Source organism: Manduca sexta, chromosome 14 (assembly GCF_014839805.1).
Source record: "Manduca sexta isolate Smith_Timp_Sample1 chromosome 14, JHU_Msex_v1.0, whole genome shotgun sequence".
In the NCBI taxonomy this organism is placed as follows: Eukaryota; Metazoa; Arthropoda; class Insecta; order Lepidoptera; family Sphingidae; genus Manduca; species Manduca sexta.
Window position 1 is genome coordinate 2,883,941 of NC_051128.1, and position 144,179 is coordinate 3,028,119.

General features: G+C 35.1%; 3 protein-coding genes across 8 annotated transcripts; 1 reads left to right on the forward strand and 2 right to left on the reverse strand.

Moving 5' to 3' along the window:
* Positions 1–25,033: 25,033 nt before the first annotated feature.
* LOC115456439 (COP9 signalosome complex subunit 7b) lies at positions 25,034–29,016 on the reverse strand. 2 transcript variants are annotated; one of them, XM_030185518.2, is made up of 4 exons: positions 28,637–29,016; positions 27,436–27,688; positions 26,448–26,677; positions 25,034–25,281 (listed from the first exon to the last, which is right to left on the reverse strand). In XM_030185518.2, the coding sequence occupies exons 1-4, from the start codon at positions 28,829–28,831 to the stop codon at positions 25,129–25,131; spliced, it is 831 nt and encodes a 276-aa protein (XP_030041378.1). In that variant the 5' UTR covers positions 28,832–29,016; the 3' UTR covers positions 25,034–25,128. The 2 variants fall into 2 exon arrangements, with proteins under 2 accessions (XP_030041378.1, XP_030041386.1); XM_030185526.2 differs by having other exon boundaries at positions 25,038–25,281; positions 26,457–26,677.
* Positions 29,017–29,413: 397 nt separating this feature from the next.
* On the forward strand, positions 29,414–47,037 carry LOC115456421 (zinc finger protein 189). Of its 5 annotated transcripts, none has more exons than XM_030185480.2 (18): positions 29,414–30,050; positions 31,573–31,792; positions 32,851–33,137; positions 33,391–33,544; positions 34,243–34,400; positions 34,832–34,975; positions 35,262–35,449; positions 36,320–36,602; positions 37,427–37,528; positions 37,706–37,771; positions 38,439–38,525; positions 39,047–39,155; positions 40,016–40,095; positions 40,552–40,649; positions 40,931–41,060; positions 41,690–41,872; positions 42,184–42,335; positions 43,067–47,037. In XM_030185480.2, the coding sequence occupies exons 1-18, from the start codon at positions 29,928–29,930 to the stop codon at positions 43,185–43,187; spliced, it is 2,685 nt and encodes an 894-aa protein (XP_030041340.1). In that variant the 5' UTR covers positions 29,414–29,927; the 3' UTR covers positions 43,188–47,037. The 5 variants fall into 5 exon arrangements, with proteins under 5 accessions (XP_030041340.1, XP_030041348.1, XP_030041357.1 ...); XM_030185488.2 differs by having other exon boundaries at positions 40,931–41,051; XM_030185497.2 differs by having other exon boundaries at positions 40,031–40,095.
* Positions 47,038–55,898: 8,861 nt separating this feature from the next.
* Positions 55,899–88,995, reverse strand: LOC115439894 (probable cytochrome P450 49a1). Its single transcript, XM_030163956.2, has 10 exons — positions 88,786–88,995; positions 82,827–83,017; positions 79,795–79,928; positions 64,444–64,538; positions 62,778–62,888; positions 61,776–61,928; positions 61,336–61,527; positions 57,791–57,938; positions 57,040–57,279; positions 55,899–56,725 (listed from the first exon to the last, which is right to left on the reverse strand). Exons 1-10 carry the CDS (start codon positions 88,824–88,826, stop codon positions 56,408–56,410), a joined length of 1,623 nt encoding a protein of 540 aa, XP_030019816.2. The 5' UTR covers positions 88,827–88,995; the 3' UTR covers positions 55,899–56,407.
* Between the last annotated feature and the right edge of the window lie 55,184 nt (positions 88,996–144,179).

Sequence of the window (144,179 nt, forward strand, 5' to 3'; positions counted from 1 at the left end):
GATGTTTCATATTAATGATTTGTTTACCCATGAAGTATGAACACATACATACAATGTAAGCTAACAGCCATACATTCAAATAATGAGTGGTTTACTAAAGTACCGTTAACTCGGTAATAGATGCGGAAGTATTATAAACTGATTGTAATGAAGCTAGCAGAGCGGAGGTTTATGAGAAAAGTGATGGCTCAATATTGTTTTACTACTTATTTGCAGTAACTTATCCCGCTAGATGGAGTTGTAAACTTAACCATTTGTTTGTAAAATAAATTGTTAGTAGATCACGGTGTAAACTATAGTCTGTAGCGAGCAAGCTCGACCGAGTTGATACCACAAGATATTAGTGTAAGCGGTACCGTTTTGGTACTAAAATACGCAGAAAAGAAACTGTACTTTACTTTGCTGGTGGTAGGATATATTTTATATCTAGCCGGATAGCGACCACCGTATACAAGGTGTGAAAACCCGCCATAGTGGCCCACGTAAGTGTGTCGCGTTCCGTATATCCAGTCCCAACAGGCCGGCATAATTGTGTCGACTGCCGAGTGGTATTCATCTGTCGTCGGTTGACATTCTATTGGACCCATTCCATTTACCATCAGGTTCATAAAAAAACCTTGAAATTCAAGTTTACGTCCTCGGAACGAAAAATAAAATATTAACAAATATGCACGTACTTTTCAATTACCACCAAAGTATTAGAATCCTTTATACGAACAAAATAATATTCGGAAGAAAACCATTTTTTGCTGTTATATTATCTTTTTAATAACGGAACGGCGACGTCGTCCTAATCTAAACTGCCATAAATATTTATGGCAAATACCCCGATATAAAAATTACGTAACACAAAACTGGAACAGAATGGGTGATCGCCACATGGGTCTACGATGCTTGTGTAACCGGCTGTGTGGCTGTCAACAGGATGGCCCACCACAAATGTGTCAATACGGTGTTTGTAAATCGAGCAAAGTAGACGCCATTTTGACAATTTGTAAACATTCTTTGATGATGGAGTGGCACTAACAAAGTGTTCAGATTAAAATTGTGTATCATACGTGGAATGGTTAGCTTTAAATGTATTGTATTTGGGTGTGAAGTTTGGGCTAGAACATCCACAGAAACATCCATGTAGCTAGAGATATTGTATTCTTTCAAAATTTCGGCCGTTGAAGCATATCATTAAAGCTACCTATCTATATAGCTTTACACTACTTATCTATGAGATTGTGCAAGTGGTACCACCGTAGTTAACTCATCCCTTAATGCATCTTGGTATACCGTGACTCCACCAAATATGAAGCGTCCTAGTACCATTACAGTAATTTGCACTCTTTGCACGTCTGCTTACCCCTTTAGCGATACAGGCGTGACCGGGAATTGCCCGGACCCGAGACACGTCTCATCGGTACGCTGCATCACGTACCTTGAAACGCGGGAATAAATTCGTTACATTCCCTAATCCGGTTAGTAATTTCGCTCCATTTCCAGCTTCGAATATACGTCTAGTTTGTTATGGAGTATAGCGTGTGTTGCTTGGCTCGTCTGTATTTAAAGGTCTTTGGCATGATCAAAAATATCAAACGACCAGTAGCGAAGTGTGAAATTTTTTAAAAGGTAACCAGAGACAAAAAATATGCTTTGAAAAACATAAATTAAGACAAACGTAAATAAACCTAAAAGGGAAACCGGTAGGAATCGAGTTGTATGGACGCTTCGCCACTGCAACCCACTCAAAAAAGGTCATTCAATTCGTCGCAATTTTCTATGTCTAAAATAAGGAAGGATGATACTGAGTACAAGAAGAACGGCTGTGGCCCGTAACAAACCGTGTCGACTAAGAGATAAGGCAATCTTTATGAATTCTAGTTGGACCAGCGTATTTAAAACTTAACAAGATTAGCCTAGCAGCGACACAACAAGGTTGATTCAATTTAAGGATTTTACAACTGTAACTTATATGGCTAACTTAGAGATAGGGAGTTGTGCATCCTAAGAACCAACCACGCTAACAAAAAAAAAACGTTACACTCTGTGTTTATTTATTTAAAATCGAATATAATCTTACAGTGAAGGTACACCAAAGGCTTACATGATATGGTTTCGATATCAGCCTGTAAATGTTCAATAACTGCCAATTTAATATTTGTTATTGATTTGTTTTGAGTGCTTCGTTATTGGTTTTGTAAAGTTATAATGGCAGATCCAACAAAACATAAAGCCTTCCAATTATTGGAGACATTGATTTTCCATTATTGAGTTTGCAAACGGTTATTAGTCTGTACATCATTGTACGTAGTTTTTACCTATTTTTTTATTGTACTTTCCTTTGTGTTTTTTTTTTTGTTGTTGTTAATATGAACTATCTTACTTTCTCTTTCAGACAAGCAAGTCACTTGCCTGATAGTAAATCGATTGCCTAGTAACAATAACAGCCAAAATTTTGCATTTGATTTTGCATTTTTCTATCACATGTCAACTTGACCTTAACATATGCAGGCAGTTTAATAATTATAATGTCAACAATTTAATTTATTCAGGAACACAACAGTAGATATTATTGTGTGACAGAAGATGGAGATAGGTTCGAAGTATAAAAATAGCTAGAAGATTGACTTGTGTGAAAGCCGCTTGCCTAGATAGAAGTGCCATTATATATTTCTCCGGGATAAAAGTTATCTATGAGGAATGAGTATGTTAATCTATGGAGTAGACGACGTATAATCATGCTATAGATAAATCTATCTTTGTGCTAAATTACATCCATATCCCTTCGAGGTTTTCATGTGTCTACTTCTAATAAACCTTATTGCAAATAACATTTGTAATATAACCAAAACAGCCCTGACGTCCATCAAAAGTTGGTACATTGTGGAAAATTTAGGAATGCTGACGAGCACATTTAAATTGATGTGGATGTAATTAATGAAGTAAAAAACATCATCAAGTTTTACGCGGAGACATTTTGGGACACTGTTTCAAAGCGCGGCTCAACCGATTTCAAACTTGATGGATATTTTACGAGCGAGCTAAAAACGACACGTTAATTCTTTTTTTTGTTGCCAGTGGCGTGTGATTATTTTTTAATTACACATAGGGCTTTTATTGGTATAAGTTCAAAGTTAATTTCATATTTTACATCAAATTACTCATTAAATATAAATAATAATACATAAACATTTATAAATTATAATACAATATAATTTATCTTTCATATTTATTTTCTCAAAAATAATCATTTCTGTATAAATATTTTACAACAAAAATAAAGTAGAATACAAAAAATATTCAACGAACTAAATCCAAGACGCAATCGCAGACAAAGGTACAAAACCATAACAGAACACAATCCCCTAACAAATTGTAGTGTTTGAGTGGCAATAACATTCTGTTTAACGACAACCATTAAATTTATCTTCTAAAGAAAGGGAATTTAATATAAATAGCCCTTTTAGGGCAACGGCAGGTGTTATTCTAAGCACGCTTTGAACACCTTGGACGGAACTTTGTATTGTTGGTCTCATTTGTCCCGGCTGTGTTCATAATGGCGACGCTTTTGAGCGATTAGTGTGCGTTTGTCGCAAGGTGGTAATTTTTTATAGACGCCAGCTGGTGGAGTTTGACTGTCTGTTTCCGTTTTTTTTAATGCATCAAGGCCATTGATAGTAAATTGTGACGATTTATTGTCTATGGCGTGGCACAGTCTGTATAATGTTGTAACTGCATGCAGTTATGCACAAGGAATTCCAGGTAGCTAATACGACCTACGAGAATTGTAAGGCGCTAATTCTGAATTTACACCACACGAGAAAATAAAACAAATGAGAAGGAAAGTCACCTCACATCTTTCCAATTAGAGCTGGAAAAATAAGATCGCTTACGTTGTGGCCTACCAAGAGATAAGACATATGATTCATAATTCAGTACTTTGCCTTAATAAGAGAATTGGTCAGGGCGGCATAGACACGATTAACATGTTCCGAGAAATACTATACTACTTTGAAACTAATAGCTGCTTTAGTAACTTCAGCATCTCTGTTTCATAGACGTATAGTGCTTGCCAGAAACAATATGAGAGCGTCTACACGAAATTTAAAAGTTACTTCCTAATATTTAAAACAAATCCCCAGAGTACCAACCTAAACTATTCGGTACACAGAAACCAGATTCCCAAACGGACTCTTGCAAATCCGCCAAAACAACTGCATTTACACATAGTGTAAACACATGTCCGCGTTGTTTAATTCGGCGCCGCATGTAACTGGGACACGTAATCTGTTGGCTTCCTCTTGCAACAGACATCCCCATTACCGACTTGAGTCGTAAAAGTCTGATTTAATAGTGCTGTGGGTGTGAACGCGCCTTTGCAAAGGTTACCGGTGGATTATTAATGTGATGAAATGTCAGCTCATATTTTATGTATGGCGGTAATTGTGTTATGTATTATGTAAGCGGTTGCTATGGTGATATGGATCGACGTTTGTGGTTATGCAATAGACGTGAAAAGATGGACTTTAAGGCTGGCGAGCTTTTATGTGAATGTCCACTCGTGAATGCGACAATTTTAACTTGACCTCCATAATGAATGAGTCTTCATAATACGCGAAGGTCAAGATATCACTCGTATTCATTACGGTTTTTGGGAAATACTAGAACGAGAACAGGCCACTGCCACCATTGAATACCCAGAGCAGAAGAATTAACTTCAAGAAAAGGAATTGTGAAAGCTAGAATATGGCGGGCTTGGAATAGCATTAAATGCAACAAATTCCAATTTCTTACTAAACTACTAGACACAATCCCACCCACATCAAGCCGGTACATAAAAAGTGTACGTGCTGCTCCACCACCACCAGAAGACAAAGACAATCTTAATCATTCAGAATCTAGCTCAACATTATAACAGTTCGTTAAAGACGTGCCAGTTGTTACGGTATTGGTTATTGTCCCCATTTATTTGCAAATTGGAGTCAATTGACAGTTAAAATCACGCTGATTACGATCACTTGACGTTCGATATGTACGGACTTTAGTGATATTTATTAGAATGAAGATGTGAATCGCATTAAAGGAAACCAGAGTGAAAGTCCTACCGTGCACATACTTGTAAGATAAGTAATTAATATTGTACTGAACTAATCTATTTGTGTGCCAAAATTCTAACATACAAATATCATCAAAAACTATCCACATTTTAAAGTTTTTATGTCCAACATAAAATGTCTATAGTTATATACGCGATTTTATTTAAGTAATAATTAAATACTCTCATGTACCTTGACATATCATAAGCGCAACTATGTTTACCTATGTGATGAATAAAACATTCTATTTATTTATTTAAAACATAAATGAATGTATTTTGTAGCTAGTAAAAAACTTGGTCGCTCAAGCAATTCCTTTTGGCATTTACATAAATAATATTTCGCAGTTGCACGAGCGGATGTCTTTACTAAAACCACTTCTATATTCCCTCCGCTGTCAAATAAATATAAAACTAAACTACTGAACGTCTCTGAAGTTATAAAGGTACATTATGCAACGAGTACTGCAATTCCGCCTGGTGTTTTAGCTAAACGTCCATTGTTCTTTGAGTGTTTAGTCTCCATGCTTTGTGATATTTTATGTTTAGAGAATTTAAAGGTGACATCTGTTGGTGGGGATGGAGAAACTATTTTTGAATAATAGATGGCGCTTTTAAACTTATATTCTTAAATTTGAGCATTTGGGGTAGTTGTGCCACTTAACACCGGCTAAGCTACTCACTATCTCATCTATATATGTATATATAAAAATGAATCCCTATTTCCGTTGGTCACGTCATCACGCGTGAACGGCTGGACCAATTTCACATTTTTTTTGTTATGTTTGTTATTGTCAGGAGAAAGTTCTTTTGAAAGAAAAAATTCCAAAAATGACGCAGAAAATTAGAAAATTTAATAAAACTTAAGGTTATAGCTTAAGGTCCATTTTTCATACATTTTAATACGACGAAATTTTAAAGGCCGAAATATCCATGCATATTAATTATTTTTACGTTTTTCTTTCAACTGCGAGAACTAATCACTAACTAGACGTGAATTTAAATTCTTTACTTGTCAATACTTGTTTGGTTACCCAGATTAAAGGTGGAACAAAATGTATGAAAAATGGACCTTAAGCTATAACCTTAACGAAAATATTAATTTTATATAACTGTCAATTGTTTGAAATAACTGTCAGCGATTGACAGAATGCGCGCTGCAAATTCATAGTTAAGACGGGACGACTGTCGGGTCAACTAGTTGTTTATAATTAATACCAATGAATTAATCCGCCTAAACAAACAAATTTCGGTAATGGTGCTCAATTTCAACGGAGATCAGCCAGGCACGCAAGAGATATAATAGTTAACAAGTGCGTGCGCAATACATATGCACACTCTCTGTTCCTTCACTCTCATAGTCCAGTGAGACCGTAATCCGATATCATCGGAGAAATATCAGGCGCCAGTTCCAACGGCTTTATGTGCTTAAACAAAATCAAAAACCAATATAGGCCTATTAACATGTAAATATCACCTTTTCATACATAGCGTAGTAAAGTATAATCTCGGGTAACAGCTAATTTAATTCTCACATATTGCGATAGTTAATAAGTTTTATTCACAAAGTAACAGCCAGTCGCATAAAGCCGCAATAATGGCGGACTTTAACGCTCCTTTTATAACTAATTAACAAGTAAGTTTCGCGAATAATATGAAATGTAATAGTGGGAGCAGGCGCGAATCTAGGATTCCGATAGGGGGAATGATTTTATGCGATAAGTAGGGGGATGATACCCTTTAAGAAAAAGGAAGAATAGTACCGTTTACTTTGTCTGTCAGGGCATGGAGATTACACTAGACTGGATAAGAAACGTGTATAGTCCGAATATCACGTGGATAACGAGACTTGGCTTACAAAAATGGTCGCCAGAATTATACCCGCCTACTAATAAAAGTATACCGGCTGATCCCAAAACATGACCGCTCAGAACTAATTAATATGGCATTTTAACTACACGTTCTCTGGGGGAGGTCTATGCTATTAAGCAAGACAGTCAGACCAACACCGATGCTGAAATCAATAATTTTATTTTTAATTTGTAAATTATAGTTGTAAATAAAGGCTTTATTATTAGTAGTTACACATCTACGATAGTAACTATCTAGTCAAGTAGAAAACACATAAAACCGTGCCACGTACACTTTAATTATAGCTGAGTTAAGGCTGACATATCCCCTAAATCTGCGTCTGCTAGAAACGTTGCAAGTTTATTAGCGAGGGAATCTGCGGAGCGAAGCGCGACAACTTTCCATTCCACGAGATTATGTATCATTTGCATAATTATCAACTTACATAATTGTCTTCGTATCCTTTCCAGTCGCTTTGTTGGTGTTTGGGTGGATTTAGTTTACTGTCTTTATAAAGTTAGTTTTAGTTGTTAGGATAAGAGAACAGTGATCTTACTTATACCGAGTTTTTGTATAAACAAGGGTACCTCAGTTTAGCAAGCATAGGTCCCTATACAGAATGGTTTGAGAATATATATGTATAAGAAACTACACAGGAGACGCGAGTAGTAAACGCGCCTACTATTTTAGAGGCTTTTACTTTATTGTGATGATTGCATTACAAACATTAACTCTTTACTCCTTCTTACGTTTATCCTTCTCCAAATTGGGATCGCAGTACCTTATTTAATAGATATCACAGAAACGATTTGGATTTTATGATTGGCCTGATTATCGACTCCTTTGGCCATCTAATCCTGGGAAAATTGAATTATAAAAATTGTCACAAGTTATGCTCGACAAGAAAATCGATTTCAGAATCTCCACAGCCAAAGCTGCTAATTATATGCTGTATCTTGTCTTTTTTTTTTAATCTTTATTTAAGGAGCGTGGTCGTTATTTCACGACTATGTCGCTCCGTACGTCCACTTTTACCCGTGCCTACTAACTTTTATGAAATTATTTTTTTTTTTTAATAAAGCCATGCTGCATCTTCACACACATAACTTTAGAAGTCAGAAGTGCGTACCATAGGGTTTTGTACTTGCGGACATTCGTCTCGGCAGTCTGTTCCACTTCCAGCTAGGCTATCACCGTATCACCAAGTCATTCAAAAGCATTTCGATAATCTAAAGTTCACCATGTCTCATTCAAAAATCAAAGGTATTTGACTTTACGATCGAGCACCAAACGTACTGTAATAATGAAGGTACCAGTAATGCGGTGACAAAAACGTTCCAGATTATTCCCTTTTCTTTCCATTCCACTGGAGACTATTGTCGCTTATTATGGACCGGCCCTCGACAAATGGGGAGCGTGGACCGTAATGACAGGAGGGAAGTATCGTCATTTTTCATCGTTTGAATAAGCGATTTAATTTATGGTACGACTTTTTAAAGGACAATTAATATATTCATAGAGTTGTGGAGATTATAAGGGAATGTAATGAAGGCGACTTTGGTAGATATGTGGACATTTGAAGGTTCGACGCTGGCTGTTTACGAGTATTTTGACTGAGTGCATATTTAAGGATTCGAGCGGCGATAACCTAGTTGGTTTTGGAACGGCTTTATCGGTGAAGGAATGCATATCTGAGAAGTTCTCTATAGGAATTTCGAGGGTGTGTGAATTCTACCAATCCGTAGTAGGCCAGCGTGGTGGACTAAGGCCGAATCCCTGTCAGAAGTAGAGGAGGCCCGTGCCCAACAGTGGGACAGTATTATAATACAGGGCTGGTATATTATTATATTTAAGGATGGTATTAGGAAACGGTAAAATGTACAAAAGCATAGAGTGCCACCACAAAATCACTTAATTATGTATTCTACGTAATAAACATGTACCCCTACAGAATACACGCATAGTCTCAATGATGTAAGATTATGCATAGACACGCCTTTGAGCGTAACAATAATCTGTGCATAAGTCTGAAGACGAGCGGGCATTAACCGCACCTAACATGGATCCTGGCACGGCCAAATGTCAAATGAATGCCGTAAATAATGACAAAAGGTATTTTGTTCAGAGCCTTAAAAGATAGAAATTAAAAAAAATATTATCGGATTTAATTCTTTCCACTAATACAGGACGCAGCAAAAATACTGGTAGCTCAAAAATTTACCGGACGAATCAAACACTATGATTCCTGAGTATGTATTTACAAAACAGACGAAATATTATCATCCCAATATTAAATCAAGATTGAGAAGAAGTAACGGTTACATACAAAAGCATTTTTAAGACCATTAACTCGGATAATTTGTACCATAACTGTACGTAGAGTGGGTTAATGAATGCGGGTAGCGTTAGGCGGCAAGCACTCGTATTGTTTGATGTGAGAAGTGTTACTTTTTGTTAAAATGTATTGTTTTTGAAATGACTGTAATTTGCGTGTAAGAAATGAGTATTTCGAGGGTTTGATTATAGAGTATAGAGATAGACTTGACCGGTTTAAGTCTCTGTTGAAAACACGATGCACCGTATAAAAGGGGTCACTATGAACTAAGGAAAGTTATGAAATTATAAAACAAAAAAACTAAACTTAAACATTTCGCAATACGTTTTTACATTTATAGGTACTTATTTAACAAAATTGTGCTGTAGGTCGAATTTAATTCTGTTTATTAACATTATAGTCTCGATATAAATTCCTTTCTCCCCGTCAGTTCTAATCAGGCCTTTTTGCGACATGTAACATATTTCTAGTATTTTATGTGATAAGTTAAAATACTTGTAATCTAACCGCTTCCTTACATTCCTCTCCAGAAGTTCAAAATTTCGTTGTCTTTTTAGATGCTACCTTTTCTTCTAGATGACCCACTTACTCTTTTATCTTCTGTAATATTGCATACGAATATCCGCCCCGATTACAACCGCCGTACACAAGTTGTGAAACCCGCTATAGTGGCCCACGTAAGTGTGTCGCGTTTCGGGATCAGCCGGTGTATATCCGGTTTTAATAATTATCATCTCTCGTTCTCAGCTCAACTCAGCATTCTATCTGGACGCGACTCCATATACCATCAATTACAGAAGGGTCGCTTTGTCATGTGTATATAAAAAAAAAACAAATCTCATAAATGGTCTACACAAATCAAACCTAAATAAATCAAATGGAGAAATCTAGTTCCAATATAGCTCGGTATGGTAATGAAGCCCACTTCACATGACCTACGAAGCTCCTAGGTTAGCATCACGCTAAAAATAATGTTCTAGGTTATTAGAACTTAGTGTTGAAACCGCTAAGGCTTTTACAAAAAATGTTTGCAAAATGAAATGAAAATCTATTTTATAAAAGAACAGATTTTGTTCAATTTCGTTACATATAATAAATAATGGTCGAATATTATAGATATTTTTAGAAGTGCAAGATCACCATAGTCGTTTGTGATCATCGCCGCCAGTAATATAAGCGTTGTCGATGATTTACCGACCATGAAGGTATAAAACTGTTTTCTCTTTTCCTGAGAAAAAAAAAAACAAAATACCAACGCAGCATGGGACTTCAAATTCAAAAATAGAATCACCAAGAAAACAGTTTAAACTTATTTGAATTTGGAATACGAGTATTGTAATACCAAAGTTTCCTCATTGCGAGTGCTATTTAGACATGAACACAGCTAAAATCTACGCTAACCCAAATACTGGCCGCATTTGACCCAGAATGTAGGGCGCTTGTGACGTCACTATGCGGGATGGCAAATGCAGCGATGGAGAAAGTCAATAGGGCCGGCTGCGCTGCGCTTTTCACTACCAAGGGATTATTGGGTTCGATTCTTGCAGAACAATACCTTTTAAAAATGGAACAAAGTTGTGTAAAGGTTCAAAATCTTTTTCGACATCGATTATAGGTCTTTGAACTATATTTCAATGTGGGGATTAAGCAATTTATTAATTAGGCAACAACTAATGCGCAAGTCATGACGGTTAACTGAATCTTCCTGGTTATTGCCAGCGAATTCTCTCATTTTACAAAGGATTTGGATACGATCGATCGCTTGCCTAATATCCATCCTCACGATAAGATCGGAACCCGAGGCAATTGTTAGAAAACCCATCAAAAGTATTTCTTGGCCTGGAACTCAAATCCAGTACCCACATATGTACATTGTCACTGGCTATAATAAGACCCCACTGGCTATAATTAACCCCGAGGAATATCAAAAGGTATTTCCCACGGTTTATTTCTCTACGATATATTAACAGTACCTAGTAGTTTGATACTCCGATAAGAGATAAAAGTGGTCAGTATTTAAAAGTAGATAGTATATCGAATATTATTCTAGGTATCTGTTTTAGTCAGAAATTGTATAGAACTTTAATAAGTCACAGATCTAATTTAAAATTCGAAAAATAAAAAAAAAAACAATATTGATTAAGAAATAAATTTTCTCCCATAACTTGTATAGTTTTACTCGATTAAAATATGAATAAAGCCGTAAAAAGAACTTTTTTTTTTGTTTTGTTTTAAAATTTAAAATATGCACTTTAGATAGACTTCTAAAAGAATATAAATATACCGATATATTCGAGAACAAAAAGGAATCATTCGATATTTAAAAAACTTTTTTAATCATAGACAACTATGAAAGTGATATCAAACGTATTAGAAAAGTTTTAATATATTTTACTTAGGTATTTGCCAATCCTATTTGGTAGAACAGAATAAGAAAGCTGATAATAATATTATAATGACTGAGTAACAGAAAAGATTACCACTGATTATAGTTAAATAACCGCTGATAGCCTTATTATTTTTAAAATCTTCATAAAAAAAATTCATGAAAAAATGTAAAGAAATTTTTTTTATCAGGTTGTAACATACGTATTATAAAATTTAATAACGAAAGATGTAACAAAAATTCGTAGTATGTTTTTGCCTTAAAACAAAACAAACTAAAACATGGATTTATGGGTCATGTTAGAGATCGAACTATCTTCGATCGCACCAATGGCGTTATACAAATAAAAATGTAATAAAAACATCTTAGGATCACACTACCTTATATAACATGAGCAGGCTGAGAGGGAACTGGGCTGGATCCTAGGCCAAAAACCAGACGGACTTTTTATAGTAAAAGACTAGCTCCAGTAGACCGCGAGAGACATGACTTAATAACCAATATTATTTAATGATAGTCAATTAACTCTAGTCCATTTTCATTTTATTAAAAACGACTACAGTAATTCGCGCCAATACTCTTACCTTTAGTCACGCTTAGTATGACATCCATTCACTCCTTCTTTTCACCCATTCATTCCATTCTATATTTTGAACATCGAACGATAGAACGAACGCAAAGTCGCGATGCTCCTATCGGCTCGGTATACTAATCCAACGCGATTTGCATTTACATGGCTTTTTATACTTGTAAGAATGTAGCTACGGCTTCCTTGCAACATGCTGAACTAGTGATGGAATAGGATCAATTGTACCTAATTACCGCCTTCTGAATAAATCGATGGGTGACTGAATTATGCTCAACAATTAAATTATTTAAAAAAATGGTGTAATTCAATTTTTATTTCAGAATGGCATATATTCTTATTATCTACAGAAACCACACGTAATAGGCCACGCAGTAATTATTATTTCATATGTAATATCAGCCAACCAAGTGAAAGCGTACTGGCGCTTATTACGTAATATTAAAGCCTTATTCCCAGCAAAACGGCGTGCTGACCGTATTTTTAAAAGCGATCCAGGCTCAATTTATAATACGTATATAAAAAAAAACAAACATTATATTTCAGTAATATATCATATTTACTTTGTTATTTTTTTTTATAATGTGGATATAATTAAATTAAATTTAGTACACATCATTGTAATTTGCGACCCACACTTTAAACAGATAATTTAATAAGGAATATTTTAATGATATAAATTTTTCAAAAGACTCAAATTGATTTTAAAGCAATTATTCATAAATATTTCCTTTAACTCGTGCGCAGTAAAAGTAAGGAACAAATGTTCCAAGCCATGTGTTCGGAGAGGAGCTTTAAACAATATCTTAACTTCAAACGACCTTTTCTAAACATTCACCCTGTCTATCTATTGCGATCAATACGTAGCCATTTCGTTATCTGTCTCGTGCAAACCGTCTGCATTAGAAATATGAATAAACTAGCTTTTGCCCGCGGCTCCGCCCGCGTTATAAAGTTTTTCGGGCTAAAGTTTTCCGTTATAAAAGTCACGATATATATTTTCCCGGGAGCCTATGTTCTTCCCAGGGTCTCAAACTGTCTCCATACCAAATTTTATCGTAATACGTTGGGTAGTTTTTGAGTTTAACACGTTCGGGCGGACCGATGCAGCGGGGGACTTTGTTTTATGATATATTTTTGTAGAACTTTTTAAGAGGAACAATCCCGTCATACATTATTGTTGTATAACTTTAACCGTTTACGCAGCGCACGCAACAGAAGCTCTCAAAACTAATAAATTGTCCCCGTTTTTGCATCATGTTTCATTACTGCTCCGCTCCTATTGGTCATAGTGTGACGATATATAACCTATAGCACTCCAGGAACAAAGGGCTATCCAACACAAAAATATTTTTTCAGTTCGAACCGGTAGTTCCTGAGATTAGCGATTACTGCTCCGCTCCTATTGGGCATAGCGTGATGATATATATAGCCTATAGCATTCCAGGAACAAAGGGCTATCCAACACAAAAAGAATTATTCAGTTCAAACTCCTAGTTTATGAGATTAGCCATTACTGCTCTGCTCCTATTGGTCATAGCGTGATGATATATAACCTATAGCACTTCACGAACAAAGGGCTATCCAATACAAAATGATTTTTTTAGTTCGAACCGGTAGTTCCTGAGATTAGCCATTACTGCTCTGCTCCTATTGGGTATAGCGTGATGATATATAGCCTATAGCACTCCACGAACAAAAGGCTATCCAACGCAAATATTTTTTTTCAGTTTGGACCGGTAGTTCCTGAGATTAGCCATTACTGCTCCGCTCCTATTGGGTATAGCGTGATGATATATAGCCTATAGCACTCCACGAACATAGGGCTATCCGACGCAAAAAGAATTTTTCAGTTTGGACCGGTAGTTCCTGAGATTAGCGCGTTCAAACAAACAAACAAACAAACAAACAAACTCTTCAGCTTTATATAATAGTATAGATAAATTCTTTTAGCATTCACGGGCAAGTCTTCACGACGTATTGGCTTACCCTTACATTCTTAATTATTTATTAAATTATCGCATTTCCAAATAAGACCTGAGGCAGTAGACTATATGCTTTTCTATATTGATAATAGAAAAGAAAAATATATAGGAATGGAATATCCTAACGATAAGTTTATCGCTAAGATATGTCACTTTCATACATTACGTTAGCGTTAAAGATTGTAGTAAGGGAGCTGAGGCCCCAGATGTCCAAATATAAATTTCTTGCTTTTTATCTTCTCCATTTCTTTAAATCTTAATATTAGCGTAGTTTAGAGTACAATATTCTTTATATGAAGTCAACGTGACCGTGATGGTAAATATCACAGGCTAAGGAACGAGAATAAGGATTTGGGAGGTGAAGTCATTTGTAGTCCACAATAATCTTAAGGATCGTACGAAATTCAAAAGCAAAAGTGCAAGACGACTCCAGTTTTCTATGAGACAATCACGCGCCACATCAGTGCATACTACAGATAACAATTTCCACAGAATATCTCTTCAGCCATCAAACTTTCAAACCATCAACATGACTGCAACATTTAATTATCGCAAACTCCGAAATCCATTCCAACTTATCAATAAAAAGGTAAGTTTCGTAACGAAATCCGTATCGGCAGCTGAAGCAATTTATGTTTGTACACTATCCTCGGCTTTGGAGATAATCCGGGTTATACCGGGAGGTTCTAGCAACTTGGATCGCTGATCACGTGCAAGAAAACTCAAGTTTACCCACTCGGATGGAGGAAATTAAAAACATGCGCGCTGAGACGTTTTGCGACGATGGAATCAGGATGTTGGGAATTGCTACACGATTATTGCAAGGTATTCGAAGGAGCGTCTTAGTTTTTGTCGTTGGCAAGTTGATCTTGTCTTATAGTTGAATACAATCCCATAGCAAAGAGCAGAAACTTTTAACGGGGTATTAAAACATGCAACGATATTATAATAAAGCATTATGACTATTAAATAGTATTATAATAATAAAGCATTATGACTTTCTATCTTGCAGCAAATAATTCGATTCAAAAAAAGATACAAGGACCATTCGATTTTTAAAAATTGTCACTCAATACCTTTTTTCCAAACCTATCATTAATTTCCTCGACACATCATTTCCTATTCTAAATCTAAATTAAATAAAAACATAACCTAAAACATTATTTACCCATCCTTCCTTATCTACTAGGACAGTGCTAATAATTTAGCGAATAAAGATCCATCTACTGACCAAAACCGCCCGCGCTGCAATAGAGCCCAGTTACCGAGACCAATAAATTTTGACTGCAGCTAATGAACTCGAATAAAACAAAGGCATCGGACTTCGAACTTGTTTGGCAACAATTTAGTAGAGTTAGGAGAGACCACTCGACCAAAAAATTGCACGAAATGAATCGATACGAGCGAATTAATTGTTTTAAATCGAATAGAATTGGAATCTATACAAATAAATAACTTGAGTGTCTGTGATTTCGGTAAATGCTTTTTCATAAACTCATTTAATTCATGTTTAACCAACTATTTTAATAAATTATGTTGGTTTGTCTATCTGAATCGATTTTTATGGAAATTTCTTTGATTATATTATGATTTGCCTTCGCGTGTATGTTCACCCATGCTTCTGGCGGTATTCTGCTTTCACATGCCCACTACCCATAAGCAACTTCAGTGTAGAATAAGCCCAACACTTTTCCACAAGAATGTTGCAAAATGCTTAGTACGACTTACTTAGGACATTTGAACTTAGAACTCATCAAATCTAACGGTCTATATGACATCATACAATGAAAAACCACCACACAAACATAAAAATCTCAGTTCCACTAACCCCTGCAACATTTAAAATGAAATCGGTAAATCCTAAACAAATATGAAAATTGTAAAAAACATATGTAAATTGATTTCTAGCCATCACAGGCACACGTTGAACCCGTGTCTTATATTAAAAGGTCCTCAAGGCAGTTCAACGACCCCTCGTACTTAGACGCGTATTGTACTAAGGTATAAAGATGTTATCTCAAGAGTAACGGGTAAATATGATTACAGAATGTAAAACGTAGGACGGCTACATTTGTTTGCACTCAGCTGAGGTATCGAGATGAGTTACTGTACTTTTGTTGACAGGGTTTAAGTACAGCTTTACTGTATTTGTGTACTTTTACACGAAAGACGGCCGAGATAACTCAATTGCGTGTTACGTTTTTGATTGAATCGATCTAAATGTTTAGTTTATAACATATTTAATTTATGTGGGGCATTTCGGTTATTATGCACCAGCTGCGTTCACAAGTTGAAATGTAATTTTGGATTTAAAGAAGTGTATAGGTTTGTTTTTAAGTTAACGCTATAATAGACAAACAAGTACATAGTTGTATAAATATCACCGAGCGTCTCAATCGAACGGAGGACAAAATAACATTTCTAATGCAACAGCCAACACTAAAATCTAGATAAGAGTTAACTTAGTGCAATCATTTCAAACCCATTTATTTTTATTGACATAATTTTGTTGTTTGTTGAACGATTAGAGCTATGTTTAGTCTAGGCTATAGTGAATGGAGGGTAATTTAACACAGCGATAACAAAACAATAAAAAGAAGATTATGATATATGCATTTCAATTGGTAAAGGGGAAACAGGTTGAACATGGGAGGCTCGATATTAAATAAATTTATCAGTACTTATTAGTAATTTATTAGTACTATAATTCTGGATAAACATATCTATACTTCTAGGTTGGGGAACGAGCGTGCTTTTTTAAAATGTAGAAAAAAGAATATTATACTCCCACGCAGCAAGAACGCAATAACGACAGTCTTTAATGGTAGGGAAGAGATATATTAGCAAGCCTTTACCAAAAGGACTTAGCGCTGAAAAGCGTCCCCGCATTTATGAACAATTACAGTCAGATACAGATCTAATAATAAGGACTGAAACAGTACCTATACGGTTACTATGACAATGTGACCAATTATAACCAATCAAAAAATCCCGTAAGAAAACCCAAATAATAAACCGAGAGTGCATTACCGACGGTATTTTCCACATATCTTTCGCTTCATCTACCTTCATTAAGCTTATGTACACAAGATAAGTGTTGGGTCGTCGTACTACATGTGAGAATAACGTTTACATTACAAACATTGAAACTCAATCAAAATGGAACATTAAATTGTTTATTGATCGTAACAAGATTTATTCGGGCTCTGTTTGTGTTTGATTACTAAATGAATTAGATTTACAGTTGAAGTTATTGTGCCTGCACGGTTTCGGGCTACGTTCAAAATGTCAGAGGTAGGGACGTGGTATGGATTTATTGTAGGCCTTGCGTGTGTAGAGAATTTAGGAGAGGGCCTTAGACAAACTTTTATTGGTCACACTGGCAGTTACAGATTTAAATTTCGAATTAGGACGTTCGATGATTTAAAGCGAATAATAACGACGTTATTAATAATCTCCTTTTTATTTACCGACCTTCGCGAGATATCATATTATCTGCTTTTAACGATACACATAGATAACCAAACAATTAAAACCAAACCGCTGCAGACACCCGATATCATCCCGCTTTCACGAAGCTAAACAAAAGCCATCGAATGTGTTTAGAAATGCCATTGTGAAAGATGCTGGAGTTCGTTGTACGGTTCTATTAATAACAGGTGAGGACTACAATAGAGTGTAAGCCGAGACGCGGCGCGTGCTTTCAATGCCGATGGAAGTGAGATGAGGTTACCCACTCGGCCACCAGGCGAGCGCGAGACTCGGGAGCAAACCGCAACATTCGCTCAACCGAAACAGTTTAGCGTGTGCGGCACTAATTTACAGCGTGGCTGTATGTTTTTCGTCCTTTATTCTTTTTTTTTAATTGGCACACAAATTACATTCAACATTAATTGGACAAAAAATATAAAAGTAAATCGAAATTTAAAAGCACTTTTATTCGTACAAAATGAAAAATGCTTTGGAATTTAGATTGAGTTTTTTATTTGTCAAGGTAAATTAATTTCATTTTTATTCTAAACTGCAGTAAATTTTAACTTTAGGCACACATTTTACGGCTCTCGATTGCCGCCATACAGCCTGTCTTAATTCCACTGGATTAAGTTCTAAAATTTCACATTGCATTGTGTTAAAGAGTTAGTATAGAATATGGTTAGGGCTTCATCCTCTTTAAATAAACTGTTGCGCTGTAAAACGAGGATTAACACAATAGGATACCTTATTGTTCGAGTTAATCCAACTTTAAAATATCTTTAAGACTTTACCCTGTTCAGGAATATAGGGAACTGTCCTATTGGATATAATACCATATAAGTAACAGTAGGTGCTAAGGTAAATAATATTACGTGCGTTAATAAACTAACACACTAAATTAAATAATTGTAATTATTATTATTATGCCATGAACAGATTACCTAGTAGTAGATAACTAACTCTGACCATAATAGCAACGCACTCAGAATTATGAGTTTCAGTAGGATACGCACTATTGATAGTAAATAGTATGAAGTATGAACCGTTGTTTTATTTTATTCGATTCAAAAATCGAATCCTTTGTACCCAGCCTTCTCCGTTTCCCACACATTATGCCAGTAATAGTTCGCCGAGAACTATCAATTCAGAAAAAGAATAGATTCAGACTTTAACAAAAACTCCTTTAAAAGTGTTGCTGGCCGTTTAGAAGCGTTTGTTTAAAGCTCTCTTTAGATAACCCATTCGTCTTGTCAGCTAATGGAACGCTACATTTCTTCGCTTATTCATTTTCGTTTTAGTTTAATGCATTTGTTATTTTTTTTTACAGGGAAATACTTTCGTGCCAAGACATACAGTTTGGAAGTTTACCAAGAGAACGTGATTCGATTTTTTTTCTGAGAATATTTCATTCATCAGTGGATTTACTACGAAACGCAAATTACATGGGATTGATTAATTCGTTAGTGTTTGTGTAACGATATTGTAATTTAGAGAATTTTAATGGTACACAATTAATTTATTTGTCAAAATATGATTGATTTTTCACATTGTTAATGTTAATTTTCTTTGAAGCTTTTTCTTATTGAATATGATTATAAAATGTTTAAAAATTAAACTACGGACTCAAATATATGATATATATATTTTAATGCATAATTATAGATATTTTTAATTTTCACCATTTCTTCTCTATATAAACTTTATGGCAAATCTAACACTCCGTGTGCGCATTGCGCTTTAAAGGGACGATAAAATTTTTCTTCACGTTTTAATATATTATGTATAATTATTTATTAATGTGTATTTTTATAAACCAATTCCGAAAAACGTAAACGTTACCAAAAACGCAAGTTCCGATAAATGCGTTTTGTTTTATTCACCATGTTCAAACAATATTTCTCGACAAAATAATTTGTCTCTGCACTTGTTAAAATTATTGTTTATTAGAAACAACTAAAATGTTACATCGGGCACACCAGGATGTTTGCACCATTGAATGTTAAGATGAAGTGCACAACTACAGTGCAGTTATTTTCATACGAAACGAACAGCCCGTAATGCATTCGATTAATTTAAAAATTGTTTGAAACAAACTTCCAAACGCCAACAAATCGACTTGTATTTCGAATTTAGAATAACTTCTTACGAAGCAATCCAAAAACAACCCATTCCATTTCAAACATTCACGAACGAGTTCTAATTTTAAAATCCACACATAAACATAAATGGCCAGTCCTTTTTGACGACACAAACACACAGCCATGAAAACTGCTACATAAATCATTCATACAAACACATTACTGAATAACCGGGTTACGTACGCGAATGCATGTTAATCTCGTATTACAGCTGACAAGGAAATGCATAATGGCTTTGCCTACATCTGTGCCCTGTGACGTCACCGCCTATCTCATTAGGCCGTTATGGAAGCCGGACGCATGCACAGGCCTATTCAGGTGACAGCACCCGCTTTGAGGCTTCAGCGGCGGTAATCTGTCTTGAATACCGCCTTTACTTACAATGTTAGGCTTTACACGGTGCCGTACCTTTTAGATACAAGGGATTAAACTAAATAGGTACTGTGGGACTGGTTAATAGTAACTGGCTTGGATGTTTTAGCTTTTGGGATTGTTTATGGTATATTTTATATACGATTACAGTTAAAATATTACTTTTCATGGGAAAGGGGCGAATACCCCCTTTCTGAGCGAATGCTCAGGCCTAAATTGTAGTCAGTGTGTTGGTCTTTCGAGAGACGTGAAATGTAATTTTTCATCATTGTATTTGTTTTAACGTATACTTGACAGGATAATACATTAAACAGTATAATTAGGTATAGACCGGACATCAGTACTAAATATTGTGCCCCAAAAGTTGTTACCAATTGGTAATAAATCGCTGTCCTATTTGAAATTGCCCGTAATGACAAGATGCCACAGCGTCCTTAAATATTAATACAAAAATAACATGTTTACGGAAAATATGCTAATAATTAAGCTCACGAAAAACGAACAAGAAATTACGATATAGAACAAATAAGAAGTATTTTACATTGGTGTTTTGCTTTTTATAATAAATTGGGTAACCATCGCATGAACGCAAAATTTTGTATGACAATTTTGCCAATACCCGCTCTGTATAATCTTCGAACTCTGTTTTCGATCAATACCTTTTGAAATTACTTTGGACTATTTCAGAAATCTAAAGTATCGTTGAACATGCATTTCCACGTCGATATGTTCTATTAATATATTAAAGTTCTTTGCATATAATAGGCTAGTAATTCACCGCCATGGGCATATCAATCATGGGACACGTCTATCGATACACGGCCTCAATACTTTAGCACTACAGAATGCACGGTAAAAGCGTGAAATGATTGATGACATCGAATGGATATGAAGAGATTCTTTTTTTGAACTGTAATGAATGAGGTATAATAAATAATTTCATTCGATTTTTGTTTTAATTTTTGAAGCAGTAAATTTTAAGGACCGGGATCAGGGCGCTCTAAAATTAGAAGCGCGGTTGAAACGCGACGGTCGCGCGGCAAGGAAATCCATATAAAAATGGCAGCCGCGCGACGGTCGCGCAGCGCGCTGCACCCGCGCGGCAAGTAGCGGTAAATTTAATGCGTTCTTAGGTCTTTTACTTCAGCGCAGTTTGTGTTGTGGTTGCAATATAACTATAATATACACTGTGAGCTCAGTCTGCGTAGATCGGACCGTAAACAGCTAAAATAAAAAAAATATATAATTGTATGTCAGTAGATATACTTAGTAACTTAACTTGCTCGGTTCGCTCCATTAGTAACAGCCATACACATAATTAATGAAGTTGGGCGGGACATAGGTATCTTTAATTGTACACTTGCGGAATTCATAAGGGTAGCTATAGAAACTCTAACTAATAAGGTATTGACTATATGAAATACCTTTACATAAATATCTGTATCTGAATTGCCTATATGACAATGTAAATATAATCGCATTCGGTGTTACTCTGGTAAGATTATATTTAATAAGTAATAAAATATAAATAAATTAAAAAAAAATACTTTTTCGGATGAACAAACACCTCAGTTCGCGCCGTGACCACGAAGGCTGTCTTCGAAACGTCGGGAGAAAATAATAAGCTTAATTTAAAAACTGCTATGAAATCCGCAAAATAGTTTTATTTCGATGGTCCATGAAATTTAAAGGATGATTACTATATATAAAATAACCTGCTTAGTTGCTAACATATATTTTGTCAAAAATAGTTGATAAATTGAACTCTATAAAAACGGAGGTAGGTAAGTAAATAAAGGAGTTAAAACAAAGAATGATGAAAAGTGATATAGAATCATCACAAGCTACGTCTAATGAATTAAACATAGTTGTATTCAAATAAGGAATTATAACATTATGTATACAATATTAATGAGGATATCATAACAAACATGCTAATCAATAGTAAGTAAACATTTTAATTGTGTGTCAACTGTACGCAAGCTCCTCGACACTTTGATTTATAAAAATGTAAACGCAAATAATAAACACTTATTAAACATAATTATAATTTATTAATCTAATTCATAAACAATGTGGATATAAGATAACCTTGGAAACAATATTATAAAAGCAAAACATTTCTTCCAAAATATTACCAGATTATTTTACAAATGTTCGATGAGACGAGATAGCTGCTTGCTTGATAGGCGTTACATTACCATAAAGAAACTTCGAAATACAAAAGATCTGCGTGGCTCAGTACTGTGCTCTTTAGTCATCACTTTGATTTTGAATGACCGGTAAGAATTAAATACAATGTAAACTGGAACGAGTGAAAATTTTAACGAACTCAAGTATATATGAAAAATAAAGGAAGTTTAAAAAATTGTCAACCTATATTATCAATGAAGTTTCTTTTGGTGAACTTATAAGGACTTTCTTTAAACGTTCCTCTGAATAAGTAGGTATGGATTTGGTTGAAAACAATACGACGTTCAAGCCTCGACGATTCGAGAAAATGTTGATAGGTATTTTATAAGTACACTGTTTCCTTTGCCTTTTCTTGGCAGGGCCAAAACCGTGCCGACAAATACCTAAATGCTTCCTATGTCGTTGCTATCATTAACATAAGATTTCTATAAAGACGTTCATAAAAAGTATCAGACAAATAAATACCCATCTAAGCTTTTCCTTTGAATTCCTAAACGCTGGCTTCGCGCCAAGTTTCCCTAAACATTTACGTTTGTGAATAGATACGATCTAGTTGCGAAGGTTACTTCAGGCTTGCGTTACCTGAGTGTTTTTATTGTAGAATATAAATAATTTATAGCGACAAAAAAATAGTCGCGTGCGGACCACGTCCCGTCAGTGAACAGAAATGCCGCTTGTTTCTTTGTATATGTCACGACAGATTACCTTTACGTACATAAATATTATGAGAAAATAAAATGGCTTTATTAAAGTGAGATTTGTGGTGAAAGGTCCTACGTGACGCGAGCCAGACGGAGGGGTGGGAGACAATGCAAGCGCGCGCGCGCGGTGCCCGTCCGACCAGTTGTTGGCGCTTGGTGTCAGGCGGCCCCTCGCCCCGCCGCCCCGCCACTCCGTACCGCTCCCTGAACAGCTGACAGCCCGCACAACAAAGAACTCCACTCAAACAATTACACCACACCACTTATAATCTCGCAGCTCGCCCCGACACACGCAACTATGTTGTATCTCTTAATTAACGTTCGTCTTTATTATCAGGAAATAGTCTTAAATATAAAAACATGTAGGTGGGTACATATACATTGCGTGCAATCGACTAATTAACTACAGCATCGCTAAATCACATATTAATGCTACTTATGACCGCTCGATAGTTTTAATGTATTGAGTAAACACTGTTGACCATGAATATCTGTTCTTACTGTTTGAAAGGTGAACACGACCTGACAAAGGGCAACTAGTACTTGCCTTTCTGTTCATCCAATACACGAAGGCCTTCGATTCCCGGCACTCCGATGAACAAGTATCTGTATAATAAACTAAAAAGCTAGTTTTTATATCCAAATCGTCACGGAATCATTGTGCAAAACGCGACGGTCACTTATGTCGTAGTTTTTCACTGTTCCGTTGCTATGGAGCTGTGAGCGGTCACTCCACTATTTTCTGGTCCTTTAACGCGTACATTTGCTGCGATAAGTATGTGTTTACGTAACGTAGTCTTTGTTTACATATGTTTTACGCTTTATGTGTTATTTACATCACTTTTAGGGGCCTGCGAACGTGATAATCGTTGCACTGCCTGCGCACTTTATAAGCTGCGCTTCTGCGTCAACAAAACACTCTCTAGTCGGGAAAACTCGTCTCGATTCGATAGGTTCGCTATCTCGGTCGCATGCCTAGCCCGAGAGAATTTACGTCCTTGTCTAGCATTTGACATAATATTTATTGGGTTACAGTTCTAAATATTGTAAATTTTATCACTTTCTCCTAATCTTGCTTCGTGTTGATGTAATGCCAATGTCAATATATTGAAAAATGTTCTTGAACAAATATTAAAAAAGTATTATTTAATTTGTATTATTGTACGCCTGAACAATTTAATTAGCAATGTCGATTGTAGTCGTTTCAGAGAGCATGCAAAGGGGTTTTTAGTAGATACTGGACAGGTAATATACGCCAATTTATAACGTCTTATGGTACTGATTGGAAACATTTTACAAGAATATTGAAAACTCTCGTAGATTACGTACTTTCCAAGGTTATTTGCAGCTATAAAACTTGTGGTGTTATCACACGTTGGCTGACTTAGTGAATAGGTATAGATTTAATCTACCTATTAATATACATATTTTTTGGGCGTGAACAGCGAGCTGCTTAATTTTCTTATGTTCCGGGATAAAGGATAGTGTATCAATAAAAAAATTTAAATAGAGTAGGTAAATACCGATTAATAAGATTATCGTCGGATTTCAAGGCAATGAAACCAGTACACTTCCAATGTTTTGTAATTGATAGTTTTGCCTTCTAGTAGTGTTGCCACTGTATATAGGCAGCAGATATTATAAGCCGAGCAACTTTGTCGCTTTCGCCTAGGCAAGTGTATATAGTAATTTATCTGGCTGCTACAGCTTCAATTCTTTACACTTATGTTAATTCTATCATCAAAATCTTTTCATTTGTCAAATTTAAAAATGTACCATTTTAGTAATAAACAATTACTGGCAACATACATGACACGACACATACAAACTTTTTCTTAAATCAGCCAAAGACATTACGAACACTATGCCAATACTTACACAAGCACCAGAGTACTAAAACTGTATAAATACTTAAATAATTTTACTGAGTTCATTTATATTTCAAGTAAAGGTTTATTACTTAATAAGTATTTATTTAACAGTATCACAAATTACAATTACAATTCTATGATTACGCTTGCAGGTTATGTGTTCTTTTGCCAGAACTTGGCGGCGTTCCGTGGTGTTTTGCCTTTGCTGGAGTTCTTCTTTGGGGCCGAGTGGCTCTCGGTGCCGCCACCCGAGGCGGACTCCTCGCTCTCCGCTTGAGTCTTTAGAGTCTTCTTTATGTACATAATCTGTAATCAAAGCCCAAGTGAATAGTTGTGGAACTAGGAAGTCTTAAATAAGTTTAGCTAAAATAAGTAACACTTTAAACATTTTCCTGATTTAGTTCTGGGGACTTTGCTATTGAAGTAAATCACTACATATAAAACGAAATATTTTAGTTATGGTCATATAAGTATATTATTATTTATTTTTAGCGGCCACCACAAGAAAAGGTACCCCCTCATGATGACCCACGGAAGTGTCGTGTTTTGGAATCAACCTGTGTATATCTGGTTCCAAATAGGCTAGCATGATCATCATTATTTCCATTGGCTAGGGGTATTCATCACTCTGATCTGGACCCTAAATCACATACAATAATGAAACATGGGGATACAGCATTCTCTATTCACCAATAGATTTTTTTGGACAGGATTTTAAGTCCTTCAATTACAATCCCCACACCGATGCTTGCTAGGGGCCTTCTGGCTCAGAACTATAAGCACCGCATGAACACATCCAATGTATCAGTTGTAAAATGAACAGGATGCCCATTACACCTTTTACCATATTCCAAAATCACAAACTTGAGCTGAGTAGTGCACATATTAAAATGCGATGTCACGCACACACAGCAAGCAACTAAACTTAAATGAATATGTAGATGATTCCTTTCAATATCATTGTAATTAACCAACAATCGGCCGACAGATGCTGAGGCTGAGACAGAGGGAAATGAGACAAGAACCCATCTACACACATGTTTCATATTTATACACTCGGCCTGGGCCCAACTCTACAGGCTAATGGTCATTTTCAATAAACAATCCCAATCTTAATCTTCAATCTGATCCCCAAAAGAAAAAAACAAAAGGATTTCTTATGTTTAAATACTAAACATTGAATTAACATGAGTTTTGCAGATTTTATCGCGATTCTTAACTTTCCACCCGTTCGCCACATAACTATGAAATATCAGGAAAAAAAATAAGAACCGCGGCAAAAATGCACAAACTAGTTTTATTTTAAATTAAAATTAGTCACATGTAAAAAAAGTGATTGGTCAAAAAAAAATTGGGATTGTTTTTTTGAAAATTGCAGTAAATGTGGGAAAGTAGAACCCGCAACCACATAAGTGTTAGATAGCTTAAGCATAAAATATTCTAAGTAAATTGATCTAAAACTTTGTAATTACTTTTTTTACCTCCTGCTCGATTGTCTGTTGGTGCCTGATAGCCCTTTGTTTGTGATGGTTGGCACGCTGTATGTGTTGATCTACCGAATTCAGGACAGCCTCGCAGGCATTACACCAGTCTGCAAGTACGTCGGCAATGCCAGCTGCGTCCTCGAGGCGAGCGTCACGGCCCAGGGCTACGTCGACTTCAAGGCGTTTGCATTCTTGGTCTAGCTTACCATGGATTATGTCTGAAATGTGAATCAAAGTATATGTGTAGAAATCTTTGGAATGTCAATCTTATACCTACTTTAAGAATGATGCAAACTCTGTTGACCCTATATTATTAATGCATTAAATATTATAGGAATCCAAGGACGTACGGTGCGCCATGGTCGTGAAATTACGACCAAGCTCCTTAAATAATGAATAAAAAAAACAAAAAGGAATCCAGAAGTTTTGTCTTATTTCTTTGATGTCTAGTGGCCTTTTATAGAAAGGACTTTTGTATTAGATAAAATGTTGTTAGTTATTCATTAGTTGTTAACTAAAAACTAAAGTCAAATATTTAGCTTTTTTCCAGGGTTATTTTGAAAATGGACTTAATGCATGAGAACTTTAACTTAAATTTTATGTACATCTTATATTGATTTGTCTGAATAAAGGGTTTCATTCATTCATTCATTCATTTTGAAAATGACTACTGTTTGGTATAAAATACAGACAAACTTTAGTGATAAACATTTATAAATAAGTTTAAATAGATAAGAAAATGAAAAATAACCATTTATATAACAAAGTATTTTGCAAAGAAAGTGCTTTATACTTTAATCAAAATGATGTATTCTTGAGTTCATGAGTATTCTGAAAACCTCAATACCAATAATTTTTAAATATAAACTTAAATACTATTTTATGAAGATAAATGCAGTTTCTGTGTATATGAATTATGAGACAGTTTTTTTTTTATAATTAAGGACAACTTATACAAAATTTAATCAAACTTTACCTGCATAAATAGCTTCTATGATAAGATCTTCAAGATCTCTGACATTCTTTATATCCAACTCTTTGAGCAGCATGTTGTACGGAATGCATTTCTCCTGTGTAGCTAGCGTCGCTATGGTCAAATGCTGCAGCTTCTTGCACTGTGCAGGTGTGAGCTCTAAGTACTCCGATTTGTTTTCCAAGTACTCCTTGTATGTACCATAAGCAAATAGATTGAGCGTTTTGAAGTGAGCTGCATACAGTCCAGTCTCAAGCTGAAATGTTTATAGTTATTTTTAATAGTTTTTGTATTGGGCAATAAGCTAGTGCACAGATAGCGAGCCAATGGCACTCATGCCAGTAGTGGCAAATGACAAAACAATTCGGGCATGCAAGTGATATTCCAAACATTGTATTCTTTGGAAGAGATCATTTAATTAATGACTGTTGTTATGTATTCACTACACATTATTAGCTGCAGTGTGTATGTTTTTTCAATATATTATAGAGAGATTATAGAGGAATATAGTTTTCTTTGTTAGTATTTGAAGTCAACCTCCTTCCAATAGGTCGAAAATTAAAATTTTTCAAAAGAGAACATGACTACATATAAATGCTAATATGCAATTGTGCAGTCCTTAATTGTTCTAATGATATTTAGATTGTATAAAAATTCTATTAAAAGGGAAGCCTGAATTGGTAGGCTACTATGGTGGATAACATGGCTAACCCTTTATTATTGTACCAATTTTGTGATGAATGAGGTAAGATGTAATGTAATTGTTGGTGAGCATATGTATGTTAATGCATTCATGCCATCATTAATGCAGTGAAAACTGGCTATAACGATATTAATGAGACCACCTAACCTGATACTATATCTGATAAGTCATTATAAACTATACTCTTTCCATACATTTCCTGGGACCTTACTACTTGTTGTTATAGCTGATACGACGTTATAACGAAAGTCGCTAAAACCGGTTTCTACTATACATGTAAAACAGCTATATATACAAGATAAAATTAAAATAGTGTAAGAGTTTGTAATATTAATACATTTTGATGTAATTGTAAAATAGACTAACTTACCAATTGAAAATATGAGTAATATCCAGATTACTGAGAGACAGTTATATAAAATATTTAAATCAGCTGTTTACCAATGTACGTACAATAATCGTGTAAAATTAATTATTTAGAAAAAGTAAAAATTTTCTAACCTCTTTTATATTTGGCATTTCCAACAGTTCGCCGAAAACATGAACTCCGGGAGCTTCGAGCACTTGTTTGATGAGCTCCGCACATGCTGATCCTTTGGCTCCTTTTGCTAGCAGCACAAACTGTTCCAGGGGGTGGTTAGTCGAAAACGACAACAAAGACGACGGCTCATCCCTGTCCATTGACATCGGATTCATTATGCTGTTTTTTTATAGATCCTACACAAGATAAAATACTAAATATTAATATTCAAATGAACTGTAACATGCATTCGGCTTTTATTTCGAGCAAATCGCAATCTGAAAAATGCTAATTTTCGTTGATGATATTGACAATTTTGTCAATTTGTGACGTTTATAGAGACTAAGAGAAGTGAGAACTGAGAAACGAACACAAAATTATGGACTGGATTTTATGAAATGCATTTTGATTACAGTTTTCTTTTTGTTAATTAATGAAGTTTACTATACGATATAAGCCATAATTTTTGTTGTAAATTCTATACCAATAATATTGTAGCAATATAACAATATTTTTTGCGATACCCAAAATTACAATGCAATAACCAAACGCATATATATTATGCTTATTACCTATTTCAGTGAAACTTTTGTATCTTTTACTTTAAAAATTGTTTAATAATTAAAATGAGTTAAATAAATTTATTGCCTTCAGTACATAATTGTTCTTTAGGTAAATAAAATTATAAATCATTGACAAAATCAATTTTTATTTTTTCGGGTCAGTTGTCATTGCAATGATGAATGATTAGGATTTAAAAATCTTAATTGACCATAAACAATAAAATGGCGTTCGGTTTTTTGTGTGTGCGATAAAGTAATTGTTTTCATGAAATCCTGGATTCCATCCAACATTTCTCAATTTTATAGTATGTCTTGACAATAGTTTATCATTATGAAGCGTGATAATGTCTTCAAAAAGTTAAATAGCATACCGTTAATTGCAAATAATGTGCGTGTCAGTGTTCGTTGTAGCGTCGTTGTCCTATGCCGCCTTTTATATTGAGTTGATTATACCAATTACCGAGTGTTCTTCCTAGTATAATAACGAGAGTCGTCGTAATAAAGCAATAAAAACTATGGATTAGTTGTAATAACGTAGTTTTTTCGGCGTTGGTGTCGATGAGTGCGTTTTGCGTGTGTGGTTGTGTAGACGTACATACATGTCCGCAAAGATAAAACTGTCATGAGGACTGTTTACTATCAAATGTATTTGTGTTAGTGGGTTTTATTTTTTTCACATAGTGAAGTTTGATTATTTTCTTTGGTGACAATGTGTATGCCTACACCTAATAATGTCCCGGGTTTCGGTTACTCGTGGTTTACAAGTTCGGCGGATCTTACCAAGGGTGAAGTGGAGACGCCGAGTAGCCTCAGTTACACCCTGGGCAACACGGTAAGTAAACAAAATAAAGCATTATTTACTCGAAACTAGTTTATTGTCAGCAAATCTAATTGGAAGTTGTGTGTACAGCACATGCCTGCATAGTAATGAACTTTCACAACACAGTGGGTATTTTTTTTGCCACATTTCGTCATAAGTTTATAAGAAGTTGAAGAATGTTTTTAATTTAACTTTGGAAAAGTTAGATAAACTTACAATTGTAACTAACCATGAGCTATCATAATGAATGGACAATATTTTTTTTTATTTTTTTATATCAATCATATAGAAGTGTTGTGGAGCCTTTGCTATTTTGAAATACATTGTATACTCTTACATACATATCACATATATTGTCTACAGATGTCATGATTGCCTTACTATGAAGTTGATAGTCATTCAGAATAGCAAGACAAATAATTTACAACCCATACAATTGCTTACAATGTTTATGATCAAAGCCGTTAATATGAAATCTGGAATTCTGAATGTAATGAATGGTTTCACATACTCTTAACAGTTTATCCTTAAGTTTGATGAAAAAACAACTGAGAGAAATAAAAAGTATTTTGGTATGATTTAATTTATAATTGAGAAATATACTTAAGAAATTAATAATAACTAAATATGTTTTCTTCATTAAATACCACACATACATTCACACCCTTATCCCTTGGGGATAGGCAGAGATTATTGAATGCCATATTGACATCACTCTTGCTTATTTCAAATTCATAAACATCAATATAATTTATCTGAGATATTCCCTGTACTACAGCTATTATATATACACTCTTTTATGTTTTGAAATAAAATTGATGGCATTAAAGCCCTATCAGAGGTAAATTTTGAATGAGATTTCTTTTTTATATATTTTTTGCTGTATTATGTACAATAACATTTTTGTTATACTTAGCAGAATATAAATAATGCATAATATAGCTCGCAAGGAATATATTTTTGTTAAGATTTTTTTTTGTATTCTTTATCACATTTATTCAGATATATATTATTATCAAAACAGTAAAATACATTGTGTGCTCACTTGTTGAAACAATAAAGAAAACTTAGATGCTAATTATTGCAGTATTTTAAAATTCAGCCTTGAGATCATGTTATTATTTAGCACATTGAATAAAGGCTAGTTTCCAACATTTACAGTATGCTAACCATTTTTTAATAATATAATCCTAAGTCTCTTCTTCCATTCTCCCCTTCAAATGATATCTTACTTTGTTAATTCTTTTCATTCAAATTATTATAAATAAAGGCAACCCAGACAGTGGTCTGATGACCTAAAAACTGTTGCCGAAACATTGTGAATGAGAATGGCAAGGGACAGGGAACAATAGCAAATGCTGAAGGAAGCCTTCTGTCAAAAGGACAGACTTTAAAGAGGACTACCGTGAAATGAAATTTTAGGTGAACTAAAAAAAAGATAAATATGTACTTTTTAGTGAAAAACTTTTGAATTTTTTATTTAAAATTGGAAATAGCATTTTTAGGATTCCACTTAATCCAATCGACATTTCAGGTCCCTGAAACAACATTGACTGTTATGTCACACAAAACGCCACAAGTGCAGGAGAAAGTTGGTGCAGTGGCTGTTGCAGTGTCAAACGCAGGAGTGCAAGTTACAAGGGTGGTTACAACAGGGACTCCTGTTACAGCAAGACGAGCAATGTTTGTGTTAAATGAAGCACCAACGCATATAAACAGGGTGTCACAGCAGAACCAAACTGCAACAATACACAGTAAGTAAGATATGAATACAGTATTGAAATTGTAATTTATTTAAATTATTCTTGGAAGTTACGGTAACATCAGTTAACTAAGTTGTTTTGTGTTGCTTGTAATGGTTTTTTGGTAACATTAAATGTTTGACATCATTTTGTATACTTGGTATGATAAAAAATGTAAGTATTTTGTTTAGTATGAAAACAAATTGTAAATTAGATATATATTAGGTAACCAGAATATGATTTATTTTACATGATAAATATAAATGAATAAGCCATATTTATAAGCTGGAAGAGTCAACTAGGTTATCTCAATAAGAATATTCCACATAGAAACATAGGCAATATTATATTCTAGGTAATATTCCCAGATTTATTTTTTAAATAACACACTTCATGAATAAAACTTATTGTCAAGCCATGACAATATGATGTGAGAAAGAAATAATATCAGCTAAACAAACATGAATTTCAATTGCACGCCACTAAAAGCTATTTTTGAAAATGATATCACAAATTATACAATCATAATAGGCAGCTGTAAGGCAAATTCATTTAAGCAATATTTTATTTTGAAATAACTAGAATCCAAACAGCCAAAAAAATACACTGATTTGTAATATGCATATAACAATAATCAAGTTATACATATTATTGCCTAGCCACAAAGTCCAAACCTTTATGATTTTACTATAAGTATCCTACCTATTAAGCAAGCAATAGCCTAGTTGGTTGTGGAACGGACTGCAGAAACGAATGTCCGCAGGTTCAAATCCCATGGGCACACACCTCTAACTAAGAAATATGTGTTTATTCTTTGTGAATTATCACTTGCTTTAACGGTGAAGGAAAACATCGTGAGGAAACCTACATACTTGAGAATTTTTCTACACGAATTTTCGAGGGTGTGTTAAGTCTACCAATCCGCACTAGGTCAGCATGGTGGACTAAGGCCTAATCCCTCTCAGTAGTAGAAGAGGCCCGTACCTAACACTGCGACAGTATATAATACAGGGCTGATTTTATATATATCCTACCAATACCGCAAGTGCCAATAATATTTATTTTTACAGCAGCGAATTTAACAGCAAAACCGTTCATGACACCACTTGGTCCGCTCCAACTAACACCAGAAGAATGCAACGAGATCTTAATGAAGCGGGCCCTGCAAGCCCAGGGTATTGCCACACCTGTTATAGATACATCACAACTTAATCACACTTTACTTAATGGGGGGTTGAAGACGTTGGAAGAGGCTACTAATCAACAGGCCCAGGCGGAGACAATACAAACACCTACAGTACAGCATCATCTGTTGCACACTAAACAGGAGCCTGGGACAGCTAATAGTTCACCTAAAGTGAGTATGAAATGGCTAGTTTGAATGATTTAAATGTTTATTTATATGTGGGAATTCATTCCCTAGAAGCTAATTGGATAGAGGTACAATAAAATTATTTATTGAACTTTGTTAATAATAGATTTTTAATTTTAATGCCCCTGGCAGACAGCTATAAAAACACAGTACATTTTAATTATAAATCAAATGAAACATGTCTTAAGCTATATTTAGCTTACAGCAAACTTTTATTACTACTATACTTGTCCCTTAGGCGGTGTACTCACAGACGGAGATGATGAATACAAATACGGTGATGACAACGGCACCTCCGTCCGCGGTGAAGGAGCGCCGTTACTCGTGCGACGAGTGCGGGAAGACATTCCTGCTAAAACATCACCTCACTACGCATGCGCGGGTTCACACAGGTATGAAGATGTCTACTATCTCTTCATAGTTGTAATATTGTCTGTTAGTGGAAATGGGTTTAGGGTAAACGAAATGTTGGAAATCTTGTGTTACGATAAAAAGACTATTCAAGGAAATTAATGATCAAATACTAAATACATGCCAATCCTTCTATTCCATAGGAGAAGCATCATCCTTCCTTTTTAAAGCCTGAAAAACTTCTGGTCTTTATCTCAAAAATGTAACTACGAAGTTAATGGTGAAACAAAGTTGCCGTCGCGCCAAACTTAATGTATGTGACTACTCACACACTTGACTTGTCTACAAAAGCAAGTTTAAATTTAGCTAAATTAGGCCATAAAGAACGAATGTATGTAACCCTCTCGACATTTCACATTAGACTGGAAATACAGGAGACAGATGATAGGCTTGTCCTACTAATCCTACTAATATTATAAATGCGAAAGTTTGTGAGTATGTATGTATGTTTGTTCTTCTTTCATCAAAAAACTACTGAACAGATTTGGATAAAACTTTACAGTAATATTGGTTATACATCAGAATAACACATAGGCTACAATTTATAATGATTTTGCGTAATTTGGTCATAATATAACGATACATATCAACTACGTCGGAAAAAAGATCTACCGGAAAACTCCTTTACGTGGGCGAAGCCGCGAGCAAAAACTAGTAAAATATAAATATTTGTTCTCAGGTGAACGTCCCCACGTGTGCGTGCACTGCGGCAAGGCCTTCGCGCGTAAACACTGTCTGAACACGCACATGCTGCTGCATTCCGCGGACAGGCCGTACCGCTGCCACGAGTGCAAGATGGCGTTCACGCTCAAACACCATCTAGTGACGCACTCCAGGGTGAGGGTTTTAATATTGTAGACAAGACAATGCCAAATACAATTTGCCACCCATTGCATGTTTTTGGTGTGGTAATAAGCCGAAGATCGCGCCTCGTGGAGAAGATTACTGAATGACCTTGGACGGGATCACGATCCTCAGTAATGACGGGCTGACTGAAGAGGGAGAGAATAATCATTCTAAAAATTCATTTCTTATTTGCTATGTTATCTAGTTTAATTAACAAAAAACAGGCATATATGATTTTTTAAATTACCACTTTTTTTTATAGAAAATATGGATAGAAATATGAACTTGCATTACAAAATAATAGTTGTTAACAGGCTGCTTAACTAATTGCAAAATTCACATTTATATTATAATTTATTACCTAAATTACCATAATGATCTCAAATGGATCTTATTCTCAATGTACAACTTCCCCTCCACAGGTGCACAGTCGCGACCGTCCGTTCGTGTGCACGGAGTGCGGGCGCGGGTTCGCGCTCAACCGCCATCTCGTGACGCACAGCAAGTACCACGCCGGCGAGCGGCCGTACGTCTGCTCCGATTGTGGAGAGAGTTTCGCGCAGAAGGTGAGGTTTGGTCTACTTTTTCATTTATCTATTAACAGTTTTGTTTACTTCTGCATATTGGAAAAAAATACTGAGAATATTCTCATGTAATTTTAAAATGAAACTTAGACCCATAATATCTTAATAACCACATAATGTAAATTTTGTGAAGGATTAAAATACTAAAAAATGGAAAAAAAAATATTAAAATCTATTTAAAATGGAGAATGTTATAAATTCTACTGATAACCAAATATAAAAAATGTAATAGCATATAAAGCAGTAACATAATATGTTCGTGGTACAGGAGCACCTGGTGATGCACAGCCGCTTCCACGGGTCTCAGTCGCCGTTCGTGTGCGGCGACTGCGGCGCGGCGTTCGCGCGCAAGTTCCAGCTCGTGAACCACGGCCGCGTGCACGGCCGCGTGCCGCCCTCCTGCCCCGTCTGCGGCAAGGAGTTCCTGCAGAAGCGCACGCTCGTCGCACACATCAAGTCAGTATACATACCAGTGGCGAAATGACATTTCCCGAAAGGGATCTCGTCTCTACATATAGGTACTACTCCTATGCATAAATGCAGTTTGCAAATCGTTTTTTAGCGGCGTAAATGTTAACGCCACTGTAGAGGAACAGATGGTTGCGTTCCTCTATGGAAGGGAAAGATTCCCAGTCAGGCAGATTGCGCCTGACCGGCCGCGGCCCCTCCAACAGTTCCTGTTCGGAGGTGGTATATATGCTGCACGACGCGCAAATTGTGCAAGCGTGATTCAGGATTGATGTCGCCATCCATCGTGATTGCTGTGTGATATCACTACAGTTGTCACTGCATCGATCCTCTTGCAGTTCCGGCGATGTTGACAAGATGGCGGTATATGCACTAACTGTACCGCCATAGTTTCAGTAATAATTAGATTTTACATAAGTTACGAAAGGGAAGCCGGTAGGAATCGGGTTATATGGACCCTGCGCCACTGATACGTATATCACTCTTGTTCACTTTTCAGTAGTAAGCAGAGGTGTTGTCACTCACATTTCACCAGTCAAGTTAGGTTCCATGAAATAAGGAGCTAACTTATTGCCATTACCATTCCAGACTCCGGGCTGATACTGAGTATAAAATCCCCGTATTGTACAGCAATAGCACTAGGAAGCTATTTCCTTTAAAAATCAGCTTTATAAAGCCTTTCCTGTCACTCAGACTTGTATTATATTATAGATATAGCTAGTTATTTTACTAAATTTCAATACAATTACTGACTCTTATTTAATGATTATTCAACTGAGTTTCTTAAGTATCTACTGGACCCTATAGGTAGTAATTAAAAAGAAAGTCTAGCAAAATAACTTCAATTTTGTTTTGCAGAACTCACACAGGGGAAGGCGCCGAAGCTTGCTTAGAATGTGGCGAGGCGTTCAAATGTAAATCGGATTTGCACCAACACTGTAAAATGACGCGACACTGTCTTCCACCACAAACTCATCAACAGCAACAGCAACAGCAGCAACAACAACAGCAACAGCAACAGCAGCAGCAACAACAACAGCAACAGCAGCAGCAACAACAACAACAACAACAACAGCAGCAGCAACAACAACAACAAGCTACTGTCATAAAGCAAGATGACTTCAAACCTCAAATTGTTCAAGTGAGTGCATTGGATTATTGCAAGTGCAAAACCTATTATTTTCTAAGTATTTATCTGCCATCTTTTGACTTTTAAATTAGAAATTATAATCCCATCTAAATCATGAAGCTTTTTAAGAAGTTTATTACGACCAATAATTATAATCTATATTAATATATAATGCTTAGAGTTTGTTTCAACGCGCTAATCTCAGGAACTACTAAAGCGATTTAGATGTTTTTTCAGAAATAAGAAAGTACTTTTTATTCTGGAAAATATTTAACTTAGAAAAACATCTTAAGGCGGGCGGAGCCGAAAGCAAAAGCTAGTGCCATATACTTTGATAATGAGGTAGACAGGACACTAGAGCGCACATACTGAAGACTCAATCATCCCAATTGAAACGCATAAATGGCAATGATCATTAATTATGTTTTCTGTTTGCACTGTTTTATATATGTCAACTCTTCTACATCACAAGTACTAGAAAATGTGTGTATGTGGGTGTTAGAATATTTATACATTTTATTTCTCAGGATATGGGTATATTTATAATGTCAAAAGTGTGTTTGTGTCCATATGGAATACTTCGTTTCATTTGTTAGGATATGGTATATCTATATGTTTTGATTAACCATTAAATTCAATCACTGACGTAAAGATCTTTGCAATTTAATGACAGGTAGGAATGGGCAATAAATCTAGCCAAACAATTTTAGCAGCATATACAAGGTAGGTGTCTGAGGATAATACTAAGCAATATATTTTTTTTATTAAATATGATACAACAAGGTATCAACAAATATATTTTTTTATTAAGTATTAATGTTGTGATCTCATGACAGACACAGCAACAGCAGAGGCAAGTCCAGCAACAACAGAGACAGGTGCAACAACAACAGACCATAGTCATAGAGCAGGATGACTTCAAACCGCAAATTGTGCAGGTGATTGTTTATTATGATTGTAAAATAAAAGAAAATATAAATTCATGAGATCTCAATTATCCGATAAATTGACAAATTTATGATTAATTATAATTTAAATGTTGTTTTTTATACAGTAATGTAAATATTGTCCATTGGTACAGTTAAAATAATTATTAATGTAAAATTATTAATTAGAGACAAGTGCAACAGCAACAGACTATAGTGCTAGAGCAGGATGACTTCAAGCCGCAAATTGTGCAGGTGATTGTCTATTATGATTGTAAATAAAAAAAAATCCTTTTGATTATTAAATAACGATGTGTTGATAAATTTATAAAAAATAATAATAATTTTTATGGTCTTACTCCCATTGTTCTTTGGTTCAATAACAATAGGGTATTTGACTTATTTTTATTCATAACTTTCATGAAATATGTACATTGTACAAATTGTAAAACAGAATTAATAATTGACTTCTGATGAAAAATACACAAGTTATAATTCATTGAAATTAGGTAGTAGGGGTGAGTGTCAAAAAACAGAGAAGGGACGAAATACTTGCATGTGACGTCAGCGGGCATTACGAGGAGTGCGAAAGAAAGAGACGGAGCGATATCTTCACTTCGCTTCCACTCCTGCACATAGCAATATTTTAAATTTGAATTACGGGCTCATTTCTTATCGAATTTTAATACTGTTTTCACAAAAGGATTTATTCTCGTACTAATTGCTGTTATGTATAAAAAAATGTCCGAAAACAAGCATAGTCAAATACCCTATTGTCAATAACAAATTTGATTGTTATATAAATATTTTTGGGCTCACTAAAAGTCATTAGAAACTATAAATTCGTTAATTTAATTGTCTACATGTTTAGGTATTCAGATTTTCATGTATAAAGGATAATTCTGGTGATTTTGTATTTTAGGTTATGGGTGGCGATGGGCAGATAGTCTCGGAGAAAACTACGCCAGGCTACGCATGTCCCGAGTGTGGGTCATGTTTCAACACAAAGGTTTGTGAAAATAAAAAAAAATATAAAATTTAATGTCAAATAATTGTGATAAATGAGTAATTTTAGTGTTTCATGATTTTTTTATTATTAAAAACATTTTATGCTATATCATAATTATATGAATTACTTTTAATTATGTTTAAATTACGTTGTCTGTATTGTATTTGTGGCAATCTTTTGGTTTATACTTTATCTGAGACTTATAACTGGCTATTTGATAGTTATAATAGTAAAATTAAAATATATTTTATATGTAAATAATAATTATACAGTATTTTTTAAAATTAATGTAGCTAAGTGATTATCTATTAATCATATAAATTGAAATGCACACGGACATACTTGTGACGTTCACATTGTACATTTCAATGTTTTTTCGTAAAATATGACGTCACAGTTTACATATCACGTGACCAACTATTTCTCATAATTATCAAGTAGCCAATTTATTAACAGTGTGAGTAGTCGGTTATATTTCGTTTGCGGTGTAGTGACGTGTAGTGACGTGTGTGTGCGTGCAGGAGGCGCTGACGCTGCACGTGCGGCTGCACGCGGGCGACCGCACCACGGTGACGGACCTGTGCGCGCTCACGGCCGCGCTGCAGCCCGGCCTCGTCGCGCACGCGCCCAGTAACTACCACCACCTACCACTCATACACACTACAACAAAAACACATCGCACCTTCATTCCCGACGGAGTTGGCAGAAGTGCAACTAGTGCACCAATTTTTTGCCTTCTGTACTCATGACGTCGATAAGAAGCGAACTTATCGCCGTATCCGACACAAATTTCAAATACCCGTAATATTGAATAATAAAATTAGGTGCCTCATATCAATTCTATCTATTTCTTGCCACTTATATACCTTATACGCCATATATACTCCCTGCATCTTATTTACTTTCGTCGTTTTACTTTTGGCACCCTACTTCAAATAGGGTACCGGACTCATTTTTGTTCTTTACTATTATCAAATATTTACATAATATAAATTATAACACAGAAAGAATTATTAAAATCCGGTAAAAAATCAACAAGTTATAAGTCTTTGAATTTCGGTGGAAAGGGTAATTTACAAGAAACAGAAAAGAGACGAAATACCCACACGTGACGTCATCGGGAATTCCGACGCGGGCTAAAGAAAGAGATGAAGCGATATCCCCACATCGCACCCACTTCTGTACATTACAATATTTTAAATATGAATTGCTCGCTCATTTTTTAACCAATTTTTATGCAGTTTTCGCAGCAGTGCTTCTTTTTCGTATTATTAACCATTACATATAGAATAATGTACAAAATCAAGCATAGGCCGGTCCCCTATTCTATATACATTTCTAACTTTTTATAAAGGTATAATTCATACGCCTTATACACATACCTACATACAAATAAATACATTTTATTAATACCTCTACTACTAAACACTTTTCAAAATAATTACTATATTGTTATACTGGACTGAGTTCATCATGTCACACCATTAAAGATTTCGTTGTTTCAGATCAACCTATACAAATTATATCTTCAAACCCCAACAACGTGGTACACACGCAAGTCATAGCCACGGTAAGAATATGGAATGCCTTAAGGCTGTGTATGCATTTGATTTTAATTTTAAAGCTAAGGTTAGGCTAGCAAGTCTTTACAGCAATCTATTGCGCAATATTTTCTAAATACGTTTACTCTAGCAGAAATATTTCAATGGTTCTATACACACTTGCCGCAAGTTAACAGCTTCAAAATTTGCAATAGTCAGTTTGTAGTGACTTACACGGTTTGCAAAATATAACGGATTTGGAAGGATGTACTAAAATGCGTTATATACATTTCAATACAAATCACGTGCCTAGGGCCGCGAGAAATATCACTCCATGCATGGGAGTGCATGTGGTATGGAGACCGAGCGCACAAGAATTGCTCCTGTGTACGCTAGGAAATATATTAGGTACCCAAAGCATAACATACTTCCTTCATGGTTTTAATTATGATCTGTTACATTTTATTGCTATATTCTATTTTTAGAATCACCATGTCACACCCGCACGGCCGAAGATACACTTCTGCGGGGACTGCGGGAAAGGTTTCGCGGCTAAACATGGTTTACTAGCGCATCAAAGAAGGTTAGTTTATGTTGTTATAATTTATAGAATAGATTCTTAGACTATTATAAAGCTGAAAAGATTGTAGTTTTTTTGTTCGTTCGTTCTTGGAAATTTCTAAAACTATTGAACATTTTTATTCTTATTTTTAAAGCTTATTCCTGACTTGCTAAAATATATCTAGATATTAGACTTTGATGTAATTATTTTATTAATTTTAGCATATAGTTGCGAGCAAATTTTTTTGTCAGTTGGACAGCAATTTTAAGTAAGAAACTATGCTTTAATGTTGTTGTTTCCAGGCATCCGGACGGCAGTTGTACGCTGCGAACACATGTGTGCGACCAGTGCGGGAAGGCGTTCTTCCAGAAGAACCACCTCATGCTGCATCAGCGACAACACATGGACCTACCGCCGAGATCGGTACGTTTGGTAAGAACTATATCAATATTATTTGGGTGAAATACTAAAGTATAGCGTTAATATAAAGAGAACGCAGTACATGCTTTCGCATATTTTGTTATTCTGTTCCATGTTTTGGCTATTTTCGCCGGTTTTTGCATATAATACCTAAAATCACTGTATTTTACGATTTTGTATAAAACGATGTTACCTACGAATTTGTTGCAATCTGAGACTTCTTTCCCTCCAACTGTATGCTCATTTTAAGTACAACAAAAAAAGATCTGTTACTATATTCAGGTCGCATATTTTTCCGGGTTCCACGCATTTTTTATGCATATTTGGCCTTTTTAACTTGCATATAATCCGGTTTTAAGTAATACATAACTGTAGACAGTATGCATTGATTCAACCAATTTGATACCTAATTTGTAGATAAAGTGAGGTTAAATGATAATCTAAGACGTCTTTTGATTACCATCCTTGTTTCTGAATGTAGTGACAAGTCACCTTCTTTTCAAAATATAAAAATAAGAAGATACATTGTAGCTTGGATTGTAAAAATAAATAATTTAGAATATGCTTTATATTATTGACTTTAGCATGATCAAAGATTTCTTATATATAGTGGTATTTTGACAAAATAAATTATTTCACAGAGTCAAGCGCAAGTGAACGCGCAAGCGCAACAGGAGGCGCAACAGGCTGCGCAACAAGCTGCGCAACAGGCCGCGCAACAGGTGCAGCAACAGGTGCAGCAGCAGGTGCAACAACACCAGGTGCAGCATCAAACCAGTCTAGAAATGGACCAGGATCATCAGCAACCAACGCATATACAAGTGGTATGTTGTAACATTATGTAGGATGTCACTGGAATGATTGAATGGTTTGATGAGAAAATTCAGGGTAAAAACAAACCTTAAAACCAGAGTCGTCTTCACATTTCTATCCAAGCATAATAAAGTGACTATGATGGATTTGATGTTAAGTACAATAGTATAAATATAATGTCGATTCTCTACCAATCGATGTTCACTTGAATTAGGTCAGTATCACTGTATGAGCTCTGAATTTGACTCATTTCAAGTCGACAATCTTGGATTTTCAGGGTTAGTTTTTGTGGTAAATATTTATAACAAAATCATGTCGGCAGGTAACGAACAGGTCGGGGCAGGTGATCGGCAACCAGATAGTGGTGGGCACGGTGGGCCGGCGGCTAGTGGGGCAGCACGTGCACATCGTGGGCCGCGACCCCAAACCCATCGCGCAGCTCAAGCACCATCACACGAGACACCACACCACGAGGTAACTATAATTATTATAGCGAAAGGCCATTACTGCCGTTCTAAGCTCAAAAGCGGTATCTCAAAAAAAAACAATACCTTGATTTTTATGTTGTCAGATAGTCTAAAGAAATACCCATGCAATGAACTTACCTAAATAACGGTATCTTGTTTAGAACTTAAAAAAGTTTCTCTATCTCAGTTTTACACACAAAACCATAAAACTACATTTACAAAACTTCGATTATCTCAAAATAAGGTTTCCCTGACATACCGCTTTTGCACTTAGCACGGAAAATTATCAATTTTAAAAAAGTATTGGTTACTTAGGATGAAGTTATATATTATTCATACTGATTTTTGGATTATTAGAAAAATAAATTGTATAATAGAGTTCATGTTTGCAATGGCCTCTGTGTTCGGTTACATTTAAAAAGAAAATTTTTCTTGACTTTACTAGTACAATTAATGTTTTATTGTTCTCTCTGAGTAATACAGTGTAACAAACATACTGATTTTACTCTACTTATAAAATGTATAGGAATCTTTTTCAATCTTAATTAATTTGAAACTGTAACTCAATATGGATAATAGGTACGAGTAATTGACTTCTACGTTTAAAATAAGTTACCAGATGAAGTTATCAATAGAAATATAATAATAATTTTCATTCCCCATTCAGTCTCTGATTTCTTTGATCTGGTAGTAACTGAGCTTTAGTGAATTAATTATTGACTGTTTCCTTTCTTCCAGTGGGGATGTGAAAGAAGTCGGCGGGCTGGTCCTGTCAGCGGGGAGAGGGACGGGTCTAATCAAGTACGAGATCGCCCTCCCGCAGCCCACGTCTGTGGTCCAAGTTCAGCAGCTGGACTGAGTCAAGTGCGAGCCCGATAACATGCTTGTTTGGCTCAAAAACGTTAATACAAACGACAAGGTGGCATTCTAAAGTGCACGCCTTGGACTCAGTGCGGCCGTGATAAATAAACTATCGTGTAAGTCCAATTATCCCATTCCTAAGTGGGGTTAAGGAGATGCATAAGACTCGGGTGAACTTGTCGAGAATCCACTGCCAATATGCCTCTGTTTCAGTTAAGTGCAAGCTTTTATGCCTTTTGACACTGACTTGTGAAATAGTTTTAAATAAGCAAAGGAAATGCAGCCGTAAAGCCAGCGTCGGCTTTACAAGAACCTCACCAAAACAAAGGTCTTCCGACAGTCGACTGCGGCGACGAGAATTTAAAAATATATGAATCTGACACGAACATATAGTTCAGTGTAACAAAGTGTAAAAATGTACGATAAAATACTTAAGTATGTTAATGGGCGTGAAAAGCCCCTGTAAATTCCGAATGAAAACTGTTCGATTCTAAATTACGAATAATGCCAATAGAACGGAAAGCTTTATTTAATGAGTAAATGTCGATCAGCCTTAAAATAGAGCCTTAATATTATTTTTATTATATCGGTTAGTACGAGATGGGATTATGTGTAACGGGAACTACTTAATTATTCAATGGCAATAATATTTTGAATGGGTTTTGTAAATGAATGTTCTAAAATTTAGAGCATTTTGGAATGTGTAAAAAGACAAGAAACCACGGTAGCAGTGTACATTAGACTAGAGCTAAGAATACGAGTAGTCGAATGTAGAATAATCTCTTGTACATATCAAAATACGGTTTTGTAACAGCACTGAATTGCGGTTTTTATTTGTAACAAAATGTACAATCTCTTTTAAGGTACCGCATTTAATTCTATTGCTATTGTTTTTGGGGCTATCTTTGTGGCGCGCATGTTATGTATAGGCCGATTTAACCCCTCAATGTGAGCAATTTTGATAGATTTAATAACATTTAGCTGCAGGTAAAGACAGCATACTTCCACATTTAATCCTATTTTTATTTAAGTACAACCTTCCATGCATAACTTGTCAATTGTTATATTTAAATCCATATAACTTCCTCTCAAAGATAAACTTATCTTTCATTGAATCATTTCGCAAATGTGTATGCCAAAATAAATAAACTGACAATAGAAAAATAGCATAATTTGCTACGCACTGAAGTTAGAAGTAATCGATATAAATATATCGATACTTATCGATACTGCACACCACAAAGTGCGCTCTTCACGGCCTCATGTCGAATAAGTTTTAAGTACATAATATATATTTTTACGTAAGTTGCGATTTTTAAGTGGCAGCTGGGCACATACATGTGCAATGAAAATTCATGTTTTGAACATAAATAGATCTGATTTTATCGATATCGAAGGCGATACTTTTGTCGTGCATCGACAAGTAATGCATTCGCGAACAAAGAAATTATATTTATTATATCGATGATATTGACATTGTATGTGAATTTAAATTTTTTATACCGTAGATGCGTTGCTTATCGATCGCAACAAGATTGTCGACTTGAAACACTGTTGTTTTTAGTGTTTATCTTGAATTTATCGTATTTATTTCATATTCATTCAAAACTTTAATATGGGTCATAATTTTCAGTCATTTATATTGTGGGAATAAAGAAAAGCCGGGAAGTACCAACATTTAATTTACGCTACTATATCTCAAAATTACAGATCTTTCGTGATAAACCTTAAACAAATGGTGCCACAATTAAACGCGTTCTGAAGTACATTTATAACCGAATTTGCAAACAATGCTACGAGAACGTACAGTGCACTAATTCAGTGTCAACAATGTTATGGTTTGGCTTTCTTCATCTTTGTTTATCTGACAGCCAAGTGAAGTAAAGTTGTATCAATATGAGCCAACAGCGTCCCTATACCCTTTGCGAAGGTTGTCATTCCAAAAGCATTGGGAAACAAACTCGCTCCGTACTTACGAAGTAGCGTTTGTGAATATGAGCCTTACACAGTTTTCGTTGGTGGTAACAGTGTTTCAGATCATTTTATATGGGTGGTCTAGTCTGGTGTTTTGGAATGTTCTAGGAGCAAGCAATACGTGTGGACGATCATTGTCAAGTGTGCGAATTGATAACCATATCGATAATCGAATGCGGTTTGTGTTGTCACGTTATGAAATTAGTTTGGCTGGAAGTTTGATTTTTCCATTATTTAATATAATGGAGTGATTCAAATACAGTTTTTTTATCGATATTGCGTATAGGGTAATTTAATCGAGTTTTTAAAATAAATTAATCCAACCGAGGTTTTAAAAATTTCAATTTTTAACAGTCAATAAATAACAAGGTTTTAAAATATAAAGGATAAAGAAGTATGAATTATGTTGCGTGAGGTTACTGTCATTTTAGAACGAGCATGTGACTGATAACTTGACGTCTATTATGTAACTCCATACCATAGACGTTATAAAAAAATCCAGTAGTGCTTCATTATACAATCAATTTTTATTCTTTTTGCACTGAGTATTTTTTCTGTGTATTTACTATTACGTGTAAAAAAATATACACAGTGTAGTCAAATATATTCTAAAAAAAATGTGTAGCTGAATTGTTTGGTGAAATGTACGATCAAACGAAACCTATCTCAATGTTGGGTGGAATTCAGGGTTCAATATTATTTTGTCTTAGTACTACCATATAGTGTGTTGAAGCAAATAAAATATTTCATTATTTCAATCACATTACGGTGGCTCCTAAGTAAACTATCGTATCTGGAAAAGTAGCGATATTCCCTTTTTAGGGTTTAGTCGTCAATGTACTGTTTACAACCAAACTCATTTATTTCAAAAGTTAATAAACGAAAAAAAAAACTTCTTTAAAAATAATTTTCTACCTTTTTTTAATGGATTTGGTCGTAAACTGTAGCTAGATAATGAAACGTTAAAAAAGGGTATATCGCTACCTATGATACGATAGTTTACTTAGGAGCCATGGATTAGTCAATTTCGATAACGTGATTCTTGAACGGTTATTGCTGTATAACCAAGGGATTTTGAAGTTTGTATTATGTGTCTTCCATAAATTAAGTTTAATATTTTTTTATAATAAAATATCACAAATAGTTTACGATTATTAAAAAAAATATTCATGTATGAATTTTAAGTGGGTATGTGCATTTTTAGATCAATCAAGTTTTGGAATATCGATATGCTGCATTCGATTATCGATAAGAAGTGAACTATTCGATTATTGGTGGTATATTGTTTTTAAAATAAATGTGGCTATCCGATAACAAATGCTTATATTTATGTAAGGAAGGAATACTGGTTAAATATAATATATTGGAATTCTGTCCCAAACATATTAATACCATTACCATTCATAAAGTCCGCTGATTGGAAATGGTCATTTCTTTATAACGAACAGCACTTATTCAATTGTCGGAGTATCCTTGAACTTTCAATCAATTTCAAAAAAATATTTTACTAATAAATCTCCACTGTCTTTGAGATATAGACTAATAATAATTTGACAACAATATTCGAAAAAATAACAACGAATTAACAATATTATTGAATAAAAACAATATGCCACTATGTTCCATTGTTCTCAGGGTTATAATTCTAGACTGAATATAGACGCAGATGCCTGAAAGAGTTTCACGTACCAGTATTATATGTTAAAGGGTGTTCTGTTATCACTGTCCTTAGCTTCGTTCTGCACTGGTTTTGTCATGTTGTTGCATATTGCCTTGAAACTGGACAAGTTTGCCATTTACTTACATGTAAATATTCTAGCGGTATATATATAATTTTTATATTAAATGAAAATATACATACTATAATCAGTTTTTATTGTGGTTTATTTGTGTTTACCTTCTTTTTTGCGATTTGAATCCGTACATAACAGTGGCGGAGGGTGAAATTTTACGAAATTGAACCCATACAACATAAACGTAGGTACTAATATGCATTAATGCGGTTTGTAAATCGTTATAATTAAAATTGTATTTTACATAAATTAAGAAAGGGAAGCCGGCAGGAATCGTGTTATATGGACTGTTCGCCCCTGATACAAAATGGATTAAGCAATATGCACACACAATTTTCCAATAACAATGACAATGTGAGCTGCAGCCAATATTATTCTTTACATCATTGATTTCCAAAGTGGTCTAGGTGGATCCCCAGGGGTCCACCGAAGACTTGACGCGGGTCTACTTAGACGTGACAAAAAAAAATGGGGTCCTCAATTCGTAAGGGAGAATCCACGAAAATTTATCGTATAGTATAGTTATAGTAAAGTATTGGCTGATAGATAAAATTTTAGCTTCACTTCACTTATCAATGTAGGCAGATAATATTGATAGGGTTTGTAAGAGGCATGATGACCCCAACATAATCTCCGCGGATGGCTGGTAAACAAGGTCCACCGGAACCAGCTAAATGTTGAAAGGGATTTATGAGAAAAAAAAGTTTGGGAACCTCTGCTTCACATTGTAGTGTCGGACTAGTATGGAGAACTCAACCGCCCCTGCAAGCCTATTACGCGGTCCGACTGCACCATCGTGTTATCTCTCATCCTTTTCTGCTAATATTCACGTGACAGCTGCGTAGAAACGTGCAGTCCAATCGTCCGGCCGTTTCCAATAAACGACCCCAATCTAATGCTGGCGCCACACACACAAATATTTGAACAAAGACTTTGCCACACATTTGAACAGAGTTACATGCACTGACCAAATTAAATTTTTTATGGCTTTTACATTTACGTTTCCATATAATAGGTTCTCCTTCAAGCGACTCGATAACTTTTAACGCTTTGATGTGTGGTCGAAAAACCGATACCGAATGGCAAATACGCCAACATTTAAACAAACTTTGCACAAATACGCAAATACCCGGGCCACACATGAGTTCAAACAAGTGTTCAAATATTTTTGCTATGTATGGCGCCGGCATAAGTCATGGATCCGATCCCGCATATCCGAAAACCTTTGTTCTGATTGTCCCGTTTCCACGATGGATTAAAAAAGCGATTGATCGTTAAAACGGTCGTAAGTGTCTATTTTTAAACCTCATTGAGACGATCATGGGCCCCATGTATTTTTGCAGGACAGTCATAATATACCTACCTTCTAACATACCAAAGGCGGCACGATTACAAGATTTAGATTACAGTATTTTGTAACTATTTTTGTGGGTGCAGTGTGCAGTCTTTTTTCGTTACTTAGTCACTAATCAATATTGCTAAGCGAAACCTATGGAAGGCTAGCGCTTACTAGACACGTATAGAATAGATACTTAACACTACACAAATAGGAATAAAGATCCCCTTCTACATTCGTTAACGCTAACGTTACGTATGAGAATTACATATACTAGCGATAAGTCTATCGCTTCGAATAACATTTTTCATTTTTATTGGCGTTAACGATTGAAGAAAGGTGAGACACGGTCCGAGGTGCTTTATAGTCATTTTCCCGCGCGAATTAAAAAATGCAATTAACGAAATAAATTGTATTAGTTAAAATTAAATCAGTCTTTTCAATTCAAAAGTAGATACATCAGACTCACGGTAAAAGGTATCTCGTCCCAGCGGCACATTCTCTAGAGATATTTCCGTAGAATATTCCAACAGAATCCCAGAAAACAGTCGAGTTTTTTAACCTTTTGAATATCTTGAAAGTTGTAACAATATGTACGACGGTCTCTGGGGAGCTATAAATTCGGGAACGGTTTCCTTCAATGGAATCGTTTCGCCCCTTGAGTCGGGAATATTGCAGGCGTTGGATTTCTGCTGATGTTCACGGGAACCACTTCGGGAAATCCATATTTCAAGAGTAAATTTTTATAAGAATTTTACTGCAAAGAAAAGCTGCGTAACGAAATTATTAAAATCATAATTTAATTCTACATAAGTGCTTAATTTATGGCGTAGTGAGTTGGAGTGCAGGCAATATATGAATTTTAATGTTATTGTTAAGTACTGTTGATTTTCAGAAGACAGAGTAAATGGCGCCTGTCTATGTCCAGCAGTGGGCAAACATATAGGCTGATGATAATTTACATATTGGATTTTGACGAAGTCCATTCTGCATAAACACCTTGCAGCAAATCTACATACATGTCTTACAAGTTTGAAGCTTGGTTTGTCGAACTACTGTAATTTGATGATGATTATAATCTATATTTACTATTAAAAACTTTACAGCTTTTTATAATGATATACCCATTACCTAACTGGAAAATAAGTCTTACCTTTTCAAACCGAAAAATATTTCTTTAGTTTAAAAAATAATAAAGTTTCTATGGTAAAATATCGTACACGTGTAACCGCAGTAAAAGTAACGAAACTTATTGAAGATTCGCATAAACAAAGTTGAGCGAAACAACTTTTTTCCACATTTCATCTCACCAGGTCATTACCAAGAGTCGTAACTCGTCAAAGGAATCCGCACACACGCAGTAAAGACACCGAGAGAAACAAGCCTATTTTATGACAACCATCCGAATTGCGCGACGTGCTCAAATAGTCCGACACCACGGTTTATTCAGAATATCGCGGCAATATTTTTTTGTATTTACCCCAATATATATTTTTATATTTACCCAAATATATTATTGTTATATTTATCCAGGCATAGATGATATCGATGTATTGAAGACGTGATATTGAGTTTTATATATACTAGAAATCAGTACATTAATTTTCTCCATTTTTTTAACCGAGTCTATTCGAAAAAACTGGCAAAAGTCAATTAGCCTGCCAATCTTCGATATGATGTGCAAGTTTTCAATCGTTTTATATAGAAATGTAATTGTAAAGCTATCTAGAGCCCCCCCCTCTATTGAACTTGTTTTTTTATTTAGCCATTGTAGTGGTTTAACTGTCATTAAGGCTTCCCACGTTTGTCATTTTGTGTTTAGCTGTCTCCAATATCTACTCACCCTATGCCCGGGCTTGGTGTACCTCAGTGAAATCCACTATTGTGTAAAGCTTTATTGCTAGTTTAGACCGCCCAGACGTCTGTGGTACAAGCTACTACCTCATAGAACACGGACTTGAAGCTTTGTTGCTTTTCGAATGCTTTGTGATATCATCGTAGGTTAATACATAAAAATTCAGCATCGAAAATAAAAACTCGCAATTTTACTTTAAAAAAACATCATTAAAAATAAATAAAATAAAGAAAAAATGGTATAAACATAAGTCATAGTAAAATTAAATTTAAAAAATAAAATTCTCCTACAAACAATGATGCAAATGGTAAACTGGCCTGCTCCTGCTTAATACAAGGTACAGCAAAAAACTCTGTGTTTACGTGATGAAATTTTAGAGGCCGACGCAGAAGACGTTTGGTGTCTGCACAATTTTGTATGATGGCCCGTGTTTCCTATTTAATGCTCCTTATGTTTTTCATGTTATTCTACAGCTTGTTTCTTTTTGCGGTTTTATGAAGCTCCACCTTAAGTACGATTTTATGATCCTGTGTACAGTAAAAAGTGTCTTCAGGTGGCAATGACAATTCACGTGTGTTCAGGATTTATAACTTGGTTTATTATAAAATTACTCATTTTAAAATATTAAATGTCAGATGATTTTTTATGTTTACGCGATTGTTAGACATTGGAATAAAACTATTTTACGAATTTTATTGCGGTTATATTACAATTTTCTCCCGACGTTAAATGTCGACTTTATTAAAATGTCAAGATCATAAAAAACCCTACGCAAAAACTTTATGATTTAACTTCAGTAGATTTAGTTGTAGGTCTTCTGAAGTAGACCTTAATAAAAAGCCTCAAATGAGAGTCTGGCGTACGCCCAGAAAGTTTTCAATGAAATCTGATATATTGCTGCCCATTTCTTATCACTGCGCACTTTCTATGTTCAGTGATATTTTGTTGAAATTTGTGAGCACCATGGTCTCTACATACTTCGATTAAGTTAAATACTTTTATCTCGCTGCAGAGGCGGTTTTAGGGGTAGGCCGGGCAACCACCCGGGACTTCGCGCTTACAGGGGCCTCGGGTGATGCCTTGGAGCACCTTTTTTTAGTATCTTACCGACGAAACTTTTAAAACCAGGGTTTTTTTTGCTTTCGCTTAGGCCTCGCTTGGTTCAGGGCCGCTACTATTTTTTTCCGGTATATCACATACCTGATCTAAGTAACTTAATAAGTATTACAATTTTTAAAATTAGTTTCTATTTTCAGCACAACTATCTTTGTAATTTGTATGTATACAAAAAAATGAGGTAGGTATCTATACATAAGAATAATCGAATCTAATTCTTATAAAACCCTTCCCATGATACTTCTTGGAAAAGTTCTTTAAATATTTAGTATCGTCGCGTTCTGCAGTCTAACTGTTCTATTTCAGAATATTTTGTATATCCTTGATTGTTAGCTTCCTGTAAAGTTTTAGTACGTCAATATTAAAGATGAGTTGATTTTTGAGAACCAAAGTTCTTTGATAGAGATCTTGTACCACCGTGTGTAATTTGTTGAATATTCCATGTTTCATCATAATCTTGCAAGTTGCAGTTTCTTACTTCTATACTCAAAAACTTTATAAATAAAACGTTTGAATATCTGTGTCTCCCAAGGGTCAAAACTTCTTTTCCCCTGACCTTTCTTTAACTAAATTACACCGAGTTAATTTAATGTAAGTTAATATTTTCAGAGACTCGCCGGAGATAAGGCTGAATGAATGATTCCTTTGGCCTTAGGGTTAAGAAAGAAATTTACTTGGAGTTGAGAAAAATATATAGTGATAAAAGATTTGAAGTTTCGTTCGAGCTGTTAATCTGTATTTACATATATTTATATAATTTGGATATTATAATAATAATATGAGCCCTGTATTCTATATTGTCCCACTGCTGGGCACGTGCTTCCTCTACTACTAAGAGGGATTTTATTTTTTTATTTTTTTATCAGAGGTACAATTAGATAATACATACAGTACATGTTTTAATACAAAAGTATTTATGTATTCAGTATAAGAGCATATGATTACCTTACAAAAATTAAGCTTAAATCCATCACAATAGAATTCAAAATGTATCTTTCTACCAACGAGTCGCAATATCATTTGGAAAAATATTTACAAACTTTCAGGTAAACTCCAGATTTTATTTGTCATAAACATTTATCCATTCCTCAACTTCTAACCTAGCTTATTCAATAAATATTAAAGCAAATTTGTCGTGAACCTCGCTCCAATTCCAAGGGTTCGGCGCTCATTTGTCACCCATTAAATACAGTTTTGTGATTAATGACATCACAGATAGAGGACTCGCTGTGGATTTTTACGTTACAGAACAGGCATGTATCAAGGGAAAACTCAAGGGGCCAATTTATTTCATATATATAAATATGGTTTCCTATCAAGAGTTAGGTCTTAGAATTAGATAGTTCGTCGTTTTACTTCCGACTCATGATGGTGTGATATAGTCATATTGGAAACAAGCCCCAATTGTACGCAATTTGTGTGTCAGTATGCAGTTTATAATTGATGATATTACATTAGTTGTTTGAATTTGAAATCTAATTCAAAAAATAGTTCACAGCCCACGCTGCAACACGACCAAGTTTGCTTATTTTTATATTTATTTGATATATCAGTCATTTAGTTAAGGTCTATGACAAGCAATAAAACATTACTCAAATATTTATGAAAGCTAAGAATCATCACCATCATCATCAGCCGCAGGATGTACACTGCTGAACCCGACCCCCCCCCCCCCCTCTTCCAAATTCTCAATCGACCAGCGACTTTTTTAAAGTCATCTGTCCACCTCGTGGGTGCTGATGCTACGCTAAGAATCTAAAGACGCAATTAATCCACCCACATTTCGCCGAGTTTATATTCCATGATACCGAGATTATAAAGTACCCTAGTAGAGTTCTGAATACGTACCAGTATAAGGGCGTTATCTCATTATTGTCAAAGAGTTCTTTTCACTGAGACGTTTCGCGACATTAGGCTCAAACCTAATGTAAGGAATAAGTCATCAGACATGAACATCGGATTGGCTTGACACGTTTGTGTATTGGGTTATACTCTCGGGTATTGGAACGCGTAAAAGCTAGTAATATTCTGGTTTACTTTTGTTTGACTCGTTATCGAGAGGTTTGTTGGTTTTGACTCCTTTTAGATATCCTTGTTGATATATTTGTATTGTTTTATTAAAAAATAGGTGTTGCTCGCGGCTTCGCTCGTGTGAAAAGCCTTTCCCGCTAAAAAAGTCATTTAAACATTGTAGCAATCGATATCGTCATCCATCACCTGCGGCCAGCCATCCACTTATTGAATTTGTATAAAAATTCCATAATTTCCCATTGGGGCATAACTTCTAATTAAATTACCACGACATGACTAGCCCATGTGTTAACCTAAGCTATTCTTATCGTGGTAATTTAATTATAAATTATTAATTTAAAATCCTGAATTAATCATCCAGGACATAGTATATCCGTGTGCCAAATTTCATACAAATCCATTCAGCTGTATCTGAATTTACTTCTAACAAATATCCAAACATTTTAAAAACTTTCGTATGTATATCAATTTTATTTTACTTATTGAAGTAAATTAACTTTAGCGTCATATTTTTTTCGTTTGTCTCTGGCTAAAAACATCTGATCCTATCCTATGTTAAAAGTACTTTCTCATTACGTCAGCCAATATCAACACATTAATCTTTGTATAAGTAGAAATCACATTGGATTTTCTAAAAAACCGACAAGTGGGTGAGCCATGAAAAACCACGTAATCCCTTCGCGATAGTTTCTTGCGGGATCCCGGCAGCCTTGGCTTACTTGGAACAAAGTGAATCCGGATCAACTTTATATATAGGGCAAAGTACTTTACTTTGTGATTTAATGAGAGATTTTCATCTTAAATGCTGTAAGTTGACCTTTAGAGAAGGGTGGTACGTTCTATTATTGGTTTCGTAATCGTACTTCCTATAAAGGGAGATGCAAACATTTATGCAAAAATGCAAACATTTAACTTATGCAACAATTTAATACGTCTTCTGCCACTATCTAGATTAAAGATAAAATTTTACCGGTCAATAATCTGCATTTAATTATATTTTAACGTCGAGTTCGGATCAGGGACAAAATATCGTGTTACACTCTCGACCTCGAAAGATCTTGAGCTTTGTTGGCTTGTAGGCTACCCGTTGGGTATTTTTTTTAAAATAATTATGCATATGTACTTTCATTGTGTCCCAGAATAAAACGAAATATTTGCAATTTTTGATCGTTAAGATTTTTTTCTAAAATTACGAGCGTAACCGCAGTTAAATCCAGAACATATTCCTCCTGTATCTCAGTTAGTGATGCAATCCAATACCGTCGCTTGAGAAGGTTTGACGTTGAGGAATGGATGTCTCCCATCTTACGACATTTTCGCTAAGGTAATACTTGCCCACTCTAATGTATTCACATGTACATAGACATCATCATGTTTTTTAATGTGCGTTTTGTGTTATGTCGATGAACATCATTAGTCTAAAATAGACTCTCATGGACTACTTAACTAGCGATAATTTTATCAAGTATTATAACTCTAGTGTTTATTTCTTCATATTTTATATCTTGCAACCGAATCAATTTTTTAAATCGAGTTTATTTTATATCCACAAATATGACAATAATGATTACAAAAAAAAAAAAAATACAACACTACAGATAATAAAAAGCGTGCCATTTTAAATCCGCTATTTTGTAATAAACAAGAAAGTAACTAATGAAACACAGTGAATGGACGAGACGGTTTTTATATTTTTCTATTTGGATTTTCTCGGCTCAACTTAATACATCAGAATGGGAGTTTTTAAAATGGATTTGTGAATGGAACAATAGGATAAGATTTATGGACGCTTTCATTTATAATGTCGAGTGTGAAATGAATATAAACTGTTTTATAACCGCCAAGTCTGCGGGCTTCTGTAGATTGTTTAACTTTGTCAAATTGCTTTGAAGTAGTCTCGTCGCTACTCGAATAAGACAACTTTTTAATGTATTTTTAAAGAGGTTCCCACGTAAGTCTGTTGAATCATAAACGTAAATATTAATTAAGTTTCGCGTTAGTTAAAGAGAATATTGGAAGGTGGGAAATTCAAATGTAATATATTTTAATTCATATGCTTAATGTAATTTGTAATATTATAGCTAATACAAAGTCAGTTTATGGATGCTTTCATCTCTACCTATTTTGTTTAGGGATAAAGCCGTTGAGTGTATCCGTGGTGTAGATGGATTGCGTGCGCGGTACGACTACCGCTGAATTCTGGCGAAGGGATGTTGGGACTTCCTGTTCAGTATCAGCTTGGAATTTGTGTCCCGTATGACTAAAGGCTTATCGCATAATGAGATAGAATATACATCAATGACGAAGGGGAAAGTTTTCCTGACACGTCATATCGGTACTAATAATTATTAAATGCGGTCTGCAAATCGTTCTAATGGTAATTAGATTTGACCCAAATTACGAAAGGGAAGCCGGCAGGAATCGGGTTATATGGAGCCTTCGGCACTGATACACATGGAGAAAAGTGCACTACTTGCGCTTCTGCTTACCCCTTCAGAGATCGGGGATGAACGACCTGAGTGAGGGTAGGTAAATCGCAATATTTTCGATCTAAAAAAAAATTGTTATCTAGAACCAAGTCGACTGCTTTTGAATGAAACAAAGTTTTAATAAATGTTTTTTTATTTGTACATTTGACGATACAATTTATAATAAATAATTCACATTAAGTTACTTGGAGCGTACAGAAATAATTGAGTGAACATCGTTAGTATCAAAGTTCCCCGAGTTTGTAGTAACTAGTCAAAAATACTTTCCCAACTTAAAGTAAGTTTATATAAAAATAATGGTAATAACTCCTAGGTTAAACATTTGTATTAGGTAAGTATATTTTCTTGTTTGATAAATGTATATTTTTTATCTAAAACATTTATTGCGTAGTCTTCCGATACTAATTTCTTACCCAATCGGTAAATAACAAGATATAAGTTGGCGCAAAATAATCCGGTTTTTAGGAAAAGCGGTACAAATATAAAAAAGTTATTTTCTTCCTTACTACTACGTCACATATCACTGCAGTTCTATCACCATTCACATAAAACTACGACTATTCTCACACTCACAATATAGACGGTACATTACAACCTAACCTAACCTAACCTTAAATATCACAATCACGCTGCGTTCTGCAACACAAAATAATAAGGCGGTTGAATTTTGTTGACACCGTCCGTCGTCATTTTGGGCAACGGTCCGTGCCATTCCAGTCTGTATTTCTCTAAGATCCTGGCTGTCAGAGATGTCAGCATTTTGCCAGCGACGCCGGTGGCCGGGCAGGTCTCCCCGAATGGCATGGAGGCTAGAGGATGGGCCCTGGAGGCTCGGAGAGGCTGCCATCCCTCGCTGCACCAGCGTTCAGGGATGAAGGCATTCGCTCTGCCCCATTGTTTCTCGGCTTTGCTCGTGACGCTGTGTGCTAGAACTATGTCGACCTGTAAAGAAAAAATACTTTAAGATTTTCTGTTACAGTTGTATCATGCTTTAGAATATATTAGATTGATCTTTTTGTGTTTGTTACGCCTTATAAATTCCAGAGAGATAGATAGATGTAGATTAACGATCTAATGTGAACTGAAAATAGTTTGCATGCCTGGTTTTATACCACATGAATTAATAATAAATGATTACCCACATTATTCACCATATTATCATTTCAATTCTTGTCTATCTCTGTATTCGGAAATAGTATACGTCAATGCTACTTAGTACCCCTATTTTCTCACTACCCATAAAACAATTAACTCACCCCTTCAGGAATCTCGTATCCTGCCACGATGAGGCTCTCCTTGCTCCTTCTCACAACCCCCCCGGTGATGGGATGGAGCCTCATGGCCTCCCGCGTGCAGGCGGCGACGTAGCTAAGCTCGGGGTGTTGCGCCCCCGCGTCCTTCGACGCTTCCGCCCAGATGACCTCATCATGGGCCCGTTGTTGCTGCGCCGCGTGGAGGGATAGGTGGTAGAACATGCTCAGCGCTGATTGGGCCAGCTGGAAGAGAAGTAGGAGTCAATAGGTTCAAGATAAATTTGTTGGTAGGATTTGTATCCACCTGGATAGCGACCACTGTACAAAGTTGTAAAATCCATCATAATCGCAGTGTGTTGCGTTCCGGGATCATAACTCCGGGTTGCGTAACTGTTGACAGGCGCGGAATACTTATATCTCGTTGTTCGACACGCTTTCTGTACCAGATGTCTGTAACTGGGTCCAACATACCGCCATATTCAATAAACAAATTCAATCGCTTCTTTCGATCTATCTCAAAAATGCACGAATCAGATTAAATACGCTTACAAATGAGTTATTTTGATTGAGTTATTGAAAATCGTATTGAATATAAAGATTGGGTTTGTTTATTGAAACAGGCTGTTAGACGTGCAAGCGACAATGCTTCTACACTACCTAGTTAGATCATCATAAAATAACACGATCTATCAAACATAAAACCCACTCATATTATTTTTGTTCTAATAAAATAAGAATTTAAATATCAACTTACAGGGTCGACTCCTGCCAGTAAAATGTCAGCGGCGACGGGCAGTATCCGCCTTTCTAACGGCCGCAGCTTGTCCAGGAGAACTTGTTCTGGCTTCAACTTGTCAGAGTTCAGCTCGTACAGCGCTTTCAACAAGAAGTGTTCGGTTAAACTGAAACAAGAATAATAAATCGTACCTTTAGAACTAAAGTAACTTAACTCAAAACAGACGATTTGTGGGATAGGAAAAAAAAATTAAAACAATATAGAAGGGAATTGGTCGTTGAAATTGAGAATTTCTGTTTGTATTCTATAATTTTGTTTTTTTTTGTCATAGGGTTCTAGAGCATGCTTTGGAAGGTGCTTTTTAACAAAATAAGAAAATATATAAATTTTGAGTTAGGTCCCTTTAGTTCTAGCTAAATATTATCATCAAAGGATGTTCCATGTTCTTTCCGTGTACAGATTTGACTTGGCTATAAGTATATTTATGATCAATCACCGAGTTGTTGTTAAACTTCTCGGAGGAAAAAATACAAAAGTAATTCTCAATCTAGAAATAAAAATCAAATCTTTTTATTCCCATTTAAAAAAAATAGATATATTTAAACATAGAAAACTTCGTAGACATCGGCGTAGTGTGCATAACTTTCAATGAAATGGTGCCCAATGTGCCTAGAACGTGGCAAAATAACACGACACGACTCCGTGTCGATTTATTTGGTTTTTTTTTTTTTTTTTTTTTTTTATTCTTTATTTAAGGAGCTTGGTCGTTATTTCACGACTATGTCGCTCCGTACGTCCACTTTTATCCATGCCTACTATTTTTTTATAAAATAAAAATATTTTTTAATAAGCCTTTAGCCTCTTCCGATACTGGAATGGTCAAAAAGCTATTTATGCTGCCCACATTAAAGTATGAGGCCCACTCCGCACACACTCCGACAAAACATGAATTAAGTCATCTCTTACTCCACAGTCAGAGCAGTTTGGGGGAGTTTGACGCCTGCATAAGATGCTTAAACATATTTGTCGGAATATGCCCAGAGCGGAGCCTCATTACTGCCACTAGCTCTTGTCTGCTCAAAGCACAATCAGTAATCCTTGGAGATTGTAACGGCGCAGGTTGAATCGTGCGGTACCATATGCCTTTTTCTTGGGAGCGTTTATCAAAAAACTCATTCCACAGTTGGATACAGTGACGCTTTACTTGTGTTAACATTTCCGTGTAATGTGGTGCAGGATTTAAAAATATACCCTCCGTCGTTGCTTCTTTAGCTAATAAATCTGCTGTGTCATTACCACAAAGACGAATATGAGCAGGAACCCATTGTAGCTTAATCGTCTTAGGTCTCAACGAAATAATTTGGTTTAAAATCTTATAGGCTAAAGAAGCGCCACGAATGGTAGTCGTACACCGAGCCAAATGTTGTAAAGCGCTTTTTGAGTCGGTGATGATTACAATATTATTATATGAGATTGACTCTGCGTAAGAACAAGCTTCTAAAATAGCTACGAGCTCGGCTGACATAATAGAAATATCCGAATGAATTTTAAAACGTACCCTAGAATTTGTTTGTGGGTCAAAGAAAGACGCACCAATATTCGCCTGAAATTTAGATCCATCTGTAAAAATCTTATAATAATTGGAATATCTCTCGTCAATATACTGAAGGCAAGTTTGTTTTAAATATTCTGTGTTGTACTGATTTTTAGCTAGTTCAATTCCGTTAACATAAGAAATGATGAAGTCAGATGAGTCAATATAACTAACTCAATATTTCATCGCGAACATATCTAATAAAGCACTGCAATTTACTCGAACATTCCTAAAAAGCTTTTGTAATTTCCATAATAACGGTTCCTTTTTCCTATTCCAAGTATGACTGCCACGACATCCATCCTCTACTGATGATAAAATATTACTATTGAAATGTAAAGATTTGCATTTAAACAAATATTTTCCACTTAGATAACGTCTCCTAATAGTGAGAGGTTGAAGGCATAGCTCACTCTCCATCACGTGTATTGGCGTTGTTTTCAAAAAGCTTCCAATGATTCTCATGGCCGCATTTTGAATTTTATCCAATTTACTAGTATGACACTGTGCACTATCATCGAATAAAAAGCTTGCATAATCTAATCGACTCCGAACCATAGCCATGTATATATATCTAAGATGCTTGGGATGAACTCCCCAACCCGATCCTGCTAAAATTTTTAAAAGATTTAAGTACTTAGACGCTTTTTCAGAAATTTCATTAATGTGTTTGGACCATCTCAAAGAGCAATCCAGCCATACACCTAAATATTTAACGTACGGGGATAACTGAACATCAAAACCATCAACTTTAACTTGAAAAGAATATTTTTTATACCCTTTCTGAAAGATACACACCTTGCTTTTAGTTGGAGAAATATCTAGACCTATATCATGTAACAAATATACAAAGTTGTTTAAGGCTGTTTGCAATATTCTTACAGAGTCGGAAACATATTGGTTTGTGGTATACAGTACAAAATCATCAGCATACTGTGAGACAGTCACAATATTTATTTGTTTGCTAATATCCATTGTTACAACAATTTATTTGGATTGTTGAGACTAACACGTAACTGACGCGTTCGTGTATCGATCAATGAAACACCAAACTTAAAGGAAAGCGACTCACGTGTCGCGTTTCTTTGAGATATTCTAAGGATGCAGACATTTTAAAATAAAATCACTTTACAAATAAACAACATCGTGCATTACGTACGTAAATAATTGAATTACGTTTCCTGAGTGCAAAAACAATGTGCAATTTGCCGTTCTAATCTTAGAGGTCATATGAACAGAGATTTGTGGTTACTGATTGTCTAAATCTATTTTAGGTTCCGTAAAAACTGCAAAATAGTATAATTGCGGTATTGTTCTATGAACTACAGTATACGGTTATTAATGGATTTAACCGTTGCATTGTATGGTTGAAAATTGATATAAAGATAAATTAAAAACATTATACTTGGTGTGGGATTACCCAAAAAATAGATATAGAAAGAAATCAGTGCGCAAGAACATGTTTCGTAATTAGCAGACATTGCAATTATAATTTTATATTTTTTAAACATAATTGATGATAAATAATATAATTCTTTCATTATTTTGTTTAGTCTATTAATATAATTAAAGATGTAAAAATTCAAGTTACAAAACATAAACCAGTCTTCAAAATAATATTGTCTAATTATAACGTGTATTTAGAGAAAGTAAAAACAATTATAAATAATGATGAAAGATTAAAAAGCTATATTTCCTATTATCCTATCTCAATGGTATCTTGTATTTAATGCACTAATGTATAGTCGCCATAAAAATAGCCGAACAAACAAAAAAAAAACACCAATATTTTTTTTTTCTTTTTTGTGAAGGGTAGTTTATTCATTATATTTTATATTTTTGAAGAAAGAATAATATTGGTAAGAAAAAAAAAGACATAGTTTGAATTTTTTAGCTACTTTTGCGGATGTACACATTGCTTAAACATACATAAACTGGTCAAAATATTTGGTTTAGTCTAAATATTTACCTAAAATGTCTGTCAAATGTCTTCAAAGCGTTGTTGAAAGTGCTGGATTCAGTCTTGAGAGTGTCTTCGCTGCGAGTGAGGAAGGAGCCGCGCGTGATGTCCCGCGAGCACCGCACCAACCGCTCCGCCGCTGTCAGCTCCTCATGAGATTTGTTGTATAGGGAACAAGTTCCTTTCCCAGGTTCTGGATTTCTGGAATAAATTAATTAGTTAGAACCCTTTCACTTTTGATTTAGTTGTCGTTTTAAACTTTAAAACGTGCTAAGCAGATGGTCCATTGATTTAAACCAAAGAGGGTATATATTTCGAATGATTATCATCATAGCATTATCTAGTAATATGTTGTCAATACTTTTAGGGTTTTGATAGGAAGGCGGGCGTGGGGCTGGGGAGAGGAGTAGAACATAGTGTTGGAGCAATTTGAATGTTGAACTACTTACTTGTTTTCAGGGTTTGGAGCATGCGCAGAGCCATCAAGACAGCCCAGTCTGATGCCGAAGATCATCATGCCGATGGTTTCGATCGCCCATCTGTAGATTTCGCTTTCAAGTTCCACGTTGAGTGAAGCTCCCTCTTGTCTTAGCTCTCCTAGCCTGGAAGCAGAGCTCGTATTAGGATATAAAACTACTTTAATTTATTGCGATAACTTAGAAAACACTGGTCAGTGCCATGGTATACCACTAACGTTTTTTTTAAGTTATTGTTGTATTTTCAAAGTCCTGTTACATCATGGGACGGAACAGAAGGCGAAAAGTGGGTGTTCTGGTTGTAATATACTTGGTATGCAATTCCTTATATATTGATTAGAAACCTAACCCATCAGAGGACACCTACGTAATTCTCTACATCTAATTGTGAAAACATAGGAAACTAAAAATTATAATTGTACAAAATATGTGACAATTCTTTCATGAATTACTGTAAATATTTAAAAAGCAGAACCTTTGGAGTTATCACAAAACTGGCGGATATTAAATGAGCTTTGTTATCGATTCCTTTACATAAATAACTCTGTGATAACATCAACTATTATCTTCCGAATATTATCTGCATTATTGCACTTTGTTTGTGCGCGCTAAGTTCTTTCAAACCGGTATTATTTTATTCTGTTTTGATAAAGCATGTCATTGATTTGTTTTGAATAATTGGGTCTTCACATTAATTCTCACAGCTGGGTACCGGCCTATTCCACTACCGAGAGGCTCTAGGAATTAGTCCACCAAGTTGGCCTAGTGCGAGTTGATATACTTCATATACCTTCAAAATCCTTGAGTCTTAGGTATGTAGTTTTCCTTACGATATTTTTGTTATTTATTATAGCGAGCGATAAGAACTTATCGACTTTAAGTGCAGGAATTGAACGTGTGACCTTCATCCCACCATTACGTTCTACTCTCCACTAAGCTTCAACTTAGTTTTGTATTATTATTAAGTTATCTTACCTCCTCGTCACGTCGGCTGCAATATCATCAAATGCCGCTTCGTAGTTCTTGAGTAGTGCTCCTTCTTGCAGCAGCATCCTTATTCCGGTCCAGATGGCTTTGGTGTCGTCACTGGAAAGACGATATAATTAGTACAAGCACTAGAGATCAGAGTTGTTTGTATTTTATGATTTTCTCTTTTTTTATTGTCTCGTATGTTATTGCTTTTTGTTAATATCTGATTGCATTGTATGCCTTTAAAATGACCTATGATTTGTTTTCGAGTTTTATAAAATTTATTCATTGTTATCAACGTATTTTCATGTTGTTTCATGATTTGCAATTCGAAGATGTCTGGCGTAGATTTTAACGGGAAGGTGTGATGTTTGTCATTGCTCTTTTAGTTATTTAAAAACTCAAAATATAATCAACCAACTCTCGGACGTCTGTCTATATTATATACTGTTTTACTGCTGAGTATGGCCCTCCTTTACTACTGAGAGTGTTTAGGCCTGAGTCCACCACGCTGGCCTAGTGCAGATTGGTAGACTTCACACACCCTTAAAATTTTTGTAAAGAACTTTTTAGCTATGCAGGCATCCTCACTACCTTTTAATTCACCGTTAAAGTAAGTGATAATTCACAAAGAATATATACATGACTTTAGAAAAGTCAGAGGTGTGTGCCATTCATTTTTGAACCTGCGGCTTTCGTTTTGGCAATGCGTTCTACTCCTAGTTAGGATATCGCCACTTTAAATAGTATCTAATTAAAATTGTAATCACGTTTAATCACGGCTACTTATATTCTTCGACCCAATTAAGGCGATAGTAATAAGCAATTCCATTAGATTTATTGCTTTGAATGATGAGACGAGCTTGCCCTTCGCCTGATGGTAAGCGATACGACCGCCCATAAACAGTTGAAACGCCATCTAACACATTGAATTACAAAGTATCGTTTGGTATTCCACTGCGCTCACTATTCTGAGATATCGGATGTTAAGTCTTATTATGTCCAGTGGTTACAGTGGCTACAATGTTCTTTAAACCAGAACACAATAGTGACTACACACTGCTGTTTAGCGGCAGAAATAGACATTGCGAGACACAGGCAGACTCTTACATATGAGACACCTACCACCAGTGATGATCTCATATAGATATAAGAATGTCTCCAAAATTACGGATGTATACAATGTGCTACAAATTGGTTAAGACAAAGGCCTTTGTAAACGCGTCGGATTTCAGGACTCATGAATGCGATTCGTGATCGTAACTAGATCTTGAGTTTATCGATAGATTAACATTTATTGCGCGTTATCGCGAATCCCACTTGAGGTGATAATTCGTTTTATTGTATATTTATCTTGTATTCGGAAGCACGCGCTTCTTAAGTGCTGTACACGTTTTTGACGCGAGGCAAACAAAGATATTTCAAATACTAGCGAAGAAATACGTCATGAGTGATTTGAGTTTAGTATGGTTATTGGATTTTAAACCTTATAATATACTAGCAATGTGTCTAATGGGGTTTTTGCCCTCTTAGGTCATGAGTTGTCTCAAAAAAATATTGATAATTTACGTTACATTGCTGTAGATCAAGATTTTGATCCTTTTGAGTCTTATATTTAACGAGTAGCATTTCAGAAGTCATCAACCATTCGTTTACTTAACATAACTCTTACCTATGGATAGGGCAGTTGCTGCCAACATTTTTTCTGTGCTGACAGAGGGGCGAGCGGTCGAAGCGCGGGGGCTCTGTAGACCGGCTCTCATACACCTACGACAAAAATACTTTTAAATTTTTGCTCCAACTGTTATTAGAGGTCGATGTAACTTTTGCTAACCTTGAAGTAACTACTCTAAGCAATTTTTAATGAGAGAATCTGGATGTATTTACCATAAGTAAAATATTTAAAATTATTTCACTATACAAATCTAAAATCGTATTTTGACTTTACCATTATAAACAGAAACCATAATTCAAAAGAAAACTCGAAAATGTAATCCAAAAGAACAATAAACAGAAACTAATTTAAAACAAACAGAAAACCCAATCCGAAAGAAAACTCAAATAAAAACAAATGTAGGAGACGACGGGTGACATACATGGCAATAGTAAACAAACAGAATGGTACATTGACATATAAAACGATAAGTAACACGTGGTCCAGTCACACCGCCGCGTGCTTACACCGTCACGTAACTTTACGAAACGAACCGAATTTAGTTTTGTATTGTGACTTTTTAGTAGCATCAACAGTTTGACATTGCCGTTTCTAGTACCATCAATAGGAGACCGGCCTATGCTTGATTTTGTACATTATTCTATATGTAATGGTTAATAATACGAAAAAGAAGCACTCTTGCGAAAACTGCATAAAAATTGGTTAAAAAATGAGCGAGTAATTCAAATTTAAAATATTGTAACGTGCAGAAGTGGGGATATCGCTTCATCTCTTTCTTTCGCACGCGTCGTAATTCCCGATGACGTCACATGTGGGTATTTCGTCTCTTTTCTGTTACTTATTAATTACCCCTTCCACCGAAATTCAAAGACTTATAACTTGTTGATTTTTTACCCGATTTTAATAATTCCTTCTGTGTTATAATTTATATTATGTAAATATTTGATAATAGTAAAGAACAAAAATGAGTCCGGAACCCTATTATTTATTTCATCTGTGGATTCGTGCATGGTCATGCCAAAGCGATTATAAACCTTAAGTTTAGACTGGCAAGGTCTTGGAGAAATATATTATGCAAAAGCTTCCAGATGCGTTTATACTAGCGACAATATGGTCATTATTGTATTGTATACCTAGTCTTGCCATAAATATTGTAATAAAGAAAAAAGAAAATTGTTAACTGCAAATAACATTTATTACTTTTACAGTGTGTCAGTTTAATACATAAATATAAAACAATTAAAAATATAAAAAGCTTATTCGAAGTGGTCTCCATTGGCTGCAATACAGTCCTTTAAACGATGAGGCCAGTTATCAATAGAAGCACGCACTCTTTCCATGGGAAAATTCTTCACCGCCAATCGTATAGATTGTTTTAGGGACTCCAAATTATCATGGCGTTTAGAGCAAGCTGTACTCTCTAAAACTGACCACAAATCATAATCCAGCGGATTAAGATCGGGACTAGACGACGGCCAGTCTTCAGCTCTGATGAAGTCCGAAACGTTCGATTCCAACCAAGACTGCGTGGACCGAGCTTTATGACCCGGCGCCGAGTCTTGCTGGAAGGACCATACTTGGTTATTGAACATGGTGATGTTAAGGGGCTTAACTACCTTCTCAAGAATGGTATCTTGATACACTTGTGCCGATGTTTTGATACCTTTTTCACAAAAATATGGCTCAGTCACTCCTTCATAGCTAACACCCCACCAAACCATCACTGAAGTCGGATAATGTCCACGTTGCACTCTGTCGACTAATTGGGAAGCTTCCTTAGAGCTTTGAGCATAAATACGGTCATTTTGTTTGTTAAAATGTTGCTCAATTGTAAAAATTTTCTCATCCGTAAACAAAATTTTTCTGTGACCTCCCTTTGCGTACCGCTTCAGTAGTTGTTTCGATTTTACCACCCTATTCTTCTTTAAATTATCAGTTAAGAAATGGCCAGTGCGTCTCTTATAGGCTGCAAGTCCTAAGTCATCTTTTAAAATACGCGACATGGTTCTAGGTGCTATCTTCATTTCCCGAGATAAAATCTTTTGCTTTCGGACAGGATTTCTTCGAATTCTTTCCCTTACTGCTTTGACCACCTTTTTCGTACGAACACTACGTGGACGGCCAGATCTTTTTCTGTCACAAACAGAGGAGGTCTCATTGTACCTATTAATAGCCCGGTACACAAACATTTTACTAATACCAAGTGTATGGAGAGTTTTAAAAATTGCATTTGGCTCCATACCTACTTTGTGTAATGCTATCACAGCGATTCGGTTCTCTTTATCACCCCACACCATTTTAATATCGCAAAATATTTTTACAAATGTATTGGCGCCAAAATGAGAAAACACAATGAACAATCGTATAAAAATGACAGATTCGAAATTCAAATGTAATATTTTTTTATAATTAAGTGTAACAGTATTTATGGCCAGACTAAGTACAATAATGACCATATTGTCGCTATATAATTTAAAAGTTGCTAGCTTTAAAATTGGCATAAGTCAACTTGTAATCATTATTTACAGGGTATAGATTGCTTTATTATAGATATAGACATATAAAGAGCTGGTCGATAAGAGGTTTCAATGCTATATAGTCTCTGAATCCTAATAAAAATTAATGGAATAACTCTAAGTGATTTATAATCGGTCTTTGTAATTCTGATTACCTACATGTGTTATATATTTTAGGCAGTTTTAGATTAAATCGTGATTAGTTGTTTCAGCTTTATATTGTATTTATGAAATATAGAATACGATACACCACGGTTTGAGAGACACCCGTATAATGTCAACAAACCGGTCGGGCAGCAAATATTTTTAAGATATCGCGAATAATTTGTATGAAGTTACGTAAGTGCGAGCGTCAATATTTTTATTCGATAATGTTCTTTTTTTCGGTCTTCTTGACATGATTTCTCTACTGGGATTATGATATCTAGCTTTTTCGGCGGTTATTGTATTTTTTATAGGCCTTATCTGCAACCTATTTTTGATATGAGTAAAAAATAGATATAAGTATAAAAGAGCGGAAGTTATGAATCTTAATCACATGCTGATAGAGTGCTGTTAGATTTTCGTAAAATTGCCTTTCATATTTTTAATAATAGTTTTTCTAAATATATATTTTATTACGTAATACCTCATTGAATTGTTAAGTATGCAACCACGCTCAACATTAAATGTCAAATGATACGTTTTGCATACTAGATATTTAGACGTCACAAATACTAATTTTGATTAGCACGCCTCGGAAGCGTGTTGACGATTTTTTCTATTCTTTATAGCGCAGGGTGTAAACAAATATGACCTTTACGTGCGTCACTTCTGATAAATTTATTTTAAACGTTACATTTTGCATTGATAACGTTCTATCGTGTTGTTCGAGAGTTAATGTCTTTTTTATCGTAATAAAAATAACAGATGATATTGTGTTTTTATTAATGAGGTTTGTATTCATATATTTAAGTGACGGGAAATATGTTCCAATAATACTTATTGTCGTCGCATAGCTATTAGGAATTTATCTAAATTAATCACATGTACAAATTTAGAAAAAATGATAGAAAATTTATTTACAATTGAGGACATCCAGGAGGACCTGATTATAACTATTTATTCAAAAAGTTAGTAAATATATATTTACATAATTATCGTTTCAATTTACATCGAAAACTATAAATATTTATGAACTTTTATTTACATTTTAGACAGGTTTGGATAAATCAATTACCGATTTGAATTTTATCACGAAATGCAAATACATTAGCTGATTGTACAAAAAATTATAACATTTTTGCTATCAACACAATAATTGACATGTAAACCTAATAATCGTCATGATCGATTTATTTTTAGTAAGATTCAACACTCTTGAGAATATTTATTTTCTAGTTTTAAAAGATGTAAAATTTGTAAGATAGCGGATTAGTTGAAAAATGAAAATTTGTTTTCAAGTATGTTTACGAATCTAATTAGAAATATTTTTCGGTAATTATGAGCCTGCTTTCTTAGAAAATATATTAAACTCAAAGCCACTCTGGGAAGCAAGTCTAAAAGTCCTAACATATTGTTTTTATAAATCATGGTGGCATCAATTATATTTTTTTGCTAGTCCAGATCCTGTTTTGTTAGAAAATATATTAAACTCAAAGCTTGTCTGGGAAGCAAAACTGAAAGTTCTAAAATATTGTTTTTGTAAATCATGGTCGCACCAATTATATAATATATTTGGTCGTCTAGAGCCTGCTTTCTTAGAAAATATATTAATCTCAAAGCCATTCTGTAGAGCCAGTCTGAAAGTTCTAAAATATTGTTTTTATAAATCATGGTGAACTGGCACTCCTATATTTTTATACGTATTCCCACAGAAGCTCCCAGGCTTAGATGCGGCCCTTATGTCCCATTAAAGAAGGGGAACAGTAATACCCCAAGTGATAAATTGGTATTTTATGTTAAATCACGAAGGGGGCCATTCCGAAAGACGCTGACGCTTCGAAATGTAACGGCTATGTGCTAGCTAATTGTGGTGTGGAATTATTTGATTTAATTGAAAATATCAGTACTTATGACCTTATTTTGAGACTGCTAGGTTTAGAGGCGGTTTACACGCATTAATAATATCAGCCCTGTATTACTGTCCCACTACGGGTCACGGGCTTCCACTTTAACAACTGAATTTTATTAATATCAGCCCTGTATTATATACTGACCCACTGCTGGGCACGGGCACTTAAACAACTGAATTTTATAATAGAGCCAAAACAAGACAACTTATAAGATAATTAGATATTTAAACTGTTTATATTATGTATTAACATTATGAATGTAATTAGCGATAAATCTATAGTATAATAAAATCGTAGTATTACATAAATCCAGTGATATGACGAGTAATTTACGCACTGATAAGTACAAAGCTATTTAAACCTACTGTCAGATATGCCGACGTAGTGTAGAACATTTGACTAAAGCCCTATATCAGTGGCAAAGGGTCCATATAAACTAATTCCTGTCGGCTTTTGTATCCTATGTTAAATCTATCATTAGGACGGTTTGCAGGCCACATTAATGCATATATTAGTACTTATATTTTGTGTCGGGTTTCTTTTCGAAAAAAATCACTTTTCGACACTATATTAACCTAGATATTGGATTATAGATCAATAAATATTAGCTATTTACATTATAATTGCTAAATAACTACACTGCACCTAATGGTAAAATAGTTTTTAATACAAACTGCATAATGATTTCTCAGTTTACGCGAATGTTAGACATTATTATCACATCATGGGAGGGAATAAACATGGCGGAAAGGGGTGCACCAGTTGCGTCTCTGTCTACCCCTCGGGGATACAAGGCGTGTGTATATGTAGATAATATCGAAGGTTTTTTTTTATTAATTCATTTACAATACAAATTACAAATGGATTTTGTAGTGTATGCAAACTCTGCGGAGTATTATGGCACTATGGGCTGAGGTTGTAAGAATGACATTGGATACGTCAGTGGAAAATAAACCATGCTAACAACTATTAGCTGTGTTTCTTTACGCTCCAAAGGACATTACAGTGGCGACGAGGATTAAAATAATTATAATAATAATTAGTAGACAATTATATCTTGTGCGCAAATAGTGTCAATAGTACTATTTAAACGATGTCGATCGGTAAAGTACGGGAGTTTGACGTGCGGTCAGGGGTATGGAGTTCTTATATAGACAGATTGAACATGTATTTTAAAGTCAACAAAGTAACGGACGATTTGAAATTACCAACTTTGATTGCTACGATGGGAGACGAGGCGTATGAACTACTTGTAAATCTCGCCAGTCCGAGTAAGCCGTCTGAATTACAATACGCCCATGTATGCGAACTGTTACGTCAGCATTTACAGCCGACGCCATCTTCGTTGGCGGAAAGATACCGATTCCGACAAAAACGTCAAGGATCGGGAGAAAACATAGCCACTTTTGTTGCGGAATTAAAGAAACTATCGCGGGATTGCAAATTTAAAGAAAAATTGAATGAAAATTTGCGCGATCAATTCATATGTGGTCTTAATAGTGACGTCATTCGGCAAAGGCTTTTGCGGAAGAGGATACAATAACATTCGCTGAGGCGGTTAAATTAGCACAATCCTTGGAGGCGGCGGAACGGGATGCAGCAATCGTGGAGTCAACCAATGGGGCAGAGGCGATGCATGCGATGAAACAAAACACGAGCAGTAAAGGTTGGGCGCGCAGAGGAGGATCATACAGTACACCAAGCATGCGGACCAGAGCTGCGGGGGAACGCGCCGGCAGCGCAGGAGCAGGTGCGTTAGCAGCAGAGCCGAGTACGTCGGTTCGTCAGTACGGAGAGCCGAGGGCGTCTGTTCGACAGTACGGAGAGCCGAGGGCGTCTGTTCGCCAGTACGGAGAGCCGAGGGCGTCTGTTCGTCAGTACGGGAAATGTACGGCATGCGGAAGGACGTCCCATTCCTTCACCGTTTGTCGATTCCGGAACTTCACTTGCAGCAAGTGCCACCGAGTTGGTCATTTGCGACGGGTGTGTCCCGCGGAAAATGCGGATTCGGCCCAAATGTCGCAGGAGTGCACCTACTTTGGAGGAGCGGAAGCTGGAGAGTTTTCGGACAACGAATATGACGTCATTCACAACAGTAGCAGAGAGGAGGATGGAAACATCGAGGAGCAATTAAATCTCTTAGCGTTAAATAATTATAAGGCAGTAAGTTTACCAATATGTATTGAAGGTACTAAAGTTAATATGGAAATTGACACAGGTACCGCCATATCATGCATAAGTAAAAAGACGTATGACAGACTTTTCACTCATTTACCCATCGAGAATGATAATACAATATTAAGATTTTATGACGGTTCTAAAATTAAGCCTTTGGGCGTTATAACACCAGATGTAAATTTTAATAATGTCAATAAGCGGCTCGAATTATTTATTATTGACGGTGGCATGACGTCGTTATTAGGTAGACAATGGTTAGCAGAATTACAGATAAGCATTCCTCTGTTTAGTTGTAATCGGATACAGGGAAATAGTAATATTCATGTTAATAAAGAAATATGTTGCATTCTCGACAGATATAAAGAAGTATTTAGTGACGGGCTGGGACGGTACACGGGCGGAAGGGCGACGTTGCGGGTGCGAGAGGGGGCGGCGCCGATATATCATCGTGCGCGGCCGCTGCCGTATGCACTGCGCGAGCGCGTCGACGCGGAGTTGGACCGTATGCTACGCGACGGCGTCATCGAGCCCATCGAATGCTCCGACTGGGCCTCTCCTCTGGTGCCTGTTTTTAAGGCTGACGGTACATTGAGGATTTGTGCTGATTACAAAGCGACCCTGAACCCGGTTTTGCTGATCGATCGTTACCCTCTACCAAGGATTGAGGACGTTTTAGTAGGTTTAAACGGGTCGCAATTCTATAGTAAAATAGATTTATCACATGCATATAATCAAGTAGAACTAGATGAGTCTCGAAAATATACCGTAATTAATACTCACCGAGGATTATTCTGCTACAATAGGCTAGTTTTCGGGTTGGCATCAAGCGTAGGAGTGTTCCAACGTATTATGACTAATTTGTTGCAAGGTATACCGAATGTACAGGTATTCTTGGACGACGTTATTATTGGTGGGAAAACACGGAGCGAGCATTTAGCTGCCCTCGAAGAAGTTTTCAAGCGCTTATGCAGCCAGGGGTTAAAATTCAGGAAGAATAAATGTGTTTTCCTTGCACAAGAGGTTACGTATTTAGGATTTGTCGTATCAAAGGATGGTATTAAGGCCGATAGTTCAAAGATCGATGCTATATTAAAGCTAAATCGACCACAAAATGTTAGTGAACTCCGATCATTTTTGGGAATGGTTAATTTCTATGCTAAATTCATTAGGAATTTTAGTTCATTGTTAACTCCATTGCATAGATTATTAAAAAAGGGTATAGTATGGCACTGGGATATTGAAAGCGAACAAGCTTTCAACGGAATAAAAGGAAATTGACCGGGGCGGAAGTATTAGCACATTATGATCCCGATAAACCCTTGATCGTAACGTGTGACGCAAGCCCGCACGGAATCGGGGGGGTTTTAGCGCAGCCAAGCGCTGGTAGTGAGCGGCCGGTCGCATACGCATCCCGTACACTGACCGCAGCTGAAAAGAATTACTCGCAGATACATCGCGAGGCTTTATCCATAATTTTTACGGTAAAAAGTTCCACCAGTACTTATACGGACGGAAGTTCATATTGCGTACAGACCATAAACCCTTGGTGTCTATTTTAGGTCCTAGTAGGGGCATACCAACGATGACCGCTAGCCGGATGCAACGTTGGGCCGTAATTCTCTCGGCATATGATTATGAGATAGAGTATATCAAAACTTCTGAAAATTGCGCGGATGGCCTATCAAGGTTACCGGAAGTGACCAAAGATTTCCAATGTTACAAGGACACTATTCCCGAACAAACTTTTTTGCATTTTGCACAAGAGGCGCTATTGTTAAATTACAAAGAGGTCAAAATACAAACGGCAAAGGACGTCATTTTAGCTAGGATATTGACTTTCATTCGCGATGGTTGGCCTGAAGCTTGCGAGATCACCGCTTTGCGACCGTATTTCAATAGGAAATCCGAATTGTACGAAGAGCTAGGATGTGTGATGTGGGGCATAGAGTAGTAATACCTGTAGGTTGCCGCGAAAAGGTATTAAAAATAATCCATGAGCCTCACATGGGGATAGTCAAGTCGAAAGCCTTGGCTCGCAGTTACGTGTGGTGGCCCGGTATTGACGAGGCGGTGGAGCAAGCTTGTGGCGCGTGTGGAACGTGCGCTGCGTTCTCGGATGCACCTCCACGCGCCACACCGCATCCCTGGCCTTGGCCGACTCGGCCGTGGACAAGAGTGCACCTGGATTATATGGGACCTATAGCAGGGAAATTATATTTGGTTGTTGTTGACGCTATGTCTAAATGGCTAGAAGTATTTAGTGTACCGAGTACGGCGGCGGGTAGCACTATTGCGAAACTACATGAATTATGGAGCAGGTTCGGTATCCCTAAACAAATAGTAACAGATAACGGGCCTCCATTTACTAGTGGTGAGTTCGCAAATTTTGTTAGGCGGAATGGTACGGAGCACATATTTACAGCTCCGTATCATCCTTCATCTAACGGGGCGGCAGAAAATGCAGTGAGAACCTTAAAGAAAGTAATAAAAAAGGCGGTTTTAGAACGTAAAAATGTGGATCGGACCTTAAATACATTCTTATTACATTATCGAAACATCGAACATTCTACCACAAAAGAAAGTCCAGCGGTATTATTAATGAATAGAAGGTTGCGAACTCCGTTAGATATTATTAAGCCAGACCGAGAAAATAATGTGCATCGAGCGCAACAACGTCAAACTAACGACGGTCGGGGTGAAAATAGAAGTTTAAAAGTTGGGGAGAGAATCTGGTACCGGCAGCATTCGATGACGGAGAAGTGGGCTCCTGGTACTGTGGCTAAGGCTACGGGTGTAAGGGACTTCAAGGTCTTAGACAAGAATAGTAAAGTAATACATAGACACATCGATCAGCTTAAGCCGAGGTGTGGGTCGCTTGTTATCCCCACGAGTTCTAGGGAGTCCAGACCTAATATAATGGGTTCAAGTCGTGAGAATGAGGCGACCCCAGTTCAAGAACGTTCACTTGTAACGGGTTCTCCAATATCGCCATCTATAGGGCGGCAGCTCGGCGTAGGCATATCATCGCCGAACATTTCGAGTGCAAATGAACATCAAACACAAGATGAAAAGTTTAGTACACCGCCCACTACGCCTGTACTATCCCAGTCACGACCATTGCGGAAATGTAGATTAGAGAAAATTGTTAGTTATAAGGAGTAGACCGTTAAGATTAAATTAAGTCGGGAGAGATGTAGTGTATGCAAACTCTGCGGAGTATTATGGCACTATGGGCTGAGGTTGTAAGAATGACATTGGATACGTCAGTGGAAAATAAACCATGCTAACAACTATTAGCTGTGTTTCTTTACGCTCCAAAGGACATTACAGATTTCATTTTACTGGTACCAGTAAACTTAAAACAGTTTGTCTTGGCACCTAATATTCGAAGCTACATCAACGATATATATTTTGTATGGAAACAAGTGTTCAAAAAAGACAAAATAAGTGGTATTTATCACCTTTCGCATTTACTATACTATTCGATGAACGTGCATTGTGCGTGGACCGAGACACGACACTAATTTAAATACATATTTGAAATCAACAGTTTTTGCTATGCTTTTTTAAACTAGGTAAATTTTTTCAAAATAAATGTAGCGCCTTTCAACCATCGATATTAAGATATCGAAATATTACTACTTGTACGATAACGTCTATATTCTAAATATACTCAAAAACTGTATCAGTATGCTTCGAAGGCGTAGTCTGTTTCATTAAGTAAACAAAAAATATTTGCGCAAACACACGGCGAACGAACTCAAACGTATTTATAAACAAAGTCAGACTATTTTAAGTATGTCGTTGTTAAACAACTGAATATTAAGTATGGATTTATTTATCTTAAAGAACGTAAACACGACAGTCAACGTGTAAATAAATATATCATCGATTATGGCATCTAATACAAGGGTTGCCAACAATTCTTCGGTGCAATATAGTATTTTCAATATCATGTATAAAAAATTATAACACAGTTCCAAAAAATTATAATTTTCTTATGGAAAGAGCAATAAGATAGATAAATATAATATATTTGTTACTGATTTATTTCTTTAAAAGTTCGGATGTACGCAGTCCCATCATTGAAATGTTACATAAAAAATTAAGTAGCAATCATCAGCCATTTAAAGGTTCAAATTTTATGAGTCCATAGAATATATTTTTAGAGCATAATCTCCAGACTTAACGCCTTATTTATAAACTTCGATAATTAGTATTTTAATTAATCACTTTTAAATTGATACTTCACGAGTTAATACTGATTAATTTAATGATTAATAGTGTTTAATTGCTGTAATCCCTAAATTAATGATTGAAAGAATATAGATTTGAATTATATATCTTAATATACATTTTTGGCCTTGGACCGATAAAGTAGCACATTAATTACGATTCAGTAAGTGAGAATAAGTAAGAGAATCGCTTAATTGGCCCATTAAGAAAACTGCTGGTCTGTTTTATTGCTTACTAGCTTTTGCTCGCGGTTTTGCCTGCGTGAATCAGATTTTTTATATTTCCCGGTATAAAAAGTAGTCTATGTCCTTCTCAGGATTCAAACTATCTTCATACAAAATTTCATAGAAATCGGTTTGGTAATTTCTGAGTTTATTGCGTGTGTTTAGTTTGCGTTTTATGTAAGTATTTTATGATTTATTAGAGTTCTATCTTTAGGCCTATTATTATATAGTATTCCGGCGATAACTTAATATATCCTGAAAATGTTGAAATAAAACTGTTTTCTAGATTTAATCGTGGCTTTTTATTTTATTTTCCATCCGCGACCATGAAGGCTGCAATGTATTCGTCGGGAGAAAATAATAATATAAAAAGCCACGATAAAAACCGCTAAATAGTTTTATTTGAATGTCTAACATTCGCGTAAACATAAGAAATCATATTCTGAAAATGATTGAAAATTCCGAGTACTATCTCTACTATTTATTGTTAGTTGCATCGTTTACTATCAACCAAGCAGCTTGCTTGACTCGCATATTAGTAAGAACGGATAAGCTTGAAATAATGTTGTACTAAAATGGCCTGATCAGGAACCGGTGCAAGCTTTCTTTTTATGAAACCAATATTTAGCAATAGAATAAGTAAATAGATAGGTTACTTTCTACAGGTTACCTACTTAACAGCAATTTTGAAGAGTTTGTTTGATTGAACGAGCAAATCTCAGGAAGTACTAAATCGATTTTGATATTATTTTTCGATAATAGAAAGGCTCATTACTCCTATGTTCTATCCTAGTTTATCCCGGGAAAATACATGCGGGTGTAGCCACAGGCAAATCTTAGATATTATAAAACAAACCCCACCGCGTCTCTGTTGAGGGGCGATAAGCTTAGAAACTACCGGACGGATTTTCATATGGTTTTTACGATAATGTTTGCAATGCACGAAGTGATGAAAGAGGAATGTTTTTTATAATTTATTAATTTATGTATGAGAGAAAAAAATAAGTGTAATATGTTCTGCTATTCGTAGCCAGAGCGGGGAGGTAGTATTATGAGTCCCAACGTTAGTAAATATGTTTGAATAAACAATAAAACTCAGAAAATCGCTGAATGGATTTAGTTAAAATGATTATTAAAAATTAAATTAATTTATTTATTTTTTAGTTTAAATTATTATTATTCGATTGGGATATAGTTGTCATTTCAATAAAAAATGACGTATAAATAAACAATATCCTAGATTTTATCAATGATCCAGAAAAAGACTCGGTACTTGGGAAAGCTTTTAGTCGAGGACGAATCCACGAACAGCGTCTAGCAATAATTTACAAGTGTACCGTTTTAGTACGTGTATAGCAAACAAGAATTATTTAAATTAGCCCGCTTTTGAGAGCATATCGCGTGCGGTTGTCTAGACCGGTACTTTCACTGTAGATGTGGTGATAACAATGTCCAGTCAGTCACAAAAGCAGTTGAACAAATTCAAAATTTCAAATCGCCTTTAAACTTTTGTGTCATTATCAATTCATTTTTATTTAAGAAAATAAACATTAATGGGATCACTTTATTTTAGATTGTACTTATAAGTAACAACTTTCGCTACGGCTCTACGCGCATAAAAAAATATTCCGGGATACAAAGGAGCCTATAGCACTTAGAAATAATGGTGTTTCATATTGGTGAAAGAATTTAAAAAATCGATAATATAGTTCCAGAGATTAGCCCTTACAAACTTACAAACTTTATAGTTTTGAAGTTTTTAATTTATTCAACTACTTATTTGTTTTTTTTTTAATTTTATTGCATTAATATAAAAATATACAGGCGGACTTAATGCCATAGGAATTGTCTCCCAGTCAAATTAGGGTGGTGCAGAGATAAATACTTATGTGACTGACTGTACGTATTTGCAATAGTACAGGAGTAATTCTAAAGTCATTTTTAGCATAATAGACATATATCGAAAGAAAGGATGTCGTGTATAGTTTTAATTTAAATTAAATATTTCGCACAATTTGTACCAAATTAATAAGTTTTTGTACCCAATTAAAAAAATGGATAAAATTTATTTTACTTGTGATGCAGCAAAACACAGTGCTTATTTATATAACCTCGAACAGGGATGGCAAACCTTTGACGTTTAACGTACCATTAATGACAACAAAAATAAACATGGCCAAAACGTGCCATCCAGGACCGGATTTATCTATCTGAGTGCCTCTTTTAATGTTGTTTTTTATGACTCAACTATGTTTTTATTCGGAATACTGGCGTGGCCGAATTATTTTGTCACATGCCGGCATGCGTGCCATTGGTTCGCCATCCCTGACCTAGAATATTTGCGACATATGTCTATTAGATATAAATGTTAGAATCAGTCCCAGGCCTAGGATGTGAAAGCGTGGTTACCGTTTGTCAAACCGTGACCTAGTTGACTTGTTAAAATTGCATTACTGTTAGCAAGATGTTCTAGGTGTGAGCTAGTAAAAATTGTTCCTTTTGCAAGTTGGCAATGGTTTTGGTTGGTTTCGTAAGCCTTATGAATAATAAAAATGTTTTATGTTCTAAAGTAAGTTAAGATTTAGGCATTTTAAAGTCTACCTTTATCACAATATTCAAAAAATATAAACGTTGAAATAAAACTGTTTACGGATTGTATCGCGGTTATTTATATTATGACGTGACGTCGGGAGAAATTAATAATATAAATTACGATAAAATTCATAAATAGTTTTAATTTAAAGTCCAACATTCGCGTGAACATAAGAAATCATTAAATATAAACGTTTTTCATCAATGGTTATTTTTTATGATTTAAAGTGGACGATTAAATAACTAATATATTTATTTAGAAAATAATAACCATAACAGGAATTAAAATGCTCATTACGCTTTAATCTTGAAAAAACTAGAATCTTTCTATCAATCAATGATATTAATCTAACAAATGCATGGAAAACGTGTCGTTGATGTCTTTATTAGAGAATATTTCTACGCGTAATTTTTTATATTTATTGAGTTCCTATTTAGGAATACTTACCTATTTAATATCTCCTATACGCATTTCGGACTGCCTCGGTGGCGTAGTTGTATTGCACGTCCGTTACAATAGCGCTCTGAGGTCCTGGGTTCGAATCCCGGGTCGGGCAGTGATATTTGGGTTTTTCTGCTCAGTATCAGCCCGGAGTCTGGAATTTGTGCCCGATATGGCGATAGGCTCGCCCTATCACATCATGGGACGGAACATACTTGGCGAAAAGTGGGTGCCCTAGTTGCGCCTCTGCATAACCCTTCGGGGATAAAATGCGTGATGTTATGTATGTATGTTATGTATACGCATTTATAAGAGATATTAAATTGCTACAACGATTTGTAGTTTTGTTTACATAACATTGGAAGATAATTTATCAAAAAAAAAAAAAATCACTTCTTACGTAGTCATTTAGATAATATAATCATTTAGATAATTTAATTATTTTGTTGGTTATGTGCAAGTTATGTGACTTGAATACTTAACTATTCCATATACTGTACAACAAATATAGAATCCATAGATCGCAGAGGTATTGCAGAAATTGCGTCGCAGTGTTTACGATTTGCAATAAACAGACGCAAGTGTACTAGGAATGTTAGGAAAAACCTATCCGACATGTATGCAAATTATTTTGTGATCATATTTTAATAGAAAAGTGGATTTGGCACACAGGTAATAAAATAACAGTGTTTATTGCTTGATATTTAAAATCGTAAATGTTAATTCAAACAGATTTGTTTGGAATTTCGATCGTAAAATAATAATTGCGTAGGTGAGCGGATATTTGATCATAACTAAATATGGTTTGAAACACCCGCAAGATGGCTGAGTAAGTCAGATTTTTTGACAAAATATCAGGGGATAGGGTTAAATTGCATCTTTTGCAGCTCTTTTTATTTGTTTATGAAAACTATAAAACAGAATTCAATTGATCACGAATATTGCATACACATTTTACTAATTATAATGTAAATTGACTTTCTTAATTATATGCCATATCTATATACTCATAATACTATTATTAAATTAGAAAAAAAAAAAATTTAATCTGTAATATTTTTGCTGCAAGTAAGAATCGAATGTTAATATTTGTACCCTAAGCTTACCTCTCTCATAATCTCAGGGTCGAAGACATAGAGCGTCGGGCGAGATCTCGATGCCTTAGTCAGCCTCACGAGGTCTCCATACTTATCGCGCAAACTCTCCAAGACTCCCAGACCGACAGCGTGGTGGAAACTGCCTATGTAACAAAAGAATTATGGTTAGGGCAAAAGGAATCGATACAATATGTTTTCTTTTGGAATTTTATAACTCTACATTAGCAGAAGATTTTTTATATTGATATATTTAAAGCTAGCATATACTTTGCTTCTATTAAAGGGCAGCCTAAGACACAAGCGTAGCTTAGTTTGGGTGCCACTGGCAAATATCGTATAATTATTGTACTCGTACTTTTCTTAAATAAATAAATAAAAAGATAATTATTTAGGTTATAAAGTTTTCCGAAGTTTTATAAAATAATTCTAGATATAAAACTGCTTCATTTTGTGTTGTAACTGTCATCGTCCGCCATTTTGGATTTCGCTATTGTGGTCACGTTCCCACACACGCTGTTTATATTTACATATCAGACATTGTACGCAAAACACGATCAGAAGCGTAATAAAAAATACGATACGAAACGAATCGCGAAAAGTTTAATTAATTAGGTCGTAAAACTTTTTGTTGACATTTTGTTGAGATCGCACTGCAATTGAATATGGGTTATGTTGAAATAACTGAAGAAGAAAAAATCATATCTTACTTATATTATAAACGAAAATTTTGTGAGAATGTTTTGATGCTTGTTAGAAGTATATGCAGAAACGGCCGAACGGATTTGGATAACATTTGGCATACGGGTAAACCATGCCCTAAATTAATACATAGACTACTTTTTATCCCGGTTATTTGGTTCCTTGAAAAACAATGGGATTTTTAATCTGATTTTTAAATAGATGGTGCTGTAAATAGCTACAGTGTTTTAGAAATTTGTGACGGGAAAGGCTTTTCACGCGGACGAAGTCGCGAGCAACACCTAGTATTTCTTAAATATTTTTTTGGGCTTTATGTACAAGAATTAAGAATTCTATTCCTACATACAACATTGACACGTACTTATTGAGCTTTAGGTAATCATGGTCTTAATTACTATCGATATAATTTAAAAGTATCACAATCGATTAATCTTGTATAATCAATGACCGATCGATTCGAATGAATTTTTTATAAGCAACCGGTCCCTTTGGCTATACCTATAGATAGTATCAATATTTACTAGACAACGCTTGCACAGACTGTGCCGTCGACCTCTTAGATAAACTGAGCCGAATTGTATTGTCTTCTATTGTTTGTAAACATAGTATTTACGTAGTTTCAAAGTTTGTCTTTAAATCTCGAAATAAGCCTTATGAAATGAATTATTTGAGTCTTGTTTAGTTTATGTGAAGTTGCAAATCGATATCTATTGTGTTTGAAATAAATTTCTTTTTTTTGTCACTATCTAGTTTTTTGGTCTCTGTAAATCTTATCTATCATACCAAACGTAATAGCTGTCTTCACCTTTGTTTCTTGGGAATGTTATATCATCCGGAACAAGCCGATCTGTTGCAAACACGTCTACAGCTTAGCTCTAACGTATTGAAGGATTTATAAAATCTATTTTCAAAATTATGATTTAAGATTCATTGTTACAAACGTCAGAATCAGACTAGGATGTCATTAATTTTAGCCTTCCTTTGACGGTTATGGTTGACGCAACGCTCAGCCTACTACAATACTATGTGCTACACGCGGAGGAAGCGAAATCCTTTGTTTGTGTAACACGTGTAATATATGAATAATGTTTTTCTAATGATTTCTTATGTTTACTAATAAATTGATAATAATCCGGAGTTTATATCGAGTATTTATTTATAACCCTTTTTGCACCATTCTGTATACACTATGTCCTACGGACCAATTATTATTTTAATTGGGTTATCAATAAGATAGAAATCAGTTTTTCCCCCTACCCATATTAAATTTGTATGATACTGCTATTTGTTTCAAAGAATGTGTTTGAGGAAAACATCTAGAAAAACATATCATATGGAATAGGAAAATCTGTTATGTATGTAGAAAAATGTAATGCAACCTCTCTTATTTTTTACCATATTTTTTTAATTAAGAATATTCCATTTTTAAAATCGATACCAACTTAATATATAACATTTTTTTTAATTCATTTAAGGTGGTAGCTCAAGGTCCATTTTCATACATTTTGTTTCGGCTTTAATCTGGGTAACTAAACAAGTATTGGCAAGTAAAGAATTTAAATTCACGTCTAGTTAGTGATTAGTTCTCGCAGTTGAAAGAAAAACGTAAAAATAATTAATAATCATGGATATTTCGTCATATTAAATTTTAAAGGCCGAAATATCCATGATTATTAATTATTTTTACGTTTTTCTTCAACTGCGAGAACTAATCACTAACTAGACGTGAATTTAAATTCTTTACTTGCCAATACTTGTTTAGTTACCCAGATTAAAGCCGAAACAAAATGTATGAAAATGGACCTTGAGGTATCGCCTTAAAGAGTACTTTAAAAATAGAATATTGTCCTTTAGCTAGTTTTATTTTTAACTTACATAGTAATTTAATTGTCTGTTCTTAAAATAATTACTGGCCAGCAAGATTTTAATACTAAGGTTTTAATATATCAATACGTAAGCTAACTCTTTGTATCTCAGAAGCACATTGCACGAAAGAGTGTGAGATATGGCATAGTAAAAATTCATATAGTTAAGTGCAGAAAAATAAAAATAATGTACATTATGTGCTACAAATATATTTAATCTAAGGTCGATTTTTGAACAATAGACGGCCATTATAATAAATAATAATGAAAAACTTTATTCAGATACATAATCTACCATGCGTCTTTGCAAGCCTAGTCTCGACATCTTGGTATGTTTGCTTCTCTTTGGCAAATGCCTCCACAGTCTTTTGCCATTTTTTCCTGTTTAGTGCTGTTCTGGTGCATATTCTCCCCGCTGCTGTCTGGACGGCCTCTAGTATTATTTAAGGCCATGCAAATTAAAACATAATCACTTACCAATTCTCGGCAGAATGTGCGCCGAGTGCCTTAACATCGGCAGCGCCATTGGTCCAGGGATCTCGCTGAACGACTTGGCAGTCGCCATCGCTGGCATGAACACCGGGGCCACCAGGTTCTGCCGCTGCGGCGATGTCGAAGTCCTGGAGGATGACGAGCCTGCGATGTGGCGACGGCATGGCCGGTTGAGGCTGGGGGTAAATGTTTGTATTTATTTATAAACTTAAGAAACAGGGGTACGATACGATAATGATTCTGTAATCTAATTAATAATAATAAAAAAAAAACAACTGATTATAATAGGACCTTTGCGAACTCACTCAAATGACACGTGAGACGACTATTATTTTTAGTCTATTTTGTCTATTCCTTTTTTATTTGTATCTGTGCTGTGAATGTGTGCAGTTATTTTTTCTTTACCTGTGTTATTCTTGCTATAGTTCCGAATAGGCATAATAGGCCAAGCCGGTATAATTCTAGCGACAATTTAAGATCTATTGACTGTTAAAAAAATGCATGACCTTATTATCAATGGCTTTTTCACAAATTCGGGCCACTAGAACATTATAATATATTTCAATCAAACACAACGCAAAAGTACCAGGAATTCAGGACAATGTGACACGTTTGAGTTAAAAAAAGATGACCTCATTGTAAAACTGCAACGAAATGCAATTGCGATTGATAGAAGAGTGGATATTAATAAATCCTACCTTGTGTGAATTGTAAATTGATAAATAAATATTTCAGTGGAGCCGATGATTTTTTTTCTATGGCATAAATGGCAGCGACCAGGGGTTGTGCAACTGAACCATTACACTTTGTATGAATTGTAAATCGATAAAAAAAATATTTGCGAGAGACCCGATGACAATTTTTCTTATGGTATGAATGGGACCGACCAGGGGTTGTGCAACTGCACCATCCAGCTACTATCGAGTAGAAGACAGGCACGATAACAATATGAATGGTTTACGACTTCTGCTAATTAGAGTGACGGTGTTTCTTTATTGAGTTTTATCATTGAATGCCTGCCTCGGTGGCATAATTATATTACGTGCGTGGTACGACTTCCATTTTGAAGTCTCGGGTTCAAATCCTGGGTCGGACAAAGTGGTTTTAGATTTTCTTCTCACTTAAGCCCGGAATCTTTGTGTCCGCTATGGCGATAGACTCTACCCCTATTATATTATGCACCTCTGCCTATACTTCGAGGATAAAGGCGTGATGTGTGTTTGTTTTTATCATTGAATGAAAACGCATGAATTAATCGATATTATCATTGAATGATATTTTTTTAAAAACCAGTTTTATTTTTCATTTAAGGCATAAATTGCAATGATTATTAAAGATGTAATTAACGATTAAAAATATCAAAGAGCAATTTGGTTTGTCATGGCCTGCCTTAGCCTATTATTTAATAACTAAGTTAATTAAACCAGATTAAAGATTTTGACAATATAATAAAATTAAACCTTAGCGAAATGGCATACAGTCCAATGTTCCATATATCAATCACATACGGCACTTGGTTGCGCACACGCAAAACAGGAATGCGGGATATAAAAATGCTAAGTCGTGTCTGCAACTGACTGCTACCACTTCCAAGGACACCACGCTGATGTTCATTTACCTTAACTAATCGCATTGAACAATATACATCGCTTGGTTTGTTGGCGAGAATAAAACATTTTCCACACTAACGCGTCAATGTATAACGAAAGTTATGCAGCGCAGTGATCGACCGGTTTTAAGAACTGCACACACCAAGTTTTTCGAAGTACTGGATACATAATAAGTTGCATCCATAAATAAAATTTGTAGCGAACCGTCATTCGTCAAACTGAGATGACGTGAAGCCATTTATACAATTTCTGAGTAATGTTTATATTTACGCGTAAAATAAATAGGTACGGACAGGTATAATTGTACAGTTCTAAGAGGATAAATAGTCGTAAGTGTACAATGTTAGCTGAGGGACACATTGTTTTTCTTCTAATAAATAAATCTCTAACAGCCGTTTCAATAAACGATCCCAATTTCAATCTTCAATCCGATTTCGAGAATGAACCAATCAAAATAACTCATTCGTGAGCAAGCAAAAGTACTATGTTCAGATTGGTCCATTCTTGACATAGATCGAAAATGGTGGTTAGTCGTTGTTTAAACTACATAAGTAATTGAATTAGATAAGTCAATTACATCATTAATATTGCTCTATTCCCTTTCATAATCTTAGAGGTTATAATTTATTTTATGCATTTTTCGACTTAAAAATCAGCTCTAATCGCAATGATACCCAAATACTTCGTCAAATTGCGTGACATTAGGCAGTAACGATCGCATAACCGAAAGAAAAACAGTTAACACGTAAACTGCATTATCAGGTATTACAAAGTTTTTTGCACACCATACCTCGAATAAAAAGTGCATTGTCTACTCTAATTACGGACGCGCAACGTTTATTTCTATTTTCGTACGTGGCCTTGGTTTTCTTTATTTACCTTACCCGCTTATGCGTCCATGATGTACAATATGCAATATGGTGTCACCAGCGAGCGAGTGTTCCTAGCAGTGACGAAGGGTGATGTTTCTCAAAAGGAAACCCAAGGCAAATACTTTTGCCTTAGTTAACATATTGCAGACAATTTAACAGAAAATAAAAAGACAAACATCCATAAACCTAAAAGGGACGCTTCGCCACTGGTCCCTGGGTCTTTAAATCTATCCTGGCTGATATGACAATAGACAAGCGAAATGCTATTAGAGGATGTCATGTTAAAAGAAAAAAAATACTGATCATAAAAATTATACTTTTAATAATTTAAACCCAACGTTCCTACTAATTAATACGATATCAAATTCGACACAAAAAGTTCTTAATTCAAAAATCTATGCCGCCAAACTGCGCATTCGATCGCAAATTTATTGTAATTTATTAAAATTTATTCCGTCTGTATTCACATCAGTACTTTTCATTACAAAGCTGTTAACTAGTAATACATTAAATTATTTTATTGGGTTTATTATATAATTACAACTTGTTATGTAATGTTTTATCCTGGCAGAATGGCTTCACTGGAATTTATAGTAAGATCAATGTATTATTATATCTACATCTACGTAATAGCCAACGAACTCCTATCATATCATGGGATGCATCTTGCCGTCTAACCGAACTATGAGAGTGATGGAACAGAGAGTGCACCTGTGTATTGTGTACACACTTGTGCACCATAATGTATCCTGCGAACCTGGTTAATCTCCGTTGAGATTGGCCGCCGTGGTCGAAATTCGGCTAGGAGAAGGTTACATCATGGGACGGAATACGCACGCCGGAAAGTAGGTGAACTAGTGGCGCCTCTGTCTACCTCTTCGGGAATAAGGGCGTGTGTATGTACTAAGTAAACTAACAACGGATAAGGGAATTATGATGGAATAATTAATAACAGGATTGTCGAGTTAGATACTCTTCGTGATCGATCACTAATGCCCGTAAAATTGCTAAAGTGACCGTGTTAAAAAAAATTGGAGTTAGAACTGAGGGATTTTTTGTTTCTTCCGTATTTTCTTCTCTTTCTTACTATGAGCAGTTATTGTTCGCGTATTAAATATATCAATTAATTAATTTGATTTCCTTTAATAGTATTTGAAAACAACTTTTGTATAATCGGTTACTGTGGTTATGACACAGTTGAATGTACACTATCAATTCAATGGTATAACATATTATGTAATATTAATTACGTCATACATCCATTTTGCGTAAGTTTTTATAGGACAAGTTTCTGGTTTACAACTCCTTTATAAATCTAAATAACGGATTCGATATTTAAATATATTCATTAGCGTTACATATTAGACCTCTTTGGATTAGAGGATTTAATTCAAATGTTTTTCTGAAATGTCTATAAAATGGTTCTATATTTGAATTTTCAATACTTGTATGTTTTGAATTTCGAATACTGTTTTCTTTTATGTTCTATTCGATACTAACTTCAGGTACTTAGAACAACAATACTGTTATATACCCGTTCGTTGCACTACCGCCCACTTTAGAGGACTCGACTGAGAAAGTTTATTTTGTCAATATTTTAAGTTTTTATCTTTGTTACCAATCGTTGCGTCCGAAAACGTAATAATTGGAATAAATGAATTTTAAGAGATCTCGTTTTCGCAAACTGGTTCTGCATTCTTCGGGTATGTAGAGCCATATAGAGAAATCTTTTAATGATTCCAAAATCGAAATTGTTTTTTCACGATTAAAATGATTTGGGAGTAAGTTGACTGGCCGAAAACTCATTTAAAAATATTCAAATTAATAGAATTCGATTTTTATTATTCTATAATAAAAAATCGAAAGAAAAGCGGTATTAAGTATAAGTTTAAACTATAATACATGCGTGAAAATAGTTGAGTTAGTTTTGCTGGATCTTCATCATAGTAGGATAGCGGTTGGAAGAGAAAGTAATTCAAGTAGTGTGATTATATCTAGTTATTATGAGCTATTAGTACAGCTTCTGTAAGTCACGGTCGACGACGCGTCGTTCGCATTTGTAACATCGATCAGAGAATCAGTCTCCGAGAACACTGTTTACAGCAAAATGACCCTAATGTACCTGATGGTAAATAGAGTGGGGTCCAATAGAATGTCGACTGACGAGAGATGATTACCCCTCGGCAGTCGACACAATTATGCCGACCTATTGGATTAAAAAGTCAGCTCGCGATGTACTTGCGTGTCATAAATTAGATGCGACGCGTTTCTTCTTGTTTATAATAATTATGTTGTAAGTAATAAATGAAGATCTATTGTTGTATAATTTTCAATGCATTGACATTTGTATAGTTAACGCATAAATTCTATCAATAAAAGTTTTGCATTATTTATTACCTTTCTTTCTTATAGATAATGTATAGAATTTCTAGTTATAGTTTTGGCGAAAAATAGAGACTAGACCATCATCATCAGCCATAGCATGTCCACTGCTGAACATAGGCCTCCATCAAAATTTTGTAGATCAACTTATTGGAAGCGGCCCGCATCCAGCAACTACATGCTCCTTTTATTTTACTTTTATTTTTTTAGATACTAGATAGTAAAAATAAATTAGGAACACGTAATCCTATGTTTGCTTCCGCCATAAGACCTAGATGCAACTAGTCCACCCACGGATCGTAATATCGGTCCGCTTCCAATAATAGGATAAGGTATAAAGCACACGTTCGAAAATTTCTTCAATAATTTCGAAAAATAAAATAATTCATTTTATGTTAATATTTATTCAAGTCACATTAATTCATTGTTGTAATGAAACAGATGAATAAATATAATTTGCAACGTATTTTTTAAACTCGACCAATATTAATTGCGCATTGGAAAATTGAAGTGCAAATATTTTCGAGCCATTTTATTTATATTAAATAGGTTATTTATATTATACAATAAAAATGTAAATTAAAAAATTCAAGAAGGGAAAATAGTAACATGAGCATTAAAATTTATGCAATTGTGATAAAAGGAATCTTTATTTACGGACAATTATTTGAATGTAGAATAATCTTATTTTTAATTATAAGTTTAATTTTACTACATAAAATAATATATTTTTAATAAATAATAATTAATAAAAAATAATTATTTGTTTTTCGGTATTTACGTTCTTTATTTACGTATCTAGCGACCAAAAATATTAATGTTAAAAATAAAGTATATTCAGTTGTGATGCGCTGACATGTTTATAAAATAAAATTCGGTTTTATAATTTACTTATGCCGTTAAGAATAGTATTATTTTTCTAATTATTTAAAATGTATAATTTACTGCGAAAAGTTTTCTCACGTACGCGTATTTTAAAATTAACGGTACATTAGTAATGCAACATTAAATATGGTATTCCTAGCTAAAAAATAGTCATTGTATAAAAAAAAATGCCAAAAATATATAATAAATACTTACAGGGATTGACGAATCAAAAAGCTGGATTTCGACATTTTCATTTCACTTTTACACCTTCACAATAAAAGTTATGAATAAGTGTCACTTACACAGCCACCATATTGTTTTATAATTCGAAAAAAAAAACAAAAATATTTTTCCCAAAAATACTGAGTCGACGAACAGTGTTGTCTTATGCACGCGTTGGTCGATAATGCATACCACTCTCGTAACGCCGGCCCGTATAGTATGTCGTTATAGTGTTGTTGCCGTGTTAAGAGTATCGATAAACTCGATATTTTATTACCTTATGACATTCACTTCGTTACATTCATGTAATTTTTGTACGATGATCGAATTCAGATATACGTTCGAAATTTGAATTCGTCTATAAACAAAAAATGAGGTTTTATATCTTAAAACAAAGACTAGTTTTTGTTATAATACACTTAATTTTATCGGAAATTGTGTTAACGATAAACAATAATAAGGTAACACGTGCCTCTGCAGTGTTCATAAGTAATTATTTAACCAGTTTTATTCTTCTTGTAATTGTTGTACAATAATTACTTTAACGTGATGATTTATATACGAGTAAGTCTTCTACAATAGGACAGTCATGATAACCTTGATAGAAATATGATTTTCTTGAAGTAATTTACCAGTATGGCTTACGTAATTACAGTTATATAAGTAACCGTCTCTTTATGTTCATTACTTAATTATTTAAAACCTTTTTTGTCAAATAAAAAATTATAAATGTGTTTTCTACATAATATTTCTAACTCATTATATCATAAGTATTTTTTTTCGATCTGCATAGAGATAGATATAAATGCGAACAATTTAATTATAGTCGTTCTACCATCCGCTCTATTCAGATTCAAAATGATACTCAATTTATTGTGACGTCATCCATAAAGACAAAAATGCTTTGTCCTTAAATTATCTACGATACAAAGCAATAATTCGTTCATAACAGCGTTATCTTTCAAGAGTGAACGTGACTTCATCCAGCTTGGCTCACACGTCATCGTGCGGTAGGCCTTTATCGACATGTAAACAAACCTGGCGTGGGCAGCACAACACTAGGCGAACTTTGCTCCCCATCTTTGTTTACTTCTGATGAATTGCCTTCAAGGACTTTATCTATGCGAATTGTAGCGAATCTGTGTCGCATACGGCTTCCTGCCTGATTAGGTAGCCTGCCAATCTACTGCTGACATTGTATGAACTCCTAGTACTTGTTAGAAGATTGATGAATTACTGTTTGTTTTTGAATCGTGACGCTAATGGTTATGTATTCCTAGTATTTGAAGTCGAAAATTCTTCAGATATGAGAGCTTTTAGAACGGATAAAAATTATAAATATTATGACGTCATTGTGTTTTTATTTATCTTTGCTATAAGATAAACTTATGTATTTTTTATGACCCTTATTACTTAACAAAGTAAGTATATTATCGAATATAAATTTGCACCAATTTCACATATATGTAGAGACGATGTGCTATTTTTTACGCAGTACCGGTTTATAACAGCTGGGCAAAGTCTGGCAACCTAGTAATTGCTTCTAACCGAGAATATTCTAGGCTGGGTTTAAGAATTTTAATGCCATATGGTGCGACCTAAGTTCTAAAGTAGACAGGCAATTATGTTGTTTATGTGCCAGTTAAAAGTAAGTTACAACATAAAGATGTTGTGTACTAAAAGATTACAAGGATTCTACAATATATTTAAGTTATGAAGATAATATTTCGACCCTAGAAGTAAAAGCAAAAATCATTGCATGGATTTAGATTAAATTTGGCAGATAAATATGTCCTTGATTAATAATATGTAGGCTACTTTTATTCCGGTAAAATGCATAGAAAGACTTTTATTCCGTGAAAGGATTTTAGCGCGGGTGAAGCCGTGAATAAAACCTAATATAAAAAATTAAATGACTATATTTATAAACTTATATGTATATATACTAACACTCCATATACGCCAATTAGTGCATCTAACCACGTACAAACAGCATATTTCTCAATAATATTATAAGCGATTAACTTCTTCGAATTTGACTCACTAGTGCGCGTGCGCTGTACCACGCTTCCAAATCTTCGGGTTCCCTCTATCCCAATTACGGTGCATCACACTTTCGACTTTATGGGAATGCAACAATGAATAGTTTAAAAGAGCAAACTTGACGGCGGCCTACGTGACGCAGCGAACGTAGCCCTATAGTGAAAGTAATGTTAAATTCGGCCTTTTCTATTTTTAGAATAGATGATTTATTGTCAATGAACGCATGTTGGAGTTAAATGGTTTTGATGTGTTTGTCATATCATTCTGTTTTTGATAATATAATTAGTAAATTAATAATGTTTTTATTTATGATTAACTAGCTTTTGCTTGCGGCTTCGCCCGCGTTAAGGTGTTTTCCAGGATTAAAGTCACGCTATATTTTTTTCTAGGATAGGAAGTAGCCGTATATAATCTTCCAAGGGTCTTAAACTATCTCCATACAAACTTTCATAACAATCCGTTCAGTAGATTTTGAGGAAATCGATAACATACAGACAGACTGAAATGGGGACTTGGTTTTATTATAATTATAGATATCAATTTTGGACTCATACAAATGTGTTTGGTTTTGTACGAGAGATGTGCCATTCATATAATGTTTTGATTAAATTACTACAAAAGATTATGGCTTATCAAAATAAATAAAATTAACCTTTAGACCTTAAAAACATTTATTATTTTTGTTAGAAATATTTTTAGTTTATAAAATTGAAAAATCTACTTGAATCTTGATACAAGACAACAATGTGAAACGCAATCGTAGTCCCTATGCCGGCCGTGGTAGATGACAGTTAATTTATTATAGCAACGGAAACACATTGTCATTCCGGTGACTAGTTTATTTACAACTTCGACCTTCGTTCAAGGAGGTTCTTTTGAAATGCACTCTATGGTGATATAATAGATCTCATTATGGTGCATCCAGAAAACACAAACTGATGGTGTTGGTTAATTGTTTTTTTACTTAGGATTATGGATTAGGGGCCCAACGAAAGGAGGCATTTAGCATAGACTACAGATTAAAGACTTGGGAGTTTCTGGCATACTCCAGATTTGTGACAACTATTGCTTACTTTTATGATAACTTTTAAATATTTACGAACCTTCTCATTAATACATACAAGTATATTGAAGTGGCAATCAAATTAAAAATCGAGTTTCATAGCCAAAGTGTAGTTTTTGGAGTGACATGCATAATACACAGTCCTAATACGATTAAACTCTTTAGATACTAAAGTCAGTCTAGAAGCAACCTACCCATTATGCTACCGATCAATGTAGCATTATGGGTAGGTATACAGTCTACGCTGTGACAGTTTTTATGCAATAAAGATTACACTAAAATAAATGATACCACAAGGATAGTTATTACTAGAGAGTAGAGAGGCGACGTCGACGTCGTTTGCACGTCCGGTACAATAGCGCTCTGAGGTCCTGGGTTCGAATCCCGGGTCGGGCAAAGTGATATTTGGGTTTTCCTGCTCAGTATCAGCCCGGAGTCTGGAATTTGTGCCCCATATGGCGATAGGCTCGCCCCCTATCACATCATGGGACGGAACATACTTGGCGAAAAGTGGGTGCCCTAGTTGCGCCTCTGCATACCCCTTCGGGGATAAAATGCGTGATGTTATGTATGTATTATTATGTAGAGAGGCGAGGCTTGCATTTTGGGAAAAAATAATTAGTACTACTACGTCTCTTTATTGTATAATTCTTTTCCAATACTTACATACGGAAGTAAGGGTATTCTAAACAAAGCTAAATATATATTCTTTGATTTCAATGTTTTCTATTTAAGGAAATCGTGCCCTAAAGCGGAACTTATTAAAATATGATAATAAATCAGAGATATGTGAGTCATTATGTATGAACGCATTTATTTCTGTCTCCTATTGCAATGTTAGTAATTACCATTTTGTTTATTTAAAAACTAGCTTTGGTTCACAGGTCCGGCTGTGAAAGTCCATACTAGGGGTAAGAAGTTGCCTACAGGACTATGGAATAATGAAGCTTCCTAGTGAGCGTTAATCATCAGATCACTTCACCATTAAAAATATAATCTTCCTTTTTTCTTATATTTGCAGCTCGACGCTTGAAAGGCATCATATCTAAGCGACAAATATATCGAAAATGTATTAAGTATATAAATATTTTGAATCGCCATATTTTTTTGCGTCATTTAATCTAAGTTTTGTAGGTCTAGGACATTAGAATATCTTTATAAAATAATAAGTTAAATTGTTATAAATTTTTAATATAAAAATCATGACTTTGAAGCACTCTACTCAAAATTTTATTGATTGTCGCTTACATATGAATACTTGTAAAGCGACGAGCTATTCTTATGGAGGTACTTCCAATTCTAAAACGACAGAATTGAAAAGAAATATGTTTGAAAGAAATATGGGTTCATTGACCTTTTGCATTGTCCTTATTAACTGTAAACGTCCTAATGATATTGTATATTAATAATAACACAGTGGCATAATTACAGCTGTTCTTAGATCCGCGTACCTGATAAAAGTCACGTTAATGTTAAATGCAACTGGCAATGCTGTCCGCCATCTTGATCGCCGTGAATGGCGGCCGCTCTGCGCGTACGCAGCGAATCTCACGTACACACTCCTACGAGGATTGGGGCACGCTGGAACAAAAGGCTAAAGCGAATCAGATCAGAGAATTGAGGGTCCTGTATTTGTCTTTATTTGTACTTTGAGGATCCGTCCATTTAAAAGTATTTACTTTACCGCGATAAAAAATAGCAGTAAAGTTAAATTAGCATATAATTTAGGAATGTATTAAATATCTACATTCCTTTGAGGTTTTTACGAAATAAAAGTTTGTATGTAATTATGGGCAATCGCATTTATCAAATCAAAATATAGGGTAGATATTATAAAATATACATTATATAACTATATATGTAACTCATACTATAATATATAGTAGTAATTATAAGATTAGGCGCAATAGTAAAAAATAAAATAGTTGGCATACAAACATAAAACTGTTCTGAGTAAAATTTATGTTAATGTAGTTTTTTATTTCTGGTTCGCATTTGATTAATAAAAATTTAGAGGTCTTTCAACTTATATTTAGACTTTTATTTTATTTATTTAGATGATGATTTTGCTAATGATTTGATTGCGAGCGAGCAGGAACGTGTGTAAAGATGGCTGGGCGAAAGATTATATGACATTAGTGTATACCAGTTCACAGTCTACATGTAAATATGAAGATAGAGTTTGAACCAAAAGTTACCATTCTCTCAATGTATTGATATTCCAAACTTTTAAACTATTATAAAGGTAATTTTAACATTGCGTTACCAAATGGAACTACATATTGGCCTTTACCTCTGCTAACTTTGTGCCAAAAATTATCCATGTAAAACGAATATTTTTGTTGCAAAAAATCCTGGTTTTAGTTTTCTGATTTTTCATTGTTTACTTTAGTGCGAACATGGTATGTATGTAAGTATATGACTGAAAGCGTGATGTTTTCGCGGCGAGGAATTTTCTAAGACTAGTATTAGGGCGTTTAATTTTAAAATGACTTTTGGTTAATATTTATTTTACATCTATAGTTAAATTAAAGTATGTTAAAGTGCTGTTTTCAAGAACACGAGTATAAGGTTTCATTTCAATTCATTATGTCCTACACAATGGTTCGCATTGTGTAGAACACGCAGTTATTTGCTGTTACGTATAGTTTAGTAAAGTTTTCATAGGCCCGAACAATCTTATACTTTTGGTATTTATTTGTACGTACACGACAAAATGACCCCACTGTACCTGATGGTAAGTGTAGTAAGGTCCAATAGAATGTCGACTGACGAGAGATGATTACACCTCGACAGTTATTATTTACTAACGCAATGTCAAACTGATCTTGTACCAGTGTATATGCCATTGAATATAGCAAAACATTACGCTTAAAATAGAATTTTATCCTTCAATATAAGTATGAGTATAAAATCGCCGGTAACAAACTAATAAAATTACCATAATTCTAAGAAATTTTAACGTCTATAGGCTAATAGTGGTGTCGGAAATATTTTGAAAACCGTCCTAAACAAACAAAAGGGAAGAGTTTTGTGTCAGAACATGAATAAGCTATATTATTTCACCCACATTAATATGGCGATCTTTATTATTTACTTTAAACTTTGTAGGAGCGGTTATGCCATACTTTGATTCACATATACTGTGTTAAACAAACATGACGCATTTATCTCCGAAAGGTTATGCAGGGGCGCAACCAGGGCACCCACTTTTCGCCAAGTGTGATCCGTCCCATGATGTGATAGGGGGCGAGCCTATTGCCATATCGGGCACGAATTTCGGGCTGACACTGAGTAGAAAAACCCGAATACGACTTTGCCCGATCCGGGATTCAAACCCTCAAGGACCTCGAAGCGCGCGGACGTACGTCGGACGGCGCACTTGTGGGTTGGTAGACTTAACACCCCTTCGAAATAATTATGGAGAACTCAGGTATTCAAGTTTCCTCACGATGTTTTCTTTCACCGTTAAAGCAAGCGATAATTCTCAAAGAATATACACTTATCTTTTTAGAAAAGTCAGAGGTGCGTGCCATTGGTATTTGAACCTGCGGACATTACGTTCTACTCCCAACTAGGTTCACGTACAACATACTTTCTTAGAGAGGTAAGGGTTTTTAGGTACGAGAGGTAAAAAACAGCCCTACTTCAGAAGTGACCTTATTAATCCTTTAAAATGTGGATTTAGGACAGTTTTGATCGGCATCTTAATTGATTGGACCCAGATATAAATCAAGTAACTCTGGAGTAACATCAGATAACCATTACAGAGACCTTTTAACAGTGATTCAATATTGATGGAAAAGAAATGGATTCAGTAAATATAAAGTGATTTTCAATTGAACTCTGCAAAGGAACTTAGGAGAGTGGATTATTTAAAATATTTTAGAGTACCTATTTATTATGATTCAATTATATAAATTTATTATTCGTATATTTGTTTATATATTTATCTAGCTTAATTTTTATTAGGCACCGACTTCAAAATTGGTAACCAGTATATAGGTAATGTTAAATTAGTTTTTGGTTTTTAGTGACAGTATACTGCTACATCGTATAGTACCCAAGACTTGTATCTGGGAAAGATTTTGCAAAAACCTGGGTCTATTGTAAAAAATAATTCTCAGTTGATTTCGCGTCACGGCTCCTACAAAGTGTGGTACACGACAAAGCTTTCATGATTGCGCCCGGTGAGCTCACAGCGTTGCTCCAACCCAATCTATTCAGCGAGATTTTAACACAATCCACTCAAGTTTTATCCATTTCAATTTGCTTTAGTGAGTATTGGCGGGGTTAGGGTTCCGTGGACTTAAGTGTTAAACCATGGCAAGAATAGGCCGGCTCGACCGGGATAGTACTTATCTACCATAAAACGGACGTGGAAGACGCTTGCTCTTGAATTTCATATGATAAGAACGATATTCAGAAGCGTAATACACTCCTACTCTTTTTTAATCGCTTTCACGGCATTCATGCTAAAGTATACAACGCCATCTGGTTAATATCATGGTAAACAACAAGGACAGCCATATTCGCTATTTACGGTTCTTTAGATTGTATGGATTATGGACGGTAGATCCTTAATATCAGATAACATGTTTAATCAGTTACTGGCTTATGATATTTATTATCAATTTTTTTAGCTTATGGGCAAACGTGAGTACGGTGCCTGATGTTATGTGATATCGTGTGTGTGTGATAAAATACCCTTAATATTAGAAGAACTATGGATGTTTTACCAGCCTTATGGGAGTGGGATTTAGCGGGGTTCTAGCCTCCGAAAAGCCCTCTAAACCGTTACATAAAGCTCATTGACCATCAATATTTCTGCGCTAGTCACCAATTCCCATCCTAGTTGATCTATCTCCTGATTTCCAATTTCAGTTTAATATATCAAAGCAATAAAAAGGTCTTCCCGTTTCCCACAAATTTATATCTGTAATAATTTTTGTCAACTTACAGGTGGGCAGGTTGGCGAAGGTCCAAGAATTGGAGAGCCACACCTGGATCTAATATGGCACCAGTTGGAACATTCGTTTGCCACAAGATGTGATCGTTTTCTTTTTTATTCTCGAAGTATTTTATTACAGTGTTGAAGAAGAGACTTTTAAATTCTAGACTTAATGGAGTTTTGTGTTTTTTGTTTTTATCAGTGTTATTTTTCATGTTTGAAATTTGTTTAACGTCATTGTATTATTTATTAACTAGCGTCCGCTCATAGCTACAATAAATGAGAATGACATATAATGGCGACAGACTTATAGCTAGAATAATTATGCCATTCCCATACATTTATTTGTAATTAGAGTTAAAGATTGTAGGATGGAGTCTTGGTTACTGTCTCAGTAGTTAAGAGATTGGTGCATTCAAACAAACAAACATCAATCTCTTTAATTAAATGTAAGCTTAGGCAAGAGATAAATTCGATTTCAAAGAACACTTAAGTAGTCTCTAAAATCAGAATAAAATTAGACAGAACCCAAATGTTTTAATGCAAGTTTAAACACAAACGCTTAAAAATTGAATTCGATATTTGAAATTACTTTATTTTGCGAACGCTAGATGGCATTGCAACGTAATAACCTTAACGATTTTATACAATCAAATTTTATTTTAATTTAATAGCTAAATCATATAAATGAGTGGCTTTGTTTTGCTAAATACTATTATAATGCGTATGTAATGTTAAATCGGGTTATTTTTGATAGATCTAACGAACAACATTATGTTTTACTACACAATGAAACAAATTCAGGTGTAATAATATTTACATGACTTCGTTAATTCGAGCTTTCTAATAAGTAATTTAATTGTATTTAAAAACGAATCTTTAGTTTCACGTAGCAGCCAATCAACAATGCAAATACCAGTGTTTGTGGTAACCAAATGAATGTATTTTTACTTGCGGAAACACGCAAATATTATTCACGAGCGTTACAATGTGTATGGAATTTTTGGAATTTGTGAAAATTATTTTGGTGCTTCAAATACTCAGCGTTTTAAAAGTAAAACTCGAAATATATAAAATTCAAATTAAAAAAAAATACTACTTGTACATCTTCACTCTTTTTTTTTTAATAAAAATATGTCTATATCTACAGTAAATAAAAAGAGATTAAAAAAAATATTATTAAATTAAAAATTATATTTTGTCCTTCAGCTCTCATCAGTGCCCAGTCAGAATGCCAGTTGTATTTTTCGTTAAAGTTTTATTCATCCCCTGTGTACGCAAGGCGTCGAATTTCGAAATAAGCTAATCTGTAATTTCTCGCACGTAAAAAAATAAAATGCACAAAGATAAAAAATAGAATACAATAAATTGTAACGCTTTGTTTTCGCGAGATATGTGAATATACATTTTTAAATTTACCTTCCCACGTGATGTATGCGCAAAACGTGTTGGCACGATACGCGGGGATTTTATCAAAATAACGACATCTATGGTGAAATAAAGATAATATTGAAGGCAACAATTGCTAGTCAGTAATCTTTTTTTAAATTTGGAATCCAAGTGTGCTTTGTCTGAGGTAATCTGATACGTAATATATTTTTTTAGAATGCACAACAATAATTAATAATATGAATAAAAAAAAACTTGCCTAATTCCTATAGATGATAGTCGGACGCGAGTTGGCTTATCCCACCACTTGACTGTTAACAGATAAGTGGCTGCCGGCAGCCCTTTGAGAGCTTTAACCGACATAAAATAAAGTCTATTTTTGTTAAACTAGTTTCGACAGCCTGAACAATTCATGGTTTATTCAGCTACACTGGTCTTTCCGATGAACGCTTCAGGCGCATCAGCCCATGTTTTTAAATTACCACGTGAAGAACTCTCTAATGCGTTGAATGGACAAATATGTCATGGATTATGTAAAAATCACAGTCAAATAATTATCTTGAACTTTACTTTGGATAATAATAAGTAATAAAAAAACAATTTTTATACCTTTAACTAACGACATACAGTGAAATAGTCTCAGTTGCTCAAACTTTTCCACTACCTTTATGTAAATCCAAGGCTTTACCACTTTTGGGTTCTAAAAGGACATTTTCACATGACGAAAGGCATAAAATAGGCTAAACCCTCATTAGTATGCATCTAGAGCGGGTAGATATGGCGACATACGTGCAAACACTTTCAAGCATTTTTATTTTGCGTGTGCAAATATAGGAACGAAATATTTGGTGTTAAAAATGAACTGTTTTTTTGACTTAGTTATTTCTATTTCAGAAAAGTTGCTACTCTTCAAGCCTTTTTGGCTTAGGGCAGCATATGACACCCGTGTTCGATCCCAGGTCGGGAAATTCATGACTGTTGCTAATATGATTTGGTCTGACCTAAATCTCTATAACATTATCCGAATTCATATCTATACATACTAAAAAAACAAATCCAGTTTTCTGTCTACATGTGTTCGATTTTCCCAAAATCTACTGAACAGATTTTTATGAAAATTGGTATGGTGATAGTTAAAGACCCTAGGCAGGTTATAGACTACTTTCTATCCCGAGTAAATATACAGCGGGACTTTTATCCCGAAACACTTCCCGCGGGCGAAGCCGCGAGGAATAGCTAGTTTAATATGTAAACTATAAAAAAAACATTTTTTTTTTTAATTAAAGTTGTTTACACATCTCATAATAGACTAACATTATTTGGCACCATGAACATGTGCAACAACCATTTAAAGGCTTAAACAACATGCACAAATAACGGTTGAAATAAATATTACAAAATTAAAATGTTTTTACAAAATTATTAGCTAAATTAAGAATAAAAAAAAAGAAAATATAAAATAAAATTAACAGAAGCAAATATTCTTTATAATATATTATAAAGAAACAAGCCGATATTATCAAGTTAAGATGATTCAGTGGATAATAAAAAAACATTTCTATCACTTGCCAGCTCATAAATAACACAAGTTAATACCGCGCAGGTTGCAAGTAAAACCAAATTGGATTTATTGCAAATCGTTTTTCATGGGTGTCTGAGAAAGTTTATTAGGAATAGTACACACAGTAGCGTAGATTATAAAAGGGCCCTATATCTAAATTTGTTGGGGGCTATTCAGCGCAGTGCGAAATTTTGAGCGCCTGCTTAGTTTAATGTATGGGCCAAGAAGGGCCCCAAAGCTCAGGGGCACCGTATCATTGATACGGCTGATAGGGAGGTAGCTACGCCCTTGTACACACTTTAGGAATAGCTCAGACGGGGCAACTTAAAAATAGTACACACAAGTCAAGTATGTATGTGAATTATTGCTTGCTTTAACTTTGAAGGAACATATATCGTTAGGAAACCTGCATACTTGAGTTCTCCACAAAAATTTCGAAGGTATTAGAGGCTGCTAACCTGTACTAGGCCAGCGTGGTGGACTAAGACCTATTCCCTCTCAGTAGTAGAGGAGGCCCGTGCTCAGCAGTGGGCAAGTATATAATATGCAACTGATATTATTATTATATGAATATGCCTATATAAAAAGGTCTTTTAGTGTATGAAAAGAACAGAAATATAATTATAATAATATTCATGCTACTATGATTAAGGTTTTAACTTGTGTTCCTAGCCTATATTCTTTGGAAGATTATGAAACATTGAACTCTGGCAAATGTAGAAAATTTTATTTTCTGTGGCTTATCGAAACGATTCTGAAGTTTTCTTTTGAAAATGTTTTGCACCCAACTTTGCGTATTTTTCAGTGTTTATAAGTAATTGTAATTTATAAACATTAACAGCCTTTTTCAATAAGCAATTCCAAACTCAATCTTCAATCCGATTCCGAGAATGAACCAATCGAGATAACCCATTTGTAAGCTTGTCAAAAATACTTTGTTCTGATTGGTCCGTTTTTGAGATAGATAAAAAAAAGCGATTGGGATCGTTCATTAAAAATGGCAGTTAGAAAACAATTGTGAAGACATGCACAGCTTCACGATAACCATGATACGTGAAAGCATGAAATCTCTGTTTGTATACTACTGAATGACAATACGAATAAGCCGCTCGTTTGGAAAGCGTCATGACTACCCATAAACAAATTCAGATTCACCCTAACTTTGAATTACAAATGCGTGGCGTTGCACTGCGATCATCACCCCAACACAGTTTTAACAAGCAGCAATCTCCCATTTGAGTAGGATCTTCTTTTGGTTTTGAGCTATCTATCCACGTTTCACCAACCAAAGGTTTTTTTCAAAAACCGATGTAAAAAAAAATGACTACGGAGCAAGCGATTTGATAATCATTAAATAAAAAATATTACTTTGAGTCTTAAATAAGTAGAATACTGTGTAAGGTATAACGTACCCGTAGCCTTCCTTGTTTCGCCGTAATCGGATAAAAACAGACTTTATTTCATTGTATTAAAGTCGCGCTCAATGAGAGTATATCAATGAGAATACAAAAAAAGTATTATGAACCTTATAAACACACGTTCTGATGACGTTGCAATGGACATTGCTTAACATTGAATTTCTTAACATTTTCGCTTATAACTTTTTTATTTATAGTTCTACGACAAAAGTTACTGGACCAAAGTTGTAGAGAGTTTAATTTGCAACAAAAAATGTTTATAATTTTTATGTCAGATAAATAGTTTAAGATATACATCGTAAAAACCATTTCAACCCCTATTTTCAAGATGGCGGCCGTGGGACAAGGGTGGCGACCCCACAAACTTGGTTTTAGCTTCACACTGACCCCCCCTACACTTCAAAAAAATAAAATTGCGTCCTCTAAAAAACGCAACCCCAAATGTAACTTTTCAATGGACTAAATGCCAGAGGCAAACCAACATGACCAGTGACAGACAAGTGTGACGTCACTGGGCATGTAGTTTTGGCGGGAAAATTTAAACTGTCGGTTTGAAACTGCATATTTTGGCATAAAATTGTAGTATTTTAAATTTTATAATAAACTCGTGTTCTATTTATTCTACATGAAATTCATTCATATGAAATCAAAAATAAAAATATTGTATCTTCCCTATTAAAAATGTTTTTGTAATGGTCTACATCAAAATCAATTAATTATGCAACAATTCTATTTAGCATTTCATACTCAATAAAATTTGCTGTTAGTATTACATCCAATTATCCCAATATTTCAACAAAGGCGAGTTATAAAGCACTTAATGGTGACAACATAAAACTTCGGAAAGTTACGGACGTTATATCAATCGTAAAATGAAATAAAATTACTTTACGACGCAGATGGCTACGGTTTTTTATCACTGGCTTTATCTCTTGATGTTTGGAGTGAAGACTGGATTGGATTGAAGACTGAATTAGATTGAAGAAACTGTTGCACTTTGACTGAATGCTGATACAAGCGAGCTGGTAAGCACAAGTTATGCCCATAAATAGTAGCATTTAGAACTTTGTATCCCGGTTTGCTGTGCTTCTGGCATTGCTTTAGTCCATGTACGGCGGATGCTGCTTAGCATCAGGCGGACCACCCGCTCGTTTGCCTACTAAGGCAATAAAAAAGACTGTAATGTAAATGAATAGTATTTAATTGCGCTCGTCGTTCTCAGATATAAGAAGTTAAAACATACTATTATAAAACTGAAGCAAAATGTTAATAGCAACACTTTTTTGAATGTTGTCGATACAAAAAAAAGCACGAATTTTTCCCAATAAAATAAAACAAAATGCTTTATTCATCACGTAAGCGAAACTTAAGATAAATAAAGGTACATGAGAATATTTAATTATTACTTAAATAAATATATTTTATATTGGACATAAAAGAAATGAAAGACTATAAAGTAAACAAAGAAGCCAGTTCGGGCTGCTAGGAAATAAGAAATAAAAAAGATGTATATATTAATCTTAAATGTTGATGGCTCATTCTCTTCCAGTGACCATCCTGAGCCGAGATTCATAACTCGTTAGTTATCTGGGCTAACAAACGTAAGTCACAAAAAAAAGATGATACGGATGCCATGCCGAAAATACACGGAAATAAACCATAGTTGTAATTCTGACAAACTCTTCAGTGATATTTGACTTTTGCAGTCCTAAACAAAATAACTTGCCATCTATTTAGTCCTGTGCTAATCAAAATAACTTTTAAGGATGAGATAACAAAAACTGCCTGTTGTCAGGGAGAGGCGACGTTAATTAGGAATCATCTCGGAGCCCATGGGTCCCGGGGGAACGCTTTGCTTACCTATTTGTCCAGGACCCTAATCTGTCACGGGTAAATTGATAATTCTCGGTAGTTGTTTGTATAATTGTTGATTTTGAGTTTTTTTATAGCAGACTAGGTGCTGCTTGCGGCTTCGCTTGCATTATTATATTATTAGGATGAAAGTCCGTTACTAGAATTGAAGTTATTTTTTTTACAAGGCCAAGTAAGCCCACTGCGCCTGATAGTAAGTGTAGTAGGGTCCAGATAGTGTGACGAGAAGTGATTACTTTTCGCTAGTTGACACAATTATGTCGGGCACTTGTATCACTATGATGGGGTTTTACACCCTGTGCACGGTGGTAGCTATCCAGGCGGATACAAAAATTCCATCACCACCTATGATGTTCTTTAATTATGTTATGCTGTAAATATTTAACTCGGCTACCTTTCCGACATGAACGATTCGTGATGTCGCGTCGGCCCGCTGCGCTCAGCCGTCGTTATTCGAAAATGGAATTATGGTTCCTATTTTAAGGCAATCAGTGAATAATTTCCTATTCAAGTATCCAAGTACTAGAATTTATTTTATTTGTAAACGTGATTGTATTCCTTAATAATATTAAATGAATGAAATTAATATAATCCAAGTGTTAGTATTTTATTTGTAAACGCGATTATAGTCCTTTTGCAATTTGTAAGTGTGACCCGTGCCTGTCTGGAGAAAACTTAATATCATATTCTATTTGTAATCAGGCTCAGCAAAGGTCTTTTTAATGTCGACCTCCAAAAATTGTAGCGTAAGCTATAATCACATAACATGTAGGTAAAAGCTTTTGAAATACAATCAAATGTTTCAAAATTTTGACATCGCGATTTAGTGAAATGCAGAAATTGTACGGCGACATCTAGTTTGGACTAGCGTATCTCGATTTACACGTGTCGTATCGTCGCCATTGTTTAAATTTGCTTGGATTCTGATTTTTCTCAGACTTTTAGAAATTTATATTCATTGTCTTGAAACTGCTTTTATTAAATAATATCAAAATCTTTTATAACAGTTGAGACCATAATATAGAAGACGAATATTTTTCTTTATTTTTATAAACAGGCTTCAAGAATAAGTCTATTTTCTATTCTCTACCAATCCCTTCCCAATAACACATTGCACACTATACCGTTGTTTTATTCCACGCGTTGCTTTATTTGCTGGTACTCGCTCGCCACCTACTGCAAGTTAAATGTACTATATTTACCTGCGCGTAAGTGCAAGCTATAGGTTCACAAATTGATATCCGAATCGGATGTGGTTTTGTTTCCTTTGTGAAATTGCATAATGTGCGATGTAAACGGTCATATCTGTTGATCGCGTTGACTTACAAGTGTATTTTTTCACAGGTGAATAGAGGACCGTAGACCATATTTGATATAAATTGCATACCTCTGCGCCTTTTAAAAAAAGGGTCTGATAGACATACAGGCGGGTAACAAAGTGATCATAATCCCTATAAGGGTTACTTTTAGTATAGAGAACTCTAAACATAAGGTCAAAAAGACGGTAGGCGTATGTCCATTAAGACAACATAATTATATAGATGACAAAAAGCGAAAGTCTACACAAAATACTTTTAATTTAATTTACCCTAAAGTTAAAGTACAGAGCTTTATAAAATGTTGTATCAATTTGCAGTTACTGGGTTTATAACTTAATGATACGCGTGAATAAGTTCTCTTTTTACACTGTAAGAATAATAATATTAGCCCTGTATTATACAGGGTCATTTTGACATTGCGTTACTAAATGAAACCACATACTTATCTACTTGGATATAATACTTTTAAAATAAAAAAGTGTAATTGTCGAGCAAAATAAATATGAATAAAAAGTAATTTTAATTTTAGGCGCCCCAATGCTACAATTACTGCTCTAAGATAATTCGTCGCAGCGGCAATATCATAGTTTCAGTCTGCAAAGGTGAAGACGAGTATGTGATTTCATTAAGTAACGCATAACGCAATGTCAAAATGAGCCTGTATACTGTCCCACTGCTGGTGACGGACTTTCTCTACTACTGAAAGGGATTAGGCCTTAGTCCACCACGCTGGCCTAGTGCAGATTGGTAGACTTCACACACCCTCGAAATTCGTATAGAGAACTTCTCAGGTGTGCAGGTTTCCTCACAATGTTATTCTTCACCGTTAAAGCAAGCGATAATTCACAAAGAATAAATACATAATTTTAGAAAAGTCTGAGATGTGTGAGTTTGTGTTTTGAACTTGCAAACATTCGTCTCGTCAGTCCGTTCCACACCCAACTAGGCTATCGCCGATTTCATTTATATACTAGAGATGTTTAATTAAGGAAGAGCGACATTTCTTTATTTCCTTGTCGTAAATAATGTAGCCAATTGTGTTAGCGGATAGAGGGAAATGTAATTTATCCGCATCTTAAAACTATTAAGTTTAATTCTTATACTGTAGGATAGAATTAAAAATGTAATACTATTTGAAAGTACTAAATAAGTTACTTGACCTCGTATACTAATAGCTGACAATCTTATAAAAAATTTCACAAAGCTATGCTTAGTTACGTCTTAGCTAATCTGTTCTTAAAGTTTTAATCAGTGCCAAATTTCATCCAAACCATTCTACTGTTTCAGAGTTTACTTCTAACAGACATCCGAACATTTTCACAAGCTTTCGCATTTATAATATTAGTTAAATAATTTATTTAAGTACTAATCAATGCATTCTTTATTATAAACACTTTCAAGTGATAAAACATAATGTAATGAAATTGTGAAGAGAGAATCGCGGACTGATTTGTGCCTACTCAGTAATCTACAATCAGGGGAAATCGTTAACGTTGCTATTTGCAATAAGAAATGATCAAATCCCTTTTCAATTATCGATGTATTTTGCCTTCTTACTAATCTATTCTTGATAAGGTATTTCAGGATTTTTTACGCGAGAGGAACCGCTAGCAGAAGCGATCTTCTTGGTGTAATTGATTTGTTTCATGCATACTTTCAAGACTATAGCGCCATTTGGCCTTGGAATTATACGTACAGCATCCACTGATTAGGACTATAACAAACATTAAATTTTTAAGTCTTATAACACTCAGTTAAAGTTTTAAATCGTCCAGCAATGGAGTCTCGAGGATTTTAGAGGAAAAATAATGATTGGATAGAACAAGAACTACTTAAAACTAAAACTACTCATACTGATCTTTTTTGGTTATGATTTTTTTTAACTGGGATTGACGTTTGGTTGAACAGATAATGTTAAAATTATAATTTAATTATTCAATGCTACAAATTATTTTTGTTGACGTTCCGATCTACGCAGAAAATGACGAGGACTTCATTTAGAATCCCATGATTGAGATCACGAAACGGTGCAAAGTTTACACGTGAGTTTCTTACCATTTCATATTATATTTCACATAGTACATTGTATGTTGTATCTGCCGTGTTATTGTTCATATGTCTTGGATGAGTCATCCTTCTGTTCAATGTTCAATGTGTAATCTTAGCTGGGAAAATCTGAGCCTTATCTATAGTGAATGTTTTTTTATTAGTTTAAATTTTAAATATAAGTTATCGGACACAAAATCCAATTCCTGGAAAATGACGTATTTTTTGAATTCATAAACTCTTCATCTTTTCTCTAATCTGGGAATCGATCCCAGACTCTAGTGGTTCGATCGAAATATTGTTTTCGTCGTCATGTCAATTTATCAACATTCTTGTTATGTTATGTACGCCGTACTTGTTGTACATATTAGTGACTATAATAATTGTTTAAAACATGTAACTACGTGTGACTGTTATTATATCTACAATGTGGCAGTGCTAATAGAGAAATAAATTCTTGGACCAAAATGTATTTCTAAAGCTGACTTCATCCCAGTCACTGTTCCGTCATTACAAAAATCTAAACAGATAAAATAACTTGACTGCTTCGATGACGTAGTGGTGTTGCGGTATAGGCATACCGTAATGAGGAGTCCTGCAGCCACTGCTACTGCTGGGAAATGATATTGTTTTTTTTTACATATATCAGCCCAGAGTTTGGAATTGGTGCCTGAAATGGCGATAGGCTCGCCCCCTATCACATCATTGGACGGAATATACACGGCGAAATGTGGGTGCACTAACTAAGCCTCCGCCCTTCGAGCGTAAAAGCTGTGAGTGTGTGTTTAAAATAGGCAACTTTAAATATTAATAATTATATTAGCCCGGTATTGTATGTATACTATCCTTGGACTGGAATTGGTTTGGGATTGAGACGGATTAGGCCTTAGTCCACCACGCTGGCCTAGTGCGGATTGGTACTCTTCACACACCCTCAAAAATTCTTTAGAGAATTTTTTAGGTATGCAAGTTTCCTCATGATGTTTTTTTTTCACCGTTAAAGCAAGCGATAATTCACAAATCGTTTTAGAAAAGTCCGATTGGAACCCCAGGATTTTGAACCTGCAAACATTCGTCTAGGCAGTCCATTCCACACCCAACTAGGCTATCGCCGCTATAAAATATTACGCCAACATAAATAATATATTGAAAAGTACTCGTCTATGAATACTGTATGTGGGAATGGTGTAGGTGGCACGTGTAGATTGAACGCTGCATCAGATCCCACGCGGACCTTTTGTCCGCCCAATTTGTCCCCGGCCATTTATGTCCGTGTACATTTGTGACGGTGTGCTTTTTGTCGGTTGATAAATTTCGTGAACCTTCCGAGGGTCCGATAAATTAATCCAAACTAGTTTGACACTGCAAATTTTGTTTAGAAGAAAACGAAATTAATTTTTGTTTTATCTTCTACCATCTTTTGCATCTAATAATGATTTTAAACTAAACTTTAACTTTAGGAATAGTTCAAAACAAGCATTGGTTAACGTAATATTTTAGTTGATTTTTTTTACGTTTACTTATTGTATACTTCTTAGTGACTATGTGTTGAGCTGGTGTTTATTTCCACCTTTTTGCTTTTATAATCATCAATCATTCAATCAGCATCTTCCTTAATAACCGCTCTGATATCTAATTTAAAAAAAAACTATATTTGACCAACTTATCCTCCACTATGTTAACATTTACAATTGATTTTAAATAGCCCTAAAGTAAACGAGTTTACCAAGCTAAAACGATGTTAGCACCTGGAATTCTTAATTTAAACGAAGTGAACCTGTTAAATTGGCACTTCGACAGGGAGAACTTATTTTACGAATGTTTTCTCGAAGCACGGCACTTATTAGCAGTCAGTTCACAACGATAGGTCAATTTCAGGCGCCGTCTCCGCAATTATCTACTCTTTCTTTCATAGATTAAGGTATATTATTGCAGATCTGTCATGTCATGTCTTGGACACATTTTTTGTTTTAATGGTAGTGTTTTACGGGTGGTAGGCCTCTTATACGTGAGAGTCCGCCTAGAACTTAGGTAGGTACCACCGCAATGTCTATTTTCGCCGCTAGGCAGCAGTGTGTAGTCACTGCTGTGTTCCGGCTTTAAAGACATTGTAGCCAGTGTAACTACTGGACATATTAAGAGTTAACATCCCATGTCTTAGGATGGCGAGTGCAGTGGAATACCAAACAATACTTTGTAATTCAAGGTGTTGGATTGTGTTTCTACTGTTTATAGGCGGTCGTATCGCTTATCATCAGGCGGACGGCAAGCTCGTCACGTCATTCAAAGCAATTTTTTACGCATAATATTTTGCGTATTGTAAATATTTTGCATCACTATATGTTCCTGAGTTGTTTGAAGTTTGTTGAAATTTTACAAAAAGAAGCGCATATGCATGCCTTTCTGCTTAACTTTCCTGCTGTCGATATGTTTCTTTGATAATAACAATATTAAGGCAATTATACAATATACACATAATTGTATAAAAATAAATTAGTAATTGGTTGTAGCTTACATTATCATACTTGATCGTAATATTTGATCAGGAAAGGAATGGTTCATTTGCTAGTTAATTAATATTAACTAGTGACATAAATATCATGCGTTAAATAAATAACTTCGATAGCATCAATCAATAATGTGAACTATAATTATAACATTACGAGTAATATTTGTTTATATCAAAGGCTATGTTGCCATGCCGTTATCTGCTTTGTGAAGCACTCGATATGCAATAGTCTACTTTTGTCATGACTACAGAGAATAGACAGACTGTCATATAAGTAATATCGGAAGGAAGATATAAAGCGATTTAGGGCCAATATATTTTTCTGACCGATTTCAGTGACGAAGGTGTTTATTTATTTGTTTAATAGGCACTATAGTAATTAAAGTACAAATAATATCTTGATTTTCCGTTTACAACCAAATAAAGTTTTTAAGAAGCTATAGCCGAATTTACTATTAATCAAGCATGCATACTTGTACAGAATTCCTTCCTTACTCGTGACGTGGCCCATTCAATTCTAAAGCATGACGTCTACCATCCAAATAGGTTCAGAGTAAAGAACAATAAGATAAGCAAGACGGGATTTTTACGGATAAACAAATTGTCCTCTCTGCTTTTTAATCTTTGGCCCAGTCCCATTAAGTATGCGCCAAAGCACAGTTGATAAGATATTTTGCACCGTAGTGATCGTTTAGACGTTTTTATTACATCCCCTGGGACTTCAACCGGAGTTTTCGCAATTATTATTCTATTGCACGTGTGATTTGCACACGGGTGTTAAGTTTATTGTTAGTACTTGGAGTTTTCATTTTTGCTGAGTCACCTTCGTAGCACAGTGACGTCGCGGTGTGCATGCTCCTTAATCTATTTTTAATTTTTATTTTTTTTTTATTTTAATTTGTCATTGTATACGTCGTGTTTGTTCTAAGCTGTGACACATAAATGTGTTTTCTTGCTTTCTTTCTTTTCTACTCTGGAATGGAATTGTGATCTTTTAGTTGTCGAATACTTACCCATTTTGCAATGTAAGTTGTCGTGACATTTTATGAGTGCTCTCACGTTAACTGTGAATGAATGAATCCTAGTTGAATATCGTCCACGGCGGCCGAACTTAACGGAGATCAGTCAAGTACACTGGAGATATTATAGTGCACAAGTCTGCGTAATACACAGGTGCACTCTCTGTTACTTCACTCTCATAGTCTGGTGAAACAGCAATCCGACATGACCGGAGAGAAATCAGGCGCAGGAACAACAGCTTTACGTGTTTTCCGAGGTACGGTGGTATCATTCCGCCAACTTCCTGACTCCGAGCTGCGACTGAGTAATGTTTATGATGTAAAATCCCAGTCACAATTATTTTGGCTCGATCCGGGATTCGAACCCAGGACCTCAGCGCGGTAGTCGTACTCGTATCGTGTACAATTATAAGTATGCCACCAAGGCAGTCAACAGTAGTATAGTAATGTACCGGCAAGTATGATTTAATTTTATTTCCTAATATATTTTTTTTCATTGCTTTGTATGATGAGACGAGCTCGCCGTTCGCCTGATGGTTAGCGATACGACCGCCCATAAACAATAGAAACACCTTGAATTGCTTGTATTGTTTAGTATTCCACTGCGCTCGCCATCCTGAGACATGAGATGTTAAGTCTTATTATGTCCAGTAGTTACACTGGCTACAATGTCCTTCAAACCGGAACTCTAGTGACTACACACTGCTGCTTGGTGGCAGAAATAGACATTGCGGTGGTGCCTACCCAGGAGGACTCTCACATATGAGAGACCTACCACCAGTAAAATTCCTATACAATAAGTTATTAATAATAACAATATATCACGTAACAGTAGTTCTCAATTAACGTTATGCAGATTCGCGCAATGTTCTGACACCGAACATAACTCAACTAGCTTATGAGCTATGTCAGTCACACACAACTATATATGCATACATACACATTATGGGGAATTAGTTACATCTACGTTACATAATTTGTGTGTTGCAGTGATATTCAAAATAGACATTTTTGTAAAATGTCTGATTTGAACGTGACAAAACGTCAGTGTTGTTTTTTTGTCGTCAAGCAGTAGTTATGGATATTATAACTTTTTATAATACTAATTCATTTGGTTGTATAGAGGAAAATAACAAATGTATCATGGAAAAATCACCATTCTACAAATCAAATGATAGAAAAGTGCAGAAATATTTTAAAAAGCACAGAACTTACGCAAACGCTCAGAAAAAAATGACAAAACTTAAAAGAATCTGCACTGGAAAAGTTACCGAGTTATCGCCGGTTAAAACTTTAAATGGCACTTTCTTTTAAATTGAACTCTGTATTTATATTGATTACAAATCGATTTAAAGCTGCAGTCGATTTCGAGACTAGAATTAGTAATGAAGGGCTTTTTAATATCGCACATTATTCAGTCTAGAACGAGTGAAAAAAAGACGTCCCTATTTGACAGTCACAAGCTCATCGTGACATGTTGGTAGTCTTATGGACAATGGTGGTTTTATATACTTGCAATATATTTATTTATAATTAAGAACAGAGTTTGTTTTTAAGCCGATTTATAAAAGATCCCAATCTCTTTTTCGAACCATCACAAAAATTTACAAATAAGAGCAGTTATAGAGATTTTTTGACATGCTTAAAAATTACTTCGTTTGAAAATTATCTTAAATGACTACGCTAGACTTACAGATTATAATAATATATATTATTACAGATTAAGTACCGTATATTCCAAATATACAGGGCACTGACGAAAGGTGAAATTTTCCGAACAATTTTCCTCACGCAACATATACGTACTAATATGCATGAATGTGGTCTGCAAATTGTTCTAATGATAAATAGATTCAACATAAATTCAACAAAAAGGAAAGCCGACGGGAATCGGTTTCTATGGACCCTTAGCCACTGCTACACGGAGATTTTCTCTTCCGGCCGTTTTACAAACTTCCTATTCTTAAACATAGACTGCCACACTGTAAATGATTATTAAATAGTACATACATGAGTTGTGCACGATTACGTAACTAAGCACTATAGTACAGATATAAGGGTTATTTTAGAAACATGCGGCTTGAATACTAATTATCTTCGTTGAGGCGTAAGGACCTCGGGTCATGATGTTACATTTAGGTGTTGTAGTTGTATGAGAATTAAGGTAACTAGCTTTGTGTTAAAATCCACTGCCTCGATAGCGTGGTTGTAATGCGGTCGCCGTACGAGTAATACTATTGCGAGGTGCTGGGTTCGAATCCCTAGTTGGGCCTAAACTGTGACTGGGCTTTTCCATTTTAATGTTGCTCAGTTGCAGCTCGGAGACAGGAAATTGGCGATATGTTCTCTGTTCTCTCGCCGGTCATGTCGGATTGCCGTCTCACCGGACTTAAGGAGTGAAGAGACAGAGAGTGCGCCTGAGTATTGCGCATACACTTGTGCACTATAATATCTCTTGTGTACCTAGCTGATCTCTGTTGAGATTGGCTACCATGGCTGAAATTTGACTAGAAAAAAATCATTTAAATCCACTACTTTTAGTTATATTTACATACATTACAAATTCTAAAGCTTTTGAAGATGTTTAAAAGGAAAAAAGTAAAGTTGAAATTGTTACCGAATCTACTCTTTAGATAATATTAATTGCGCATAAAATTTTTCATAATCAGAATTTACGATGCATTTATGGCCCAGACGAAACTGCAAACTCCGAGCACAATAACGCTGACGAGTAAAAGGCGTGGTGGAAAAAATTTGCAAAGTGAAGTGTGCGACGGCAGCGGTTACATACAGCCATTAATCAAGGGCGGGAGGCGTGAAAACGTAGAGCAAGCCCACGCGAACAGCGATCTAGATAACCATGATTGTTGAGAAGAGAAAATTATGTTTACATACATCTCATCTTATCGCCTTATTCATAGACGTTATTTATCTAAGGACGGAGCATTGCTGTGATAACAAATCTGTTTATCAGTGCTGAAGGCATGACAGCCTTCGCAGTGCGTAGATATATGGCCGTTGTGATTGGCTAATATTGAGATACAAGTTGAAATTGGCTGTCAGATAAACAAAGCTGAGAAACAGACTTGTTATCACAGCAATGCTCCGTCCTTAGATTAATATCTATGAATAAAGGGGTGATAGTGTAGCATCACGCTGGTGGTAGGATATATTTTATATCCGCCCGGATAGCGACCACCGTACACAAGGTTTTATAACCCGCCATAGTGGCCCACGTAAGTGTGTCACGCTCCGGGATCAACCTGTGTATATCCAGTTTCAACGGGCCGGCATAATTGTGTCGACTGCCGAGGGCATTACTGGATATTATGAACCTTAACACCATGTCAAAGGATGACGAGCGTTATGTTTTTATTTACGGAGGAGCTGCAGGTAAAGGCTAGTGATATACAGTTATACATTAGCTTGTATACCACATTGTCGAATTGTTACAATCCTTTACAAGACCAGTTGTGAATAGATCAGAAACGTGCCGTTCTTAGGTTTAATAGATCAATTGTTTCAATTGGATGCAACCATGATCTATTGGCCTCGATGTGGAGCGTTATGCAACTTTATTGTTCGAGAAATGTTCTTTTTATCTTCTTATAATGTAGTTTATGTTGGTGGTATTTGGAGTTTCAGTACCGGGTAATGAATTGTGATTTTTTTTTGTTTGTAAATTGAGTATTTTTTATATTCTTTATGCACTTAATGTGGCTTATTTTGGTTGTTATGGTGTCAGTTCAGTATCATATCGAATAATTTGTGTAATTTTTTCTATTATTTTAATTCAATTAAATTGTTCCCAATACGGTGATATAAATGTCTTTGACTGAACAAATGTATTATTTTCCTAAAGAAAAATTGATGGAATTACCAAGAAAAGAAATAGAAATTTTGTTTCAAATAAAACTAATTTTACGGATTTTATCTAGGTTTTATAGTATTATTATTTTTTCCCGACGTTTCGAAGACTTTTCAGCCTTCATGGTTGCCAGGATTATATAATAAAAAACCGCAATAAATTCCGAAAATTAGTTTATTTCAATGTTTAAAATTCGCGTACGCGTATTGCTTAGGTAAAATAAATTACAGAAACCATGCTTTTCATACCTATAAATACATGATGTACATACCTACAATGTAAAATGAACCTTAATCTGTCGAGAAAATTAACACTGAATTTTAGCATACTTCGTGGCCATGAAAAGAGGATGTACACATTAGATCGCAGACACTGCATCTGACAGTGACGAAAAAAAGGCGGCAAACTTGCTTCGAGATATAAAAGTGATTTATCTTTCGTTTGTTTCGTCATTATTGCTAAATAATTTAGACGAATATTCCTTGCAGCATTTGCACGAACTTTATGAGTTATGCGTTTCATATATTTGTTTTCTTGTTAAAATGTTGGTGAAAAATGTAATTTGATATAAACAGATTGTTTTTTGTTTTCTAAGTTCATAATACGTGTTATAATAAATTCGTCGAAAACGATGTATGGGAACGTATATAACTACATACTGTATATAAAAATAATAATATAAGCCTTCGGACTTTCTATTCTAGAATTTGCTTGCTTGTCTTTTACAAGTTCGTTTGCCAATTGACAAAGACCTACAATCTGTTCCATTTTCTTCTCTCCCTCGCTTCTCTACCCCGAATTGTTCGTGCCATTTACCCAATATCATCATCCTACCTTTTCTGTGTACCTCTGTTTCTGTAGTTATCCCTTGGGTACCACTGGGTACTACACTGCCGTGCTAAGCGCAGAAGCGGTATGTCAGGTAAACCTTATTTCGAGATAATCGAAGTTTTGTAAATATAGTTTTGTATGTAAAACTGTGATAGAGAATCTCTTTTATGGTTCTAAAACAAGTTCTAAACAAGATACTGTTATTTAAGTAAGTTCATTGGATGGGTATTTCTTTAAGCTATCTGAGGACATAAAAATCAACATTTTGTTTTTTTTTTTAAATACTGCTTTTGTGCTTAGCACGGCAGTATGCTCCATTTGTCCAGACCTCTCATGTGACCTGACCTTATTTTTAACCTTTGTATCTTTACAGCTATGAAACATGGTCTTAATCCTGGCCTACTTTTTATTCCAACCCTTTTGTTTATTCCTAACTTCTCTCCATTAGTTACTATATTATGTATGCAGTTCACCTAGCAAAGTAAATATTGTATACGCTTATCTATTTAGCCATGACAGGTCGTCGACCCGTGTTTATCGCAAAACACTCATTCTACAAGTACATCGTGGAACTTATCCTCGTAATTACGTATAAGTGGCTAAGTGATTGTAACTGCGGCCTTATTACTATGATATAACTTTGTTCCTGGCTTTGTTTGAGAGAGAACTATCACGTATACAGGGTCATTTTTACGTTGCGTTCCTAAATTGTACTATAAATTCGTCTTTACGTTTGCTAACCTTGTGCTAAAAATCCACGAATAACAAATATTTTCGATGAAAATTTGGGTTTTAGTTTTCTGATATTTTTACCATTTTTAAACATAAGATATGGTGTGTGTAAGTGTTTTTCTGACAAAGTATGATAGCCGCTTCGAGAAATTCTCTACGTGTAGTAATAGTGGGGTATGTAAAATAAAACTTACCTTTTACTGATAATTTTTCGAACACACTTTTATTTTTGACCTACGTTTCGAGTAACTTATTGTAGTGTTGTTTCCATAGATAGTTTTATTTTTTAATGCTATATCAAAATTATACTGTATAAATACGTAAGGTTTGTTTAAAATATAGATATACATACTATAAACTACGATGGTACGTATAAATGTATATACAAATAGCAATAATTATAGTCGTGCAGGCCATTCGCCATATTTAGTTGGAACTTTAAAGGGAAGAAATAATCCAATATATCTTCGGAAATAAACAACATACAAATAGTATATTTTTAATTGCAAACCGTCCTGTATATATTCTAGTTTCAAACTGCTCACATTTTGTTAACTAGGTTACTGTGGTAAGGTTTATTTTGCTGAGCGAAAGTAGCAGAATAAGCATTTTGTCGAATAGACGCCCTCACAACTTATACAACATTACCTTTGGACAGAAGGCTCATTTTAATAAATACCCAGTTTGTCTCGGTGGTGTAGTTGTATATATGAGCACGTTCAATTGACCCCACTGCACCTGATGATAAGTGGTGTGGGTTCCAATATAATATCGACTAAGAAGAGATGATTCTCTCTCGGCAATTGACATAATTATGCCGGCCTGTTGGAACCGGATATACACAGGCTGATTCCGAAACGCGACACACTTATATGGGCCACTGTGGTGGGTTTTAACACCTTGTGGACGGTGGTCGCTATCCGGTCGGATATAAAATATATCCGCCCGATACGACTGCAGTACTAAGAACACGTGTTCTATCCCCGGGTCGGGCAAAGTGATATGGGTTTTTCTACTCAGAATTAGCCTGGAGTCTGGCTTTGGACTTTGGCGATATGGCGATAGTTTCACCCCCTACCACATGATAGGACGGAATATCGGCATGAAGTGGAAGCACCAGTTGCGCCTCTGCCTACTTCAGGGATAAAAGGCGTTATTGTGTGAAGGAGATATTTAAATATTCTTTTACCTGCCTGCCTTATCTCATTCTAATGTCTGGTTACGTAACAAACTTTTCTAAACATACTATAGAAGGAGAAGATATAATATTTCAATGTATCCACAATTTCAGGGAACTTGTAAGCCTTCTGTACACACTGTCTTGTGTAACCACGTCTCGTTGAACTCGATTTAACAGACGGTTAGTATAATAGGCCAATAAACCGACTCCTCGTCGTTCCAGAACTTTTTAACCGCCAACCAAATGCTTAGTTAAAACGGTGGGAATGTTACCTTTAACTACTTGGAGAAAACTGTTGGGCTAACTCGTTCCTGCGTTTAATTTTGTACCCTCTCCAATGATTAAATTCTGCTGTTAGTATTGAAGTGAAAATATTAGTAACATTTTGTACCTATTATTCTTTACACAAGTGCATGATAGATGTTTGAGAATGTGAGAACCTCAACATAATATAGCTACGTTATCGAAGCAACTAACAACTTATTTACGTTTTATTACGGATTTGGATCCATCGTGACCTCTAAAAGAAAGTTCTTGTGATAAATGACAAATATCCTATATCAATTATTTATTTTTATTTGTTATACTTTATTGTATACCATGGATAAAAATAATGTAACAAGAAAAAAGAAAAAAGTGCAAATGGCGGTCTTATCGCACAAGGCAATCTCTTACAGACAGCCATGGGATGAATATAAGAGAAAACGGAATAATAAGGGGCAGCATAAGGTGTACGAAGGAAATAAATCTATAAATAATCTACCACTTAATCTCATAAAAAGTACATTTATATCCGCTCGGATAGCGACCACCGTACACAAGGTGTTAAAACCCGCTATAGTGGCTCACGTGTGTTGCGTTTCCGGATCAGCCTGTGTATATCCGGTTCCATGGCATATGGTTTTGAACCATAAAATCATGGTTATTGTTCCATATTTGGATTTGTGCACCTAAATCATTTTAGGCTTCTATGAAAGAATTACCACTAATGGTTACATTGCACTTATTTAGTAGGTTTTGCTGGATCAGTATAAATGAAGTTTTAAGTTCTGTAATCAGGTTTTTCCTTCTTAAAAACTAACTCAGTCACGGCTGGAAGTCAGGAACTTAGCGATGTGATACCTCCATGCCTCGGAAAGCATGTAAAGCTGTTGGTCCCGCGCCTGATCTCTCTTCGGTCATGTCGGATTGCCGTCTCACCGAACTATGAGAGTAAAGGAACTGAGAGTGCACCTGTGTGTTACGCACAGACTTGTGCAATATCATATATCCTGCGTAGCTGATTTTCATTGAGATTGGCCGCCGAGGCCGAAATTCGGTTAGTTAATAAATTATGTTAAATTTAGATATTTTACAAATCGAAACTTTGATGTTACATCCCGAACGGGTTCCTAACGAAGTTAATTGCTTATGATAAAGCTTTGTTTTAATGGCAGCGCATTTATATTAGTAATTGCTGCGTCACCAAGAACTCTACGCGGACAGAATTAAAAGCAAGATAGTTGACATTTTTCAACTTTTTGGAACTACCCTCGGAGAACGCAGCCGTGAACCCTCATCATGGCGATATCTGACTGATCTCAATGGATATCGTGCGAGGAAACTAAAACAGGGCCTCAGCATGTGTGGGTGACACTGTAATTGGATATAGATTTTTTTTTGTATTGTATGTTATTCTTTCAAGTAATGCTATTATTTGAATTTAGAACTCTTATGTATATTGTAATTTGGTGCATTTATCTGTAAGTTTTTTGAACTTAGAACGTTCATGGGAAAAAACATAATATGGGGTGTTTCAGAAGATTCTAGTAAATTTTATTTGTCAGTTATTGTATTAAACAGTTAATGTATTGCTAATGTAATATATATATAACTAATGTACTTCTTTATATTTATATACACATATACAACAATAAGTTCAGGATTACCATTTCATTTATATTTTATTTAATTCCTATTTGTTTAGGAGCATAGATTAGTGTGTAACGTCAGTGGATTATTTTATGTGACGAGCAGCAGGTACTAAGAAATTCTGTAACCTGCCTAAGTTTCCTTTACAGGAAGTATAAATTTATGCATAAATAATGAAATTTGTCTGTTGGTAAACGCCTAGCAAAATATTAACACCAAGATGTTGAATTACGGTTTGCTGCTATCGATGGGAGTGCAATCGTGTCTGATGTTTCGTAAATGTTTATTTCTAATTCTGTGCCCTATATAGCAATAGGTTCGCACATTATAAAATCATGGCATGGGACACTCTTAGCAAAAAGTGAAGGCCCTGTTTGCTTTTCTGTCTATCTCTTCGGGGATAAAGGTGTGATGTGTGTTAGTTACTATTTTAGATCTGATACCCATAACTTATCAAGCCTTTGTTAATGTACTTTAGACAATTTAGCCTTCGCTTGTATCATTAGACAATCGACGTAGCTCTTTTGTCATTTCATTGAAAGGAAAAATCCAATATAAATAAAAAAAAAATATAAAATATTTTAATACTAACAAAAATCAAAATTGTTGTTTTGCAGCATCTCAACGATATTACGATTCAATTTGTCATTATAATATTAATTACAAATTTAATTTTACACAAGATTATTTGGAAGATAGAGTCTTTAATTTTATGAAGGACCGTTAATCGAAATCTTCGTATACTTTAGATAATTAATTGAAACTTGAATAATTTATGAATACAAATATTATCGGGCCGCTTTAAATTGCCTGTAAGAAAATTTTCTAATAGCTAATAAAATGGTCCTTAGTAAAAATGTATAGGTATATAGTATTAAAATTATATTTGATATTGTTTAACACGTTCACTGCGCTGTGAGGTCTTATTGACCCATGTTTAACTTACATCCCGTGCGGCGAATTAAATAGCTCTTGTTCACCTGGTGCGGAAGGCATAACTTTAAGAATTCTTATTGAAAGAAAAAGACAAATGGACTAAGCTATTTCTAACTTCAATAGGAACACTTTAGAATATTAAATACAATCATGGTTCAATATGACCTCTCCCGCACCTAACGATAAATATTTCTCTCCAGTGCGGCGTGTGGTCAGTATGACCCCCACCCTCTGCACCCCACACCCGCACTGGATGGTGCGCCCGCGCCATTAGTGATGCGCTGTGCAATGTAATTGTAGGGGAGGCCGTCACGTCGCTCTCTAAACTAAGTGAAAAAAAATACGTAAAAATATTGAAGCATTAGCTATGCTATGCTACGCTACTCTACATTATGAGTTTGAGTTTGACTATAATAATATTCACTACTGACCTTGGTTTTGCAGCTGAAACTAAAACCGTTTTATAGCATGTGCATGTGGGGCTATGTACTATGCATGTTCTGTTATTTACAGCTGTCAATAAAAACGAGGTACGAACAATCACATCCATGAGAAAGACGACAAGAGAAGAAGATGTACTGGTTGTTACAATAATCTAAGATTAACGCTTTCTAGTATTGAAGCCGGTAAAAAGGTGAAGAAAGTTCCTACTATTTGCAGACAATACAACATACGTTTATGTTTACCGTGTTTTAATATAGAGCATAAAAATAATACCTTTTTATAAAATACAGTTATTAATTGTAAATTAGTATTTTATTTCAATACCTACCGCAGAAGTATTTTAGTGTTTCCCATCACTAGTATTTCGATAGCTTCAGTGCGTTGTGGGGTCAATATGACACCACAAATTGTACCCTCTGTTTAGGACAAACTAAAGATGCGAGCTAAAGGCGCTGCTAGTTGTAAGTTGCCAGGATGTCGAACTAGCATTCCTGAATGCAAAAAACTCGGTACTGTGCACCTAACAGTAATAAAAAATTATTTATATCCAGAAGTTTAGGAGAGGTTAATTTGACCTCACGACGCACTGAAAATAAGTCCTGTTTGGGTCAGAACTGCCCCATAACGCACCAGTTTAAAGTTTACATAAAATGTGTTCGCAGTGAACGTGTTAAATCGATATCATGTTTAAACCTAATGATTTCTTATGTTTACGCGAATGTTGGACATGAAGACTCAAGAGTCAAGACAGACTTAAAGCTGGTTGGATGCTTGTGCAAGCCTGGGATCCTATCCAACATTTCATTTAATCGGAACCCAAAAGACCGGCTGCCAGACTTCAAGACACTGTGAGCTCATTCGGCGTAGATCGGACAAAAAATTTAAAATTTAGTTAGACATGGTAATTTTGATTTTTCGGATGACCTACGTCTTAGTCCGCTCCGTGACCATGAAGGCTGCAGTCTTCGAAATGTCGGAAGAAAATTATAATATATAAACCGCAATAAAATCCGCAAAATAGTTTTATATCAACACTAAGAGCCTGTTTCCCTTGTTACTAAATGCTCCTCATTCAATGATAGAATTGCTTTATAAATACTGCCTGTAGTGCAATTAAGCTTAAATATAAGATGGTGAGTTAACGACAAAGTTGTTGATAGTGCGTGATAAAAGAACATATCATTAATAGGGAAACGTCTTGAGGAAATGTCAACGTATTTGAGTGTGAACACATGTGGCGATCTCACGCTATTTCGACCATTTTGGGGCGTTGAACTTAGAACTTTGTTGTCTTTAATTTCTTGTATATTTTATACGAGTCAATCAAATAAATAATATAATATTAGCCCTGTATTGTATACTGTCCCGCTGTTGGGCACGGGCCTCCTCTACTACTGAGAGGGATTGGGCCTTAGTCCACCACGCTGGCCTAGTGCGGATTGGTAGACTTCACACACCCTTGAAATCCTTGTACGAGTAAATTTAGAGATGAGTAATTTACTCCTATGATAAGAGCCTTGACTGTTCTTCATCAGAGCACGGAACAATTGAATATTCAAGTGTAATATTAATATTAGTTTTGTTAGTTGTCTTTATTTGGATATGATTATATCACCTTCATTTGTGTTATGTCTAAGTTTGTGCTGGTTCATAATTCTCAGACCCCGTATGGCAACCACCGTACACAGGATGTTTAAACTCACTTATATGTGTCGCGTTCCGGGATCAACCTGGGTATATCCGGTTTCAACTGGCCGGCATAATTTTGTTAACTGTCGAGGGGTAATCTTTCTCATCAGTCGACATTCTATTTAACCTCACTCCATTTAACATCAGGTGCACCGGAGTTACTTTCCCGCACACGTATAAAAAAAAGAAAAAAACATTCTCATGTTTCTCTCAAGCTCTTGTTTTAAAGTTAAAATGTTATTTTAAAGTCAACGTGTGAGGGTTGTTTAGGTAACACGTGAAGTTGCCGGAACTAATGTCTTCTCTTGGGACCAACAACTCGGAACGACTGTAATCTAGTGCTAGACATTATACGCTGCTTAGATTATCTTGTACTGACTAAATTTCAGCTTAGCCTGGTTTAGATGTGTATACTGTCCCACTGCTGGGCACGGGCTCCACCTACTATAGAGAAGGAGTAGACTTGACTCCACCTAGTGCGGATTGGCAGACACCATATACACCCTCGAAAGTCTTGGAGAATTTCTTAGGAATGCAGGTTTCCTTATGATGTTGTTCCTTCACCGTCAAAGCAAGGGATCATTCACAAAGTATACACTCATAATTTTAGAAAAGTCAGAGGTGCGTGACCTTGTGTTTTGAATCTGCGGATATCTACCTCTTTAATGCAATAAAAACTTGCAATTATGCACAAAAAAAAAAAAAATCATTTATTTATCTAATACTATAGTCCTTCTGCATAATTATGTTAATTTCTCCGCATCACCATATTCGTAACACTAGTTCAAACATAAAATAGTTTTTATTGCGTTCATAAAGCGAAGGAATTTTCAACGGATCCTTACGCTCCGTGATTTGCATGTAAAATAGTTGGAGGAATACAACGGGTTGGATTTCAGGACCTTGAGGAAAATGCAAGTATCCCGGATAATTCTGACTTACTTTAGTTGCGGTTTTGATGATTTCTTTTTTTTCTTTCATTTCATATAGGGTAATTTAGACGTTGAGTTAATAAATGAAAATTCATACTCGTATTTACCTGTGTCAACATTGTGCAAAAAATAATCCATTATTACGAACTACTTAGGTATGCAGGATTCCTCACGATGTTTTTCTCAACCGTTAAAATAAGCGATAATTCACAAAGAATACACATAGGTATAATTTTTATAAAAGTCAGAGGTATGCGCACAATCGTCTCCGCAGTCCATTCCACATCTAACTAGGCTATCGTCGTAAAAGTCAAGCTCCTAATTAAATCGTAAAGAAAAGAGTACAATATGCATTAACAGTCTTATAAATTTATTGAAGGAGATCTACTTCAACATTAAAAAATAACCCCATAAGTTAGGTTATCCGCAGATAACTTTATATCTGTAATTACAACCTATATCATTCCATCAAAGGTAAATGACGCCATCATTGCGTGTTTGAACTACCCGCCTTTGACTCGTAAATAATATATGCGAAGAAAAGTACTAGAACGTGTATTTACGGCAGACTTCGACAATTACACAAGTATGTAGCCAAGTATGTATGGGCCTAAAAATATGGAAATATTGAACATTCCAGTTCAAAGATTCGGTAGGGACATGGTGAGTGGAGAAGCGTTTGCTTGATAAAGAATGTACTTGGCATTAAAAGCCTGGTAATTAAATACTATTTTTGATAAGTTTATCGAAAATGTATGTCTAAAAATAATTTAAAAAAAAAACACGCAATAATAAATAAGTTATAATGCTTTGTCAACTAATAGTAATAGCAAACTATGACGTCACCAAGTCTCACCTGCCGTAATGCTAGGTGCGTGGGAAAGAGATAGCGCGGTAACGCCAACATGTCCTCACTTTTGCTCGCAACATTTCAAATATTAATAACTGCTTTATTTTTCAACTAATTTTGATGCTGATATCACATAAGAATTTCTTTATTTTCTGAATCATATAAAATTATGTATAAAATAAAACATGGGAAACTATTATACGAATAGTATTAAATCATATTTCCTTCTTTATATCTCCATCCATACTTCTATTGTTACATTATGAATGCGAAAATAACTCTGTCAGTCTGATAGGATTTCACAGCTGAACTACTGAACGGATTTCGGTGAATCAGTTATAAAAATAGTTAGAGACCTTGGGAAGGACATAGGCTACTCTTTTCCCTGAACAGTATGTCATGGAACTTTTATACCGAAATCCCTTATCACGCAGTCAGACCCGTGTACAGATAACGTCAGTGTTGATTATTATACCAAAACTCTTCAAAGACTTTTCAGCAGTTACTGCATTTACTCCAAATATCTTCACAAACTCCATGACATCAGTAAGAAGCTTGCTTACCTCCCCACTACGTTCTCACCCTAACTTTTGTTGGAGGGCAAACGGCTCATTATTAAAATATAAATATTGATTCTCTTATACACGCAAATAAACAGAAACGTTATTTACGAGCAATTTCCACGGAATGTCCCATTCTTGGATTATCGATTATAATGTCATATCGATGGCGAATCAATGAACTTGGTACGTTTTTAATTTAGACACGCTGTGCAGTAGTGGTGAAGGGTCCATATAATCCGATTACTACCGGCTTCTCTTTCGTAATCTATGTAAAATCTAATTATCATTACAACGTTTTGTAGACCGCATTTATGCATATCAGTACCTATATGTTGTGTCGGGTTTCCTTTCGGATTATGACACTTTTCGACGGGTAGGTAAGTACTGAAAAATGCATTAATGCGGTTACAAATCATACTAATAATAATTATATTTTACATACATTACGAAAGGGAAGCCGGCAGTAATCGGTTTATATTCACCATTCGTCACTGCTGTGCAGTCATTCTCGTAGTACGCTTTATATGTAAGTCTTGGTTACTTACAAGAATCTGTAACCCCTGAAGGCTAGTTAGAAATGTAGGTTTTTTACACGTTACTAGTATTATTGTCTCCAAATTTCGTACAAGTTCAGAATTTTAGGTGTCTTTTAAATTTTTTTTTTTTGTAACAGATATCTGTCTGTGTTCACGTAGTCAGAACCGCAAGAAAAAATAGTCTACAAACCTATAGCTACTCCACGAAAGGTCTTACATCTAAACCTCGACCCTACATATAAATTGATGATGGCAATCCTTATTTATCTTACAACTCGTCTCAGAACTTCGAGCCCTTGGGAGAGAATAAAGTTCTCAAGTTTGGAGTACTCTTTTTGTTTTAATTTACTGGTTTTTCATCTACACAACACTGAGACCATTAAATATATAAGCGCTTAAGCATTTATGTCTCAAGCACGTTATTTTAAAACTGTTTTAATGTTTGGAGTATTTCTTTATAAATATAATCGTCTATTTGGTGTAGTTGTGAACCGAAAAGTCCTAAGTTTGAATTCTAGATCAGGAAATATTTTTTAAGACCAATAACGCTGTAGCTTCATCACAAACAATATTTTTATTGGAAGACTAACAACGTTAACAAGTGAGTTAGAAACTACATTTCTTTTTTTATATATCAAAAAGCATAACACAGAGTTAATTGAAATAAAATTGCGGAAACGACTCTACAAGAAACAATTAACAACATTAACATCTGCTTCTACTTAAATGAGCTATATAAACAAAAAGTTTATTGAAACTAATTATACTATCTATAAACTACTTAATTTTCTAATAGTAACTAAAAACGGGACCGGCTTACTATTCGTTATATCAATGGTACCATGTTTAACAAGAAGTTCAATATATAATCTACTCATCCTGATAATGGGGTTATAATAAGACAACATATAGCTAATTATAGATTCCTAAATACAAGTTTGCATTAAATATATCGATATCATGAGTTAGAAAATATAGAAAGAAATCAGCTCATTGAACTTTTCTGCCTACCCACCGAGGATGCAAGCGTGATACAAAACCGCAAAATTAAAACAGAACTGTCTCAACAAAAATAAATTATACGATAAATATCAATAAATTTTCCGCGCCGAAATAAATCTTTTAAACTTTCAGATTACCGTTGTTAAACTTATCCCATTAAAAATTAATCGGCGGAATGCATTCGATAATCTGAACTGAATTTACGTAGCTTGAGATACAATTGATTTACAGCTTTACCCTGGATGGAATTTAATAAGACATTGATGTATTGATGCTACTTATTGGCTGTCTTACGATTATATTTTTAGGCTGAATATTTTTTATTGGAGATTTACCTGATCAGTAGGGCTGGAGCCTTAAGGCAATTAGGCAACCACATAGGGGCCCGGTGTCAGCCTTGGTCCCGAGAATAAAAGTGAAAATTTGGACTTAAAGATTTGTATTTAATAAATCCGTGAGCATTTAAAGTTGTTAAAGAATAGTTATAAAGATGTTTACCGGATCAAAACGTTATGTACTTAAGCTTCTGTGTAAAATATACATTTAAATAAGCAGAACCCTTTCCAAATCAATCAATTTTTTGAGAAAATCGCAGTCATACAAATGTTTTTATAATGTCGTAATAAGTGGAATAAATAGGTCGTAATGGAAAAAATATATTATAGAAAGTCACTAAAGAAAAAGGGGTCCTTAAATGTGAATTGCTAAGGGGCCCTGACATTCTTAATCCGGCCCTGCTAACTAGACATGACTTAAATTATTTGAAGTAAGAAAGAGAAATAGTGGATATAATAAACACCACATTAGGCGGTCATAGAAGACCATTAAGACTAACAGCCGGGGGCGTAGCTTCCGCTGTATCAGCCGTATCAGTGATACGGGGCCCCTGAGCTCTGTGGCCTCTCTTGGCCCCTACATTAAACTAAGCAGGCTCTCAAAAGTTCGCACTGCCCTGAAGAGTCCCTAGCAAATTCAGATATAGGGCCTATAGAGGCCCTTGCAATTGCAAGCTACGCTTTTGCTAATATCACCAACATTTTTAAACTTCAAATCACTGCATGATGCTCTTCGTCTCGATATGTATCCAGTATCCAGTAGTTACACTGCCAATAATGTCATTCAAGAACATAAAATATTTGCACTCTACTGCTTGCCAAAATAGACAGTATACTATTAAACGGACTTTCGTATAAAAACCTGCCATAATGTTAAGTATCTTTACAAATTCAACGTCAAATGTTATGAAACTAAGTTGAAATATTTTCGTTGAAATTTCCAATCATTTATCTAAAGAAATTTCCCAATGGATTCGCGATAATTTATTGCTGGTTTACGAGCATTTTTCAACGCTGTCAGTGCAATATGTGAACACTAAATGAAGTCGAGGGCAAATTTGGAATTTTATAAAACTTTATGGAAATGTAAATAAAAATTTAATCAACTAAAGTAATTTTTTGATTGTGTTGCAGTAATACCTTTGCTTTTTTGTCAATTATACCAAAATGTATAGAATTGATAAGTTGTTAAAAATCGAAAAGTCGAAATAGAATTCGGACCTTTGCCTTGACCGGTTTTTTGTTTTTTTCACTAGGGGGTGAGTGGAACGGTTATGTTGGTTTCACCGGTCTTACGGCCCAATGTTGATACTCGGGAGTATAGAATCGTCCAAGCGAGAATTGAACCTAGTCCCTAACCCTGTATACCCCACACTGCACTACCAACCAAAACCCGCAGTGGCTTTCTTCAGCACATATGGGATGGCCCCAGGGTAACCTTTGCGTACAGTAGTATAACCAACAGAATAATTTGTATCTATATTTTCAATAAATACAAATTATAATAGCTAAGCGGGCTGCTTACAATAGGTTGATCTGGAAATCTTTGGGGGAGGCCCATGTTCAGCAGTGGACATCCTGCGGCTGATGATAATTCCAATTTATAATTTGTAATATAGATTCAGTACAAATTATCAAAGCAATTGCAATTTATAAAAAATGTATACTGTGACAATATTTTTTATTATCTAAATAAGTATTTTATAGGTTTAGTCAGTGCCGTAATGTAATTAACACGGGCTTGAATCGAGTGGCGACGCCTAATAGCCGGCAGAGTAGATTAAAACGTTTTTATTAACGCGATAAACCGAGTTTACGTTGCCAATTTAACATTTCTATGCGGTCGCTTCGACTTAACTTCTTATAAACACGCTAAACCCTTAACTCTAGATTCCCTAACACGTTTTAGAACTAAAATACGTGTTGCGGCTGATTTAAGTTTGAATAATTTAAGGATTCGATTTTTAAAATTTTCTTTTTATATTCAACGGCGTATTATTCCAGCCAGTTAGATATCTTAGTAGTATAAAATGGCGGCCATAAAAACATAGTTAAAAATAAATTAGTTTGTTTAATTTCAGTCAAACGACTTAAAAGCTTAATATTTACAGATAGCAAAGAAAAATATATTCATTATACTAATACATTAGGACCAATGCCAAAGATCGTTTTGAGAGAATACAATTGTAATACAATATTTGAAATTAAATTTATGAATATTGTTTAGTCTATTTTATGTATTTTTCTTTAAGATGGTTCTAAATGTATGTCTTCGTTGACATAGTGAATGTTAAATATTGTATTATGTTGCAAGATGTATTTCTAGAAAAAAGTTATAAATAAATACAAACTCTTCGACTAGGTATGTAAATAAATAAGGTATGTAAATATATAGGCTTTCGAAAGATTTTATCCTCTACTTAGGTTGTTAGGTTACCTAACTCTTAAGTCTAGGCTATATAGGTCTAGATGTTATCGCATGGGTCGGTGTGGGGAATATATTAGGACTGGAAAAATCGAAAAAGTTTTAAGTGTACCCCGTTACGAAGTTAGTGAGTGTATATTTCACGCTGATTTCACTCGATTTTTTCTATTAGTAAAACGCTATATTTTAAGAGTAGATATTGTGTGCGATTTGAATACTACAAATATTAGCTAAAAAAGGCTCTTTAAAAAGTTTTAACGGCCTAAATAGAATTTTAACGGCCGATTCCATTTTTTAGTATTATCGTTCCAGTGAATTTTGAACTTAAAATATCTTACAAAACATCTTGTAGAAGAATTGGAGCAGAGATAAAATGTTGGTAATTTGAAAACATTTAATTAGCATTTGAAATATACGGGACACAATGTTTCTGATACGATTGGAATATTCGGGACCTAATATCTGTTTAGTTTTTGTTAACAAGTATATGTATATTTTTTTGCTATAATAGTTCATTATTGTAATCTACTAAGGAAGGACTTACTTAGGATTCAGATATACTATTGTAAGTCCGTTTTCTTGCTAATTCGAACAATACAAAAACAAATGTGGTAATGTAGTTTAATGGTATGGCGGTCGCTATCCGCCCGGATAGCGACCACCATATATGGTGTAAAACTTGCCAAAGTGGCCCACATAAGTGTGTCGCGTTTCGGAAACAGTCTGTGTATCTTTACATATTATAACAAAGCCCAATGCCGTCTGTCTGAATGCAATAAACTAAAAAACTACCTAATGGATTACGATGATATTTAGCATGGAGATAGTTTAAGTACCGAGGAAGGATATCTACTACTTTTATCCCGGGAAAATATATAGCGGAAGTTTTATCCCGGAAAAGTCGTTTTACGCGGGGAAACTTGAGCAAAAGCTATTATCCGAATATATGCATATAGATATAATTATGTCGACTGGCGAGAAATAGTTATATCTAGTTTATCGACACTATCTGGATTCTACTCCATTTTTATTATTGCTTTGAAAGACGAGACGAGCTTGCTGTTAACCTGACGGTAAGCGATACGACTGTCCATAAACAGTAGAAAAACCATTCAAAACCTTGTGTTACAAAGTATTCTTTGGTATTCCACTGCGCTCACCATCCTGAGACATGAGATGTTAATTCTTATTATGTCTAGTAGTTACACTGGCGACAATGTCCTTTAAACTGGAACACAACAGTGACTACACACTGCTGAAATAGACATCGCGGTGGTACCTACCCAGGCGGACTCTCACATATGAGAGACCTACCACTACCTACTGTCACCATTTACCATCAGGTGCAATGGGGGAGTATAAAGAGATGTAGTCCATAGTTCGATTCCCTAGAGCGGCTGCCATATATAATCCTCTATCACTCACACGGGATTTGCAGCTTTATAGCTATACGTGATAAGATGATTTTTATACAGCTGAAACTAAAATATTCAATTCATTTTATTACCGTTTAATAATTCACGTAGTGTGGATCCACCCATGTGGAGTGTAGCCAATTTTATAGGAGAAGGAAAATTCGTCTAGATTATCATTAATGAGATTATCAGGAGTGAAGGAAACACCCTCCGTGTTTTACTCGATAGTCAGGGAGATTATGAGATGCCAATCTCTACTAATATATTTAAAGCTGAAGAGTTAGTTTGAACGACCTAATCTCAGGATTTACCAGTGACAAAGATTTAATATAACCCGGTTTCTGCCGGCTTCCTATTATTGTAGAATCTAATTATCATTAGAACAATTTGCAGACAGCATTTATCCATATTAGTACCTAAATGTAATGTCGGGTTCCCTTTTGGAAAATTTCACCTTCTGTGTATGTGCCACCTGCAATTTCAGTTATCTTTCTGATTATTAATACTAATATCATTACATTCAAGGCGTCTCGTAGAACAACGAGTCATCTCTGAAGGGTTCGATCTCCGATTTTACGGTTTAATTCTGGTACAACTCTTCTCCTGTTTTTTCATTTGCACCTATCCGGTTAACAAACATCCAACTTTAAAACTGCCACACGAAAAAAGAACTTCAATAATCTATTTATCAAATAGAACATTAAAATACAGGGTGCTGCAACAGACGGCATTGATACAGCAACAATTGCTCAGTCAATAGAGGGTGTTCAAACTTTAACTAGAATAAGACAGGCAAAGTGAAATGGTGTTTTTTACTCAGTATCAGGTTGGAGTCTTCAATTTGTGCTCGATTTGGCGATAGGCTTGCTCTTTATTTCATCATGAAACAGAATAAACACAGCGGAAGTAGATGCGCCAATTGCATCTTTGCCTACCTGTTTGAATAGCCACGAGTGTGTATTATTAACTATTTTCTGATGATACTTCTCTACATAGAGGCATCTCTATCCAAGAATATTACTTTTCATTCAACGTTCCATCAATAAAATCTCAAAGCTTTCATACAAAATTCAGTTGCCTTTCCGTTGGTTGTAAATATTTTTGCACTGAGTGTCCGTTTAGATCGTCTTACCGGAGCCACGTGACTCGCTTCACTTAAATCAGGGCTTTCTGCAAAATTACATCGTGGACCTTGAAACGTTATGTTTCGATTTTGGGAATGTATTTATAGAAACAGTATTGTAAATTGATTGGCAGACTTTTTACGGTTACGTTAAAAATTGCTGGTATAGTAAAGCAATTTCTAGATTATTTTCAATAATAATATCAGCCCTCTATTATATACTGTTCCACTGCTGGGCACGGGCCTCCTCTACTACTGAGAGTCAACCACGCTGGCCTAATGGGGATTGCTACCTCAAAATTCCTATAGAGAATTTCTCAGGAATGCAGGTTTCCTCACAATGTTTTTCCTTCACCGTAAAAGCAAGCGATAATTCACAAATTATACTCATATAATTTTAGAAAAGTCAAACGTGTGTGCCCTTGGGATTTGAACCAACACACATTCGTCTCGGCAGTCCGTTCCACACCCAACTAGGCTATCGCTGCTTACTAGATTAAAAGATGGTTTTCAATCATCATCATTATTATGAGCCGCAGGATATCCACTGCTTAATATGGGCCTCCCCCAAAGATTTTCTGATTGATCTATTGTAAGCAGCCCGCATCCAACGACCTTCTGCGACTTTTATGACTTTTTTTATTGTTTTCAATACTTACAGTGAATGCTCTTTTAAGTAGCATATACATAATACTCGGAATAAGACGTCAAAATATATCAGGCTAACCGCCATTTCCAATAAACGACTCCAATCGCTTTCTTCGATTAAAAAATGAACTAATCAGACCTAAGTATTTTTTGACATGCATACAAATGAGTCATTTTGATGGTTCATTCTCGGAATCAGATTGAAGATTGAGATCGTTTACTGAAAGCGGCTATCAATATTAATGTTTTTATTTATATAGCCAATTCAAATACAGATAATTATGTATAGGTATTTCATATAGTCGATACATTATTAGTTAGAGTTTATATAGCTACCTTTATGAATTTCGCCAGTGTAATGTTCAGGAGAAAGTTGATAAATTAAATAGTAAAGGAGCTGCGTTACAGAGTTGCACCAAAGTGGGTACTAATTACTTTACATTTCACCCTTTTCTGTGATTCTCTATCCCACTTCTAAGTGGTATTGGGGTTACTTCTTAGAGCACATTGTAGAATTGATTTGATTTAATTTGTAGTATCGTCCGAATGTGTAGTCTCTTCCTTGAAGATCCATTCCCAGGCAAATATTACCTATTATATATAATCAAAACGTAGAGAGAATGTTACTCCACTTGGGATTTGAATCTAGTACCTGTGGGTTTCAATGCAAACGAACAGATCAAGGCGGCAACTTTATAAATAACGATGTATTTAAATTTTTCATATCCCTTGTCGGGTTACTTGAGGGATGGCGTCTAGACGGTTGTGAATAATAAATACCTTTTATAATTGTGCGCGCGTTGGATTCGCGACACTCTGCCCTTTATTTATAGCAAATTAAAGAATAGTTTCGTATGTATTTGTAAGTTTAACACCTGCGTTCTAAAATATCTTTGCTGGATGTTAATTGTAACCGCTCCGAATAGCCACCATCATACACAACTAAATCCCGCTATAATGGCCTTTGTGTGTCGCGTTCCTGGGTTTCCGATGCGGTTTCAAATTAGCCGATATAATTGTGTCGATTTGCGAAGTATCATCAAATCTATCGATATTCTATAATCTATACGGACTACTAGCGATTAGGCGCGGTGGTGTCACTTTGCCTTACTAATTATAAAAAAAAGTAATACTAAAAAATATAATAATACATAAATTCCTTAATTAAACCCCCTTATTCATAGACGTTCATTATCCAAGGACGGAGCATTGCTGTGATAACGAGTCTGTTCCTCAGATTTATTTATCTGACAGCTTGCTGTTTGTTCAACTTTGTTTATCTGACAGCCAACTAGATTCAAGTTGTATCTTATTATTAGCCAATCACAACGGCCCTATGTCTACGCACTGCGAAGGCTACCATGCCGTCATCTCTGAGAAACAGATTAGTTATCACAGCAATGCTCCATACTTAGATAAATAACGTCTATGAATAAGGGGGTTAGTTTTAAAGGCACTTATGATGTACATAAAATTTAAAAACAATGTAATTCTGCTGTAAAATGTTGACCTAATTGTCTATGTAATACATAATTAGTTTTATTAGAATTAATGTTTTAATATTCTATACGAATCTGACTATCATATTTGGTGAAATCTAATAAAGGTCCCAGGTATTCTCTACTGAATATTAAACTCACAATCTGAGTACACCTGTTCATTTCAGCTATTCCCGTAAGATCTTAGATTTAGTTAAACTATTCTGGGACGGTATATTTGTCCTAATTTGTAGCTAGTCTTGTTGGCCACTGGACTATTTTGGGAAATATATTTGATATTAAGTAAGACTGGTATATTCCTATATAATATAAGTTTACGACTAATATCCTCGAAAGGTAGATAGAGCTGTTATAAATACGCCGTAACTAAAAGAGTATTTCTAAAATAAATGCGCGTTGGCACTTAGATGGATATAGATATAGGCTTCTTTTAATTCCGATAATATGTCCCCGTATGGAATATAAGAATTTTAAATCTAATTTATTAAGATTCAATGATCTTGGGATTTTGTAAACTGAAAGGCTTTCCACACAGGCGAAGCCGCAAGGAACAACTAGTGTTATGTAATTTATAAAAATATAATGGCTTATAATAATTAAAACACAGCGCGGCGCTAATATTAAAATGCCACAAATTACAAATTTGCTATTATTATTCAGAGCAACACAATTAATATTTCACTCGGAAGCCAATACTTGGCTGAATTTCAAAGATAATATTGAAGATTCAGCGATATTCGAAACTGAAAATTGAATTTCATTTGGCTGTGTTTCTGACGTGTTTATCACTTGAACACAACCGAGAGGAATTTGAGTGGAGAAACTGATAACTCAATTATAAAGCGAATACTCGTATATGCAGCATTATTTTGTTATTATATTAATAAATGAAACTATAAACATACTCCTCTTTATGTTCATATTGTATCAAAATCATCCATGAATAACGAATATTTTGACAAGAATCCTGGTTTTAATTTTTAGACTGTTTTGATTATTTTGTAGTTTAGTACGGATATGTCCTTAAATGTATTTCTGCTTCAAAATGTGACATTGCCGCTGCGACGAATTGTCTTAGAGTAGCTGTAGTGGTATTAGAGCATGTAAAATTAAATTTATTTTTCATTGATATTTACGTTCAAAACTAATGGTTTTTTATTTTTTATCTACGGTTTGAGTATCTTATTGGAAAGTGTTATTTTAAAGATGATAAGTATGTAGTTTCAATTAGTATCGCAATGTTAAAAAGGTCCTGTACATATTTTATATTTAATGCCAAAAAATATACTATCTTAAGTATGATAGCCCATATTTAATTATTATTTAGATGCCGACTTTTAAAAAAATGCGGACGAAACCTCTAGCAAAAGTTAATATCCTTTTTTTTTTTTTTTGTTTTCACGGCAAAAGTCCCTTATTACTACCGCCCAGCCTTCGTGGGGGGCGACTGAGCGGTTATGCTGGGGTAACCGTGCCTTACGGCCCGGCGTTGAGCCGCCCGGATTTGATGACGACCTTCGGGCGACCGCCGGGCCGAGTCCCTAACCCGAGTACAACTAAACCTATGCACGGCCTACCAGCTAAAACTCCGCGGTGGCCCTCTTCGGCGCATTAGGGACAGCTGCGGGCTTCCTCTGACCGAAGTGTCTAAGTCTTCGTCCGCAGCCGCCCCTGCGCGGTGCCGCCTTGCGGCCCGTCTCCTGTTGGGGGCTCAGAAGCCCCCACGCACCGAAGGACGCCCTCGGCGTCTACGGCAGCATGAGGCCAACTACACACTGTCGTCCATCCCGGGGGTCAACCGAAAAATGTGCAAGGATGCACAAAAAATGCACTAGGGCGGACAGCCCCCTGCTGCCCGCCGACGACCCCCTTCGTGGCCCCTATTAGTCGCCTCTTACGACAGGCAGGGGATACCGTGGTGGAATTCTTCAAACGCCCCCATTCCACAGGGCGGGAAAAGTTAATACCCTGCATTGGCTTGTGCGAACTCAATAAATAAGGTTTCATTATCTATATTGGCAGCAAATATCGCATGTATTTGAGCAGGCTTTAAGTCTGTGCTCGCATGCAAGACGAGGCTTAACGACTTTGGTCTTAACGTCTGGTGTCAACGGCTTTAAGTGCTCTCCGAGGCACTTCCAATGGAGATTATAATTTAACTGTGTGTGGGATTAGAACCTAGTCCATCCAGTACAATAGAACTTGGAATTTTTTTATTCATAATATGATACGAACATGACGAATGAAAATGCTATGACGATCGCATATTTATTGCTTGATAGTAAGCGCCTGTCTATAATTAATAGCAATGTCACCTCTAACTGTATTTTAAAGCCGGTACCTATAAATCGGATTAAAATGTTAACCGGTTTCCATAATTATCTTTTCATTTTGTTAACCCCTTTATGCGGTTACCTTTAGACCAATAAGGGTTAATAATTAAATATTGTTGATAATTATAAATTAATAACAGGGAAAAAAATTACGCAAATATCGCCCTTCTTTACCAACTTGTCACCTTAAGACAGTAAATGTTTAAGAAAACATTTATTTACTTAATAATTTGAATACAAATTTCATTAATTCGAAATACAAGTAATAAATTCGTATTTGCACAGGGTTTCTTGGCCCCAAAATAACCGTTGCACAAAAGTTTGCAATGTAGGTATAATATGTAATTTCAGCTCAAAATAGGGTTGCCAAATAGAAACTTTCCAATTCTTATTTTTTGTGTTATCGCACCCTGTTATACTAAGTGATTGAACTATATGTTTTCATTAAATAAATTATTTGCATTGTGCAGTTTTTAATGTTGAGAAATAAATTTTAGAAATTTTTGCTTAGACGTATGCATAAGTACCAATTTCGATATATCCAAAAAAAACATACACGTCGAATTGATAATCTCCTCCTTTTTTATGTCGGTTAAAAATGGAATCACTATGTTGTTTAAAACCGCACACAAAAGCCGTTTAGCACATAATTCAAAAAAATATGACAACAATCCTGTAAAACCGCCGAAGCATGTTGAAATTGCTACTAAAAATATTTTTTGATCGACACAAATGAAGCTTACTTGATGCCTTCGTTAAAATTAATAAGCTATTACAAAACGGAGCTTTAGTTACTAATTCGAAAGTTTATTACAAAGTTTATGATTGAACGGATTGTTGACGTTAGCAAAACACAAGTTCAAAACTTTGGAATGTTGGCACAATAGTTTTGTTTTAGAAAATTTATTTCATTTAATACGCTTGAAAGTATTAAGAAACTTTTTTATTCAAGGAGTATTTATTTAGTTTTATATTGTTCATAGTTTTGCTAGAATAACATTTTATTTCCATTTATTATTTAAATAATAGATACATTGTATCAAGATACCTTTTAGTTTTCAAATAAGAAGTTAACATATCTATAATTATTATAAACATATATTTTTCAGCCTCCCTCTCCGTAGAAGAGGAGGCCCGTGCCCAGCAGAGGGACAGTATATAATATAGGGCTGATATTATTATCATATTATTATTTTTCAGCTATAATTATAATTTACTGTTCTGTTTCTTTCGCCTCAATTCAAATAGTTTTAACTGAAAATATCTTAAAAGCAATAAATTATATTTGTTTTTATTATAAAGCTTCATTGCACTAAGTATAGGAATCTCTACTACATATTATAAAACAAATTTTGCTTTTCTCTCTGGCTGTATGTTATAAATTTTCTCAAAATCTACTAAACGGATTTTTATGAAACTTGGCATGGAGATAGTTTAAGACCGTGGAAAGGTTATAGGCTACTTTTTATCCCGAAAAAAAATAGAGTGAGACTTTTAACCCGGAAAACTCGTTCACGCGGGCGAAGCCGCAACAAGAGCTAGTATTGAATAACACAAAATCATAACTGTATTTCACTTAATTATTTGCCTACTTTGCATTTAAATAAAACATTTATAACAGTCAATCCACTCATGCTTACACTTTAAACAAAACGTATTAAAACTTTGTGTAAACTGGACAAAATAGTAATAAAATTAACTTTAATTTAATACTTTTAATTTGAATGAAAGAATAAAATAATTTACACATTAAAACAATACATTTGAAATCGCTAAGTTCGTAAAAGTTAAAAAAATATAGAACACATAAAACTTTTTCAATTTTACTACGAGGCATTTATTGTATAATTTAAATGTACTGAGACTCCGAATTGCTTATAATATATCTATTTATTCTTCTAATTCTTGTATATATATCTAAAAATATCAATGCATACAAAAACATAAAACAAAATGAATCACACTTCCATGATGAGGCTCAAATCAATATTATTATTACTATAAACATTTACATACCAAAAATGGAATACGTACTTCTAAAACACAAAACACCATTTGATAAAATAACAACAATACAGCTCTATATCACTCGGACCAAGAAAAAACATCGTATTATTATTTCTCATACATTCAGTTATTGAAAGTTAACATTACCATAAGAAGTATCGCAACAAAGCATTCGCAGCGAAAATATTATGGAAGTTGTAAAGAGCCGACTCTAATTGGTTCCAAAGCAGTCGACGCTCGCGTTAGCCTATTACAAAGCTGTATTTTATTTCTCTGGTAAGCTAGAATTGTAACAATAACCTAACTTGTGTTGCTTTTTTCACGACAGCCTTTATGTTTTCTGACTTTCAATGTACTTTATTTCATTTTAATATAATACACACACGAACACAAATCATCACGCATTTATTCCCGAAGGAGTATGTTGAGGCGCAACCAGGGCACCCACTTTTCGCCAAGTATGTTCCATCCCATGATGTGGTAGGTGACGAGCCTATCGCCATATCGGGCACAAATTTCAGACACCGGGCTGATAACGAGCAGAAAAACACAAATATCACTTTGCCCGACCCGGAATTCGAACCCAGGACCTTAGAGCGCTGCCGTACCGCGCATGTAGTACAACTACGCTGCCGAGGCAGTCAGTATTTTAAGATAAGAAGCGGGTTAATTATTTCTTCAGTAGTATCAGTGACGGAACTGTGGACCGCATTCTTGGTTTAATATCCAGTCTGGGTAATATTGTGCGAATATCTGAATGAGAGGGATAGATGACAAGGCGGCCGGGCTTAAAAATTAAGATAAGCCTCTTAGTCTTGAAAAATAAGGGTAACTAGAGATACTTATTTAAATATTGGCATTTTTATAGCAGTATTTTTTTTATATGATCACCGTAATGTGACCTCATTATACCTGAAGGAAGAAGTGTGCGGTTCAATAGAAAGTCGACTGACGAGAGATTCGGCATTACACACAATTATGCCCGCCTGTTGGAGCTGGGTATACACAGGCTGCTTCCAGAACACGACACACGTAGGCCACTATGGCGGGTTTTAACACCTTGTGTACGGTGGTCGCTATCCGGATGGATATAAAATATACTACCACTAGCGATTCGATCGTCTGAACTGTTACCAAAACCACTTTGATACTTCGATTCAGCCGGCTACAAATATCAAGACGTGGATACTAGCTTTTAAAACGAATGAAATAACACATTGAATAAAACATGTTTAATATTTCAAACTAGCGTAAGTATTCAGCTTAAAACTGTCTACAATATAACAGTGTTTTTAATGTTTTATTCAGATATATACTAGTGACAAAACTACTTTATAAAATAACTAGCTTTTGCTCACGGCTGCGCCCGCGTGAAGGAGTTTTTAGGGGTAAAAGGCTCGTTATATTTTCCCGGGATACAAAGTATCCTATAACCTTCCCAGAGTCTTAAACTATCTCCATACCAAATTTCATAAAAATCCGTTCAGTAGATTTTGAGACTATCGATAACATATCGACGCTTGAAATGCAATCATATCTAAGCGACAATCAGTAAATTTTTGAGTAGAGTGCTTTAAAGTTTGGATTTTAATATGAAAATTCATAATAATTCAACTTTTTTTTTATAGAGGTATAGTCTAATGTCATTTAAATTGTCCTAGACCGACAAAACCTAGATCAAATGACGGAGAAAAAAATGGCGATTCAAAATATTTATATAATTTTCGTTGTATTTGTCGCTTAGAAATGATTGCCTTTCAAGTGTCGATGTCAGACAGAATAAGTATAGTATAGTGTATAAATAAATTTGAATATGATTTTAACGTCTCGGCATCGTCGAAGGGGATCGTTAAATCTGCCCAAGTTGAAACCGTGGTAGGCTTAACCCAACTTAATTAATCAAAGGTCTAAGTTTAAGACCTTAAACATATATTTTCCATTAAGTTCCGTTCAACTTTCCAGTTAAATAATCAATAAGCTTAGAATAGATATTAGATCTTTAGTTGAAAACCAGCGCCAGGGACATCTTGCCTGGCATTTAGTGCTGAAATGGAACCTTTTCGGCAGTATCAAGGATGCACGTTGCCCGAACCATCTATGCATTTTCTTCTTTGTTTTTGAACCTTGTTATAAATGTTTGTGTGCATCCCAGCAGTGGCAAAGGGTCTCTAAAACTTAACCCGAGGCAAAAACAGTTGCCTTAGTTAACATATCGCTGCCAATTTACTAAAAAAAACTAAGACAAACGTAAATAAACCTAAAAGGGAAGGTAGGAATCGGATTGTAAGGACGCTTCGCCATTGCGTCCCAGTATATTGTGCGAATAAAATGTTTCTTTCTTTCTTTATATCTATACTAATTGAAATCCAATGGTTGATATTCGATCGTTGAATTTAACATTATGTATATCCGGTTCCAACAGGCCGGCATAATTGTATCTATCGAGAGGTAATTGTCTCTTGTCACGTAATTATCTGTTGTATTACCACTTACCATCAGGTGCATATTTGGTTCCAACAGGCCGGCATAATTGTGTCAACTGTCGAGGGGTAATCATCTCTCGTCAGTCGATACTATTGGACCCCACTCCACTTACCATCAGGTGTAGTGGGGTCAGTATATCCTGTATAAAAAATAAAAAAGTATATATTCTACTATTCATATCGCTATCAATTTTTAATGAAGGTTTAGCCGCGTACAGGTGCTAGTGGAAGATAATTTTTTTGATAATTTTATTAGATCACACTAATACATAGATATCGCGGATTAACACATAGGTTTTTATCCTAAACAAACAATGCCATTCGACTTTTATTCTAAAAAAAATCTTTCTCTTCAAAGCCAGTTTCTAAGAAATACCTCGCGGAGTCTAAATTCTCATAGAGAACTGAGCAAGGCGGTCGGAATCTCACGGCCGAGTATATTGCTCGCGATGCGGCTGTTCTTACACTGTCACCCTAAATTCCTGAAATTCAACATGATCCAACATTGTTCATTTCCTTCCAAACTATTTTCAATTGTACCAAGCATTCTTTTAGTGAACTTATAGTTTTCTAATGGTTGGTCTTTTTGAAGGTATATTTAATAGTGGAATTTTAGTCGAATAATCAAGACAAACACACACATATTATTTAGTAGATTCTGTAAGCAAAACGGCAGACTTGACTTTTGGTTGGTTATTATAACTATCAAACGATCAAGTGCGTTGTTTAACTGATGGTTCTTGATCATTGTCCTTGGACTTTCACAATACTATGAATACCGGTCAGGAATGACAGGGATCGGAAAGCGGTTAAGGCTTTAGCCATCGTAACGTATATTTCGTCTTCTTACTAATGATAATATGAACATAAATAGGCATTTTTATTATTTTAAATTAAAAAAACTTAGATATGCTTTTTGTAGTAAAAGTTGCGGGAAGCCGTATATACAACGCTGTTATTTTGTTACAGAATTAGTTTTTTGTTAGCTCAGAACCACCCAAATGAAACGAAAATGTTTGCTTTTGTACAAAAAAGGTTTGTTCACTTTGCGGTTTGTTGAAAACCGCGTGGTTATGACAGCGGTGTTTTGGGAATGAAAGAAAAGAGTCGCATCTTGTAACGAAATACAACACGCTACGCTCTCACTACGACAGTGCTACGTCGTAGGCCGGCGTAGCCGCACGCCGCGTTCACCGACCAACGCTTGCGATATCCAATACGTATAGTGCAAGAATAAACTAAAATTAAGAACTTTAATTTTATTTTTGTTGATGTTTTATTTTAAAATGGACTAAGTGCAGTTGAGTTTAGAGTTATTTTTGAATTTACCAGTTACTTTAAAAGCTGTAGTCGTTGTGATAGACGGACTAAAATGAGTGTTGATTTATTGAATTTATTACGACATGAGGCAAAGGTTGCGTCTAATAATAAACGTGAGTATTTATTTGTATTTTTAAAACTTAGATATACACTTCGAAAGGTTTTAAAAAATATTTTTTCAATTAAACGTTTATAATTAGTAATATCATATGACAAAGTGCTGCTTAATAAAAATATATTATATTTTAAGTACTAAGAATGACATGGAGTGATTTCAAAATATTAAAAATATAATATATCATTTTAACATATAAAATAACTTTTCCAAAAATAATCACACGGGCGGTAAAAATTTGACGTAATATTTTTGTTTTATTTCATATTTTGATACGACACTAACATAGCAGTCTCGGCAGACATAACATTTCATTGTTTTATAAATAAAACTTAATACGTACTAAGTGGAACGTAAACCACGAGGGCTCGAATACAGAATGGAGTTTTTTTCCATTCATAGAAGCTGATTGAAATCACCCTCCTGGAGTTAAATCTTTGACGCATAGTATGTGAAAGAGAAATCGGAATAAAAACAAGAAACAGAAAAAAATTAATCAGTTCTTCGTTTAACAAGACCCATGTACCACCATGAGTCCATATGAAATATTTCCTGTAGACACGGCGATAGATCAAGATCAGGACATGCCTACATCATCTAAGTAATTTTTTATCTGCCTTGATGTAGTGTAGTTGTATTGCGTTTACGCGGTATACTCCGCTCTGAAGCTACAGGTTCATCCCTGGTCGGGCAAAGTAATATTGAGATTTTTTTTTCAGTATCCTCCCAGAATAGAATATGTGCTCGAAATTTTGATAGACTGGCTCCCTAATATATCACGGAACGGAACACACACGGCGAAAAGTGGGTGCTATAGTTGCACCTCTGCCTACACCTTCGTGAAGGCGTGATATGGTTTTATTACGCGTATGGCAAAGTGACCCCTCGGATGATAAATAGATCGAGTACGATCCAAATAGTGTCGAGTGACAAGAGTTGATCATCCCTCGCCGATTAACACAATTATGCCAGTCTGTTAGTAACATATAGAGAGGCTAATTCCAGAACGCGACACTTACGTGGGCCACCATGGCGGGTTTTAACACCTTGTGTACGGTGGTCGCTATCAGGGCGGAGATGAAATATATCCTACCAACAGTAATGTCTCAGGCTATGCTACATGGGTGGGAATTATAATCCAGCTAATGGTTAAATATTTTAAAAAGAAAGCCAACAGTGCTCATGTTTATATTACTGAGTTTTGTTTGGAGAATCAGCCGAGGGAGTAACCATTCTCTAATTAAAATCTTAGTCGTGTAAATATATTTTTCCCATTAAAAAAATTGGCCAATATATTAAGCCATGCCCTGGTCTATATGTGTCCTTAATTTCATCCAAATTCATTTAGTATTTTGCGCGAAATTTTAATAACCAATACATTCCGACAAACTTTCCTTATTACTTATTTTTTACTTACAATATTGTTTATCATAATCTAAGGGCTCTATTCCTTCTATGAGGGCAAATTAGTCTAAGGCAATTACAGGCGTTCTACGGAGGACAATTTCAATAGTAAAATACGTAAATACGGGATTTTTATACTCTTACCTATACAGCAATGAAAGTTGCAGTGGCAAAGGATGAAATTTTCCGGGAACCCGACACAACTCACAGGTGCTAATGCATAAATGCGATCTGGAAATCTTTTTAATTATAATTAGATTTTACATATATTACAAAAGGGACGAGAGACTGCCTCGGTGGCGTAGTTGTATTGCATGCCCGGTACAATAGCGCTCTGAGGTCCTGGGTTCGAATCTCGGATTGGGCAAAGTGATATTTGGGTTTTTTCTACTCAGTATCAGCCCGGAGTCTGGAATTTGTGCCCGATATGGCGATATGGCCCCCTATCACATCATGGGACGGAACACACTTGGTGAAAAGTGGGTGCCCTAGTTGCGCCTCTGCATACCCCTTCGGGGATAAATGCGTGATGTTATGTATGTATTATGTACAAAAGGGAAGTCGGCAGAAATCGGGTTATACGGACCCTCAGCCGTTGCAAAGCTGTCCTTTCATTAGAAAGTATATACAAAAAGACAAACATGCCCCCGAAGAAAACGCAGGGCCCCATGGCTATATAATATTAATGTATCATAGAAAGGTAAGCTCGTATAAATCTCATTACATAGACCCTTTGCGACTGTCATCGGCAGACGCCTTTCGCCTTACAGATAAAGCCTTTATTGAACTACGAGTAGTTTGGGAATATCTAACTGAAATTCTTGTAGAACTAGCATCACACTCTCACACTGTTATAATTTGGAAGCCTTCACTAACTAAATTTATCCCTATCAACAGACATCAACGCATTAATAATTTTCCTGGTTTTGAGGATATTTGACACATACCTAGTTAAAGAATATTACCAAAAAATAAATGTATGTAGAAGAGGACATTGTAAATGTGCAGTCGGATTTTTTGTTGACATGTAAATGACAAAGCGAATGGTTGTGGTGGGTAGAGTAGACGGCAAAGACCTAGACGCCGATCAGCTACCCAATGGTCTGACAGCATCAGAAAGGTCATGGGATTTCCAGTCAGGAATGCTCTGGCACAAGACAACGTGCAGTGGAAGAAGCTCGTCAGCGCTACCACCAAGGTTTACCAAAACATGACCTTCAGTCATGAAGAAAACGACAAAGAAGAAGAAATGATAATGATATTACAAGTTAAATTTTTCATAGATCCTGCATAACATTATGGGTATAACACGCAGTAAGTAACAAATACTATATAGATCATATGACAGATTGACGTTCATCAATCGATAATTAACTGTTGGACTGACTAGAAAACTAGTGTACTTAGAATGTGGCAAGAAATCATGACACGACTCCGTGTCGGTTTATTTTGATTGGTTGAGAGACTATCGTGACTAAGGCTTTGATCTTTCAACCAATCACAAATAAAGAAATAAACGACATCGACTCACAAGATGCATTTTTTGGGACATTCTTTGGAGCAGAATTATGGATCATGTTTTTTATATAATGGGTGTTTCAGCTCAAACCTCTG

Excerpts from the sequence above, each read along its gene's own strand:
- LOC115456439 (XM_030185518.2), bottom strand. The coding sequence starts at position 28,831 with ATGAATCCGATGTCAATGGACAGGGATGAGCCGTCGTCTTTGTTGTCG. Across the intron at positions 26,678-27,435 it reads CATAGAAGCTATTTATGCAG|ACATAATCCATGGTAAGCTA; the intron begins GTAAAGTTTGAT and ends TTCACATTTCAG. Across the intron at positions 25,282-26,447 it reads TCGAGCAGGAGGTAAAAAAA|ATTATGTACATAAAGAAGAC; the intron begins GTAATTACAAAG and ends CTTTGATTACAG.
- LOC115456421 (XM_030185480.2), top strand. The coding sequence starts at position 29,928 with ATGTGTATGCCTACACCTAATAATGTCCCGGGTTTCGGTTACTCGTGG. Across the intron at positions 33,545-34,242 it reads GCATGCGCGGGTTCACACAG|GTGAACGTCCCCACGTGTGC; the intron begins GTATGAAGATGT and ends ATTTGTTCTCAG. Across the intron at positions 41,873-42,183 it reads AACCAACGCATATACAAGTG|GTAACGAACAGGTCGGGGCA; the intron begins GTATGTTGTAAC and ends TCATGTCGGCAG.
- LOC115439894 (XM_030163956.2), bottom strand. The coding sequence starts at position 88,826 with ATGAAAATGTCGAAATCCAGCTTTTTGATTCGTCAATCCCT. Across the intron at positions 64,539-79,794 it reads ACCCTGAGATTATGAGAGAG|GTGTATGAGAGCCGGTCTAC; the intron begins GTAAGCTTAGGG and ends TTTTTGTCGTAG. Across the intron at positions 57,939-61,335 it reads ACATTTGACAGACATTTTAG|TTTAACCGAACACTTCTTGT; the intron begins GTAAATATTTAG and ends TTCTTGTTTCAG.